The sequence below is a fragment of the Eschscholzia californica genome, unplaced genomic scaffold (genome assembly GCF_041429995.1).
Source record: "Eschscholzia californica isolate CP2 unplaced genomic scaffold, dmEscCali1.0.p SCAF_3, whole genome shotgun sequence".
Taxonomy (NCBI): Eukaryota; Viridiplantae; Streptophyta; class Magnoliopsida; order Ranunculales; family Papaveraceae; genus Eschscholzia; species Eschscholzia californica.
The window spans coordinates 50,205,755-50,322,622 of NW_028238420.1; the positions used below are offsets into that span (position 1 = coordinate 50,205,755).

The window sequence follows — 116,868 nt, forward strand, 5'->3', positions numbered from 1 at the left end:
CGGTAATGGTGGAGAGTATACTTCTAATGCGATGAGTAATTTTATTATTTAAAAGGGCATTGTTCATCAAATGACATGTGCTAATACACCCAGCAAAATGGTGTGGCTGAGTGAAAAAATCAACATCTTTTCGAAGTTGTTTGTGCTTCTTTATTGGGAGCCATATGCTACAAGCTGCGTATCTTACAAACAGAACATCATCTAGTACTCTTCAATACCAAACTCCTTCACAGACATTCAGTGGATTCCATAACATTGTCTTCAGCAAGTTTAAAGCCACGCATATTTGGTTGTGTTGCATACACTAAGATTTATCCTCACTAGCGTAGTAAGCTTGATCCAAGCGCATGTAAATGTGTTTTTGTTAGTTATTCGAATACTTAGAAGGGATATAGGTGTTACCATCCACCTACCCAGAATATGTATATTACCGCTGATGTTACTTTCTGTGAGAATAAATATTAGTATTTCTCAGGGGGATGCAGGGGGAAAACTTTATATTTGTAGGGCGCCTTTAGATGTTTCACCCTCAAACAACCGCCAGTGTTGGAATAAACTTTGAATCGTGATGTGGTCTATTTGGAGATTGATGGTCATCCTTTAAATCTCTCATATCCATCCTAGTCCAGTATCTTGAATTTGTTCATTATTTTGGATGGCTGATTTGGGGAAATAAGAAAATTATCCAGGGTTGAAAACTTTAAAGGGAAAATGTGAATTTTGACGAATTTTTCGGGGTGCAAAATTTTAAAGGGAAACAAGTCATCTTCTTCTTCCTCATCTCTTACCACCAACTCGGGCTACCACCACTAACTCCAACTTCGGCCACCACCATTTTTTCTTTGTATTCTTCTCTCCTTCCAATAAAACTACAACCTCTATTTTCTTCCTTCTCTGTATCCTCCCTCTGCATCTTTCTCTCTACTCCTAGCTCTCCGTTTCTCTCTCTACTGTTCCTTCACCGGAAAGTCGAATCATATCTGCCTAGTAGTTTGGGGTTCTCCCGAACATGAATGGTTTGGGAAACCCCCAAACCACTACACTGGTTGGGGATCCCCAACCACTCAATGGTTTGGGGTTTTTACCAAACCAGTGTCGTTTTCCGGCAATTTTTTCGCTAGAAAATGGCTAGATAGTAAGAGAGATAGGGAAGAGAAAGAGAGATGAGAAGGGAGAGAAGACAAGGAAAAAAAGTGAGAAAAACACTTCACTCAAAATGGTTTCCCTTTAACAATTGAAAAAAAATGAATCAATTAAAGTTGACTAATTTTTTAGAAAGCCTTCGCACCCCAGATAATTTTCTTATTTCTCTAAATCAACAACCTTATTTTTCTGGCTTCAAGAAGATGAATTCTCCTCCAGGGGCGGACCCACATTGGGGCCTGTGGGGGCACGTGCCCCCACAATCCAATGTGGGTTCCCTTCAGTAGTAGTAATAGTGTTTTATTATAATTAGATGTAATGCAAATGCTTACAATCGATTGGTGTTGGTCTGGTGGACGGGTAACTAAATGTACACCACTCCCACCCGAGTTCAAATCCCTACAATGACATTTTGTTTTAAACCGTTTTTGCCCCTTTTTTTTTTTTGGTAGAAAGTAAACTCATTTTCGTAGCTACACTTCAATTAATTATAGTTTTGATTATATATTGTTCTTTGTTTATCTCTATTTCCAATTAGTTTTTTTTCCTTACTTTTTTTTCTTCATAAAATTGGTTTCCTCCATGTTTTATATAATTACAACCAAATTATGTTTCAACTATTTTTTCCATATTATTCTTATGTTTTCGTTTTTCTTTTATTTCAAATGTATACATAGCCTCATTGTTTTTCTAAAAGAATGCTCTCTCTTTTCTTAATTTCTTTATGGACGTCAATGGTGGTGATGTTTTTACAAGATATAAATAACTCTCATTCTTTTAACATAATATATATATATATATATTATTTTTATGTAATTGAAATGTATATAAGACCAATTAGCTATATTGAAATTACAATCAACGAGATTCACAAGTTAGCATTGGTCGTTATGGTCGAGAATATCACTATAAAATGTATGAATTACTTATTTGAATGTCAAATAAATACTTTCGGCAATTTACAAATGTTTCTTATAAAGAAGTGTGCCCCCACAAACAAGTTTTTCTGGGTCCGCCACTGTTCTCCTCCAAGTACGGTTCTTCTAGGTGTTGAAGGTGATTTATTGTTTTTTGAGGATCTTGAAAAAGAGTTTCGAGATCGTAAATACATAGGTTATAACTCATCTTCAAACCAATGTTTTACTTTCTTTCGATAATCATATTCATTTGAGATCATGTTTTAGCGTGCAGAAAAAATAGGATTACCATGATCATCATATTAGTCTTTTTTTGTTGTTGAAAACATTAGCTTATTGACTGGTAGGAATAACAACATCTATTGATTGTTTTTCGATTCCTAAGTTTGTGTGTGGTTAATGGAGCTATTAGAATTTTAGAATAAAAATATTTGTCCAATTTCGAGTTTACCCATAAATCCTAAATTCAATGTGTGATTAGTGTTTGTAGTAGTGGTGGTGCCTAGCTTGGTGCTAATTGAACTGTTTTAGAAGGAGAAGGTAAGAGTAGAATCCGTTTCGTCTTCGGTTTTGTCCTGTGAAATTAAAATGTAAGATTCTGGAAGAATGAGAATCACACACAATCTGAACGTATTACAAAGACGGCTACCATCTAAATATCCCTTATGCGGTATGTTAATTTAAGGTGTGGTACATGTTGGATTATTTTCACTAAGCAATACTAATGTTTTATATGATTCATACAAACACATTTTATACAGAAAATAAGGCGGTCAGTTATTTGAAATAAGTATGACCTATTTTATTTCTGGACAACATCATAATATTTAGAGATCAATTTAGGGATCTAACAAGAAATTATTTAGGCATCAAAAATTAACTTTAAGAATTAAACTAAAAACGTAAATCTCTCACCTTTCTTCTCTTACCGTCGGTCGTCGGGCGGGAAGGTAGCTGCTACCGGAGTTCTTCTCTCTTTCCCGTCCTCACTTTCTTCTTCTCTCTCTCATTTCGTCTCCCTTTGCCTCCCGTTCTTTTGTTCTTTACTTTGTCTGGATTCGACAAAGAATATGCATGGACGAAACTCCAAAGCCTGCGTCCGGAAAACCAAACAAAGGAAAACCCTTGTTGGGATTTCCATTCGAAGGAACCCTTTGTATGGAGCTCCAGACGAGAGAGAGATAGAGACGAAAGAGGGTGAGAGAGAGGTACAACAGGGCAGGGCTCACCAAAGATAGTCACCGAACAAGGTGACTGTGACTGCGACTGCGACAAAGAAATAGAATTTGTGGTGGGAAGTTTTAAGCTTTGTGGTTTATTTTTTAATCCCGTAAGAATTGAGCCCTTACTTGTAACTAATCAAATATTGAAGTTATATCTGTTTAATTCAACGAAGAAGGTTTTAAGGGGTGTTAGAGTCAATATCACGGATTGTCCTACGCCTCTATGTAAATACTAAAAGTAAATACCAATGCCCAACGTAGTTAAATTTTAGGTAGCATTAATAAAAGAAATTCTTACATAGAACTAAAATTAAACGATTTATACAGCTTCATGATTTTATACAACTCTATGATCAAAGGGCATCAAATGTCCTTGCTCAATCAACGTTTTGTAGATCTCGATGACAGCCTTCTCATCATATTTTTGATGATGATAATGGGTTTTCCCTAACCCGTATTCAATTGACGAACCACCCGACCCACCACCAAACCCATTAATGAAAATTTTAGAATTTGCAAAACTCACCATCAATTTAACATACTTCTCTCTAACACCCCTTAAAACCTTCTTCGTTGTATTAAACCGATATAACTTCAATTTCGGAGAGATCTTGAATCGCCACCTGAACCGTTTTCTTTTATCCTCTGTTACGTTATTTCTTTTAGAACTACTATTTGTCTTGAAAATGGGGCTTGACGACAGTCGAGGAGATGATGTGGTCGGCTCCAATAGGTCAGAAACACTCATTTCTGTGTTTCTCTCCTGGTGAGACCCATTGATGGGCTCGTAATCTTTTGTTTTCAGATACCTTTTCACCTCCTTGTACAAGCTTACTGAGAGGCCTTCCATCAATGTCTGATACCTCTTCTTCTTCCTATGCCTTCTGATCTGTTTTTAGGGAGAGAGTGTTTTAGAGAGAGAGAGGGAGAAATGGGTTGTATGGATTAATAAGGAAGAAATAGTTGGAGTAAAATAGAGTACTAGTAATGGGTTGGTACCAGTAAGACAATGGCATTTAATAGTTAGACGAAGACTGCCACCACGGATATCCTGGGGGACTTTGTCTAATGAAGAAGCATTTAATGGAGTAAACTATAATAGTTGACTATAAAGGAAGCAATCAATAAGGACCGTTGGATTGATGACTTGCGTGGATGGATAAGGGTCCGTTTGGTTTTTTTTAGTAATTTGTTTTTTCTTTCATTTAGATTTAGATAGTAGTAGTAGTGGGGAAATCGTGCTTACCCACTTTGTAGCTATTGAGCTAGTAATTCAAAGGGTTCATTTTAATTTCACCCAATTTGGGACCAACTCAGATTTAAGAAAGAGGATCGAGGTTGCATGCTTGCAGCAAACGTGAAGGTTACCTCAACTACTCTCAGCTTGAGTTGTTACCAAGTTGATTTCTACTTTAGGTCTCGGGGTTTGAGACACGATTATTTTCCAAAAAAATATTCATTAGAATTTTTCAGGGTTAATTTAATAATAAGAAGAAGATTGAATGGTCAATTATTTTGTTGCAATTACAATATTTAATAAATTTATACGTGGCTTATCTTGGCTTGCAAAGAACGTAGATGAATATGATTTAGTTGGACGTTGTAGTGACCTGGTTGACTTGGATGAATTTATCTTGGATGAATTTATCCTTGTCAAATTCGTATAAGGAAGACTTTCTTTTTTTCGTATAAGGAAGACTTTCTTTAAAAGGTTAAGTACTAGTAGCTAGATTCTTTTAAACCCCCTGCCCTTTGTGTTAATTTTATTTCAAAACCTTAATAAACCGATTGAAAGAGTTATTTGTGCAGTGATTTTTTAGGGATGATGCATTGCCATGGAGTTTATCACAAATGCAAACGACAGGGTCCATGCAAATGAAATGAAGACCGTAATTGACATATTGAAGATGTTATATGTGACTAGGATTAAGATTTTCTCTAAAGATAGGGGACCCCCTAGGAAACCCGTCAAAAACTAGGAGCCCATATGGACAATAACAGAAAAAAAAACTAGCAGATGATGAACAACCCTAACACCACCACCGACCATTGTCACCGAAGTTTTCGACCACCACGATCACTCTTATTTCCAACTATCTCGCTCTCTATATTTTCCGCTCTCAGCTGATAACAAAGGGAGCTTTCTGATGTCGCCAGCCAAACCCTCGTTTGATGGTTCGCTCGAAACACTTAGAGAGGCTATGGAACCATCTTTGACTTTGAGGATAGTGAGAGTACATAGAGATGAAAGAGCGGAAAGAGATAATAAAGGTGGTAGCGAAGATGAAGACAGATTTTCCGTGTGTATGTTAAACGAAATCTAAATTTAGGGTATGTGTCATTATTCAAATGGGGCCAAATAGAAATAGTAAATCATTTGTGCTGATAACATTTTGTGATAAGTTATTAGGTGCTCATAACTATAGCTTGAGAGAGTTAGGATGTTCACATTGTAGTGCCTTTAGTCTTCCTTACATGTTATATACATCTTGTTGATTCCATGGAATGTCAATCTCTCTGTCTCTCTCATGGCCTCATGGGCATATATAAAGGTTTTTTAATCTTTCTTTTTGTCTATTTATTTGGGAAATAGGAACAATTTTTGTACACAAAAGAGACTTATATATTCCTACAAGTTAAACCATAGAACTTCTATACTTACTAAATTTGAATGTTGAGACTCCAGATTTTCTTCCAAGTAATATATTACTCAAAATCGACATCTCTTTACGTCGAAGAATAGAAAATATGATTTGAGCTATCTTAGAAACTTCGTGTGGTGGGTCCAAACTTATAACTTTAGCACGTTGTCTACCAAACATACTATTGTCTTTTTCTTATGTTTATTTTTGTATGGTGGGACCTAAACTTGTCCTCTTTAACACACTTTTTTCCACCTCGAGTGTCACCTATCTAGTCCAAATATTTATATAGTGGGTGAGTTGGGATATCATCCTTCTATTATAGATGTCAATTTTGTTATTATGAAACTCCAATCTTTCATTCCTTTGATAATCCAATTTGACAAATCGGCTAATCTATTATGCTTAGGAGCTAAAAGAATCCAAAAGAGGTAAGACAAGTGCCATCACATGAAAAGATTAGTGCTAAGATGGACTATCCTAATTATCATACTTTTGTGACATCATAAATACGAAGTATTTTTTATTGTTAAGGTTGCAGATCAATAACTTTTTAATGGCTTGGTTTGCGAATCAATCTCTCTAGCATCTCCTCCTTCAAATATAAAAATTCTCGATCTATATATAAAAAATTTAATTATTATGCAAGTAACACGATTTGGTTTTGAAACACGGATGAAATTAAAAGATTTTCACCAGTACTATAGGTCCAAAAAAGTTTTTCGAACACAACTCAATTGATGATGTGCATGCTATTTTCACTCTCATGCATGCTATGTTATCACTCGAGCCATACTGCTGACACGACACTTTCGGGCATATATACTTTTCTAAGATCTTTCTCTTCCATAATTTCACTACATGGTTAGAAGCTTTGATGTATAAATATAGGATGGAATTTATTTATTTCTTTATTTATTTAACCTTTTGTTAAAAAGAAGGTTGAAATTATGATGACTTTCTCTTGATCACACAAATGGGCCCACCCGAATGACTAAAACAAGGAAGCCAGCCTTGCACCAAATCGGGTCGGGTTTATGGTCTCAAATAGTATTTGGGGTCAGAAAATTTGTAGTTGAACAAAGACATCCAATTTGACCGCTAGATGAACGAACAGTAAGTCGTAGCAGTCAAATATCTGACCCAATCTGACGGACTAGGTCTACTTACAGCTAAATACTTTCTTCCACGTGGTAAAAAGTGTACTTCCCTCGAAACTTCCATCCACTCACTCCCAAACTGTACTGTGTTGGATCAGTCATAATACCCAATCCCAACCTTCCGATTAAAACTATCTTCCACGTGTCACGTAAGTGATGGAGAATCTAATTTAGTACTTATGATAATACAATAGTATATCACAACCTAATTCATACCTTCAAATAGACACCCCCTTTTTCACTTTTCACACTAAAACTTGTTAGTTGTTACTTTGACCCTGTACTACTTTTTTATTTTTATTTTTTGAGAAACTGACTCCAAATCTAATTTAGTCGATTTAGTCGTTATAAGGCATTGATACATAATGAAGGTATGATGACTGATGAGCACGGCAACTGTTTAATTTAAATGAAAGAAGCTTAAAATCCGACAAATTTAATTGTATTATTTACTATTAGAGTCCTTACTATTATTGCTTAAATTACTTGAGAAAAATTTTGATGGCAAACAACTTCCACCAAGACTCGATCTCACGGCCTCACGGGTTTAAGAGGTGTAACCGCTGCACCAAAAGGTGGTGGACAACTTTGTACTATTGTTAACCTCCTTCATATGAGATACCTGCAAAAGTGGTCGATTAAGCTCACCCGTACCTAAGTAGAAGAAATAAAAGGGGAAATATATCTCTCTTACCAAAGAAGGTGACGGAAACTTTAATCTCTTAGACTAACATTTGAAAGGAATGACTACTATCCTCAAAATGTCCGATCAAAATTAATATCAAAGGTTCAGTCACTTAAATTAGATCACCGCATGGGGCTATGGTGAGGAATATTTATCAACCACAATTCAAAAAATATATTTATCAACCGTTAAACATCATCTTAAGAGCCCTGAAGGCGTCTAATCTCTACATTTACTTTATTTATACTCAAATTCTATAAATCGTAGATTTTCACTACAAATCTATGACCTACAAGGTGTCTAGCAGCCACTACACAAAAATAATGTCTAATCTAATTTTATTTGAATTTGTCATAAACACAAATCAATACACGATAAATTTTTCCTTCATTAAATTTGTGATATTCAAATTTTGTGAGAAGAGTGCACTCTTTTTTTTTTTTTTTTTTTTATGAGCGAGTGCACTCTTGATCTCCCATTGGAGCAAGATCACATGTACATCATTATTCTTTACCAAAAGTAACGTACATTCTCATCCATCTCCCCTCTTTTCTCTATCATTCATTTCTCATTCTCTCTCTACAACTTCATCTTATTTACACTCACTCCTCCACTCCCTCTACTCTCTCTCTCTCTCTCTCTCTCTCTCTTTTACTCACTACTGAGTCACTTTTGTTCTTTGGGTCTTCAAAAGGGTTCTAAAGGAAATCCACTTTCTCTCTCTCTCTAAAAATGGGGAATCCTTTACAAACTTTACTCTCTCTCTTCCTAATCCTCATGATCTTCTCATTTTTGAATTCATCAGCAACAACTCTAACTGCAACAAGGAAAGAACAAATTGAATGTACAATGTGTGACGCATGTGAAAACCCATGTCAACCTATTCTCTCACCACCACCACCACCACCGCCGACTCCATCACCACCACCACCGGCTACCTCTTCCTCAGACTGCCCACCTCCACCTTCTCAAACAAACAATCCTCCTTACTTATACTCATCTCCTCCCCCACCAGCATCATCTTCAGTTCCACCTTACTTATACTCATCTCCTCCACCACCAGGTCAAGCCATCGGAGGACTAGTTAAACCACCGCCCGGTGACAGTTACTACCCAGGTCCGCCACCACCAAATCCAATTGTTCCTTACTTTCCATTTTATTATCATACACCTCCTCCATCTACTCAATTTATGTCAAACTCCATTAAAATCACCATCAATAATTCCTCCATTATTTACTCTGTAATTTCTTTTCTCTCTCTTACTTTCCTCCTCTGTTTAAGTAATTAGATGAATAATTTCAGTAGATTTACAGATCCCCATGGGATTTCCCCAGATACCCTTTCTTCTATACTTGAAGATGAACAAACAAAATGGTAATTAAAGAAGAATTGAAGAACAAGGGAAGAAGATTTGTGGGTCAAATCAATCCGTTAAGAAAAGATCAAGATGAAGAATTAATTATTAAAAGTGTACTATTATTATTTACTCTCATCTTATTATTGTTGTTGTAATAATAGATTAAGGCACTAGTGATCTGTAATTTTTCTGATAATGATTTGTTCTTCTATAGTGTTATTTATAAGAATTAGTGAAAAAATTTGAAGAAATTCAATTGAGATGTTCAATTTTTTCTTTCAATAGTTTATAACTAACTGTATACTTTATTAAACCAAAGAAAAAAAGAAAGTAGTAAGTATATCTTTTATTGGGTAGTGACTGGTGGTGGTGATGGTGGTGAGATTGATCATTAATTGGATAGAAAGTTGTGCAGTAAATTGAATCCGATGCTAGAGTGTCGGCCCACCAGCCAAATGCTATGTAAAGTTTAATTACTATAAAACTACTATGCATTTTCACCCCAACTCAAGTTGGATCTTAGAGCAAGTCCAATGTGGTTGGCGTTGGACTCTCAAATTTGTTCATGTTTTCACCCGTATTGAAGTGAGATGTTAGAGTAAGTCCAATGTGGGTGGAGTTGGACTTCCAAAAGATTTGTGAGCCAGCCTCGGGCCCATTGGACTCCAACCGAGGAGTCTTAAGGCTGAGAGCCCCACCCTCCTAGGTTCCCAAAATGTGACTGTTGGGAGTTTCCCCCGTCACATTTAGAGTAGATCTCTTAGGAAACTATCCCATTTTTTTTAATCTATAGTTAGTTACAAATTGAAATCAAAACCCACACACGTGAACAATTTGGATTTGAGAGTCCAACATTAGAGTTAAAAAGTTCTGGAACTCTTAAATTCAGAGACTCCCAGAACTCACAGGCTCCCAAAATTGGGATTGTGAACCCTACATCACACATGTTCTATAACATACAAATTTTTGGAAGTAGACCCGAGCTCGTGTATTGCACATCTTGTTCTTAAACAAAAGAGATGCCCAAGTTCCACTAAAGAATTGTTTAGCAATAAAAAGGTTCAAAATAGTTATTAATACTTGTCGTTAGAAAATAAAAGAACTAAACCTTGGGGAAAAAAGATAAGGCTTTCTAAAAAGAAGGCCATACCTTTTGCACCAATTATTGACGTTGTTGGCAAATCTTATCATCTCTATCTTAACCTCAAATGTTGTATCTTAGTGATGGGGTACAAAAATATTTTGTTTATTTCTTTCTCTCTAAATTTTCTAGCAACTCAAACTATTACTAAGCAGAAGATAGTAATTATAAGATAGTAACTGACTAACAATTTAGCAATATCAATGGAGCTTTTCTTATGTGTAGCAGTAGTCATACGTAAAAGTTTTGATTTTTCATATGACTATTTTAACAAACAAAAAGAATAAGAAAAACTATAACGAAAGTTCCGATAAAAAAGAGTACCAATAAGATAAAGGCAGAAGATACGAATGGTCCCATTTGATGGGCCTTTCACTCCCATACCCTTTGTGCAGCTCATCCATGGGCGCCTAACTCTCATCCATGGGCCTCATGTAAGTCACCATGGGCCTCTCTCTCTCATCCCTGGGCCGGTCTACCGTCAATGGGCCCTCTTTTGTTGGAATTCTTCATTGGCACCAATAAAAAGTACAGACATAACACAAATAGGAATTCCACATATATCAAACTATTTGTATAGAATCAATCAAGTAATGGAGATTGCCACACGAGAAATATTATTTCTCGTATTGTCTTACTCAGACTTCGACTCAGAAGCTAATAGCTATATTCAAGTCATAATAATTGTTTCATCAATGCATTGAATAAGATTCTGAGCCGAAGTCTAAGTTACAGTATCCCTCCTCTAGTCAACTTCATCAATACATTTCATATTTCCTTTCCACCCACACACCCAACACAAAATCAAAAACAACAACAAATGAACCCTAACTAACCGAAAAACCAATTAAATACTATGTTAGCAAAACCAAGGATTCATATCTCTCTATCTCTCTTGGTCAATCCTTTTAGGGTTCTTTTACTTCCCCACCCTTCCTTTTTTTTGTCTTTCAAACACAAACAGCACCACAAGAGAGAGCCATTAGTAGCACAGCAGCTTCTTCTTCCTCACCCAAATTCCTCTGTCTCTCCATTAATGATCTCTGCAACAAAACTTCCCTCCCAAGAGTATGAAATCTTACCTTCAATGACACCCCACCATTCTTACTATTACCACTACTACTGCTTCTCTCTTTCTTCTCAGTTACCATCATTCCTTTCTTAATACCCAAAATAGCTCTTCTCTTCTTTCTCTGTCTGATCCCACAAGCATTACAGAGTGACTGAAAATACAGAGAAAATTAAAACCCAATATACAAAATTGAAATCAGAACAAGTAAAGAATTCGAAAATGGAGATTTAAGTTTACCTTAGGACCAGCTGGTCCACCTCTCCATAAAGGGGTTTTGGTGGTTTGACAATCAGTACAACTTCTCATACTTTTATTATTCATCTCTTCAGACCCAGATCCCTGAATCAAAAGAAGATCATTAATCAGTTAAAATTCGAATAATTGATTAAGGTTTCATACTTGATGATGATGATCACTTACCCTTTGACTTAAATCCATCATTTAATCAGAAAAAGTACTAAAGATCTAAAAGAAACCCAGAATGATTGATGAATTATTAGACTCTGTAAATCGAAAAAGAACACATCTTTCCTCTTGAATCAAATTTGAAATGGCCAAAAGAACAGAGACTCTATATCTAGTTGAGAGAAACAACAAAGATTTGATTCAAATAGAGAGAGAGAGAGAAGGGGTTAAGATTTGGGTTGGAGGGAGTGGAAGAGCAGAGTGAAAGTAGAAGGAATTTGGGCAACTGAATAAATAAACTGACGTGCAGAGAGAGAGAGAGAATGAGCCGACAGATGAACAAAACTGGTTAGAGCATAGTGTATTCCTTTCTGGTTAGGGCATATGGCATTTGAATGCCCTCCGATTTACCTAATTTCTCAAAACAACCCATTCTCTTTCAAGTACACCCCCAACTTACCCCTTTTGAAGTTTTAAATTTCATCACAAGGACACCAATACCTAACCCTAAAGCTTTTGTAAAGACCAAATTGCCCTCATTATTAGAAAATGTTTTGGTATCCTCTCAAACTTAATTGCCAGAAACACCCAAAAGAAAAAGGCCGGGAAACGGCTCTTTCTTTTAAAAAATGTGCATGTTTTTAAATGATTCTAATTAGGTAAAAGTTAATATTATTGGTCGACTAATCTTCTATTTGAAAATGGTAAGATTTGCACGACGATTACAAGAGATATACATGTGACCACTCAACTAAAATGAACTTCACTTGTTCATTGCTCGATACAGAAAATGAGCTTTCATGGGCCAAAATTGATCTACTAATATTTCGTACGGTTTCTGATTTTTTGTAAAAGATCGTAAGAGTACATATATTTTCTACTTTACCATAAGTAAATGCTCTATCAACTCTCTATTCGACTACTTTAAGATAAACTATCGGATCATTAGCTCTTGATAATCCCTAAACTAACATACATTATAACAAACCAGTGGTATTCCATATCACAAGTAGCTCTTGGAAAACCACACTTAGAAGATTATATAAAACTAATTTGTAGGGCTAATTGCAGATTAAAATATAGATAGATAATTCAAACACTAAAGATACCAACAAAAACCAAAAGGTGTGGTGTTTGAGGTCCTTGTGTGGGCAAATATACAAGTGGTTATGAGATAGAGAGAGTAAACACATGCAAGAAGAAATAATAGAAAAATAAAGAAGTAAGATGGTAGAAGAAGAGACAAAATCCAGATAGATTATTATTTTCTCATTCACTATTACAGAAAGGAGGGAAAAGGAAAGATCAAAAAAGGGGCATATGTTTTGTCCTAGAACCCTAATTGAATGGCGACAGACATAAAATGCTCTTGAAGTTAGACTTTAGAAATGGACCACCTCCTCTAACAAAATATTTTCAACCTTAGAGCGCTCCCCTCTCTCTCTACTTTCGTATGAGAAAAAATACCATGGGAGTAAGAAAAAACCAGCTTTAGTGAGAAATGGATTGTCGTGATTCGTACTTTCGAATTCGATCAACTAAATAACGAATTACGACAAGCCACATAAGGTATATCTTTAAATTCACCTAACTTTTTTTAGTTCTCTTCGTATAATTAAGTCTTGTGCTTCATATATAAGTCCGAAAATAAATTATTAATGAAACACTAGCTATAATTTCAATTTTTTCTGGCGAGCTCTTCGGAGAAATATGAAAAAAAATTCAAAGCAGAAAATTTTAGAGAAGAATTGTAAATTGTGACAAATTTTCTGAAGTGCAAAATTTTAAAATTCTAAAGGAAAATAAGACATTTTGTTCCTCATCTCTTGCCACCAACTCCGGTCACCGCCACCATCGTCATTTTTCTCTTTTTTTTTCTGTCCTTCCATCACCACCTCATTTATCTTTCTCTCTTCTCCTCCCTATCCTCTTCTCTATCTTTCCTCAATTCTTCTCTCTATATCAAATCCGGAGAAGGAGATAAGAGGCACACGAAAGAAGAGTACACACCGAAGCCTCAAAATACAATTTTTGAGGGAGTTAAAGAGATCTTGAGTAAAAGGCAGCCAAACTCCATTTGGAGATCACGGGCAGATATTCTTAAAAAAAAAACATCATTTTGTAGAAGCCCTAAAAAAGATTTTATAGGACCCTCTCATTTTTGTTAAAAGCACCCCTCCCCTCCTCAATGATTATTTATCAAGTGAAATGGTTCACGGGGAGTTAAGAAAATTGAGGAGGCCTTATAAAACTTCCAAAAGTGAATAGCACCTTATTTTACCTTCATGGTTACCTCTAACCCTAGTACCAATCATTTTTGTCAACCCCTTCTGTCGATGTTCTGTTTTGTAGCCACAAAATTGTAACTCTTTGTATTTTCCCCAACAACAAGGCTACACAACCCGCCTCATGAGACTCCCACTTGAACCGCATGTGAGAAAAACAAGAATTTTTCTCTCCACGTGACTGGATATGTGAGAGGAGAGAGAAACAAGGGTTTCTCTCCCATGCGGTTCAAGTGGGAGTCCCACAAGGTGGGTTGAGTATACTTTTTGTTTCCCCAAACCAATGCAGTTTGAAGGGACTTTTCCTTTTTGCTAGAACAGCTAAAGAGAAAAGAGGGGAGGAAAGAGGGGGGAGAAGAGAGAAACATGGAGCAAGAGAAGAGAAGGAAGGAAGAGAGATAAATAATGGCGGTAATCAGGGACAGATCCAAGATTTGGACTTAGGGGTGCAAAGTTATACACCAAAAGGAGAAAAATTGTAAACACAATAATTAGCGAGAGAAAAATTATCAATAGACCCAAAATTTGCCTAAACTACCCCAACAACCACTACGCTACCATGGACCTCCTCCCATGCCTAAACTACCCCAACAACCGTTACCGTGCCAATATCCTTCCTCATATTATAGAAAAACGGGCGGAGCCAGGGAGCGGCCGAGCCCACCTCACACCCCCTGGCAGTGATGGTAGTCAAAGGTGATGGACGAAGGAGAAGAAAGATTGAAAAGAAAATTAAAGACTACCGTAAATGGTCATTCACTCCGAATCTTGTATCCTCTAACCTTGTTTCCGCGTCCAATTAGAAAATAAATTGGACCATTTTTATAGTCTTTACACTCCGAATCTTGTATCCTCTGACCTTTTTTCTTCCTTTCATTTCAAGCAAATCACGATATTCGAAGAAATCATGGTTCAAATTAAAATTGTACGAATATAGTAAGATTAATGTTCTTTCCTTTCAAACCATTCCAAAACAGCATATGTTTTTCACCCTTTTAAGGGAAAAATCCGAACCAAACTCACGAAATCACAAAACCTTCAGATATAATAAAAGTAAAACAACCTTCTTTCCCCTATCTTCCTTTCACAGTAGACGCTTCAAAAACTAAACTGTTCCATATATAATAAGACTGCTACTACTAGTGCCAAGAAAAAAAATAATTAAAGAAACCTGGGACTCAGATTCCACCTTGCTCAAAAACTCATCTTCCCCAAATGTAGAGCTCTCTGCTACATGAGTTTTCTCCTTGAAGAATACCTTCTTACCAAAGCGATCCTAACATCCACCTTGGAGACAGACTCTTACCGACTGAACCGACAACACAAACAAGACGCTCAAGACTCAAACTGGTGGGTTCAACTGCTCAGACCAAAATCCTGCAAGAAATAAAATATGCTAAGACCTTCTATCTACATTCATATAATATAATTAACACTAACGATTTGGGAGTGGTATTTATCTACCTGTTACTTTCAGCTGAAGTTGAATCCACCAGAAGGAACTGGTGGTTCATTCCCTCCGAAGTGGAACCCAGTTTGGGCCGAAGCATCACCAGGAGGCAATGGCTCATCATCTTCTTCTAACCAGTAAGTTTCGAGAATCTTCACTGCCTTCTCGTAAATCTCGGTATTGTCATGGCTCTGTAGGTTTTCTATTTTCTCTAACCCCTCGGCATCATCGATCAATTGAGCGTAGATGTTAACACCATCAGTATTTCCCAAGTTCTTCTCAGCTTCGCCAACTTTCAAGATATTCTCTAAACCTTCTAAACAAACTGTAACAATTCTTGGATCAGGGCAGATAAGGAGATCACACAGTGGCTTGATACAGCCCTGGTCCACTAAAAACCTGTGATCCAGCAACAAAGTGCACCATTTTTATAGAAATGCACAATATACACAAAGAAAAAGAGATGAGAAAAACTGGAAATAGAAAGTATACTTGATTTGTTCATGGGCACCACCAGAGGTAGCATTTGAGATTGCCCATGCAGCTTCTTTCTTGATATCAAATTCAGCAGTTTGAAGCAGGTGGACAAGAGGGCTTATGATACCAGCATCAATTACAGACTGTAATTTATAAAGTTAGAAGCATTATAAGTTTGTATTCATAAATTCGACTCGCGCTCGGAAAGTAATATTCAAAAAGAACCAACAAGCACCATGGCAGTCAGAATGAAGAGCAAGTCCTCAAAATCACAAAATTTAAGAACAGAAGTACACAAAAATATACAATAAGAAATTACCTGTATCTGGTCCTTGTTTCCAGCTGTAATGTTTGAAATGGTCCAGCAAGCTTCCTTCTTAATGCTCTTCTTGTGATTGCTCGCAAGTAAAGTCACGAGGCAAGGCAAAGCTTGATGGTTGATAACAAACTAGAAAAACGGAAGAATAAACTAATTAGCCAAGACACAAGCATTACAGATCGTGATGGGAACACATAACATGCATCCACGTGCCATGAAATTCATAGAGAACAATAAGGATTCAGTTTGGATTTCTGTAGCAAACGTAACACGCTCTCCTCCCCCAATATAAGCTATAAAAGGAATTAATGAAATGCTTTTGAGATATATTTCCTAAATCTTAACTCAAAGTATCATTGTGAATATTAGACTTCCATGATGCTTATATGTGGGGGGGCTTGACAAACATTTGCATTAAAGACTTAAGAGTTACGGATCAGTATAATCAGATACCAATGCAAGGAAGATATAAAACAATGTAAACGAAGTACGGAACATCGATACCTGAGTCTGGTGATCATCTCCAGTTACAATGTTCCCAACTGTGCGGAGGGCTGGAATGAGCACCGTGGGAGATGGGTGCCTGGGAGAAAGCATTCATTTTCTTATTTCAAGATACAAATAAGATGAGGGGCAGAAGTGAAAACAAAAATAAGTAAGACAAAATTAAAATCTAGGACTTACATTAAAAGCTCAACGAGCCTAGGGCAGACACCAGCTTCAATAACAGCTTGGATTTTGTCATTTGTACCATCAGACAAATATGAGAGTGCCCAGCAAGCATCTGTCAGGACTTCCTCGTCGTTGGTGTGAATTAGACGCTCAAGAGCTGGAAGTGCAGGCCTCGTCTGTTTAATCAACGATAAAAACAAGGTCATGATAACAGTTTTAGAATAGGATTAAGGGAAAAAATATAGTAAAATATCTACGCTGCTACTCAAAATATAACCTGCTCAAATGGAGGCTGAGGTTTGCCCCTGCAGAAGTTTGATAGAGTCCATGTGGCATTTCTCAACATAGAAAGTTTGGCATGTTCGTTCAATTGCGCAAGCAATGGAAGCAAAGCCCCTTCTCTAAGAACAAGATCACGACATCGTGGGGAGTCACCAGCAACATTTCCTAGTGCCCAGACAGCCTACAAATTAGAAACAAGCCCATCAACGGTCAAAAGTAGTAGAAATTTGCCAATCAATTTTTCCATGGCCTTAGAAAGTGCTGGGGTAAAAATAGGACATGATTAGACATAAAACAATGAATATATGAATCATTATTTAATATGTATGTACCTGCTCACGAACATCATCACTTGGAGAACCAAGAAGTTTGACAAAGATAGGGACTGCCCCATGGTCAATTACAACCTTGGTGTTATCAGATGTTCCAGACGCGATGTTCGTAAGCGCCCATGCAGCTTCAAACTATTCAAATGGATGGGTTAGAATATAAGAATATCAAGATGAATCAAGAACCAAACTTTCAAGTAACTAATAGTATTAGACTCATCCCTCCTCACCTGAAGCTGTGGATAATCTTCTCTCATGAGGAACTCAACAAAACGAGGAACAACACCAGATTGAATAACTTCCTCAATCGGAGGGCTACGTTCTGATTTTAAATCAAAAGTTTGGTAACTTCAAACGATTAGAAAACGAACGGATCAAAAATTACTAAATGCCCCCAAAAGATAGTAATCAATACCTATTGAAAGCAGTTTTCGGAACTGGGTAGTAGCTTCAAGCTGCAACTCTCTATCTTCTGACCAAACCCCAGCAACCATAGAAGGAAGACTTTCTAACTATAAAGCCAAACAAGTAAAATACTAAGTTAAAGTATGCATTTTTCTTCCACTAACAAAACCAACACAGTTTACAATTCAACTTCAAATCAAAACTACAACTGAATCAAAGCAAAATCTTGAAATTGGATGAAAAATTAAACCTTTTTCTCAGCGGTGGTTCCCTGAATCGAAGTTGGAAACTGCTGCGGTTGCATACCTTCTCTTCTCTTCTTCATCAAACTTTCTTCTCTTTTATTCTTTCGGATCTCAACCATGTTATCTTCTCTTCTTCTTCTTCCCTCATCGGCATCAACAGCAACTTTATATCGGTTCCTTCGAACCTCAGTTCTGGCGTTCGGTCGGAGAGACATGGTTGTTTGATTGAATAAACCCTAGAATCACTCACTGGAGAAGTAAAATAACAGTTCACAGATCAAATTAAAGATATTAATGGTAACAATTGATCCGATTAGAAACCCTAATTAAAGGATCGAACACGTACCAGTTGATAGAGTGAGGCTGGTTGAGTTCGGGAAGAAGTTGAGAAGAAGTGAAGCGCGTAAGCAAACGAGGGTTTGTGTTTGGTTTCGAAATGGGGTTAAAGATTAAAATCAGCCGACACAATTGGAGCTGATTGTTGGTAATATTTACGAAAGTTGCCACTCCATTTGATCAGCGGTCAATATTGGTCTTCGTGTAAGAAACTTGATTTTTTAAATGAGTGAAAAACCCAAAAATCTAGACCCTAATAGGAAAAAAACCCACTCAAAAATAATAATGTCAAAAAAACCCATTTTCTGAACATTTTTCAAAATGTTCACAACATACGTAATTATGTTGTTAACAAGACAACATAATTTTTCATAATTCCATTTTTACCCTTATATGTTGACAACATATATCATTGTGTTGTTATAAAATGTTGACAATATCTATAATAATGTCCCGACTTATTATAAAATGTTGGGGTCATATATAATTATGTTCTTAACAACATATATAATGTATTAGTCAAGATATTATTTGTTCGTTAACGGATTTGTTAAATACAACGGATAATATGCATAACATTTTAATTTTTGTAAAAGGCAAATAAAAAAATGCTTTAGTCTTTATATTTATGTCGAAAGCAAAACAAAAAATGCGGAAACCATTTATTTTTTCACAAGACAAATCAAAAAATGTTGTAGCCAAAATGTTTGTGTTAGTTTGTCTATGTAAAATGGAAAAGAAAAAAATGCGAAATATTTTGGCAAAACAATGTCTAAGCAAAAACGAATTTGTTCAAAAATTTACAAATTGTTGAGACAAACTAAGATTTGGTCAGAAATTTACAAAATTGTCGAGAGCAAACCAAGAATTGTTCAGAAATGTTCAAAATTGTTTTTGACGTTGATTTGGGCGGAAAATTTCATTTTGGAGGGTAAAATTGTATTTTTACCTACTGGGTTTTTTTCCTCATTATTATTTGGTATTGGGCCTGATTCTCTTTAACTTCCTCATTTTGGGCCTTATAATTACCGGCCCGTTGGCTTTAGGTCTCTTTGTTCTTAGTTTAGATTAGACGGTTATCGTGCTTATTACATCTTCATGCTGCATCAATGCCTTGTAACGACTAAAGTCTATCGTAGTCGGATTCTCAAAAAAAGAAATGGACTACACTATATATTAGTCACGCCTCTGGTATTATGCTTGGCGCCCTGGCCATAATCTCCGAATTCTGGTTCAATTCTGGTTGAATCTCGACCGAGAAACACTTTCTCTCACAAACGTATGTCCCATTCACGCACCCCCGTCGGGTTTATGGTCGGGCATAGAATCAATATTCTATGATTCAACTCATGTTCTACATGCGAAAATAAAATGCGATTATCGAAAACTAGCGCTGAATCTAAAATCTTTTCGGGTGGATTTACAATATATGTTGGACTTGTCAATCAAATAATTTAGGATACGATTAGTCTCTACTTCTTTTAACAAAAACAAAACGATTAGTCTCTACTAATTATTTTTTTGACTATGTCAAACATTATAGTTAGATTATGAGATTAGTAGAAATTACATTACAGGATTTTCATTCTTGATAGTCGCTTTTTATTGCTATGCGGGCAAACATGACAAAATGTCCACGTGAAAATGCGAGGTTAACGTTCTAATTAAGTATTCTAATTTTGAGTCGTCGAAAATCTGATAATATCGTAAACAAATGAATTTTCACAATAGATTTTCTCATACGAGATTGTCTCATTTACCTGAATCCTTGTCTGATTAAGAATTGTGGTGGTTATTTTCTTTTCAATTTTACAGATGTGAATTAGGAAGAGAACAGATGAGAGAGAAAAGAGACAGTAAATTTCCATGAGAGAGTTACAAGGTTCCTCATAAACAAAAGGAAACCACCTGTTTTCTATCTCCAAAATTCAAAATACATCTTTACTACAAAGAAAGACCGGTAAACTGTAAGATTTCTATAGAATTTGAACCTGTTGATAATACCTCTCTGAGTCAGCACCTGAAAATGGCTCTCTATAAGAACCCAAGCCCACCATCTTCTCCATTCAAATCATCATCTTCCACCATTGAACAATCAGCACCATCATGTCCAAATTGTCTACAGCATTGCAGAGAACAATCTCTTCGTTTCCGAGGGAACTCAAACCCATCTTTAACTCTTCTCTCTTTTAACTTTCCAAAGTTTTCATGACCACTTCCATTTGTAAATCTATGTATCATACTATCTGAATCTTCAACTTCTGGTAGAGTCAATGTATGTGATGGACTACCGTAATGAATATCAGATCCACCATGGGTGGTAGGTCTAGGCATAAACGCCTTAATCCGAGATAACACCATTGAAATCTGATCACAAGCAAACTCCAGTCTATCCTCACTTTCAACTGATTCTGCCAATAACGACGACACCATGGTTTGAAGTACTTGAAATCTATCTTCATGCTCACTTGTAGTAGATATTGAGTGGTAGGGTTTTCTCAAAAACGAGTTGGAACAACGCCAACGATTGGGTAAGTATCGGTCTGGAATGTGGAAACAGTTATTTGTTGATAGGATTCGAAGGAGGTGTCTACAAAGAATTCCGGAGAATTCAAATTGATGGCAACTACAGCTAATGAGTTCTTCTGAAGGAACCCAAATCACTTTCCATCCTCCTTCTGCCTGAGTATGGTGTCTTACGAGGAAACAACCTTCTTCGATCTCGAATGATGCATATTGTGGTGCCGAAACTAGCTCTTCTTGTAGCTTAGAGAAGGCATAAGGTGTAAAAACTGTAGCAGAATGTGATTCAATTGGTGAACCTGTTTTAAGCGAGACTTTGCCGAGCTTCCATTGCCTTTTTTGTTTCTCCCCGGCTTGATCTCTATATTCGACAATATGAGCTGCCTACAAAATGGTTGAGGAAATTCAACAACAATTTTTCATGATTTGAACAAAATAGACAAATAATTAGTAATTTAGTTAATAATCGGTATACTTGCTCGACGAAACGGTCCAGTTGAGACTGTGCACTAAGAAATCGTTGGATAAAAGTATTTATCATTTCTGGTTGGAAAGAACTCGTCATTCCAGCAAAGAAATAACATCTCAAGAACGGTAAAGCCCAGTATGTCCGCAGCGCATGTAAACTTATAATGTGCTTATTTCCGTTGAGTCCATAAGAATTGATCATCTTCCTCCATTCCACTTCAAAATCATCCACCATGTCCAAATTATATAGCCGATGAAACTCACATTTCCAACTATCATATTGTGACCCGAGAAGTGCTGAAAACCACTCCGAGAACTTCGCAATAATGTGCCAAATGCAAAACGCGTGTTTTGAATCAGGCATCTCAATAGCAATTGCGTCTTTGAGCCACATGTTTTGATCTGTCAAAATCGTTTGTGGAGGCTTTCCTTTGACGAAACTCAAAAAGGTCTGTAAGAGACAAAGAATATGATTAATCTGTTCCAACATTCTATGTTATTAGAGCTTAGCAACCTACTAGTAACCTAATAAGCATGAATATATTCTCTGATAAAACCTAATATTGTTTCTAGTTAAAAGTTTTAGCTTTTGATTCTAAATCATTCATGTCATCGAGAAAAGAAGTTATTTAATAGCTAAATACTCCAAACAGATAAGTGGTTAAGACATGAACTAATTATACGAACGACAGTGGAGTTGGGTTCGTCATGCAACACTTTTTACCTTTAATGCCCAGGAAAATGATTGCATATTCTCGTCCCTGAGGAGCACACACCCAAAAAAGCAATTCATGCCATGATTATCCACACCAACCCAGATCCCAAGAAGCATATCATAGGCCTCCAATCGATGAGTTGTGTCGAAAACCACAACATCCCCGTAATCTTCATAAGATCGAATTGACGAACTGTAAGACCAGGCAATATGCTCCAACCTGTTATTTGAGTCTATCTTAAATTCATACTTGAAGTTAGGATCATCATCTTGGACTCGTTTACACATTGATAGAAGGTCAATAGCATCATTGTCGCGATCAACATTTCTGAATGACTGCAAAAGGTTCCTCACATCTATTTCCGTAAATGGCAAGCATCCTAACTTAACACCTTTCTCTAACTCCATCAGTCTTAGCATTTGCCGAACTGACATCCCAGCTTTAGCAAACATGCATATCCGACTCTTGTCGTCAGCAGATAAGGTACAATAAGCAGGAAGCAAATGAACTTCATTCAATTTCAAGAGTTCATGGTTATGAGTATTACTAAATCCTGTTATTCGCCATTCAGGGACATCAAAATCTGCCCTTCGAACAATTCTCATATAAGCTGGACACCCACACCGTGATGATCTCCGATTTCTTTGTAGCTTCCCGTCATCCGATGGCTTCATCTGTGGATACCCACCACGATGACAAGTGAAATCTCGCCTAGTAATCCCCCTACCAACCCCATCTTTCCCTCGAGTTCTATGTCGTCTAATTGAAAACCCACATTGTTTAGCAAAACTACAATAAAATTCATAAGCAGCATCTTGAGAAACAAATCTCTGTCCAATAGCTGGAACAAGATTTACAGATGTCTGGTGCAATAAAATCGTCTCTTCGGGCATCTCTTCAATGGTTCCAATATTGTTCGGCGACAAATCTGTCTCGTTATCAGATGCTTCTAATACTAAACTTGTTCCTCCAGACATTATAATATAGATTGACAAACAATGGGTTTATAATCCCTACAAGAATGTGCAAGATTAAGAAGTGATTAAGTAAATCAATTAATCAACTCAACATAATCCAACCTATAATCTTATTAACCATTAAAACAAGACTGAATTTTGAAACATCATATGAATTAATCTGAACCTAAATAACTTGATTCATGAGCTAATTTGAAAAAAAAATGGCTTACTTAAATGAACTCTTTATTCTACGACCATATGGTACAAACAGATACGTATTCATATAGAAATCAATATAATCTTGATTTGGGTAAGTTCATAATCAATCCAATATGAAATCTAACTTCAATTAAAACCATAAAAATCATTACCTGAAATTCGGCGGCAAGAAAACTGAAGGGGAAATCGATAAAAGGAGCTGACTGATTACGGAATGAAATGGAAACCCTAGAAAGGTTGATGCAATCTGTTCGAAGAGATTAAAAAAGGGGGATTTAAGAAGATGGTAGTAGATGATACAAATTTGATGACGGGATGGAACTGTGCATTGAGGTTGATGATAGAGAGAGCAGAGAGAAAGAGGAAACAGGCGGGTAGATTTGGAAGAGAGGAGTAATGCGCATCAATGGAGAATGATAACGATTTCTACGAGGGTTGAACTATCTTACGCCTAGAGGATATAAGATCGGAGGTGTTATTAACAACCGTTCGATCTAATGGGACTTGTTTCCTCCCATTTGGTTATTTACGGGCCTGCGGGCCGGTACACTCGAAATAAATGATATCTTTATTTTGTATCATTCGGATCCGATTTATCCGAATTTAATTATGATCCTTGACATTTTGTGCATACTAAAGTGCACCATGGGAGTATGTGAGATGACATTGACATCATACCAATCTACAAGTGTTTATTTCATGCTATTTATCCTATGGAATGATTTCAGTTTGGAACTTTAAGGTAAGTGTTGCGTCGATGCAGTTAGAGTATTATACAGTCGTCAATTGACGAAGATCTTTGTTGTTTTTCCTTTGGGTATTGACTACGATTGTTACCGAAGTATTGGTATATTAATACGATGTGATAATCATGGTAACTGTCGAATTTAAACTTTAAAGAAACTAAAGACCTACAAAACTACTGGTCTAAAGCCCATTTAAGTATTTTATTTATACTCAAATTCAATAATTCTGAATTTAAAATTTTACGAGATCGAACCTGAAACGCCCGTATTGCAGAATAGTCACTTTATTTATACCCAAATTTAATAATTCTTAATTTGCAATGCCAAATGGTGCATGATTTGAGTATGTGAGATGACATTGACATCGTACCAATCTATAAGTGTTTATTTGATGATAGTTATCATGGACAATGATATAAGTTTTGGCCTTAGCTCAAGAGGCAAGTAATGTGGCCATGCGTGCACAATAGATCATAATATTGTTGATAATGACACCGGTCTGGGTTCTTTTTAAGAATCAAACATACTATTTTGTCGCGGATAAAACTTTAGGGGGAAATCTTTTTTTATCCTATGTGGCTCGAAAGATATTAGGATCATCTTATCTATTGTGTTAGATACTCACAGATAAGTTTTTATTATTTGACGTAAATATAGTTCGCCATTTATGAAAACTAAGTAAATACAATAATTTGTATGTATTGATACACTCGTAGAGTGTTTTTTCTTTTGTTGAACTGAACCATCTCCATCCCCCAAAATAGAACCTCATCTCAGACCAACCCGTCAACTTTATATATCTTCGTGGCAAGGTGTAAATGTTACACGAGGCACAAGAGTTTGTTTGCTTACCCAAGTAGGATGACGTTGGGAATAAATATCCACTGGGGCCAATTCCATCTATTTTTCCATCCGAACAAAGGCCCAAATAAATTAGATTCTGCAATTTGTAAAATAATTCTACAAAGATGAAAGATAAAATGTGATTTTAACAGGACCCAATATCTCTAGAAGGCCTGCAAACTTGTCCAAATTTACCACAACCCGGAGAAGAGAGATGCAGCTAGTGTTGTTAGAAAGGCCGGGGCGGCCCGTTCCGTACAGGCCCGGCCCGACCCGGCCAGTTAGGATACCGGGCCAGGTTAGCCCGGGTCTGTTGGCGGTCCCGGGCTGGGCCTATAGTTTTGGACCGGCGGGCCATAACCGGCCCGGAAAGAACCCGGATTTCAGCCCGGCCCCGCAGGCCGTTGAGACGGGCCGGGTTATCCGGCCCGGCCCGTCTCAACGGTCAGATTTCAATTTTTTTTTTTTTTTTTTAAACCAAGTACAAAAACGGCTAGTTGGGGGTTTTTACCATTTTTACCCCCCAACTAGCCGTTTTCTAGTTATTGGGGGGGGGGGGGGGGTAAAAGGTGTCATTTTACTTCCCCCCTTTTGTTATAAATATCTCCTCTTCTTTACTCAATTTCCATTCAAAACTATCTCATCTTCTCTACTTCTCTTAACTTCATCTTCAAGCTCTATATTCTTCAAGCTCTAAAAATTTTCATCTTTATTATTTTACCTCTCATTCTTTAGAACTACAAATATTCAAGATATCAACAATTTCAAGTATTGGTTTAGTAATTAAAGAGGACTATTATTCAAGAGTCAAGTGATCAATTATTGAAGACTTCAATTAATTACTTTAGTAATCAATTACTCAATACTTCAATTAAGTGTATCAAGTAAGTAATTTACTTCCTTGTCAACTTATTTGAGTTTTTTACATATAATTTCTTTTCTCCTACCCTCTCATTTTTATTTTAGTTATGGATAACTATGATTTTGGTAGTCCCTCCGGACATGATAATGTCCAAATGTCCGGTGAAGAACCAACCGTAGAGACTAATACCCCCGGAACCCAACAATCTAAAAGAAAATTGAAATCCAATGTATGGAATTATTTTACGCAAGAAGAAAGAACGGTCAAAGGGGTTAAAAGTATGAGGGCGGTTTGTATGTTTTGCAAAAGAGATTATGTCGGAGACCCTTCGAAAGGATCGTCTACTTTAAAACGACATTTAGAAACTTGTAAACCTAAGCATGAAGGGAGTGCTCCAACTCAAACAACCATAGTTGGAAGTGAAAATAGTAGTCAACCATTATTTACATATAATAGTAAAAAAATGAGAGAAGATTTAGCTTTATATATTGCAAGTGGTGAACAACCTTTAACATATGCCGAAGATCCAAAATTAGAACGTTGGCTTAAGAATTCCGTTAAACCCTTATATCGTAAAACTAGTAGACACACCATTAGGAATGACATCATTGAACTTTTTAAAAATCAAAATTTTTTTGTGACGAACGAACTACAAAATGTGAAAGGAGGTATTTCTTTTACTTCGGATATATGGAGTGGTTGCAACAAACTCGGTTTTCTAGTTGTAACCGCACATTATATTAATTCCGAGACATGGATTTTATGTAAACGTATTATTGGTCTTCGGTTATGTAGTTATCCTCACGATGGTAATCAAATATATCAACACATATCTAACATACTTAGAGAATATGATGTTATGAAAAAATGTATTAGTATTACTTTTGATAATGCGCCCGCTAATACAAGTGCCATGTCTTTACTTCAAACTCTACATTTTAATGAATTTTACGGTAAAAAAATAACTCATGTTAGATGCGTATGTCATATCATTAATTTAGTTGTTAAAGATGGTATTAAAACAATTTCAAAAGATGAGAATCAAATATATCAACGTATTATTGGTCTTCGGTTATGTAGTTATCCTCATGATGGTAATCAAATATATCAACACATATCTAGCATACTTAGAGAATATGATGTTATGAAAAAATGTATTAGTATTACTTTTGATAATGCGCCCGCTAATACAAGTGCCATGTCTTTACTTCAAACTCTACATTTTAATGAATTTTACGGTAAAAAAATAACTCATGTTAGATGCGTATGTCATATCATTAATTTAGTTGTTAAAGATGGTATTAAAACAATTTCAAAAGATGAGAATCTTAATTTTATTGAAAAAATTTCCGATGCTCTTACTTTCATTGATAGTTCAAATAGTAGATGGCAAAATTACTCGGAAATGTGTAAAGCTAGGGGTCTAAAACCCAAAAAATTTATGGCGGATGAACCCACTCGTTGGAATGCAACATATCTAATGTTAAAATCGTATAGTGGTTATGAAAATGTAATTATGGACTTTGTTGGATTTGAAAATCAATTTGGTTTGAATATTTTTTATTTTAAAAAATGTGATTTATTTTTAAATATTCTAAAGGTTTTTTTATAAATCTACCACTATATTATCCGGTATTTATTATCCTACCACAAATCTAGTATTAAGAGAGCTATATGATATGACCGAAGCTTTTGTTAATTCTAAGCATTATCAAATTTATGATAAAGTAATTAGTCAAATGGAGCTAAAATTCAAAAAATATTGGCAAGAAATTCCTACCTTATTCATTTTAGCTTCATGCATGGATCCTAGATTAAAGGTAGAAAATACCTCTCTTATATTATTTAACATTTATGATAACCTTGGTAAACGCCCAAATTTTTCAATTGACGAATATGTGTATGGTTTATTAAAAGATTTATATGAACAATATGAACGGATATATGGTACTCAAACGATTCAAAGTAGTGAAAATATTGCTTCGTCTAGTGAAAATCATCCATGGCAAAGATTGTTACTAAATAAAAGAAATAATCAAGGTGATCAAAGTTGTGGTGAATGTTTTGAACTTAAAATGTATTTACAAGGTGTTTTAGACAATGACACAAGCATAAATGATAATAACTTCGATGTTCTACAATGGTGGAGACAAAATGGAATCTACTACCCACTTATGCAAATTATGGCACGTGATTTACTTTGTCCTCCCGCATCAACCGTTGCATCGGAGTCGGCTTTTAGTGCATGTTCACGGGTTTTGACCGATCGAAGGAACCGGTTAAATTGGGATATTTTTGAAGCAATTATATGCGTGAAAGATTGGGATGATTTTGCAACTAGACAAACCACTTACATAGAGGAACTTCAAAAAGAATTTGAAGATCTACAAGTGGAAGATGAAGTAATTATTGAAGATTAGTTACTTATTTATCATGTTGTGTTTTAATTTTATTTTTCTAATGTAAAGATAATTGGAAATGATTGATAGGTTAAGTGGGTGCCAACCTAGTTGGGATGTGCTTAATCTATAGTGATCCAATTATCTACCTTTTGTTTTGTAATTTTTTTATTTCATTTTATTTTAATTAAATAAAAAATAACTTTATTTCTACCATTTCAATGTCTTTCATTTATGTTTCCAATTAATTTAGTTGTCTTGCAAAAGAATGAAGAAACTAAAAGAATTACACTAAAAGACAAAATAGTGACCACTAAAAGTGACACCAATTAATTTGAAACCACTAAAAGACAAACTAATCTAGATAAAGAACTAAGGAAAAAAAAAAGTAATACACAACTTATAGGCTTTATGAAAAGAAAAAGTGTTTTCAAATAAAAAAAGTTGTGTTCCTAAAAAAAAAAAGAAATAAAAAAATTGACCTGGCCCGTTTTTTGAAGCCCGCGGGCCGGCCTGGCCCGGACCCGGGCCAGTTAACAGTCCCGGGCTGGGCCCTTGTATTACCAACCCGGGTTGGGGCCCGGCCCGTCAATTTCCAACCCGGGCTGGTTAGGCCCGGCCCGTCAACTGGACCGGCCCGGGCCGCCCAGCCCGGCCTTTATAACATCACTAGATGCAGCCGTACCCCAAAGTGTCTGGGACTCTGGGTGGTGGGGCAAGAAGTTGTGTTTTAAAAACGGCAAAACCGCGCGACTTGAAAAAGTACGAAAAGATTTGAGGAGGGAAAAAGGAAGAGAGGCGTAACGGGTTCCCAAGGCGCAAAATAGCACAAGATGACGGAGAAACCAATACTATGAAAGAAAAAAAAAGAAGAGAAGAGAGAGAGAAAATCCAACTGAAAGAAAGCACAGAAGCGACAATGGAACAGTATTGCTAATCCAGTTGTCCTTATTTTGACCTAAATTAGGGTTCGTCGTTTTTCTTTCTTCTCCGACTTCCTTGTTCCCGTTGTTAGGTTCTTAATCAGAAAGAAAGCAAAAATTTAGAAAATCAAAATCTAGATATCATTCAATCACTACTTCTCAGTTAAGGTAAGGAATTCTTCGTTTCTCGTTCTTAATTTCAGTTTAGATTTAAAATTTTTGTTTTGTTATTACTCGTTTGAAAGATTTTGATGTTTAATTCATGTTCACGAGTTGATCTGCTTTGAAAACTACATGAATTCGCATTTTCCTGTGACGATTGGCTCTAGTTCATGAGTATTTTGCAATTTATCCCCAATTTATTTCAATTGTTTGAAGAGATTATCGATATCAATGTATTTACTGCTGTTCGATTGTTCCTGATGTTAGAGACAGAGAGATGGTTGTTTCTGATTGAGAGAGAGAGAGAGAGATGATTGTTTCTGATTGACAGAGAGAGAGAGAGAGAGAGAGAGATGATTGTTTCTGATTGACAGAGAGAGAGAGAGAGAGGGAGAAAGATGATCGTTTCTGATTGAGAGAGAAATAGAGATGAGTGTTTCTGATCGAGAGAGAGAGAGAGCATGGAAAATTTTCACTATCAGAAAATTTTGGTTACAAAGTTTTGAACCTGTGTTTAAGCAAGTGCCTAAGATTGAGCATGGAAAACTCTAATATGTCAAATTTTAGTTGTTCATCAGTTGATTGCTTGTCTAATTACTAAATCACTTGTTGCGTGTTGAAGGTTTCTAATCTGCACATAAATCATAGAGTAGCTAACTAGTAAAAGGGTTAATGAATAAGCTCAATCAATTTTAAATCAAGTTAGGAATAAGTCCTCATTTAGTCAATGGGTGAATTTGGCCCCTTTTAGTTTGAGGTTCAAGACCTATTCCATGTGTATTTTGAGTTCGTGTCCACTTCAACAATCTTTTCTGTGGTCTTCCTTCAAAGTTTCTTTTAGCAGAAAGTTACTTTTATCTGGGAAGGAGAAGGCCGAGAACTGTGGGTGTTGTAAGCCTCATCCATCCTCTGATTTAATTAACGTTTTATTGTATTCGCAGACTTTATTTACATTCTCTATAGAATTGCCCATCTTTTGGCGGTAATTACGGGTTCCAAATCTGTAACATGATCTTGTGATCTCATTTTATATTCCCACAATCTAATCTTTGGTTGACGCCTGAGTGTCTATTTTGTTGCAGAGGCTATTTATTTCTTACAAATATGGGATCAGGTGAAAGAGACGGCAAAACTAAAAAAAAGGGGAGATATCCAAAGAACATTTGTTTGCATGCCTTCTCAGATCTGACTCATATCTTGCCACCAATATTTGTATTCCTTTTAAAAGCATGTTACGAGCATGGTAATATTTCTCACTTCCATAATCTATATACTGAACCTCAAAATCTTATCGCTATACACTATGTTGAAGTTGCCAATTAAGATATTATTACTTATTTTTGTAATGATCAACTATTACGCATACGTCATTTGTTTATTAAAATATGAACTTTTTTTGCATCTTCCATTTTTCTTGTTGAATCCTACTTCTGTAGGTACTCAAAAGGCTACTAAGAAGTTCCAGATTCTTCAGCAGCAACTTTTTCTAGCACTGCAAAATTCTCCTCAGCCTGGACCTGCTACCTATGTTATTCATTGCCTTCACATCTTTCCTATTCTTGGTCCTCTATACTGTGAAGGCTTCAGTCACTTACTCATATCTTCTCTTCGTCATCTTCAATCAACACAAACCATCCCTGTAGAGTCGGACGCAAAATTTTTGGCTGCACAACTATTTGTCAATGCCATTAGTGGCTTTGTCATCCATGAAGGGAAGGTTCTCATGAAGTTGCTTGAAGTTGTCGATGTCAAATTGGAAAATCTTATAGAAGTCATATGTGGTTTGGAAGTGAATGAGGCAAATATCAATAGAGCAAAGGCTTATATTGAACCATATATTCACAGATTGTTAGAGTCCCAGTCCTATGTACTGGCTGTCACTCTCATGGAACGTTTTTCCATCCGTCTGTCTGGGCAAGAATTCTTAATGAGGATGATACAAGAAAACCAATTCCAAGCAGCAGAGAAGTGGGCAGCATTCATGGGGAAGCCAATGCTACATGTATTGATCCAAAAATATCTTGACATGAATTTGCTAAAGAATGCTTATGATAATATAAAGAAGAACGATCTCGAGCAGGAGTTCCCTGAAGTGCATCACATGTACAAAAAAAGGTATTTTTCGTTAACTGCCATTTACTGCTCAAATTCTTATTTAACCCGGGAGTCTCTTGTCATGGTTTCTCGGTGCAAGGGCACATTTTTCGGCTCATCCTCAAATAATAGAAACATTCTATCAATTTTCAGTTCAGTAAAGAAGTTGGCAGAAAAAGGATGTTGGGATGTTGCTGAGGAAAGAACTAACAATAACAAACAACTGATTGAGTATCTGGTAAGAAGGCATCCGGATAAGTACATAATACATTAGCTATGATTGAGTTCTTACTTCTAAGAGACAGTTCTTTTGTTGACCCTGAGTCATCTGGGAGTTCCATCTTCGGAAATTGGCCTCATGAGAACGTCGCTCCTCTCGTAGTAAAACATGTTAATGACCTCTCTATCCTTTCTACGTCTTCACAAATGAGTTATCTAGCTTTGAAATATAATGAAGTAATAAAGCAATACCAAATATTAGTGCTTAAACATGAACCTGATCGCGGGGTTTATGTTTAGTTTTAGTCTAACAGGTTGTTGAGGCTTTACAGGATTCCAATTGATTGACCCTACTTGTCTTTCAAGCCCAAGACACGTGGAGATGGGAAAAAGAACCTGACATGTTTTTGCTTGTCTTGAAGGTGTATTTAGCAATGGAAGCAGGCTATTCAGAAAAGGTTGATGAATTGGTCGAGCGCTATGGCCTTGACGGTTTTGTGGAAGCTCGAAGTATGCTAATCATTTTCAATCTTCTGATTAAATTTTATGCTATGCTACAGTTCAAGCATGTGGAACATATTCTGTTTTACTTTTACAGTATTACCAACTCTTGTATTCCGGAAGTATATATGTTGATTAACTATTATTTTCTTCTGACATGTATATCACCTAAGCGACTTTTTTGTGGTTATATTTCATTTGAAATATTCAAGGTTTAGGTTGTGAATCTGACTTCAGGCAAGTTAAGTATTTCGACTATTTCTTGTTATTGTCTCAGTGAAAACTTCTTTTTTTTTTTTTTTCACGTGCATTAGATACCCCATTAATGCTTTGAGTCGTGGAACTAACGTTCAAATTTTTAAATTGGAAGATTATGAATACCTTGAACTCTTCAAGTTGCTTGTAATTTAATGACCAAAATATAAAAGGTAAGGAAATGATACAAACGACAAGTACACTCTTGCTTGTAAAGTTGTTATCTTCCACTTACCGCGAGCCAGGTAATTATGGTATACGCTAATATGTTCGATTATTCTCTGTCACTTCTTTCTGAAGTATTTCTTTATGACGTAAAGTATGTAATCAGTCTATATGTTCTGTTTTCTATCTGATTACGTAGTTGAACCTTAACATTGTGGAACTGAAAGATGGATTTGGTTCTGCAAGATTTATACCGAATCAGTCTATATGGTTATACAATACCAGTCTATAGTTAATTAGTTATCTATTTATTTAATCTCGAAGGACCATGTTTTTAACTAGGATCGTTTATCCTTCACTTACTTTGAACTAGAAAGGAGAAATATGAACAAACTTAAGAATGCTTCAATGTAGAGTGTGCACACGAAAAAGAAATTACCTTTGTTCTTCATTACCAAGTCCTCAAAGTACCTAATGTGTGGATGGTAAATCCACGCTAACCTGTACGAAGAAAGTTGACGCTGATCTAAACTCGTGTAATGAAGCTTCGACGTACGTCTAAGAAACACCACAGAGCATTCGTAGTTTAATATCACTACAGGTCCTCAACTTGCTTAGTTGTTACATCCTCGAACGTCACACCCTGTCTCAACATGTCCTTTTAATTTTAAGTCATAATTGCTTATTTTTGCACGTGTACGTATTTTAGCGGTTAGCTAGATTACTAATGTTTCGAACCATAATTTCTGTTACACATTATTTCTTTTCCTTTCATGACGTACTGCTTGAGACAAAGTGGTAATTGATCGATTCTCAACTTGTCACAGAACCTCAAGCAAATTCTACAGAAACCCGTTATTTGCAGATCAATGAGTTGGCTATAGAAGACATTAAATGGGTAGATACAGTTAATGATCTATTAAGTGCTACATCATACATTGAAGAATGTAAAGTTATCGGTGTAGATTGCGAGTGGAAGCCTAACTATGTCAAAGGAAGCAAACCGAACAAGGTAACTTTTACTGTTTTGTGTATTCCAGCTTCACACTTTTCTATCTGCTTTTTGTTCTAACCCATATATTTCCTGCTAACACAAAATTTCTGTCTTATTTTCTTTTATTAACTTTTTAATTATATTGAGCGGGTGGGTAAAAAATATTTTACCAATAAATAGCTCTTGTTTCCTTTTATGTATAAGTTCTGGGTTCATTGTTATATACGAACCTTCCCCATTATCCGATACTATGTATTTTCTCTTTTCCTTTATCTGCCCTTTTCTAAATCTTCTAAATGACAACTATTTCCATTTCCCAGGTTTCTATCATGCAGATTGCTTCCGAGAAAATAGTTTTCATCTTCGACTTGATAAGGTTATATGAAGATGGGCCTTATGTCTTGGACAGCTGCCTAAAACGCATTTTACATTCTCCTAGCATTCTGAAGCTGGGTGAGCTAATATCTGGAACCATTACTCTAGTTTTTGTTAACTTCCTTATTTCAATGTTATCTTCCTTATGTAACGGCATATCGGCTGTTTTGGCAGTCCTACATCCCTTTAAAAAAAAAAAATTTGGAACGGGTTGGCAGTTCTTACAGTCCTTCCTTTTATTTTAAACTAGTAATATCTGTTGTTCCTACAAAGGCTGTTTAAGGATATGAGGATCCAAGTTCCAACATTTTTGGAATATCGCAAGTTGTCATTCATCAACGGTGATCTAATAACTGATGGAATAACTATGCTATCTGCTGCTTGCAGGTTACAGTTTTCAATGTGATTTAAAGCAATTTTCTCAATCTTATGAAGTTTTGGAGTGTTTCAAGCATTATGAAATGTTACTGGACATTCAGAATGTGTTCAAAGAATCTAAAGGAGGTCTCTCGGGCCTTGCCAAGGTAATCACATAGCTCCTACTCTGCTTATTGATTTACTGATTTCCCATGTTATATCTGTCATTTGTGGCTGAATCTTTAAACAGAAAGTACTTGGGGCCAGTTTGAACAAAACAAGAAGGAATAGCAACTGGGAGCAACGACCTTTGACTCAGTATCAAGTAAGTTTTTCCTTCTCTTTTCTTCTTTCCGGTATAAGCCTTTTCAAAATTGTGACTGAAAATTTTGAGAAAATTCTACTTTCACCATGAAAGTGCATGAACATGTTCTTGCATTTTCAAACATGGGGAGTCTTCATAACACCATAGATTACCTGTGTTGAAAATACTTGAAATATTTTTATGGAGATTTACATTTCCTTAACAACTCTTGTTTCTATCTTTGAGTTTGAGGTAATTTCTGCTCCCTCTCTTCGTTTACATAGCTTTCATAACTTGTTAGTTAATCAATTTTCCTCTGAAAGTAGTAATAGTAAAGCTATTTTTAGTTACTAAGAACTAAGTTGTGTGAAAGAGATTTTTAATTTGTTCGTTAATTAGCGAGAATTAGGGTCTGTCGCTGGTGATGTTGAGAGGTTAAGAGATAGAGATCGGGATAGAGAGTAAAGGAACAGGTAAGAGAAGGGTACTTGATCTTCACAGGAAAGAAGATACATGAAAAAGACACTTCGATGGTTGGGAGTACGTAAATGCCTTATACCTTACTCTTTTTAATTGAGAACATATATGGAAGATTTTGTCAAGGCATGGACAAATAATAGAGTATTCATGTTTCCCCTTTTAGCCTGCCATCACACACTTAACCCTTTTACGTTATATGTTAGTGTCATCTGAGAATCGCGTTCTAATTTGTCATGAAGTGTGATGTGGAAGATGATTCTGCTAAGGATTTGAAGCATGATAGACAGAGAGATACCTTTGTCTTTATGTCAACTACTGTTTTACATTACTAGCGCCAGTAGTTATGCATGCCCCACACTCCCACTGGGGAAGAGGTGAGTAGAATTAGGTTGTGGTTTATCCAACTCCAAACTAAGCTAAATTATGAGTGTTGTTTTCGTTTTCGTCGCTTCGTGTAAGAATTGGATAAAGTTATGAAGAAAATTAGAGGCTATACCGAGCGATAGATATGTGATTGGATAGATAGCCGACTTGTTTTTGATAGAAGCCCAGATAATTCTTTTTTCCTTTTCATACAGAACAAATACACATCCAACATGTATGTACCAACAATGGAAGTTGTTATCAAACTGTAAAGGAGACATGAAATTTAGTAGTGTTTTGGTGCAGCTTTTTTGTACGTGGTGTATAAAACTGAAATTGAAGTGATATGCAGATGGAATATGCAGCTCTGGATGCAGCAGTACTCATTCCCATATTCCACCATATCTGTAACCAACATCAGTTTACGGGTAGTGCCAATGTCGGAGAAGTTAAAATGGAATGGAAATCATACATTGTAAGTGACAAGAAACTGTGCTAATTTAGTGCATCTGACGAGTCCGCTGCTTATAAATTAATCATGAATGTGGGGTTTCCTTTGTTGCATCAGCTAATAACTAAGCTTTTAATAATCTAACAAATCAACAGGTTTCCCAAATGGAGGAGACGAAAAAACACAAGCCTGAGAAGACGTCTAAAAAGGCTGATCAATGTGGGACTAATAGCTAGCTCCTCCAACTGATGTCACAGGTCCAATTTTCTCCACCCTCTTTCTCTTACCATCAACTCCTACCGTAAATAGTTTAATTCAGAGGTTGAAAAAGTTGTGGAACTTCAATGCCGCCCCTGGTATTTATATATTTCAGATTTTGTTTTATACTATTTCCTTTACATTGAATTAGAAATGGGCGAGTTAAATAAGTTACTTTCTATTGTCTAATTGCATATATTTCCATATAAATGTAGGTTTTATACACTTAGGCCAAGTACATTTATCTGTTTCTATCAACTAATCGCTTTCATAGATCTTATAGAAATGAAAAACATTTTTTCTTGCTATTAAAGACAACTTTACTTCTATTTTCACGAGGGTAAGTAGTGGAAAAATGATAGGAAAGAAGAAAAACCAGTTAAGACTCTGGACAGAAATCATATATAACTTGTTGTGAATTTTGCTTGTGATCACGGGAAGTCAGATAGAATTTGTCTAGAATCTGCTTGCTTTTTTTTTTCCTAGCATTCCTCTAAATATAGGGTGTGTTTTTCTATAGGGGTGTTTTTGATAAAGATATGAAGCAACCCATAAAAACGGAGAAAGAGAAGGCACACATGTTTCTCTCTCTAACAATGTAGCTTGTCCCCTCTCCGCTCCACCAATAAATAAGAGCTTTTCTTTCTCTCTCTCTCTCTCTCTCTCTCTCTCTCTCTCTAAATTCTTCTTGGCTGTCATCTCTCTTCGAGCTCTCCTCACAACCCCTCAAAATTCAGAGGACTATTTAAAACTTAGAACCGTTAAACCACCCAAAATTTCCCTTCAAAATCCAACCTTTCTTTCACCTCAATTTCTTTTTCGTGGTGTTTGTTGATAAATTATAACCGGAGATGGCCGATGTCCGGTCCAATCACCTATCTTACGGTGGTGGTGGTGGTGGAGACCGGACACTTGCGAGTGTGACTAATTGTTCTTCAGGCTATCCTGAACCATATACAAATCCACCACCACCACCACAACAACAACAACCACATCGTTCAGGCGGAAAAGTTCGTAGTAGTTCAAAATCATCGACGGTGGGGATGAAATCTTCATGGAGTTTTAATGATCCAGAGGTGAAGAGAAGAAAGAGAGTAATGAAATATAAATCATATGCTGTTGAAGGTAAAGTTAAAGCTTCATTTGGTAAAGGTTTTCGTTGGATCAGAAATAAGTGTTCTGCCATTGTTTATGGTTATTAGTCATACAAGTTACAATCAAAGAGAAAGAGAGAAGAGAGAAGAGAGAGGGAGGGTGCATTTTATGTATCATTGGATTTAAAGAAAATGATCCTTTATTCCATTTCCCATGTTAATTTCACTTTTTTTGCCTTCCTTCAAATTTCCTGTCATCTTTTCATGAGAGTTGATAGAAATATAAATTCATTTCATGAAAATGATACATTATTGATATATAATATTAAGTTACATCATGAGTTGATAATTTATTAGTTATCATTGAAGATATTTTGAGCTTAGAAGGTCATATGAAAATTCTTTAGAGTTTGAAATCAATAAGCGATATACTTCTAGCTTCACTAAGTTTCAAATACGTAATTTTCTATTTGGAGGTGGATGCACAAACAACCAAGTGACAACAAAGAGTTATTTGCTTTTTCTTTACTTTTTTTTTTTGTATTTTATCATTTTTATATCATCCCCAAAAATGTATGAAGAAAAACATAGCTTACAAGATTACCAGCACTATTACAAATTTTTTTGTTTTTTTTTTTGTTGAAGACAATTTTTCATTGTTTTCTTTTTTTATTGGTTTGCTATGCGATTCTTGTTTATTGTTGTATTTCTCTTTGTGGATAAGAAGAGATGAGTAGTTAAAGCCAACTCACAAAAGATCATGTATGTCTTAGGGTTACTATGAATGACCCCATCATTATAGATAATGAGGCTTTTCAAAAAAAAAAATCCGGGATATACCCACGAATGTCTCACGAGAATTGCTATTTGGTCGAAAAGTAGGGGTCGTCCGCATCCTAAAGTTGATGTGGTCGGTTCCTATTACTCGTGACGTTCTTTTCTCCACATACTAGAGTGATGAGAGCCGACTATATCAATTTTCGGGTTTGTTGTCGGTCTCCATTTTCAAGTCAAATAGCCTTTCTCATATCTCATCTCTAGGGTCTAAGTGAAGTCTGAATTTTAGCCGGCCGACCCTAATTCCTTTTGTGTCGTTACTTTTCGAGTTTGATGATTACTTTTTATATTGGCTTATGACACACTCTGTAACACCATATATGACTCTGTTTTTGTTGGTAAGATTGAGTGGGAGGAGTCGAATGGGAGGAGGTGAATCTAGTTATTAGAGAAAGCTCGGGTATTCAGATTACATCTCGATTAGGGTTTCCATGAGGATTCCGCCCAAGAAATGATTCAGATCCTCTCATTCTTCTCTACGGCAAGTTCACTTCATTCTCTCATTTGACTCTAAATCCCATCCCTTGAATTGAATTCTTCTTTTTTTTTGAATTTCCAACTTCAATTGTGATTTTTCATATAAATGTTAACTGAACTATAGATAAGATTTTCAAAATCCTTATCGAAAATCGAAAGTTGTAGTGACAAGAAAAAAAAGATCTTCATTGATTGGAGTCTGATATAATTAATAAGATTTTCATATAAGTACGATATTAATTATATTATTTGTTATAGGATGATGCTGACCAATATTGGGATTGCTAGTGATACCGTTCGCTTTGACACTTTTGGGCCTTGTAATTTTACAAGACCCTCACTAGGGAAGGGTGCTTAACATCTTAAGAAGAGCACCACTCTCTGTGTCACCACTGATGTGAGATTGTTTACAATAGACCCTCCAAAGACTACATCATAGTAGAGCGAACCGTGCTGATAACGTGTTATAAGATGATGCAGACCAACCTTCCGGGTTACTAGTGATACTGTCCACTTTGACATTTTTGAGCCTCACAGTTGTAAAAGACCTCACTAGGGAAGGGTGCTTGACCTCTTAAAAAGAGCACCACACTATGTCTCACCACCAATATGAGATTGTTTAGAACAACTTTATAATTATCCAAAATTCAAACGCATTTTCATCGGATCTACATTAATCAAAACCGATTTAATTTTTAGGAGATTTTGACATCGACTTTCGTGTTCATACTAATATTTGGACTACAACTCAGTTATTATTATTATTATTATTATTTTTAATACAGACTACAATGGTAATTACAAAGACATTAATACATTGATACGAAGTGATAATCACAATAAGTAACGAGTTACTACAAAACTATTGGCCTAAAGTCCGACGAACTAGTTGGTAAGTCTTGTATGATATTAGTGAAAGGAGCAAGCACAATGAGATTCATTTGGTTGGTCTCAATCGATTAAAAAAAATAATAGTCAAAGCTCGATTACAAATATTTATTTTTTCAATTTGCAATAAAATAACTGTTTACAACTAATAAAACAAGAATAAAAATAGTCTCTCTCGCTTTCTCATCTAAAAACTCAACGAAATAAAAACACGATGTAAAATATCCTCGACAATCTTCATTCCAGATGAAGATGAAGTGTTGAAGTTGATCATCTTAACCATTCGGTTGATTAACGCGATATCTCCCCTTCACATTTCAAAGAAAACAAATTAAAGAGTTAATCGTTAGCTTTACAAAGCAACCAAGTCGTTGTAGTATAGTGGTAAGTATTCCCGCCTGTCACGCGGGTGACCCGGGTTCGATCCCCGGCAGCGGCGTTTCTACTTTTTGTTCATTTCTAATTAGCCCCCTAATTTATGATTGGTTTTCCTTATGGTCCCTTAATTTGTACAAAGTGTTCAGATGATCCACATTTTGATTTTTCCGTTAGAGGCCACTTAAGTTAACTTTTGCCATTCCAGAGTTACCCCTCATTATTTTATTGTTTCTAATTAGCACAATAACTGCCGAATTAAACCGTGAAACAAGCGGACCTAAAGGCCAACTAAACTACTGGCCTAAACTCCAAAGAAATAAAGTCCATCTAACTACACCTTTAACAACCCAAATTCAGTAAATCATGGATTCCACTTCATTTGGGATCGAATTGGGACTTCTAATGTTTGTGAGTTTATGTCAACACTTTCAACCACTTGGGCAACTGAAGTGTTGACACCTCTCTCCCATCTTGATCTTCCTCCCCATTTCTCTCTATTTTCTCACATTAAAATAGGAAATAACACTATTTTTTTCACAAATCAACTTATTTCAAAACAAATTAACTTATAATTACCAAGAAAGAAATTTCAAAAGTGCTAAAATGGGTCTAACTTTTACCTTATAATTAAAATTTGTCCATGTAAAGATCGAAAGATTTCATCCTCTGAAGCCTCATTTGCTCATAGAAATGAGCAATAAACTCATCAGCTCTTGCATCAATCATCTCATCTCCATCAGAATCAATCAAAATTTCACCATCACCACCACCACCACCACCACAACCACGCTCAAGATCTTGAAGGTTCAGAGCTGATGCATATTGGCTCATACAACTGCCCGACATTGGCGAGTCTTGCCCTTGTTGAGTACAAACCACATTTGCTTCGATATCGTTAGATAAATCAACCCCAACTTTAGTATTGGTCAACAATGGAGGTGGTGGTGGTGGTGGTAGTGGTGGTGGGATTTGATATTTATAATTATATTGATTGGTGTTATCAATGTGGAGAGGAAGTTGGTCATTTGAGAATGAACTCATTGCATTAACAATTCTTTTCCAAAGACTAGAACTTTTGGAAGATGTTGATTTTCGTCGTAAAATGAAAATGGCTACCTTTATCATTTTCAACAACCCTCTCTTCTTACTTGGTACATTTTGGCTTGGTATTTTATCACCATTGTTCTCTGTTTGGGTTTCTTTCTCCATTTCCCGACGATCCAAGGTCTTCTTTCTCCGAATGAAGAAGAGAAAGAGAGAGAAGCCTCAAACCGAACGAGTAGAAAAAGAAAACAGAGCTAGAAAACACAAGGTAGAGAAAAAAGGAGAATGCTATATATTTTAAATCTATTTACAGAATGTTATAACTAAATCGACAAAAATAGACGAATATTCAAAAACATTCATGGTTGTTCTTATTCTTATATTCTAGTTGAATGGTAATGCATCTTTTATGGCCCTAAAATAACTCCACCCTCAAACTTTTACTACATACAAAATTTTGTGAAGAAAAAGAGTAGAAGACTAAGAAGTTAACAAACAGTCAAAACCTAACTTATTATTCACTTAAATATGTAATAACAACATCGTCACAAGTAAGGATCGATTAAACTGCAGCAAATGTAACTACTGAAATACTTTTACAGAAAAAGAAAATTTGATGGATTTACCCCTTCACGGGCTTTCTATTTAGTAAGAAACTACTACTAGCAGTATATCACGCCTTCACCGGTTCTGACCTCATCGATGTGGTGCGCCAGATATCTTTGGTCGTCGAGTATCCTACGAGCCGCCTCTGGGCTAACAACGAGAACCATTCCAATACCCATATTGAATGTTCGCATCATTTCAGAATCTTCAATCCTTCCAGCCTTATGCACCAAATTAAAACGATTAGAACGTAGGATTATATCTATATCGAGACATAGAACGAGGTTAATTGATTTGATCCCAAAACATTAAATGGTGAAATTGGTCCAGAGTCTAGACCCTTTTAGCTACTTACCTCTGTGATCCACTAGAAAACAGCAGATATTTCCCAAGAGTCTTTACAGACTGCAGCTCCAAGACCTTTGGGGAAGACGCGAGGTATATTGTCGGTGAACCCGCCCCTAATGTGGGCAATTCCTTCCACTCCACCATTGCTGATGGCTGATAATGTTCAAAACCTGTTCAGCAAGATCAACATCAAGATGACTTTGCAAAGCATCGAGGAAGAATAAAAGTTTCCCTCTCGAAGTCACAATATCGTTGACGCTCATGGCAACCTAGAAGGGAACACATTTTAATGGCAATCCATGTTTCGAAATGTATAATACAAGAGTAGGTTAAAAAAAGAACAGATCAACCCCAACTGTATCATGGATTCAAGTCTGAAATGCAAGCTCAAGTTTTGTTCCAACACCATCAGTACCACCAACAAGGTATGAATCCCCTATACATGATTCGGACACGGTGAAAAATGTTAATCAGCAACAGAGATTCAACCATATTACCTCAAGTATGAGGTCTGGTCACGGCATATCGGCCGAGATAGTGGCGGGTCAGCCAAGGGGGATCCACGCACAGGCCAAGCCCAAGGAATGTGGCCCAATTTTCCGAGCCCGCGTCAGGACAAGGTTCGTGGACAGCGAACCCTGTCTAAGCGGGTTAGTGGTGCCAGCTCTCTTGGGACTAGTTTATAAACAGGCTTGCCGGGCCAGCGAGAACCAAAAGCAAACAATGTCGGGTTGTTTCAGGATCAACACGGCATGTTTGTAGGTTGTTAAGTTTGTGGCCATCCAACTCAAAACCAATTGGCAATGAGTGGAGAGGACCTAGACCTCATATTTTTGGTTGCTAGATACCCATTCTCCCATGTGTGACTATTCTCACATAGGTAAACCCTTGTATATATGCAGAAAACCGTTAGCATAAAGTTGAAAGAAATGCAAACAATAGAAGCAAGAGACACTAACCTAGTGGAAAGTTTCCATTGAACCCTCCGATACCCGGAGCCATTTTCACAATCCTTCGAACAAGTACAAACCCCGCATCAATATCAACACCTGCCTCTTTGTATGTCATACTTTCATCATCTTTTTTCTTAGCATTGGATATTATAGAGTTTCTACTTGTAGAATTTTTTTGTTCTCAAGTCATTGTAGATTTGGAGAAAGATGAGAATGTGGGTTTTGAAACATATGGTTTCTGATTAGAGGCTTTGACTGAAACAGGAAAGCATTGTGAGAGCTCTGCCTCTGCTCATAAGTGGGTGTGGGTTTGATGGTGGTCATGACTGAGAAAATTGTAACTTAAAAACAATACTCGCCATGCCCTTGCAAATACGAGGCATTTCAGTCAAAGGATACTGTGTGACAAATCCAACAATGTTCGGTTAAGAAAAGATAAAGAATAAAGAATCGATTATAATAAAAAATAACTTCAATATATTTAATCTAATTTAGTTATGCAAGTCTTAAAAAACAGAAAAGATTCACTAATTAAACACATAGTAAAATTTGTTGTTTCTACAATGAAGATAAATCAAATAAAACTATTAACTTGATGAAGAACACTTCCTGGCAGACATATCAAAAGATGGGACGGTAAAGTTGCCAGAAATAACTCCAGAAGCCATTAATTGATAAGCAGCTTCAGTCATATGTGTTTCATCCCACATTATGTAACTCTTTGGATTCTTACAGACATTGTTCATCTCGCACGTCTCTGCATTACCTTCATAGAGGTAGGCGTCCAACCCTCTTGCTTCGCAACAAACTACTGAAAGCGTATCTTTATTCTCTATAAATCCAAATTGGCCACGTCTTGAGTTAATGAAATGCATTGATGCAGAATTATAATCGGCGTAAATTATGTTGACATGAGGGTATAACTCTCGAAGTTGTTGAATAGTGAATTGGAGGAGTGCATTGTGATGATCAGCAACTTGATTCAATTCATAAATACAACCATTCTGATCATAGACATGTTCATGAGGGTAGTTGTATTGAGCTCTAGGAAGACAACCAATTGGGATTAATCCTGCCACCATTACTTGAGTTGCTCCTAGAGATATTAATTCGTTAACGGAGCCAATAATTGTGCTAACCACACTAGGCACCATATCTTGAAGTTCATTACTGTCTTTGTCTAAAGTATAATCGTAAGTACCAATTCCTCCAAAGTGAAACAATGAACTTTCAAAATATTGTTGACATTCTTTGAAGTTAGAACACAAAGAAGGGAGCAAGGTTTTGAACCATTCCAGTTGAACACCTAGTGAACTCTTAGTTGTAGGACGTGCAGATACCGAAGAGTTGATCACAATTTCATTGTCAAGAACAGTAGCTCCTATGACTGCGAAATTTACACCGTTCTTGAAATCTTCGGGTTTATCTCCAGCCAAATAAGGTGGTAGGAATGGGATACCTAGAGCTTCAGCCATGAAGTCGATGATAAGACGACCATTAGAGAAACGTCCAGAGGACTTGTTGAAGAAAGTGACGCCATAAGGAAGAGAATGAACATCACCGTAAGTTCGATTGGGATGAATATAACCATGAAGGAAACTCATGTCTTCATGAACACCATCAGGACTACGATTGACTTGATCCCATGCAGGGACGGATCCAGGATTTTCACTTAGGGGGTGCGGATTTATATACCTAAATAAATTTTTTTTTTGCAAACACAATAATTAATAAAATACTTATATTCATTAATTATATTGATACATCAACGATTACAAACGCAATTGACCTCTACGAGAGTTCATATTTTGAAATGTTCGCATAAGCGACTCATTGTCAATTTCACTAAAAAATTCTTTTTCAATAAAGACTACTAAACTATCATTTAGCCACGCATCACTCATCCTGTTTCTTAAGCGTGTTTTAACTAGCTTCATAGCTGAAAAAGCTCTTTCAACCGAGGCAGTTGCAACCGGCAAAGTCAGTGCTAAAGTGATAAGCAAATAAACTAGATGATATGCTTTATCCCTCTTAGTTTCCACCAATGTTCTGGCAAGAGCTCCAATTCCATCTAAATTTGAGAAACCATCATTGTGCCTCATATCGTAAATGTAATTATGAAGCTGAGAACTTAGTAGCATAGTGTCAAGACTACTGAAATCTGACGGATAAAATTCAGCAAGACGCATCAACTTACTTTTGTCGAAAAGAGCAAAATCTCTAGATGGACTCAAACATGCCATACAACGGAGCAACTCCGTATTCTTCTCAGTGAAACGAGCATTTAATTCTTGAAGTTGCATATCAATAACGGTATTGAAAATCTCCACTTGATAGTGATACAAGTTTGTAATTTATTGTGCATTCCTTCTGCTTCTCCCTTGAACTATGTACGAACCATTAAGATCAACAACTTCAATATTATGTTTTTCACAAAAAGTACAAACATTCCAGACCAACGATGACCACTCATGGTCTCGTACATATTGGATTCTAGATTTTGATGACTCAACGAAATCCATTGCAGTCACAATATCTTGGTCTTTTCTTTGTAGTACTTGTGACAATTCATTTGTTATTCCCAACAAAAGCTTCATCAAATGTAAACAAAATACGAACTCAAAAGTTTGCATCTTGGATAACAAATCTATTGCTTCCCTTTTTTGATCCGCTCCAACAAAATATGTAGCAATAACTTCAAGGACGTCCATCACAGAACTGAACATGAAAGGTTCTAACAAAGATGCCAAATTGTTATAGTGGGAACCCCAACGAGTAGCTCCAGATCGCCTAAGACTTGTTTCTTGATTTAAACCTTGTCCAGTTATAAGGTCTCCGAGTTCATTTGCTTCTATTTTTTTTTGTTTTTTGTATAATGTTAAGCATACTTTGTCGCTTGCACGATCCTCCAATAACATTAATCATTTGCCCGACTAAATGGAAAAGTAAGTTCATACTCACATGATTATTCGCTAGTGATACCAAACAAAGTTGCAGCTGATGAGCAAAGCAGTGGACATAATAAGCACATGGATTTTGCTCTAAAATAAGGGCTTTTAGACCATTATACTCTCCTTGCATGTTACTAGCTCCGTCATATCCTTGGCCTCGCAAGCGAGAAATACATAAATCGTATCTGCAACAAAATGAATCTAATGCCAATTTTAAACTTTTAGCGCAAGTATCTGTCACATGCTCAACCCCTAAAAACCTCTCAATAACACGCCCTTCGATGTTCACATAACGAATCACAATAGCCATTTGCTTCTTTATAGAAATATCTCGTGCTTCATCAATCAAAATAGAGAAGGGGGCATCACCGAGATCACTAATAATCCACTTAATAGTTTCATATGCACATGAATAAGCAATATCTTTTTTAATATTAGGAGCAACCAATTTCAAATTTCCAGCAGCATTATCAAATGTAACTGCATCAATTTCTGGACAATTTCGAGCAAGAAGCTTTAGTAGTTTAATGAAATTACCTGGATTTTGTGAAGTTTCAGATTCATCATTTCCGCGAAACGCCAATCCTTGTTCCAATAAATACCGAGCAACCTCTATGGTAGTGTTTAAATGGGTGCGGTATGCCACTTGAGTTTGCTCGGAATGTCTATCTAATGTCGTTGTGATATGTTGTTGTTGATTCATCAAATTTATACAACTAATCCGAGCATTATAATGTTGACTATTCATTTTTCCAACATGTTTCATTAACCGGTCAGGTTTTCTCCAACTATTCCAACCTCCATTAACAAAAGTATCCCGACCAGCTTTACCTTTTTCAGAAACATAACAAAACAAACAAAATGCAGCATCTTTTTCAACACTATATTCTAACCACTCTTGATGATCATTAAACCATGACGGAATGAAACGTCTTCCATTACTGTCTTTTGGAAAATTATGGTCCTTTGGTTGAAATGGACCACGTTGTAAATAGTGTCTACGAATTTCATCTCTATATTTGGATTCATAATTTGAAATTGGTAATCTAAGCCCCAGATCAATTTGTAAAGATGATAAATTAAATTCGAGAGGACTTACCAATGTCGGAGTTGGTTCCGGTGTTGGAGTCGGCCCCGGTGTTGGAATAGAAAATAACGTTGGAGTCGAGTCAGGAACTTCCGGTGTTGAACTTGATGAACCCGAAGAAAATTTTCTTTTAAAATACCTTTCCATAATTACTAGTTGAACTTGAATACTTGATTAGATGAATAATAAGAAGAAGTAGTAGTAGAGGAGAAGTGATTTTGGTGTGGTTTGAGATGAAGAAATGAGAGATATATATAGAGGTAGAAAATTGTGTAGTTGGATAGTTGGATAGATGAATTGAAGTTTATAGAGGTTTAGGGTAGATGAATTAAATTTTATAGGATTTATGATAGATGATTTGAAGTTTATAGGATTTAGGTTTTAGGATAGATGAGTTGAAGTTTGTAGGATTTATGGTTAGAGTTAAAGTTTGTAGGGATTTAGGGTAGATGAATTGAAGTTTATAGAGTTTAAGAGTAGATAAATTGAAGTTTGTAGGAGTTTAGGGTAGATGAATTGAAGTTTGTAGGGGTTTATGGTAGATGAATTGAAGTTTTAGAGTTTAGGGTAGATGAATTGAAGTTTGTAGAGTGTAGGGTAGATGAATTGAAGTTTGTAGGGGTTTAAGATATTTGAATTGATTTTATATAGGTTAGTAGTTAAATTGATTATATTTTAAAAAAATAAAACTATATTGGGGGGCAGCTAGGTTCGAACCCATGTCACACTAGTTCCCAACGCTAAGGAGCTTGCCATCTCTACCATCAGGCCATTCTCCAACTCTATTAGAACAATGCACGGTCATTTACATATACTTAAAAGCACAGGCACTTCAGAAATAAAACCTAAAATGTAGGTACTGGGTTTCGAACTCATGACCTTCACGTCAAGGGCACTTGAATCCCGTACTTTAACCATTACGCCAGAGTCTTCTTCATGTCATCTAAACACATCGTTATATACATATGCACATATACCTACATCTATATAAAAAAAAATTACTACTACTACTACTATTTTTTTTCGGGAGGATCCAGGGGGTGCGGCCGCACCCCCTCGCACCCCCATGGATCCGCCCCTGATCCCATGGGAGGTTAGTAGGACGAGGAGGAGATGATGATGCCGGATTCACGATTAATTCTTGATTTTGTAACACATAGTTACCAGTATCGGATATATCGTCTCCAAAATTGAAAATTGAAGTTATACATGAATTTGTTCCTTCTTCAGTAGTAGTAGTACTACTTATCATGACCCTACTTGCTGCTAACAGTAGTATAAACCAAGCAAGGATACTACTAATTGCCATAGTTTTTGGAGAGGAAGAGATGTGTAGTGAGTAGATAGGAGGTGAAGTGGGTGGGTATTTATGGAGATGAAATTGCATTGCCGCCGGTCATGGGGATTCATGATTATACAAGTAGGATTAGAACTTTCTAATTATTTGCAACAAGTTGAGTAATAATAATACTACTCTAACTAAGAGTTCAGCTCCAATCCCATTCTGTCAGTTGAGGAAACAATACCCATGTGCCAAATTTGCACCACAAGAAAAGTCCACGGGAAGTTTTATAAGGCCTCCCCAATTTTGTTAAAAGACCTCCCTATGAACCATTTTACTTGCTAAATTATCACTGAGGGGAGGCCTTTTAACAAAAATGAGGAGGCCCTATAAAATCTCCCGAAGTCCACTTATATCCGTGCTGCTTGGCCTGAGATTTTGGCCCTAAAATCATTGGGCCAAGTATCACTTTTAGTCCCATATTGAAATATTATGGAAGTCTAACGTTTCCATATGCACTTCTGTCGCCTTTTTGGCTTTGGTAAAATTGTTTTGACCATCATACTTATTAGCGCGCCTTCAGGTTGACTAGATTCAAAACTATTTTGGTTCACAAAATTTGTTCAAGTCTTTCGGTTTCAAGTGTCTTCATTATTGGTGATAAGTTTCAACCGACTTTGTAAATCAAAATTGGTTGGAACCAATCTATTTCAACTTTAAAAAACACTTTTAACTTACTGTTTGGTCCTAATCTCGATAACGTTTCCTCAAAACAACCAAATACCTAAAGCTCACCATGCTTAAAATAAAAACCATTGACCCACTTTTACAGTCAAAGAAATATTTTTATAGTCAAAGAAATTTACGGTTCATTTGACCGAGGCGGACCTACAGGTGGGCTGAGCCGGGCTGCAACCCGGCTCTTGCACCTGTGACTTACATATTATGTTGATGATCTTAAACAAGTAATCGTGACGGCAACACCAAATCAAAAAAAGTGTAAAACATGATTTAATGGATGTTCAATTAGAAATCAGACATATGAATTTTTAAGGAAAAATCAACCTGTTGCTTGCTGAACAAGACTCAATCAGAAATGACAGACATGATTTAATAGACTGATCATTAGGTTGCTTGCTGAACATTAGGTTGCTTGCTCAGTCTATAAAAGAGAAGGAGAAAGTAGAAGGAATCATCCATCTGGGACTGAAGTAGGGATAGACAAAGAGAATTTGGACAAAGCAAAGAATGCTGGGAAGGGAAAGTTTTACGGTCAAAGAAATGTACAGTTTATGTGACCGAGGCGGACCTACATGTGGGCTGAGCCGGGCTGCAGCCCGGCTCTTCCCACCTGTGACTTACATATTATGTTGATGATCTTAAACAAGTAACCGTGACCGCAAAACCAAATCAAAAAAGTATAAAACATGATTTAATGGATGTCCAATCAGAAATCAAACACATCAACCTGTTGCTTGCTGAACAAGACTCAATCAGAAGTGACAGACATGATTTAATGGACTGGTCATTAGGTTGCTCGCTGAACATTAGGTTGCTTATTCAGTCTATAAAAGAGAAGGAGAAAGTAGAAGGTATCATCCATTTGGGACTAAAGTAGGGATAGACAAGGAGAATTTGGAAAAAAGCAAAGAATGACGGGAAGAGAAAGTTTTACAGTCAAAGAAATATTTTTATAGTCAAAGAAATTTACAGTTTATGGGACCGAGGCGGACCTACATGTGGGCTGATCCGGGCTGCAGCCCGACTCTTCCCACCTGTGACTTACATATTATGTTGATGATCTTAAACAAGTAATCTTGACAGCAAGACCAAATCAAAAAAGTATAAAACATGATTTAATGGATGTTTAATCAGAAATCAGACACATGAATTTTCAAGGAAAAATCAACCTGTTGCTTGCTGAACAAGACTCAATCAGAAATGATAGACATGATTTAATGGACTGATCATTAGGTTGCTTGCTGAACATTAGATTGTTTGCTCAGTCTATAAAAGAGAAGAAAAAAGTAGAAGGAATCATCCATTTGGGACTGAAGTAGGGATACACAAGGAGTATTTGGAAAAAACAAAGAATGATGGGAAGGGAAAGTTTAACGATCAAAGAAATTTACAGTTTATGTGACCGAGACGGACCTACAGGTGGGCTGAGCGGGGCTGCAGCCCGACTCTTCCCACCTGTGACTTACATATTATGTTGATGATCTTAAACAAGTAATCGTGACGGCAAGACCAAATAAAAGAAGTATAAAACACGATTTAATGGATGTTCAATCAGAAATCAGACACATGAATTTTTAAGAAAAAATCAACCTGTTGCTTGCTGAACAAGACTCAATCAGAAATGACAGACATGATTTAATGGACTGATCATTAGGTTGCTTCGGAACATTAGGTTGCTTGCTCGGTCTATAAAAGAGAAGGAGAAAGTAGAAGGAATCATCCATTTGGGATTGAAGTAGGGATAGACATGGAGAATTTGAAAAAAGCAAAGAACGATGGGAAGGGAAAGTTTTACAGTCGAAGAAATGTACAGTTTATGTGACCGAGGTGGACCTACAGGTGGGCTGAGCCGGGCTGCAGCCCGGCACTTCCCACCTGTGACTTACATATTATGTTGATCATCTTAAACAAGTAATCGTGACGGCAAGTTCAAATAAATAAAGTACAAAAAAACATGATTTAATGGATGTTCAATCAGAAATCAGACACATGAATTTTTAAGGAAAAATCAACCTGTTGCTTGTTGAACAAGACTCAATAAAAAATGACAGACGTGATTTACTGGACTGATCATTAGGTTGCTTGCTCGGTCTATAAAAGAGAAGGAGAAAGTAGAAGGAATCATCCATTTGGGACTGAAGTAGGGATAGACATGGAGAATTTGGAAAAGGCAAAGAATGATGGAAGGGAAAGTTTTACAGTCAAAGAAATATTTTTATAGTCACAGAAATTTACAGTTTATGTGACCGAGACGGACCTACAGGTGGGCTGAGCCGGGCTGCGACCCGGCTCTTCCCACCTGTGACTTACATATTATGTTGATGATCTTAAACAAGTAATCGTGACGGCAAGACCAAATCAAAAAAGTATAAAACATGATTTAATGGATGTTCAATCAGAAATCAGACACATGAATTTTTAAGGAAAAATCAACCTGTTGCATGCTGAACAAGACTCAATCAGAAATGACAGACATGATTTAATGGACTGATCATTAGGTTGCTTGCTCGGTTTATAAAAGAGGAGGAGAAAGTAGAAGGAATCATCCATTTGGGACTGAAGTAGGGAAAGACATGGAGAATTTGGAAAAAGCAAAGAATGATGGAAAGGGAAAGTTTTACAGTCAAAGAAATATTTTTATAGTCAAAGAAATTTACAGTTTATGTGACCGAGGCGGACTCACCGGTGGGCTACAGCCCGTCTCTTCCCACCCGTGACTTACATATTATGTTGATGATCTTAAACAAGTAATCGTCCGGCAAGACCAAAGGATTTTTAGTAAGAGTTGGGAGTTCGACTCCAACTACAACCCTCTGTTATTCTTTTTTTTCAACTTAGTCTTTTTAACTCCAACCACTTTAACATATAAAACTTCCTTTCACTCTTTTAGGTTTAGTCCTTGTGTAAAAGTTTTTCTTCTCCTCATAATTTTATGCCAAAATGTTTAATTATTTTTCTTTTCCTACCAAGGGTCTTATTAGTATTAAACGCAAATAATGTATGTTTTTGTACAAAAGATATAGACACAGTGGATTCAATGATACGGTAATTCTGTTATTTGGGCAAAAACTTTACACTCTTGATTAAAATTCGGCCGTGGCTTTGGGTAATAAAGAAAAATCTCTGGGGAATAAAGAATTAGTCGATCAAGTTCGACTTTGGGTGCATAGTTTCGTTTTAATCCAAGAATTCACATGATTGTTTTTAGGCCCAAAATCTTCACCTTCTTCTCTCTATCCTGCTGCTCTTCTCAGATCCAAGTTCTCTAAATCATGCTCCTGAGAGTAGGGAAACTTTACTAGTTTTTTTTAGGTTACAATATGAATGAAATACTAAAATCGGAATGGCATGATTTTTGGACCTCTGTCAAATGTTTATTGATAAAAGTGAATGCTGCATGGTCATGGAGTATGTAATGGGAAGCGGAGGAAAGAGTCGTAATCAAGATTCAAAAACATCTTCGAGTTTACAGTGAAACTCGTTAAGAAGAGCAACAGTCAACCTCTAGGCTTGTTCTTCCACATCCACTCTTGTGCCGCTTGCGACCCCTGAAAAAGTAAAAGCAAGGGAAAGAAATCAGAGGAAATGAAGAATAAGGAAACCGAGACCAGGAATTGGTCTTCCATGTCAAGCCATACAAAACAGAACTTGATGGCATGATTAGTGTCATCAAGTTAGTATTCTATACCTGCTGGCGAAAACGAGCTAGATCGACCCCTGAACTAGCCAGTGCCTGAGGTCGTGCAAAACCAGGTTCCTGCAAAGCCACAAGATAAACTATGAATTAGGCAGCTAATTAAATCATTTATAAGAAACTCAGTATACTCCCTAATTCTAGACGATTTTGGACTTACCAGAGCATTTTGATGACCAACATGACCAGAGCCCTGGTACTTGAAAATGCAAAATACAGTCATGTTACGATAAAAAATTAAGACAACTACAAGTATATATTGCACGATAACAGATAGAAAACCACTGACCGCTGACGATAAGGAAGGTTGCTGGAACTGCAATTGCTGCTGCTGACGTATCTGTGGTTGAGAATTTGTTGTGTTTGAGAGACTTGTCGGGTCGAAAGAACGTGCGGGTGTGACTGAGTCTGTCCCTGAGAATGAAGTTGTTGAACAGGGGGCTCATGTTGATGCTGTAATTTTTGTTCCGGTTGTCGTTGTTGTTGTTCAAACAAGGTTAACTCCTCAGGCTTCTCCCACTACAAGTACATTAAGAGCAGTTCGCCATAGGCCCAAAACAGCGATTTAGAATCCCAGAAACCACATGAAATAAGCAAGAACTACTAATTACACCGAAGAGAAGGAATTTACCCGACTTTCGCTCGTTGTACTGTTATGATAGTACTTGAATCCTTCAGGGGATGTATGCTATGTCCAATTACAAGTAGGAGGAGCCGCCACTTGCACAGCAGGAGCAGTAGGAGGAGCAGATGTGGTTGAGGGTGCAGGTACAGCAGCTGCAGTGGCAACAATGTGAGCTGATTTAGACTTTGGCCTGATTGTTGCATCATATGCAACTGCTGTTGCAATTGAGAAAATGCTTGTTGTGATGATTGAAAGCTGGCTTGTAAAGCTTCTCTCTGTTGAGATAACATCTGAGCTAGCTGAGAAGGTGATTGTTGCAGAGGCTGATGCAATTGTTGCTGAATAGCAGGTAGAGGCATAAGCTGTCGGTCTGCCGTTGAAAGACTACCTTCTTGTTGGTTCAGAGGGATTGGATGTTGTGTCGCAGAGGCATTGATGTAGATTGTTGCGGAAGCGTAAAAGTAATGGAATCCACCATTGTTAATAAACTAAATTAACGAAATAAAACTGATAAAATAACGATAAACAATAAACTTGATTAATAACTTGATTAATAATAAACTTGGTTGATAATATTCTCTGATCTGGTTAACATAGACAGACTAGACTTCTCTTATATAGAGATTGTACTTTCCTAAATAGACTCAAATAAGGAAATAAGATAACTACTAATTATACTTTCCTTGATTGCTAAGACTCATAATTATGGAAACCCTAAATACTTAATTATAGAAACTAAGCTAATGTAGCTTCTTGACCGTGAGGCCCACTATCACCATGGCCGTGAGGCCCAATAGGAAGATGGTCTCCATCATACTCCCCCGCTGCGGAACAACTTGCCCCCAAGTTGGTGTTGTCATAAAGCGGATCGTCCAAGTAATGAGGATATATATCAGCGATGTTGAAGGTAACTTCGGCGACGAGTTTGAAGGCAATCCTTAGTTCCCACTTTTCACGAAAATTGCCGAAAATCCGAAGAAGAAAAATATTGACAATATCACCAATTATAATGTGAAACATATAATGCCAAGATACTCGCAAAAGCAGTACCAACGTAGATACGTCTAGTAAATTGCGACATCGCCCGTCGTCTTTTAGTTTGATGAAAGAGGTCACATATACAACATGTCTTGTTCTTGGAAAAACAATGGATGGCCATGAAGATTGGTTTGTATGATTCTTTGAAGTTGAAAGCCATGAAGAAATCAATGGAGGAGAAAGTATTTTATGATTTGACACAACTAATTCGTCTCCCGGAATCATATATGGATCAAACAACTTATTCGAGCTTGTGTTAGTCAGTTGAATTTCTTCTTCTTGATCTATCTCATCGAAATTTTCTTCCTCCATTATTGAAAAACTAGGATTTTTTTTTATCAAAAACCTCTCCTTCAATAATATTGACCATGGTAGTCGAAGGAATTTCAGATAATAATTTGTTCGATTGGATTTGAGATTCTATAAAAGATAAGTATTCATGTAACGGGAGAAAAGCATATCGAAAAATACTTTTCACTTTATTCCAATCATCTACGAACGATTTTCCTTCATTAACGAGTCTCCATTGCATCTCGTTGTATTTTTCATACACTCTTGTAGACAAGTGTTGTTCAAGAATAAAAACCTTATCTTCATCACGAACCTCTTGGTTTATAAACCAATCTTCCATCTGTTGAATCCAAAAATCTATATGCTATTGATAATCAAACATAGGAATTTTGGAATCGACATTAATTTTGTTTTGATCTTTTCGATCAACATAGAGTTGTTGTGCATCTCTTAAAGGATCCCAACCTAAACGCGGAAGATTATTCCAAAATTCAAGATGAGAAGTATTTAAAAAAAAATTATCTGTTCCCAGATTCTTAAAGCTCTGAATACCAGCTGATGTAGATTGTTGCGGAAGCGTAAAAGTAATGGAATCCACCATTGTTAATAAACTAAATTAACGAAATAAAACTGATAAAATAACGATAAACAATAAACTTGATTAATAACTTGATTAATAATAAACTTGGTTGATAATATTCTCTGATCTGGTTAACATAGACAGACTAGACTTCTCTTATATAGAGATTGTACTTTCCTAGATAGACTCAAATAAGGAAATAAGATAACTACTAATAATACTTTCCTTGATTGCTAAGACTCATAATTATGGAAACCCTAAATACTTAATTATAGAAACTAAGCTAATGTAGCTTCTTGACCGTGAGGCCCACTATCACCATGGCCGTGAGGCCCAATAGGAAGATGGTCTCCATCAGGCATTCTGCTGGACCTGAGGATGAGAAACTGAAACTTGACCACTTGAATTAAATAAACGTTGTGGTGGCAATGCCTGATTGGTGGAAGATCGAGCAGCAGAATTAGATAATGATAAAAGCTAAACTATATGTGGCAAATCCCAGGATTAGATTCTTACTGTAGCAGACAAAACGGGCGAGACCCCACCGCTGAACCAACTTAACGCCGAAATCATGGGTAGTAGCATCAGAAGAACGTATAGAGATCAACAAGATTTGATGCTGGCCTGCAACAAGTGAATGTAAGAACATATAGGATATGCCAAAATAGAATGTTGGAATAAATTAATAAACTTCACTACAAATGTGAAGACGAATCTAAAACTTGATGTTACTTGAGAACGAGGGCCAACACTAGGACCTCCAAAAGCAGGAGCACCCCCGAGAAGCAGAACAGAAACTAATTAGCACTGTTACATGAAATAAGAGTAGTCTTATATTGTTGTCAAAGAGCCAGCGGGATAGGATCCCTTCATGATCAATAAAACTACATAAAGCTCATTAAAGTAGTTCCTTTACGATGTTCTCTAAATACTTGAAAGAGAAATTTAGTCAGTTTCTTTTTCAACTACAAGGGAGCTCAAATACCTGATAAGTAATATATGGCCCTCATACTTGACGAAAACAGACTGCAGAGGATCTAAAGATCTAGTACATAAAGAAAAAAGAAAGAAGAAAGAACATATAAATTGCTACCTGGAATCTCCAGGCCTAGGCTTCTTAGGATCGGCAAACCGAACTATTAATGGCTGGTCACAGCCCTGTCACCAGTAAGCAAGCGCAGTTTCATGAAATTTTCAAGAACGCAAAAACAAGAAGCACGTGTATAACTATAATTTCAAAGCTTACTCTCATCAAGTAGATTCCGCTGAGAGCGTTCATAGCTGCGACTGCCATATCTCTTTGAGAAAATGTAACAAATCCACATCCTTCCAATATATACAACTAATGAATCAGGAAATAAGTACTCACAAGAATTATTGATCCAAAACTCATGACTTAAAATGATCAGAAACTTGTACACAAACAGAGGGGTGGCAAATGACAAAATGTCCTGCCTGTGCTGTATATGAGAACTAGTTCATGCTTCTCTTCGGAGAGAAAATGCATGTACATGTCAATATTGACATAAAGGATGACTTTCACTATCTGAACTATTATGCTTTCACCATTTTTAAAATGCTTTCCAGCAAAAACGTTAAGAAAATCGTTTTCCAGCAAGCAGAATAAGAAAACTAGAATTTGGAACGAGTAGTTTAAGACCATCCAGGTCTATCTTTATCCCAAGTGGTTATCTAGGTTAGAATCAAACACATCGAACATTGTGGGTAAAAACAGGCAGGATAGTTTCTTCCCATCCTTTAGTTATGGCTTCATGAAATAGAACCAGATACCGTCAATATAACAAAGATGGAACATGTACAGAAACTTTGAGAGTGGGTGCTGCCTTCTAACAACCAAAACAGTGTCATCTGAAGGGTGAGACACACAATTCCATACCTTTGGAAGGATAGAAACAATAAATTTTTTAAGGAACCCAATATGAGCGGGAAAGTGGATATAGAGGGCATCAAAGGAACAATTGTTGCTTGTTCCAGGATTTTCAAAGATTTTGAGGATGTTTCCTTTTTAGATATGGTTGTAAACTGGGATGCTTGGATGATGTAACAAGTATCCCTGGATCTTTCTTTGTTTTTCTTTCTCTGTACAGTTCGTTTCTTCTTTTCAATATATATTCATTCGCACTTTCAGAAGAAAAAAAAAACACAATTCCATATTTGATAAAACATACCGCGACTTTGCTTCAGTTCATCCCGCATAATGTAGACATCCTCAACCCGGCCATAAGGAGCAAAAATCTGACAATAAGAAAGAGCAACGATAATTTGTGATAGTTGACACTAGCTCCACAGTAATTGTAAATATAATTACGAGTGACATGGGATCTGACTTCTGAGGATAGCGAGTAATGAACCGTGTGAGGAAAAAATAAGTCTCTTGGGAAGTGCAAATATCAAGGTTACACAAGCATGGGCAGAATAGTGCAAACTGCAACATCTATTTTCCACCACATCTTTGTGAACTGATTCTATTGTTATATGCAGTTGAAAAGTCCAGGTTCTAAACTTTCAAGATTCACTGCGACTGAAATTTTTCTATAAATAAGAAACCCTATCAATCCTCACAACTGAGAGCAGTTCTGCAACTAGCAGCAAAGGGTATATACTCAACATATTTGTTTTCTCAACGAACACTGAAATTAATTAACTGCTCTCTGAGTTATGAGTGAAAACATACTTCCTCAATTTCTTTTGTCGTAGCGTGTTTGTTCAAAGAACCAACAAACAACTTATGCTCAACTGTACCTACCCAAAAAAACACAATGTCAACAAAGAAAGGGAAGAGAAATGTACAAAACAAAAAAAGACAGAAACTTGTGTTGTGGATACAAGATAAGCGAAGCAGTGTCTCCAATTCCTTGAAATAAAGTCTTCTACTGTTACAAATAATAACTGTTCATAGGACATAAGAACCTTAAGGCCGAAAAAAAATACTGACTCATTAGAGCAACTGCTCACAAACCACAATCACCGATGCAACTCGTGTGAGTAAGGCATATAATACTGACTACTGTTTGGCCAAACAATCATTCAGATATCGGAGTATAACCATACATTTATGCAATCACCAATTCAACTACTACTGTGAAGGTTGCTTTTTGGTAAGAAGCACAAGTACTATAACACTAGGAAGATTTTAATAAATTTACAGTAATATACATATATACTAGTATAATATTTATGAAATCCAGAAACTAAATTGCTTGTGAGAGGAAGACGGACCATTTGCCAAGGCGCTCCCGCTCCCCGTCGGCATATCTGACTTGGATAGGGCCCACTCCCTGGTGGAAGCAAATACAGATTGTCAAACACTACAACACTTGTTAAGGTCGGTTAAAGAGAGTAAGAGACCAATAATAAACTCACGCCAGGCTAAGTGTACTACCCAGTCCCTGGGAGGAGCAAATACAGATCAAACACTAGAACACTTGTTAAGGTGGCTTAAAAGAAACCGGTAATAAACTCACCCAAGCAAAGTGTACTGGTTGTGCAAAGCTCTGATGGCCCTGTCAGCGTCCTCTGAAGTTGCATATTTTATGAAACAACATCCTGTAGAAGTAAAATTGACATGCATAACCCATCTGGAATAGTACAAACCAACAGCCAGGTGGTATGGCTGCGGATAATGGACTCTGAAGATATAAATGTCACATGCATAACGCATCTGAAAGTAGGGCCAAATAAAAAAAAAATAAGAAGACTTTTGTGCTACAAGTGTTACTTCAAATAGCAAGAAAGACATACAAACACACACTATCCGAGAAAAGAAGAGCTAACAACACGGCTCTGCTGACATCGACACTATTAAATTTTAGTGCTCTAGAACCCTCCAAACATTAAATATGAGGACATTTGCTTCAAAAATAATATCTACAGATTAATAGATGAATCATTTACAAGGAACACTTCATCAACGTTCACAGAGATTTAACATATAAAAAACACACACACACACACACACAGTACGCTCAACCGAAACTGCTTGGCATCATATGTCAACCATGACCACCGTAAAATTTAGCTCCTTCAATTTATTCCAACAAAAGATTGAAGTACACAACAAAAAGAAGATTCGCCAACTACCAATAGCTAAAGAGGTCAAAAGAGTAGCTCTTCCTCATCACACTAAAAAGACTTGGTCTAACACATCAAGACATCAATCTGCCTCACATTACGATTTCAGAACATCCACAAAATCCAAATGAAAAGGCATAGCCAGCGTACCAAGCACCCATATAGGTTACATCCATACAACATTTTTTTTTTGAATAATTTGATTTAATTCCATACAACATTTCATCAGGTGACAAGCCGACAAAACCATTCAACTTGCACATTTAAAGGGGATGATGGTCTCAAAATTAGATGATAAAATAACAAATGAAGTAATTAAACCTCAAATTTATTACTGGAAAGACAACATCTAGTACTGAGTTTAGAATATCTGAACGAAGGAGAAAGAATTAGTTGAACTGATCCAGATACAAAAGAGGAAGCTAATAGACTGTCAATCATGTAAACCAAAAGAACTAAAACCACATTCATTGTCTATGGAAAAGTAAAAGAAGATGGTTAGAACTTCAAATGCTGACAGGAAACTGAGGAATGTTAGCGGTTAAGCATTACTATAACAACAAAGAGTTGACCATGTTATCAATTATGGTCCTGGTCCTCCACCCCATCTAAACCAACCTACTTGCGAGAACCATCAAAGAAGAACGAGTACATGACACAATACATCTAAAGAAGTTCCAAAACACTCGAGTGCCTCTAGTGGGTAAGGTCGCTCCTGTTTATAACATAAGGTAGCTACACCGCTTATACTCTTGACAATTCAGGCAATGATTCAAGCACATAAGCTTATATCACAATAATTACTATGTCAAACTATAGCCCCATACACGCATAATATGCACCCAATTCCAGACCTGTATTTCTATGTACATGAAAAGTTTGATGTTTACAGCATCTATACCTCAAAGGATAAACTGAAACAAAAACGGCATCTGCCACAAACTATATACAATCACACCCATAAGAAAAGTCAGACAGTGGGGTGTTCCAGAAGCAGTTCCTATGCGCCGTAATTAAACGAGAGTTTAATGTTAGAGGGGCCACCCAACATCATAAAATGTAACCAATACAAAAACCTCCAGTTCCAAGAATGAAATTTCGGTTTCGGTGGAAATTTCGGTCGGTCCAAAAGTGGAAACGTTTCGTAAAACTGTTTCGGTCAGTATGGAAATCTTACAAATCTACAGAAATGATAGAAATATGATGCAATTATGTATAACAAGATTATTAAACCATGATGTATTAGTTTGAGGGAGTATTAACAATTACACAGTTACATCCGGGGGTAAATTGAATAATTTTTTGGCTATAACACTCAAAAGATAACATTCTTACCGATAATAGTTAACAGTTAATAAACTATGTTAGTTTGAGAAGGTATCGCCAATTACACAGTTATATCAGAGGTGTTACTAAGATTAAATCAATTTATGCAGTCAAGGCGTAAATCATTCAAATAGATTTAAGAACCATGGAGAACACAACATAAAAATCAAGAGAGATCTAAGAGAAATGAAGACGAAACAGAGGAAAGAATGGATATGTTTCTAGTAATAGTTTCTCCAGTTTTTTTTTGCTAGATTTCTTCTATGTCGGTCGAGATTTCCATCATGTCGGTGGAAATTTCGATATTTCCAACAACTTCGGTGGAAATTTTGATCATGTCGGTGGAAACTATGCAGGAAATTGTTGTAAGTGTTATTTCGTGCACCTAATCTCATTTTAGGAAACGTTTCGTGAAATTTCGGTGAAATTTCGGGTTCCTTGCTCCGGTTGCATAAAAGATCTAAAAACCTGTTATTGCCATATATTCAAGCATCTAGTCCACAAAGCATGAAAGATAGTAAAGAAATTTAGAGGTCCAAGACTCCTCTCAACTCTCAAGTCTTAGTAGAAACCAACACCAAAAATCTCATCGGCAATACTAACACCAGTATAATATACTCTAGCTCAAGGCAATATGCCTAACCACATTCATTTAGTTCCCATGCATCCAAAAGGTAGAGAGGGTCAGGAATTACTGCTAAACATTAACAATCATAAAGTCTAACTACATCATCACCTCTGTAAAATTTCATCGCATCCTAATGAGTATCATTCAAAGTAATAGAAAATACTGCTAACTTATCACATCAGAATGAATGTCTTCATCTTCTCCCGATTTATATAACATTTGTTTACAGAATAGAAGGCAACAACAAAACCACTGCATAAGATAACAAGTCTTTAATAGAAATCAACAACAACAACAACACCATTGATAATAGTAACACCATACAAAACCATTCATTTAATCGCAATGCATCCAAAAGGTAAAGAAGGATTAATGTTAAACCTAAACGATGAACTTCTCACTACATCACCACCGTAAAAGTTCTTCACATCATAATGAGGATCATTTCGAAGTAATGGAGAATTACTGCTAACTGAAGGAATATATATATATCTCAAGTCTTCACCCAATTTAGATAGCATTTCTACATTGAATAAAGCAACAAAACCACTGCATAACATAATAAGAATTAATAGTCCCATTGATAATAGTAACACCATCTTAACAGAATAATAGGATATACACTAGCTGAGAAAAAGTATGGACAACCACATTCTTTTTAACTCCAATGTGTCCAAAAGGCATACAAGGAAGATTACTGCTAAAACTTAACCATCAAAAAACCAATTACATCACCACTAATTTCCATCACATCATAATAAGAATTATTTCAAAGGAAATGAAAATCATTGCTAACTAATCACATCAGAATGTCTGACCATGTCAGTCAGCATTATAAATCTTCTTCCCCATTTAGATCACATTCATTTATAGAATAAAAAGCAACAAACCCGTTCTATAAGATAATAATAGCAATCATTCATCCCTATATCTTATCAAGCAGAATCTGTCTGTGTATCAGATAGTAATACCTACCAATAACTAAAACACTCAGATGGTAAAGATACGAAATATGATGCACCACAGACCAACCTAAATAGTCATTGGACAGGGTGGATGAGCATTATAGACCAGCAGGGTAAATTCTATTTCGTAACCCAACAACATAAAACCACATATATCCACCTTATTGCACAATGTGGTGTTTATTATCTGTTTAAACCCAACGAACAGCGTATGGTTTCCGCTTATGGTACAACAGTTGCACAAGAATAAACAACTTGCAACATGTAAACCACTACAGTTTTGACAATGGAACATTCCAATTAAAAAGATTAGCTGGGTCATGAGAAACTCTGCTGCTGCAGTGACCAGTGAGTGGTAAAGAATGTACAATTATTAATTTGTAAAGCCAGAAGTAAGGAAACAAAGTAAACCAACGGATCCCAAATACTCAATATCAAGCTAATACGTTATGTAAAACATCTACGGTATAAGAAGGAGCTATTCTAAATCCTCCATACCACATCACACACTCCCAATGGCATCCTAGGATATAACTAGTAAGCTGGGGCCTGGGAGGAGAGAAGACTAACTTCAAGTCTTTAAGATACATAAGAGACATACGGAGTGAGAGGAAGAAAGGTAATAGATCTTCATATCTCACTCGTTATTCGACATTCAGGCTTGCTTCTTGGAAAATACCCGTATGCGTGAACAATGTTTGAAAAAACGGTTGAGGCGTGCGCCTCGAGGTATACGTATTCTAGACCAAGAAAGAAACGTACACATCTTTTGTGTAACGTGTACGCCGATGGAAGTAGTGATGAAGTAGATGATGACTACATCCCTGATTGATGATCTCATTAAGGGTTTATTAATGCATTGCATTGCATTGAATATTGAGATGAATAACCTCTTTGGAATTTTTGGTTTTTTTTTTGTTTGGCAACACTTGAAGACTTTATATTGTGGTATTAAAGTAGAAAAACTTGTTATGCTATGTGTGTACATAATTGATGTCATTTTCTTTACCAACTCTTTTTTTTGTATTTTATGCATCGGGGCGCCTCGAGGCACCACTTCACCTCGTGAGAGCAAACCAACTACCTTGAGGCGTAAAATCGTATTTTCAAACCTTGTGCGTGAAGATGGGTCAGCTGATGCATTTCAATTATGATGCAAAATTAGTAAGTTCAGATGCAATACCTAAAACATGGGTTCAAAGATTCTATCTAGGTAGGGTGCGAAAATGAGAAGGGTGAAAGAAAATTAAAATTAATTAAAGATTTAAGTGAGGGGATCCGGAAATTAAAGCAGATACAGATGGAATCACAAAACCTACAACTATTTGCCCAGTTGCTGTTTAACTGAAATAGAAGTTTAGAGTGACAATTTAAAAGCCTTGAATTAACAACTACTTAGTGAGTGACACTATCAAAACCTTAACACTTAACAGAGCCCTAATTTCCAAATATCACCAAAAACACAGACACAGAAAAGTAAAGTGCATACCCTTTACCTATCCAGATTGGCAAATTGTACTGAGAAAGATCTAAACTTGCAGGAAGGTGCCTAAATTTCAGGGGCAGGTTAGAGAGAGAGAGAGGGGGGATCAAAATCCGAAATTGGGAGCTAAAAATTTCAATGGCGCGAGAAGGATCACACCCATGTGTGGTTTTTCCTGCATTCTTACGCGTCTTCACAAATAATTCGATCAGGAATAAACCATCGACAATCATCATGTGGACGAAGTCGTCGCTTCTGATATGGGGGGTTGGTTCAGCATAACATCTTCTGGCTCTTTCTTCTTGAGCCCCAAGTGATTGTGCACATTTCTCTAATACCTTGCATCTTGCGGATTTCAATCTGTGTACAATCTGTCTTTCCTCTCCATCCTACTCTTCAATAATGTCTGCCTCGCCTACATTATTGTTTAAAAGGTCCAATGCATTTCCTCCTGAAGTAGTAAGGTATGTTATTTCTCTGTTAATGAGGTTATGCACATTTCTCTAATACCTTGCATGTTGCGGATTTCAATCTGTGTACAATCTGTCTTTCCTTTCCATCCCACTCTTCAATAAAGTTTTATAAGACCTCCCCAATTTTGTTAAAAGACCTCCCCAATTTTGTTAAAAGGCCTCCCCATGAACCATTTTACTTGGTAAATTATCATTGAGGGGGGGGCCTTTTAACAAAAATGAGGGAGCCCTATAAAATCTCCCAAAAAGAAATTAAAATCTCTTTCTCTCTCCTTCAATAAAATAATAACTAATTTAATAGAAAAGAAAAAAATAATACAAAAAAATAAAAACTATTATAAATATTATTTTTAAAGTATTTTAATAGATACTTCAAAAAATCATTTTAAATTAATAGATACTAATAATATTTAAATATTATTTTTAAAATTATTTTTAATAGATATTTGTTAACTAATAATATTTACAAATATTATTTTTAAAGTATCCATTAAAGTATTTTAATAGATACTTTTATTTAATAAAGATACTTTAATTTAATAGATACTTTCAATTATAATAGATACTTTATAATTAAAAGTATTTTAATAGATATACCCTAGTATATTCAACAAGACATTTCTGGTTAAAAGGTCCAATGTATGTGGTTATTTCACTGTTAATAAGGTTATGCATGTAGATATATTTAACATGTTCCATTTCTTCCAAGATATGTTGGTCGTGGTATAGCTAGCCTATCAAACTACTTCTTCAGTGTAAGCGCGCTCATTCTTCACGCGAAAGCGTTCATGGAGACGCAGATAATATTTGATTCCCTAACATGCGTTAAAGTGAAGGCGCTTTCAACCTTAATCTCAATAGAATCGTAAAGAGCCTTCACTTTAACGCATGTTAGGGAATCAAATATTTTCCGCGTCTAAAAAACTTTCGCGTGAAGAATGAGCGCGCTTACACTCAAGAAGTAGTCTCGATAGGCCCGCTAATAAATATTATTTTTAAAGTTTTTTAATAAATACTTTAAAAAATTATTTTAAATTAATAGATACTAATAATAGTTAAATATTATTTATTTAAAATTATTATTTTTAAAATTATTTGTAATAGATATTTTTTAACTAATAATATTTAAAACTATTATTTTTAGGATTTTTGAGCCAGGGGTCCAAAAAGTGGGGGGTAAACCCAAAAAAAATCCACTCTTGCCCAAAAATTAGTTGCAGGTCCAAATGTCAGATTTTTTTTTTTATTCCCCTCTTGCCCTTGGACGGGACATGCTGACGTTTCCCTGAAAAAAAAAAATGTCTGGTAAATAAAATAATTTACCAGTATACGAAAAATTCAAAGTTTCAAAATATTTTGAAAATTTGAAAACGAAATTTCAAATTCCCGCCCAGCAAACCATCTCTTCCCGGTAAATAAAATAATTTCCCTTACACAAAAAATTCCAATTTTCAAATTTTTTTGAAATTTTCAAACGAAATCTTTTTTTCGAAATTTTCAAATTTTTAAACGAAATTTCAAATTCCCGGCCAAAATATCAAATTTTTTTGAAAATTTTAAATTTCCGGGCAAATTTTGAAATTTTTTTGAAAATTTTAAATTCCCGCCCAGCAAAAGTGTCTAGTACAGAAAATAATTTCCCGGTCTCAAATTTTTTTTTTCGAAGTTTTGAAATTTTCAAACGAAATTTCAAATTCCCGCCCAAATTTTCAAAATTTTTTGAAAATTTTAAATTTCCGGGCAAATTTTGAATTCCCGCCCAGCAAAAGTGTCTAGTACAGAAAAAAATTTCCAGTAAATAAAATAATTTCCCGGTCACAAATTTTTTTTTCGAAGTTTTGAAATTTTCAAACGAAATTTCAAATTCCCGCCCAAATTTTCAAATTTTTTTACCAGTAAATAAAATAATTTTCAGAAAAAAAAATCGTTTCCCGAGAATTTTCGATGGCAATTTTGTAATTTTCGATGGCATGAACGGTAAATACTTTATTTTCTAAGGGTCCTTTACGTAATTTTGACCCCCAAACTGACACATTGGACCTCCCTTTCATTTTTAGGCAACTTTGGATGAAATTTTCATTTTGACCCCCTTTTTGGACCAATGGCTCAATCCCTCTTATTTTTAAAGTATTTTAAAAATATTATTTTTAAAGTATTTTAAAATTATTACTTTTAAAGTATCTATTAAAGTATTTTAATTATAATAAATACTTTATAATTTAAAGTATTTTAATAGATATACCCTATTCTATATAATAAAATAGAAGGGAAAACGATGATGTTTGTCTGGCAACCCTTCTCAAAATTTTAAATATAGTCGTTCTTAAAAATAAAGTTACCTATTTAAAAAAAATAAACATGAATGACCTGTAAGAAATATAACCAGTAAAAACTGTATTAGAACACACAAAGGTAAGTTGAATTTTTCGAAATTGTGTAGCTGGTAGCTTCTAAACTCTATAGCATGAAACAAAGAGTGGAATAACTGTATCAGATAAAGAGTGAACACAGACTACACAAGTCTTAGAACCAAACTATTGGATCAGTTTTTTCAACATTACAAGTAGAGCATTAAAGCATCAAAGGATCAAAGTAGACTGCAAAATGGGCAAAGTAGCAAGAGAACAGATGTAAAGAAATGAGTAGCGCTTAGGATAAAAGATTGTAAACAACGCTAGGTCATGCACTGAAGGCAATAGCTGTAGCAGCTCCGATATGTCCCCGCAGAACAGAAATTGGACTCACACCAGAAATAGTCGGGGGGTGGGGGAGGAATAAATAAACATTAGAATATTAGATGAAAATTACTACAGATGTTGAAGATATCGTACAACTCGAATAATGAAGTCATTTGAGGAAGAAGCCACCACAGCATTATTCAAACTCACAGCCAAATCCGTAATATCCTTCCAAGCACATTAATGGAATAATTAAACTAATATAATCAACTAGCTAATTAAACAAGGTGGAGTAGCGTATAAACTCACTTCTACGAGAGAAAATGCATAATCAAAAAATGAAATGCAGTTCGGTGACATGGACCAGCGGAGAGAAAATGCATAATCAAAAAATAAACTTCTAGGAGGTCAATATCCACATCGGCTTCAGCAGAAGAAGCTCTAGCTATCTCCATCCCTTCAAATTGAGCCTTCTGGGGCACCTTATTATTTGGTAAGTAATGTTCAGAGGTGGCACGCTAACAGAAGGTGCTTCATTGGACTGTTGATACTTCCTAAGAGCCATGCTTCACATGGAAGCTGGAAATCACACAACTGCATTCATTTATGTCTTTCTTAGGTATAGGTAAGACAGTCATCGTAACAGACAGGTAGAATCGATGAAAATAACTATATGAAGTGAACATAAATACAAGGTTAACTCTAAATTACTCCAGATCGGGGGTAGCCTGTGTCATTCCAATCTCGAGTTAGCTTGTATATAAAACTATTAAATTGTCAGAGTTCAATTTGAATTAATAAAGTAGAGTTTCTCGCCTATCATGAATGTATATATGTTTATATCAGATTTTAGTGATAACTCGATCCAGTCACTCAACTAGGATTGAACGTAATCGGGATCCTTCCAAGTCCCATCCCGAGCCTTTCCTGTTCCCAACTTGTTAGCTTGGAAACATAATTAGTATAGCTCAGTAGAGGCTAGAGAAATTGCAATCTTCAATAAAGAAGTGTTTGTCTATAACCACTACAGAGGTTGTTGACCTTGAAATAATAACTGAGGTCAGCTAGGTAATATCCTATATTCCTACTAGGTATAACTCGCGCTAGTAGGGCACCAACAGTTTAGTCGCATAATATATAAGTGAGCATCCAAACTAAATCGATAAAAATTTGCAAAATGTATACGAAAATAAAAATATTAATTAGACTACTAATACCACAAAAAACATTCATTGACCATATGAAAAAGATGGAGAATTAGAAAACTAAACAATTTCACTAGTATAAACAATAATGTAAACTAATAGTGACAATTTCTTCCATAAAACTTAAAAAAGAAATTACGAGACATCTGTCCCGAATTTATCTCCACTTCAAGTACGCATAAAGGAGAGATTATGCTATTGGTTAAGGGACCAAACAACATTTAGGAGACAAATATAGCAATTATTTACCATTAATGGATTAGAAACAGATAAAGAAAAGAAACGAGCAACCTGTTGTCGTTTAAGAGAAGAAAAGGCAAATGTACCAAACCTTCTATAAATATGATTACGAGAAAATTTTAATATCCGGAAGTAGTTCTAGATTTGTAGAATCATAGGGAAATCCTGTGGTAGACTATGTGCTTAATGCACTATGGTATCGTCGTAGGTATCCATTTGACTACCTCTTTACCGTACTATTAGTGACATTTGTTTCCTTTTGCATTAATCTTATTCATGTTCCCTCGACCTAAGTACACACATATCTTTTCTCTTTTTCGCCAAGATCGTCAAGGCAAATCTCTAGCTACCTTCTTACCCTACTACAAGTGACATTTGTTTCCTTTTGCATTAATTGTTATTATGATCCCTCGGCGTCATACATTTTTCTTTTTTTAGCTAAGAGAAGATGAAATCAATACTGTGTAGGAGTTAAGTTGATATATTTGCAAACTATGTCTAGAACATCGTATAATCAAAAATTGATTTTATCTGACAGATCGGACTGCAGTCTTTACGTTATGCTGCATCTTGAAAGAATTTTCATGGACACTCAAGATAAGAACATGCCAATTAGTTGCTCGCAGCCTGGACAATTTGGGGACAAAGCTAGAAGAAAAAGGACGGAGCTGTCTTACAAAATTTTATGCGAGTCCCAAGAGGCTTGGAGGAAGAGAATGGAAGAGGAAGGCTGATAATTGTTGATTTTTTGTTAACTGTGGTTCATTTTATATTCATACTGCAGTTTGCAGTAAATACTTCTGTTTTGAATTATGGCCGAATTGAAGACTATGTGAAGGGTTTCACTTAAAGTATAACAATTGAATGCGTAGCGTTCTTCTCCAAATTTATAGGAAATACAAAGTTGTACTGTAAATCTTAAAATGCACAGTACATACAAATACGGCCTACCGTACATTTTAAAATCAAGAGTACAGACAAATATGGACTGTAAATTTTATAATGTACAGTAAAGAACAATATGTTCTATAAGCATCCATGATAACAATGTTAAGGGTACACAATGTAGGGTTTTGTACATATCTAATACATACTAATCATCTAACTAGTGTTGTAAGCGGAATCTCAAACATCATATGTTTAACACTAATTAACCAGGATCATACACATGAACTAGAAATTGAAAGAAGAATACCTGGATTCGTTTTCCCGAATAAGATTCCAATTACTTTATCCCGAAGAAGATGAGATCTCCAATTGTCGTTCCTCTACTTGAGACACCCGAGTAAATAACATGATCTCCCTTCTTTGTTGTCCGCTAGAACTCCATTGAAGGTTGAGAAGAAGAACCATTCTTCTTTTGACTCTATAGATAGATTGAGAGTTTTTTTCTCTAAAACCCTCTTTCCACTTAGCTGTCTATTGTGAGATGAAGTTTTCTCCTCAGAAAAATCCAACACCTTTTCTATTCTCTAATGACCCTTATATAGATAAACCTTAATAGAAACCCCATTCCCATAAGATTTCAACAAGAGTCCCAGAAAAGATAAACACCCGAATTTTCTTTAAAATCCTTTTAAGGGAAATTAGGGTTTCCCTTTCTATATAGTGTGGCCGGCCACTTAAGCCCATAATGGGCTTATCCTGACCGGCCCACCCACCTCATATGGCATGTTCAGATCAACCCATTACTGGGCTTGATCTGGACACCTTATAAGTGGGTTTTCAACTTTTTCGGGCTTCTCTTTCGGGCCCGAGTCTTTCTATCTTTCTGGCATTATCAGACTGGATCATATCCATCTATAGGCAAGCTTCCATGAGTCAACTCTCTCCGATCAAGCTACCACTCTTTGGTGTAACCCATTGTAGGAACCCGACGATCGTAAGCGACTTCTAGCTAAGCATAAAGGAAAAAGAGATAGAATGGATGAAAAAGAAAAAGAGGCTGAACCTCGAAAAAGTAAAAGGATAAAGGTATTCAAGACTTTTGGTCCTGATTTTCTCACCTATATGATTGAAAATGAGTCTCAGACATTCACAGAAGCAATGGCTACCCCAGAAGCTCCATTCTGGAAAGAAGTTGTGAATAGTGAAATAGATTCTATTATGCAAAACCATACATGGGAAATTGTAGATCTTCCACCTGGATGTAAGCCGTTAGGTTCCAAATGGATTTTTAAGAAAAAATTAAAAACAGATGGATCTATTGACAAGTACAAAGCAAGGCTTGTGGCAAAAGGTTTTCGACAACGAGAAGGATTGGACTATTTTGATGCCTACTCTCCGGTGAGTCGAATAACCTCTATAAGAATGTTAGTATCCTTAGCATCCTTATATAATTTGGAAATTCACCAAATGGATGTGAAAACATCGTTTTTAAATGGACAGTTAGAAGAAGAAATCTATATGAACCAACCTGAAAGGTTTGTGGTTCCTAGCCAAGAAAAGAAAGTCTGTAGATTAGTGAAATCACTATATGGGTTGAAGCAGGCCCCAAAACAATGGCATGTTAAATTTGATAATACATTATTATCAAATGGATTCAAAATAAACGAATGTGACAAATGTGTCTATATTAAGAACACAAATAAATGGTGTGTTATTCTATGTCTATATGTAGATGACATGTTAATTATGGGAAATAACTTAGATGTCATCAACACTACTAAGAAACTGCTTTCTAAGAATTTCGATATGAAAGATTTAGGAAAAGCAGAAGTAATCTTGGGAATCAAACTTACTAAGACAAGTAAAGGGATAAGTTTATCTCAATCTCACTATGTTGAAAAAATTTTGGAAAATTTTAGTAAAAATGATCTCAAGACTGTAGTAACCCCATTAGATCCAAGCATTCATCTTATAAAAATACCGAGAATGGAATAAGACAATTAGAATACTCAAGGATCATATGAAGCCTTATGTATCTAATGAATTGTACTATACCAGACATAGCTCTCTCGGTTAGTAAACAAAGCAGATTTACTAGTAATCCAAGTAAAACTCACTGGGATGCCATAAGAAGGTTGTTACGGTATTTAAGGTATACAAAGGATTATAAACTCCATTATACTAAGTACCCAGAAGTACTTGGAGGGATATTGTGATGCAAACTGGATATCCGCTACAGATGATACAAGGTCAACCAGTGGTTATGTATTTACACTGGGAGGGGCTGCCATATCTTGGAAATCTTCTAAGCAAATCTGTATAGCTAGATCAACGATGAATTCAGAATTCATTGCTTTGGATAAAGCTGCAGAAGAAGCCGAGTGGCTTAGACAATTTTTAGAAGATATACCAATATGGCTTAAGCCTGTGCCAGCAATCAAGATTCATTGTGATAATCAAGTTGCGATTGCACAGGCACATAGTAAAATGTATAATGGTAAGCCTCGACACATCCGTTGAAGACATAATACCGTGAAGCAATTACTCTCAAGATCCCCTATGCATGATTCGGACAGGGCAAGAAATGTTAATCAGCAACAGAGATTCAACCATATTACCTCAAGTATGAGGTCTGGTCACGGCATATCAGCCGTGATAGTGGCGGGTCAGCCAAGGGGGATCCGTGCACAGGCCAAGCCCATGGTATGAGTCATGGTCTGGCCAAATTTTCTGAGCACACAGAAGGACAAGGTTCGTGGTCAGCGAACCGTGTCTAAGCGGGTTAGTGGTGCCAGCTCCCTTGGGACTAGTTTATAAACAGGCTTGGCGGGCCAGGGAGGACGAAAAGCAAATATATGAGTGGATTTAGGGAAAGCTGAGAATGTGGGTTTTAAAACATATGGTTTCTGATTAGAGGCTTTGACTGAAACAGGAAAGCATTGTAACTTAAAAAACAAAACAAGGAAGAACCAACAATGTGCGGTTACCAAAAAAAAAAAGGATTATAAGAAAACATAAAGAATAAAGAATGGATTATAATTAAAAATAACTTCAATATATTTAATCCAATTTAGTTATGCAAGTCTTAAAAAACAGAAAAGATTCACTAATTAAACACATAGTAAAATTTGTTGTTTCTACAATGAAGATAAATCAAATAAAACTATTAACTTGATGAAGAACACTTCCTGGCAGACATATCAAAAGATGGGACGGTAAAGTTGCCAGAAATAACTCCAGAAGCCATTAATTGATAAGCAGCTTCAGTCGTATGTGTTTCATCCCACATTATGTAACTCTCTGGATTCTTACAGACATTGTTCATCTCGCACGTCTCTGCATTACCTTCATAGAGGTAGGCGTCCAACCCTCTTGCTTCGCAACAAACTACTGAAAGTGTATCTTTATTCTCTATAAATCCAAATTAGCCACGTCTTGAGTTAATGAAATGCATTGATGCAGAATTATAATCGGCGTAAATTATGTTGACATGAGGGTATAACTCTCGAAGTTGTTGAATAGTGAATTGGAGGAGTGCATTGTGATGATCAGCAACTTGATTCAATTCATAAATACAGCCATTCTGATCATAGACATGTTCATGAGGGTAGTTGTATTGAGCTCTAGGAAGACAACCAATTGGGATTAATCCTGCCACCATTACTTGAGTTGCTCCTAGAGATATTAATTCGTTAACGGAGCCAATAATTGTGCTAACCACACTAGGCACCATATCTTGAAGTTCATTACTGTCCTTGTCTAAGGTATAATTGTAAGTACCAATTCCTCCAAAGTGAAACAATGAACTTTCAAAATATTGTTGACATTCTTTGAAGTTAGAACACAAAGAAGGGAGCAAGGTTTTGAACCATTCCAGTTGAACACCTAGTGAACTCTTAGTTGTAGGACGTGCAGATACGGAAGAGTTGACAATTTCATTGTCAAGAACAGTAGCTCCTATGACTGCGAGATTTACACCATTCTTGAAATCTTCGGGTTTATCTCCAGCCAAATAAGGTGGTAAGAATGGGAGACCTAGAGCTTCAGCCATGAAGTCGATGATAAGACGACCATTAGAGAAACGTCCAGAGGACTTGTTGAAGAAAGTGACGCCATAAGGAAGAGAGTGAACATCACCGTAAGTTCGATTGGGACGAATATAACCATGAAGGAAACTCATGTCTTCATGAACACCATCAGGACTACGATTGACTTGATCCCATGTGAGGTTAGTAGGACGAGGAGGAGATGATGATGTCGGATTCACGATTAATTCTTGATTTTGTAACACATAGTTACCAGTATCGGATATATCGTCTCCAAAATTGAAAATTGAAGTTATACATGAACTTGTTCCTTCTTCAGTAGTAGTAGTACTAATCATTATTACCCCACTTGCTGCTAACAGTAGTATAAACCAAGCAAGGATACTACTACTACTCATCACATGGACCATTCTTCTAATTGCCATAGTTTTTGGAGAGGAAGAGATGTGTAGTGAGTAGATAGGAGGTGAAGTGGGTGGGTATTTATGGAGATGAAATTGCATTGCCGCCGGTCATGGGGATTCATGATTATACAAGTAGGATTAGGACTTTCTAATTATTTGCAACAAGTTAAGTACTAATAATAATACTACTCTAACTAGGAGTCCAGCTCCAATCCCATTCTGTCAGTTGAGGAAACGATACCCATGTGCCAAATTTGCACCACAAGAAAAATCCACATATATCCGTGCTGCTTGGCCTGAGATTTGGGCCCTAAAATCATTGGGCCAAGTATCACTTTTAGTCCCATATTGAAATATTAGGGAAGTTTAAACGCGTTTCCATATCCACATGTTTGAACCTACCGATATTGAGTAGCACACGAGAGTAGGATTGGATGTTTTCGCAGGCAACACTTTTTACATATAGGCACTAATGTTTCTTATTGGGAGTTATTTCCTTTTTGACCTCTTAGTTTGTGATCAAATTTTTTTTGTGGCTCTCTGATTTTCGTAAATCTAAAATTTTCTCATTTTTTTTTATACTGTCAGTTAGACTTTTTTTTTTTTCTGATGAAGACTGTCAGTTAGACTTAACAACTTCATTTTTTTTCCTTGAACAACCTTCTTCTAAAAATTAATGTATATTTATCCACAACATCTCTCCTCCCATGTAATCATTAAAAATCATCCTTGTTAGAGTGATTTATAGAGAGATAAACTACTTCCCTTACCATTAGAGTGAGAGAAACAAACCAACATATACCCAATTTATATACACAATCATGAACAAACAAATACCCTCTACTTTCCTTCTAACTTCTTAAAAATCTCCCCTTCTTTTCTATAGAACTAGAATACTCAAATCATCTATTTACAACCCTTCTTCTTCCGATCGCACACTCTAACACTCTATCATCATCGTTTTGATGTTACGAACAGAAAAAACGATTTCCGTGAATAAAATGGTTTCGTGGAAAAAAAAAATTGTTCTCGTATAAAAAAAGGTTTCCTGGAAAAATATTGGAAAAAAAAAAACCGTTTCTGTTAAAAAGTTTTGGAAAACAAATGAACGATTTTTTGAAGAAAAAAACGGATTTTAGAAATAAAAACTTAAAGATGCATTTAAAAATAAATAAATTATATAATTGTAAATCCTAGGATTCTTACTAGTTATTTTTTTTGGTGAAAGACGATTCTTACTGGTTTCTAAACAAATAAAAAAAAAAAGATAATTTAGACTAACATAATTCCTTCATCTAAACACACTGTAAGTATAAAACAGTAGCAAAATTAAGGCATCAATGTGGCTGTAGTTTAGTGGTGAGAATTCCACGTTGTGGCCGTGGAGACCTGGTCTCGAATCCCAGCAGCCACATGAAAAAGGATCTTTTGTTTTGTTGAAATGAAAAAGATCTGAAAACAGATAATTTTGTAAATCCTCAAAATAATATGTAGTAGAACACATGCAACTAAGCCAATTGGACAAACTCAGGAGCGACCCGGCCCAAAACCACAATTTTGATCCCCAACATAATCAATGACCTCCTGTTGTTTGAATTTGTATTTCAATTTCGAAATAATAATTACATTCTAAACAGAATTGTTGCATGATTTAAATTATACTAGGCATAACCCGTGCCTCCGGCAAGGACTATCTTTTCTTTTTTGTTACAAATATAAAGAAATTCTTACAAATAGAAATTTTAATTGGTTGAAAAGAGTAGAGAAAAATTGTACAATTAACTAACAACTATAAAGCTGAAAAAGTTAAATAAGAGATATAAATATAGAGATTTATAAAGTCTACAAAAACTACTGATCCCATTTATGTAGATCATTTTATTGCAAAATGTATTGTAACTTTTGATATGGTTGCATATTCATGCTTCGCTAAACGTATAACAGGACAACATGCTCTATAAGCCGAAGAAATGACTAAACATAATCAACCAATTTTAGTTTCATTTTTCTAGTAAGGTAGTCAACTGTATTGCTCTTCCAACAAATGATATTTATTAAAAGAAAACAATTTCAAGCTCTGAACAATAGCAACCAATATTAGTTTCATATTTCACAAATCCTTTTCTTTTTCTTTGTTTTCGTTTCAGGCGGATCTTTAATTTCATTAATCTGCTTGATAAGAAATCAATTTCTATCATCATACTTTTCTTACATCTTCTACTCCTTTAACAAGTTCTTTAATCTTTAAGTGGGAAACCTTAAAGAATAAAAAACAACTATTAATTTAACTAATACAACTTCAATGACCTGAACAATTGGATCTTTCATGAGATTCTTGTGGTTATGGTGTTCACTGCTCACAAGTAGCAATTGCTTTGCAACTGCATCCTTCATGAAATTAACCAAGTCATCCTGAGCTTGAAGAAGTCGTATAGGAGAAGCATTTAGCTGATGCATAGAGTACACACTGCAAAATACATCAAACCATATAATTTAGACAAATTTGATTGACATAATAACGACATACATAAAACTAAGACATAAACTCGCCAATAATCTAATTTCGTATAATTAGTAGCAAATTCATATATGTCCATTGCTTATTATGAATCCTAATTATTTAATCACAAACTTGATCATGAAAATAATTATTGGACTCGATACCTAGGTAACATGGAGTCGTATGGAAATCAATAGCAAGTCACTGGGAAAAATAAATTAGGTTCTCATGAGTTGCAAACGTGAACCCTATTCATTAACAAATGCATATTATATGATCTGGATCAAATGAATTTCGTGAAAATTAGCAAATCAAGCCCAGATATATTCAAGTATGTAATTAAAGAACTAAGTTGATTAAAATTTCATAAGTTGCTCCAGAAACGTTTCCAGACGTAGTACAATACTTCAATAGTAAAGGGTAAGATGAATTTTTTGCAAATATTCACCGAAAAGATGTACCAATATTACTGAGATGTCAAATATCAACTAAGAACTGGTCTAACTAAAAATCGCGGGTCAAGCTATAATTTGGACCTTTAGTTAATAAATAAATTTATATTATTTCGGTATATACTTCAAGCCATGTTTAAATGCATAAATATTCATACATTAATTAGTCAAACTTGTATAATTTGGATATTTGGAGTCTAGGTTAGGTGTCTCATAGTCGACAAAGGCAATGGGTCTGTGAACTATTTAATACCTCTTCTACTTACGAATTTGGACCAAAAAGATGTCACTAAACTTATCGAACTAACTTCTAATTGCTATATTCTTTCATCGAAATATATGCACATTGGCAAGAAGTTATATTATGATAATATGCTTGATCAGTACCACCACAACCATATATGATTGTTAATATAATTCATACCAACAATGTTGAAGATAATCAAAATTGACCAAGTAATATAAGCTGATCTATAATGCAATGAGTCTAGCAACTCCATTTATGAGTAGAGCTAATCTATAAATGCAAGAACAAAAAAATAAAGTTCAATTGAAGTTTTGATATGAGATATAAGACCTTATTATCGAAATGAAGCGAATAATATCTCTTCACTAAGAGAAATTTAGTATAACTTTAAGCAGAAACATAACCTTTAATTACCTCACTAAGATTACACCTGAATCTGTGAAGAAGTGGTTATATGGGTCAAAACAACACTGCATTCATAATACCAATAAGCATATTAGTGTTATTTCCATTAAGACATGTTCACAAGAACTTAGTATTCATGTCAGTAATTTGTTTAGTTTAAGATTATACCCATCAAATAAATGAAATAATTTGATATCCTTTTTAGTTCTTTATCATAACTGGTAGAAATTAAACAACATATACATATACCAAAATTTGACGTATCCTTAAAATTCAGACACCAAGTACTTTAGATAGACATTCAGTTTAAATACTTCAGATAGACATTCAGTATAGATACTTACCCCAAGTGGTTCATATACTACTGCACATCATGGACCGAAAATCTGAAATCAATACAAAAGTAATAACAATACCTTTCTCCACCAATTCTTAGCATTATGAAGATTAAAATATAGAAGATTGATTACCCCAAGATGCTAATTAAATTAAGTTCTTAGACCGATAGTTGCCATCGCGAGTCCTATTTAGCCACCTTATAAATGAAACTCATAAAACTTGATCAAATATACGCAGACTAAGATGAACAACCATGAAGATCAAAGTACACAATAATATCTGTGGTGCTGAGATTATCAGGAGTCCAATAAAAACACCACAAAGCTTGGGAACAGTTATATATTACCTTCAGAATCTCTTTCTGGCATTTCAACGAACACTTGAAATTTAAACAAGGATAGAAAATGGAGAAGATACAAACTACAAATGAGATTTATGCAAGAAGAGGAAAACTGACCTGACATGAATCAATTCTCCGCAAACCAAAATCACGGTCAATTGAAAAATTTGTATATAACATTTAACCACATAGTATAAAATGGACAAAAGTTGTAGAGGAAAAAGTTACTTGACTTCATTTTATGAGATTAGTGAAGATAGCTTGCTGGGGAGAAACGCTGAGCATGGAAATGAATCGAGAAGTGGGAGAGAAAATGAAGGGGAATGAGGAATCGAGAAGTGGGAGAGAAGAAGATGAAGGAGAATGAGGAAGATGGACCGAAACTGGGAGGGGAAGGGTTTTGGGAACAATGGACAGATGATTCGATTTAATTAAAAGAATTGGTGTCAGATTGAACGGACCAGATAGATGAGAAACAATCCTATTCAATAAGCTGTCCTACTCAAATGTCCACGTGGTTGTCCAAGTAAGCACAATGGTGCATTTATTTTGTCCTAATCATCAAAACCCACTCTGTTTTGTTATATTGATAATTAGTGCTTAAAATTTAAAATCATGTGCTCTATCAAAGGTTCGAATAGTCTCCTAAAGACTATTATTTTGAAATAAATAAATAAACAATTAACTATATCAACCACAAAAATTATTTTCACCCTTCTTAATACATGACATCATTAAAGAAAATTACCTAACATAAACAACCCCAATTAAGTTAGTTACACAATTAAAAACACTATTACCATTACCAAGACAACATTTGTTCACAATCGGCCCATAATGTGTGACCTTCTACTCTATCCACCCAATCCCAATCAACCCACCTTTGATCTTCAAAACATAAAGTGATTGCATTTGAATCTGAATTAGAATGCCAATCACTAATTTGACTCAAATCATCTCTAACTGTAGTTGCATTAGTAATACTCATCTCTCCTCTTTCTTCTTCACTAGTTGTTTTTGGGTTTGAATCAAAACCCACACATTCTCTCTCCTCATCAAAGCCCATTAACCAACTGTCCATAGTGTCATTAGAGCACACAGTTAATTTCTCTGTCTCTAGACCTTGATTTGGTCCCAACCTCTCCCTTTCTCTCTCTTGATTATTGTTTACAGAGGTAAGGGGAGTAGGACCTTCTCTCTCTTCACTAGAAGAACATAATACAACACTTTCTCTCTCCAAATATGGGTTTACCATGCTCATGGTTTGTATTATTTCATCATTCTGTTTAAGTGAAATTGAAGCCACTAAGGTGGTGGTTGTCTCTTCCTGGCTGGTGGGGATGGGCACATAACTAGTGCTATTAGATTTTTTTACTACATTTGAATGGTGGTTGTTCTTTTTCATAGTAGCTCTGCTTATCCTTCCATGTCTCTTGATCTTGTACCCACCATTGATTTTGGACAAGTTCATAAGGATTGGCGATAAAGTTTCATGACCATTGGTAGGCCTTCTGAAACTATCAATTTTCCTGCTCAAATGTGAATTCCAGTAGTTTTTTATTTCGTTATCTGTTCTTCCTGGTAAATGGCCAGCAATTATCGACCACCTATAAAATAAAATATAATAAAAAGAAAGATAGTAAAGCTAATTTTCAATTGAAGTGAAAGCTAAATTAGTAAGCTCTTTATAATTGGAATGTTAATTTAGTTTAATGGGATAAATTACCTATTACCCAATGTATTATGCAACTTAATGATTAAAGTATCTTCTTCGGGCGAGATATTTCCTCTCTTCAAATCAGTTTTCAAGTAATTAAGCCATCTTAATCTACAACTTTTCCCACATCTTAATAAACCTAAAAAAGGAAACCAAATCAATTAGGAATCAAACATGAAAACCCAATCATACTTTAGACATGAACAATTTTGAAGTACCTGCATTTTTGGGTAGTGACCTCCATGACCCTTCACCATTGTTTTCAATGTACTTCATCAAGATTTCATCTTCTTCTACTGTCCATCTCCCTCTTTTCAATCCCACTTTCTCACAACATGGTGCTCTCCCCATCTTACTTATAGAGATAGAGAGATGGAAAGCCAAAGTTCTAGCTTTTGAAAGAAAACAATATTATATTGTTTAGAGTGGGGAGAGTGTGTTTTGTTTGTGTGCCACCAGCCACTATTGTTGTTTGAGACTAGCTAGTCGAAAGTGTGGGAGTGAAATGTGGAGAGTAAGCAAATAAATAGTTGAGAGTGGGAGTATTGACTTCTACCAACTTGGTAGGCTACTTGTCAATCAATCTTCTAACTTGGTAAGAGGAGTTTCTAACTTATTCTACTTACTAACCTTAATTAATCATGACAAAGATATTTGGGTCCTACTGGATATAAATAGAAATAGTGATGGATTCCTTTTGGCTGTAGTATATATGTCATTTGTGTAGAAGCAAAAAATATCTGCCTTTCCGACTTAAACTTATAATGGGAAAATTGGAGAAGGTATATTGACGGAATTAAATATTTTTCGTGAAAAAGTGCACGTTTCTTCTTGTAGACCTGGCTTCATGTTGGTCTTCTATCTAGCTAAATTGAAGATAAATTATTCAAACGGGGTAGAATCCTGTATTTTCGAAGTGAGATTAATTACAACAATTAGATTTTATACTAGCTTGAAAACTGGTGTTATAGTGTTACTTTTGATGAACTTTGGTTTATTACAGAGAATGAACCTTAATTTAAATGAACGAAAAACTCTACTATTAGGATGATGAAGTCAATAGTCTCATTTGAACTTCAGTCGAGATTTCCAATCGAGATATTGGGGTTTTCGCAAGTTCCCTTGTCTGGAAATAATCAGATCAATAGAATAAGAAGCATGAATTGACCAATATGAAGTACATCCCAACCAACTGTACGACCCAAACTTAAAAAGCAATAAATGTAACTATGGAACTTGGTATTTAATTAGTTGGAAGAATGGAATATATTTGTCTAACTTTGTACTAGTAGGGAAGTAAATATGGCAGCATATAATTTGGGGCCAACACCTATAAGTAGTATGAAAGTAGCATCCCAAGATTTCTAGTACATAAATACTAAACGTGAATCCCATATTTCACATGTCATGTTTGGGTCACAAGACTCATAGTGCAAATTGTATCCACCTTTCTTGGGACCTCACTTTGGTACTAGAACAATGCCCTAAAGAAATTAAGTTAGCATGTGATTCTTAGTTTAACTTTCAAGTACTAGTGTAGAGTAATGTCTTTGTACGTCTATCGTTCCTCCACCTGTCCGCAGTTAACTATTTGAGTCGGACAATACCTATATCTAACTCTATGTTTTGAGATTCAGATTGACATCTGGGTCTCTTATTACCGTAGTTAGTTGACTAGCGTAGTCATAATTTTAATGATCTATCTTAAAGAAACATGATCACTATCATCACGTTGATGTTACATCTCCTAGTCTACTCATCTCGACATTTAACAACTCACTAGATGTACTCTTCACCAACCATAACTGTATAATCAATGCCAATTTTCCGTCTCGAGAAAATTCATCTCAGTTTCATTTTTTTTTTGTTGAGGTCATCTCAGTTTCATTGAGCTTTAATAAATGTATTCTTGGCATATAGGTATTTCCTCTTTTCCCCTCCAACTGTTTTCACCATTTTCATGGTCCTGGTCAGTTGACCAAGTCAGAACAAGTTACTTAAGTGCCTTTAAACTTAGTTATGCCAGGCTATGTCTTAATAGAGTTGTACCGGCCCAACAGACACTTACAACAAAAGGCCCAACTCGGTCCAGGCTCATTATTACATGTAAACTACTTGCACAAATAACGAACAAAAAAGGAGGGAAGATATAGTGGTTACGTGTCGTACTCTTATTGGATAAAGAAACTCATTCGATGTCTCTGATTGGCTAATATCAAAAAGTACACGTTGCAAAAACAAAAGTCAAGTCAATTTAACGTTCATTTAAAGTTATAAACCCGAAATACCGGTTTCCTAATTCTCTTCTTCACTCTTCATTCAGGTTCAGGCTTCGAAAATAAAATACCACGACGAACAAAAAAAACAGTTGATTTCCTTCTTAATATACAATCCTAATTGTTTCATACAACAAAAGGAATCGAATTCCATCAGTCTAAAACTCTAAAATCAACCTCCAGTTGCAGAAACCCTAGATCTGAGAGAAAGTGCGAGGAGAGAGAGAGAGAGAGACGTTAATGGCGACGAATCGAAGATCGTCATTGTTGTTCTTTGTTTGTATTCTATCTTATACTATCTACGCTTTTGGCGGGTAAGATATTTCTAATTGGTTTCGATCTTCGATTTCTTTGAATTTTTATGGAAATTAATTGATTGGTTGATTTGAATTTGATGTAGTAAAAGCTATTATGATATATTACAAATATCAAAAGGAGCTTCAGATGATCAGATCAAACGAGCTTATAGGAAGCTTGCTTTGAAATATCATCCAGATAAGAATCAGGGAAATGAAGAGGCTACTAAGAAATTTGCCGAGATTAATAATGGTATATTCAAACTTCCTATTGAAATGCTGTGAATTTTACCTGAAATTTTTCTTCTCATTTTGGTAATTGAATTCTATTGAGTTTTTTTCCAGCTTATGAAGTGCTTGCGGATCGGGAGAAGAGGGGTATTTATGATAGATATGGGGAAGAGGGTTTGAAGCAGCACGCAGCTGGTGGGGGTAGAGGTGGAGGAGGAGGCATGAATGTCCAGGATATCTTTAGTTCGTAAGTTTAACCTCATTCTATGTTCACATTTTGGGTTATATTGAACTCTATAATCTGAATTGTTTGAATTTCTTGATAATTTAAACTAGAATGGGTTTGGGTTTGATTTCTTGAGATGGTTTTGTGGTTATGCAATCTTTTGTTATTACTTTAGTATGTGAGATGCAATTGTTCGATCAAATTTATTGAAATCTTGTGTTTCTAGTTAGATAATTCGATTCAATCAACGAAAATAGAAAGCCCGGCTTTTTTTTCGAGAGCAAGTTCACATAGAAACTATTGTAGTACCTAGCCTATTCCCATGAAAATTTCTACAGTAATTGTTGTTACGTGCAATTTATTATGGATGGATATCCACTTCAATGCTCACTAGTTGCGTTCAATTTTAGAAATGTTGTGTTTCTAATTAGATGATTCGATTCAATCAATGGAAAACGAAAACCCTCGTACTATTTCAGAAATCAAGTTCCCTAGAAACTAACGGCTGTTAGACTTCTAATGACTGACAATCCACTTCATTGCATACTAGTTGCGTTCAGTTTGACATGCACGGAAATCTTTGAGGTCGAAACAAGAACGCCAATTTCATGACATTAATCATGTTGTGAACAATTATATTTCTTTTCATGTTTGTTCATTAGTTTTATTTTAGTACTCAATATTATGTCCAATTGTGGACCACGAATTGCTTTGATTGTTGTTACTAATAAAAGAAGACATGAATATGGTTATCATGACTGACAAGATGTGTATTATGTTCAGCTTCTTCGGTGGTGGTGGTCAAGAAGAAGAGGAAGATAGGATTGCTAAAGGGGATGATGTAATTGTTGAACTAGATGCGAAACTAGAAGATTTGTACATGGGAGGTTCACTGAAGGTATGTTCTCACATATTGCGCAGCCTGCCCTTGGGGAAGCCCGATTAATAAATGAATCCTGTAGGTTGTTTTCTTAGTCGATATATCCTTACTGGATATGTTCTTCTTTCATGTTTAAAGTATGTAAGAGAAACAAAAGAATCTTTGAGATAGTGTTATATCAAAAGCTGATCAGTATAGATGTCTTTCTCCTCGTGTTCGTGACTAACTTTACAATGATAATCAGGTTTGGAGAGAGAAAAACATTCTAAAGCCAGCTCCTGGTAAGAGACGTTGTAACTGTCGAAATGAGGTATATCACAAGCAAATTGGTCCGGGAATGTTTCAGCAGATGACAGAGCAGGTATATCAGTTTGATAGGTCCCAATCAGAACAGAGGAAACAAAGATGGATAAAAGAAACAGTATTCTACTTAGGGCTAGAATCAACCACTATTTGATTTCAATTTTGGAATCCCCTTCTACGTAGCCAGTACATAAGTTTAAATAGAAAGAAAACAACTAGTAACTACTCCCTACTTCTTAGGTCATATCCCAAGATTTCAGGATACACTAAAAGACTACTACTTGAATATAACTACCCACTTCTTGACTTATTCTACTTTGAACTTTGAATACGAAATCAGTTATAACTAAAATACTTTGGGTTCTTCTTTGTCACTCTTTTTGACTTTCTTGGCTCATCAATACCTTCCCCATTAGTTGGAACCTTGTCCTCAAGGTTCAAATTTATGAATCTGTCCCTGATGTCTTGTGAGCTTTCCCAAGTTGCATCCTCTTTTGGTAGGCCCTTCCACTTGATCAAGCTTTCTTCGCGAAACTTGGAGCCTTGTTTGATCCAACGACTATCTAGAATTGCCTCAGGTTCTAAAGTAACCTCACCATCTTCAGCAATGGGTGGTAATGATGTACTTGGTGCGACGTGCTGCCCAGTTTTTCGTTTGAGAAGTGAGACATGAAAAACTGGATGAATTCGAGACCCTTCTGGTAGTCTAAGTTTATAAGCTACAGCTCCAATTTTTTCTGTAATCTGGTATGGCCCATAAAAACGACTTGCAAGTTTCTGATAGGCTCTTTTGAACACTGATTGTTGTCGATAAGGATGGAGTTTTAAGAATACCCAATCACCCACCTGGTAATCTATGTCTCTTCTCTTGCAATCAGCCTGTTGCTTCATTCGATTATTTGCTGTGTGTAAATGATCCTTGAGTTGTCGAAGCAAGGCATCACGAGCAGTCAAACTCTGATCTACTTCATGTACGGGACTGAATCCTTCATTGTAGTAAGGAATGGTTGGTGGTGGTCTTCCATAAAGAGCTTGGAAGGGAGTCATTCCCGTTGAAGCATGAAACGTTGTATTGTACCAAAACTCTGCCCAAGCCAAGAAAGAATGCCATTTCCGAGGTTGTTGGGACACAAAACAGCGAAGATATTGCTCAATACAACGGTTAACCACTTCTGATTGTCCGTCAGTCTGCGGGTGATAGGCAGAGCTCATTTTTAGTTGAGTGCCTGACAATTTAAAGAATTCCCGCCAAAAATGACTAATAAATACCGGATCTCGGTCACTGATTATAGAACGAGGCAGACCGTGAAGTTTGACCACTCCTTCGATAAATTTCTCCGCTACTATCTTTGCAGTGTATGGATGAGATAATGCCAAGAAATGAGCTGATTTACTTAATCGATCAACAACCACAAGAATTGTATTTTTGCCTTGTGAAGGGGGCAGACCTTCTATGAAATCCATAGTTATGTCATCCCAAACTTGACAAGGGATTGGCAAAGGTTGTAACAGTCCAGCTGGTGACAATGTTTCAGCCTTAGATCTCTGACATACGTCACATGAAGTAACGTAGTTCTTCACTTCTTGATGCATGGAAGGCCAAAAGAATTGCTGAGCAAGTCTCTTATACGTTCGAAGTACGCCTGAATGGCCACCCATTGGTGAGTCGTGGTATTCCCGCAAGAGTTGTTGTATAATGCTAGAATTAGGGGGTACCACCACTCGATTTCTGTAAAAAAACTAATCCATTACGCCATGAATAAGGGTCTCCAGGGTTTTCAGTAGCCATTTTACTGATTTTCTTCATATAAGGATTATCATGAGCTTCCGCTTTAATTTCCTCCCAAATCTGAGGTCGAGAGACAAATAAAGAATCGAGGATCAGACTACCTGGCAATCGCGATAGTGCATCAGCAGCATTATTTTCACGACCTGGTTTGTATGTGATTTCATAATCATAGCCGAGCAATTTAGACACCCAACCTTGTTGCTCTGGTGTTATTATTCGTTGTTCCAACAAGAACTTGAGGCTGCGTTGGTCAGTTTGAATGTAGAATTTGCGACCCAGCAAATATGGTCTCCATGTTTGGATGGCTTTGATAATTGCAAGCATTTCTTTAGCATATATGGACCAAGATCGTTTTGTGACGCCCAAGGCTCGACTCATGAAGGCAACAGGTCGCCCTTGTTGAGATAAAACAGCTCCAATGCCTTCTCCAGAAGCATCTGATTCGATGGTGAAAGGTTCGTTAAAATTTGGCATGGCTAAAGTAGAGGTACTGGTCATAGCATTTTTGAGTTCCAAAAATGCCTTTTCAGCCTCCTCTGACCATCCATACTTCCCCTTCTTCAAAAGATTAGTAAGAGGACGTGCTATGATGCCGTAATTGCGAACAAATTTCCGATAATAACCTGTCAAGCCTAAAAATCCACGCAGTCCAGATATATTAGTGGGTCGAGGCCATGATAACATGGTCTGAATTTTCGATTGATCCACTTTAACTCCATTTGGAGTTATTATATGACCCAAGTATTCAAGTTCTTGCTGTCCAAAAGCACATTTGCTGGCTTTGATATAAAATTTATGATGCCTTAATATTTCGAAAGCCTTCTTCACATGTTCAAGATGAATGGTCCAATTAGGACTATAAATTAAGATATCGTCAAAGAAAACTAGTATAAACTTTCGAAGATAAGGCCGAAATATGGAGTTCATAATCGCTTGAAAAGTAGACGGAGCATTAGAAAGACCAAAAGGCATTACTAAATATTCATAATGGCCATTATGAGTGCGAAACGCTGTTTTATGAATATCAGTGTGATGAACTCTAACCTGATGATATCCTGCCCGTAAATCAAGTTTGGTGAAGTAGGTTGCTCCATGGAGGTCATCTAACATGTCGTCGATGGTAGGAATCGGGAATCGATCTCTGATTGTTACAGCATTGAGGGCTCTATAGTCTGTGCAAAAACGCCATGAACCGTCTTTCTTTTTCACCAACAAGACAGGAGATGAATAAGGACTAGTGCTGGATCGAATGAAACCCAATTTAAGCATGTCCTGAACCTGCTTTTCTATTTCAGCCTTTTGGAAGTAGGCATACCTGTATGGTCGTACATTGACAGGCTCCGTTCCCTCCTTCAAGTTAATGTGATGTTCTACCTCTCTGGTGGGCGGGAGTTGTGTCGGTTCTTGAAACAAATCCTCAAACTTATGTAGTAGTTCTTTCATTTCCGAATGAACTTCTAATGGTGTTTGATCAACATTTTTCTGGATACAAATGGCAAACATGGAGTTACCTTGTCGAAACTCCTTGGAAATGGCCTGCACTGTTGCTGGTTGTATTGCTTTTGAATCAATGCCTCGCAATATATGCTTCTGATTGTTCCACTGGAATTCCATGGTCAACTCCTTCCAGTTACACGCCACTGTCCCCAATCGCTCCAACCAATGTATACCTAACACCATATCCAATCCAACTAATGGCAAGGCATAAAGAGTAAGGTTGAAAGGAATACCTTGTAGCAGGACGTGGACATTTTCAAACCTCCCTTGACACTTTAGTCGTCCCCCATTTGCCACCTTAACATCAACAGGTTTCGTAGGGATGACTGGTAGTTGCAACAAATTAGCTAACTTGGCACTAATGAAGTTGTGAGTGGATCCACTATCGATTAAGACAACCATTTCACGTTGTTTGATTTTCGCCATCACCCGCATGGTCTTGTAAGATGTCCAACCTGAGATTGCATGTAGGGATATTTCAGGTTGAATTTCTTCATTTTCTCCTTCCACCGAATCATCAAGGTTACCTTCTAATAATAGAAGATGTGGCCCACGACATTTATGACCAGGTGTAAATTTTTCATCACAATTAAAGCACAACCCTTGTGCCCTTCTCTTTTGCATCTCATCCCATGTGAGTCGCTTCATCGGTGTTGGTGCTTTGGATTTTGTAGAGGAGTTGAACTCAGCCACATTAGGGGTGCGCATAACTTTCCGATTTCGTGTAAGCTGTTCATCTCGCATTCGTGCAAGGCTGATTGCTTCTTTTAAAGAATTGGGTCTGAACATCCTAATGCCATCTGCTATCTCAGGCTTTAGGCCTCCCATGAAAGTCCCTACAAGAGCCTTTGGCGTCCATCCATGAACCCGATTACCCAATCGTTCAAATTCTTTTTGATAGTCCCGTAAAGAGCCGCATTGTCTAACTCTTGAGAGGGCTTCATCAAAGTTTTCACATTCAGTAGGACCAAACCTTGCCCATAGCTCTTCCTGGAAATTAGCCCAGGTCACTTGCTTACCTTCTTCTTCAAAAACCTTTCTTAACCATTGCCACCATTGGTTAGCCTCACCTTCAAGGTGAAAGGAGGCTAATCCCACCTTTTGTGTTTCATTAGTGCCTTGATATTCAAAAAATTGTTCCACTTTCGAAAACCATTCTGTTGGGTCATCTCCAGAGAATCGTGGAAACTCCAACTTAGCTGTTTTCGAGGAATACGTTGGTCGCCCTCCTTCGAAGTTGTCTCGTGTGTTTTCTTTATTAGAGTGAGTACGAGCAGTTCGATTATTGTTGTTGCTGCTGGACATCTCTTTATGAAATAACAAATTTTCTGAAAGTTTACTAATAGCAGCTTCCATTTGGTTTAGCTTGTCAGCAATACCAAGTTCCATTCGGCTGAAGTTGTCTTGGAGTCCTCCAAATCCAGCCTCCAAACTTTCAATTCTTTCCTTGTTAGTTGTCATTGAATAAAGCTCTGATACCAATGATAGGTCCCAATCAGAACAGAGGAAACAAAGATGGATAAAAGAAACAGTATTCTACTTAGGGCTAGAATCAACCACTATTTGATTTCAATTTTGGAATCCCCTTCTACGTAGCCAGTACATAAGTTTAAATAGAAAGAAAACAACTAGTAACTACTCCCTACTTCTTAGGTCATATCCCAAGATTTCAGGATACACTAAAAGACTACTACTTGAATATAACTACCCACTTCTTGACTTATTCTACTTTGAACTTTGAATACGAAATCAGTTATAACTAAAATACTTTGGGTTCTTCTTTGTCACTCTTTTTGACTTTCTTGGCTCATCACAGTTTCCATCATTTTATTTTTAAAATGCTTATGAAAAACTTCACTGTATGGCTCATTCCGCATAATGCACAGTACATAAAATCACCACCCTTGATATATCAAGTTTTCCGGCATATAGGCAAAACATTGTGACCACTTATATTGTGTCGATTATGTTCCGTGTATGAAATTCATGCAGTTTGGTTTGTTCTTTTTGTAATCGCAATTGTGGTACCTGGTTTCTCATTCTCTTGTTTTGCCGTTTTAGGTCTGTGAGCAATGTCCAAATGTCAAATATGAAAGGGAAGGGTTTTTTGTGACAGTTGATATTGAGAAGGGAATGAAGGATGGAGAAGTAAGCTTTTTCTCTAACCTCTTAACTTCTTTTAGTAGCATAGTTAGATATCTTTTTATTTTCTTCCAATTGATTAAGCTACATTTAGATACTTCATGTCTTTTACTTGGTTAACCCAAATTTTTAATAACCTTTTAATTTGCACGCGAACTACCTTGCGATGTCTACCTTGTGACGTTTACCTTGCTAAGTATTCTATATCAAGTGTTCTGTTAACTAAAAATTTCATTCTTAATTTTATGTTTCTAGTTCAGAACTCATCAGTCATATTCTGGATTTTAAGCTAAATATTGTGGGATTCTTACAGGAGCTTGTATTCTACGAAGATGGTGAACCTATAATAGACGGAGAATCTGGAGATTTGAAGGTCTGATCTACCTTTTACTCTTACCTTTATGATCCGACTGCTGCTTTTAAGTTGAAACTGTTTTTCTGACTGACATTGTTGATTGTACTGTGCAGTTTCGGATCCGAACTGCATCCCATGATCGCTTTAGAAGGGATGGCAATGACCTTCACGCAACTACCACCATAACACTGGTAAATACCTAGCACAATTTATTCTCAGTTATTAATCTCCAAATTTCGGAAACCATTAATACTCAGCTTAACCTCACTTAACAAGCATCCAATCTTTAGACTTTTCATACCGGAAAACTTGTTTCAGGTCCAAGCTCTTGCTGGTTTCGAAAAGACAATTAAACACCTTGACGACCATTTAGTCGACATTAGCTCAAAGGTAAGCTCGATCAAACAGTCCTCATGATGTTCCCGTTATTCTTGTGTCTTGATTCAAAACTGACTGATTCTCTTTTTTATCAATTAGGGAATTACTAAGCCCAAGGAAGTAAAGAAGTTCAAAGGGGAAGGAATGCCATTACATTTAAGCTCAAAGAAAGGGGATTTATATGTCACTTTCGAAGTTTTATTCCCTAGCTCATTAACAGAAGAACAAAAGACCAAGATTAAAGAGGTTCTTGGTTAGGAAGAGACTACTTTCTTCTTCTTTTTTCGGCCAAAAATTAATTTGATGTACCATGAAGAACAAGATCAGATAGAAAATGTAGGTAGTTCTGAGGGATGTTATGTTTTCCTTAAAACTGAAATTCTTATTTGGAGGATGCCAATACTGTAATCATAATTTTTCCATTTCATAGTTCTTACTAATTTTGTCCGTTATTTTTCTAAGCTTGCCATCCATCCAAATAAAGTGAAACTTTTAACTGATATTTTGACTTCAGGTGTAGTTGGCGTGAGCGATATGTTGAGGTAATGTGTCAATAGTGATCATCAACTTCGACTTTTAATAATCGTATTACCCCAATTTCGACCCGATTTATCCAACTCAAACAAATCCGTGCTATTCCGCATAATCACTCCAGAATACTTGCATTTTTTATAATAATCTCGCATTGTTTGGGGGAACATCTGGGAACACCGCCTATAGGTGTGTGTGATGATTTAGGTAGGCTCGCAAAACATCAGTGGGAACAAAACCTTGTACCTATTAACCTTGTGGCATTGTCATGTTCATGCCAATGAGTGGAACTGTGATAATCTTTGGGTAGGCTCGTGAAGTCTTCCCACAAACAAAACCATGTACCTACAGACTTCGATGCTCGAGCTTTGTTAAGTGGAAAGGGTGCAAGGCCTTTTGAGTTGATTTCGAGAATTTTCGTCAGGAACAAAATTCCGTAGCTTATAGACTTGGTGCTTAAGCTTAGTGCGGAAGTGGGTGGACTCGTGGAGCCTTCGCCAGGAATAAAATCCCGTGGACTCGTTGAGCCTTCGCTAGGAATAAAATCCCGTATCTATAGACTTGGCCTGGATGTCAATAGCAATGAAAACTTGGATATAGATAAGACCCATCTTCAAAAGTATATTTACTTGTATATCCCTAACTTTTCTTCTCTTCTCCTTTGGCCCCCCATTCCGGTAGCAAAATCAAATTGTGATAAAATTGAACACTCGATACTTCAATCTCGGATTTCGCAAAGAAAAGAAAACGAAGAACGACCGTGCGGTGTTCAATCTTAATTGTGTTCGAATAAATTTGAGAGGGAAGAGTTACTGAGAGTCTTTCTACTCAATCATCCTCTCTTTCTCTCTCTAACAATTTTAGGGTTTTTCTGGTGATATTTTGACCTACCTTGTTTAACTTATTGATCGAGTTACTAGTTCGAGATTGTCATGGCTGATTCTAGAAGTAATGTGAGTTTCTTTCTCTCTCTCCCTCTCTCTCTCTCTCTCTCTCTCTCTCTGATATTGAAATAACAAATTCATCATCGTCTCGTTTTTTCTAGTAGTTAGTAGTCATTGTTGTGCTTGATTTCATGTCACCGAATGTTCTTTACCGGCATAGGTAGCTGGAGTTGATAATACTTTTCGAAGAAAATTTGACAAAGATGAGTATTTGGAGCGAGCTCGTAAGCGTGAGGAGGTTTTTAATCTCTCTCTCTCTCTCTCTCTCTCTCTCTCTCTCTACTTAATCAACTAATTTTTGAATTATTTGATTATTTCCAATCTCTTCTGAGTTAATTCTGGTTGTTTGTTTAAACATTCATTGTCTTTCGTTAGGAGGATGAAGGAGGTCGGAAATCTAAATGTAAGTTTTGGGTTAATTTGAATTATCACTTCAGTTCCCTTGTTTGTGTTGGTTGTTGTACTGAATTAGGTTCAATTAGCTTTAAAAATTATCTTTTTTTATCACCCGACGAAATGGGCTTAGTGTTGTTGACAATCAATTACAGCAAAAGGTCCTCCAGTGCAAAGACAACCGTTGAAACACAGAGATTATGAAGTGGATCTCGATTCTCGCTTGGGGAAAACTCAGGTTTAGCAATATTTGTCTGATTCCATTAGTTATTATACATTTACTTCATGATTTTGTTGTTGTTTTAGAAGTTTAGAGAAAGAGTGGTGATGTATATAAATCTTTTTTAGAGTTGATGATTGTTGCTTTTCTTATTGTTCTTTCTCGGGGGTAAGTCTTAGTTAGCTCATTTTTCTTTCGGAATTCTTTCCTTCGCTTAGACATATGCTGGTTTTTGGTGGTTGGATGAGTTGGGAAGGCTTATCATTAAGTCGGATGGTGTTGAGAATTGAGATAGAATGCTTATCATGTAAGAGATGCTTACGTTTTAAAGATATGAGTTTGTCATTCCATTGGTGTGAGCGTGTGACAATAACGATGTCACGTACATGTTTTGGAGTGCCTAGTCTGGATATTTATACAATATCTTACCGAGGGAAAACAAGAAATCCCACCCTAAGACTGACATACCCCTGAGATGAAGAAGCCGATTAAGTTAGTAGTGTGATTACTGTTTTTGAAGATGTTCTGATGATATCATGTATATGCATGTCAAAATTGGCAATACGGGTTAGTCTGGAAAAAACATTTTGTGGTGACATCATGTTTGTGAGTTGTGACATTGGTTTTCGATACTATCATTGTAAAGAGAGGGACTTCAGCATTGTCTTTTCTTGCTTTAAAATTTAAAGTCATACTGGTTTCATGGCCACATCCTTTCATCTCTGTCATAGACCAACTGGCTAAGTACTAACTGCTGGTTGTGCACTTGCACTATAGGGTACTTCATATATTTTGATCAAATTCCTTGCCAGATAGAATGCAAATTTATGGTAATCTATAATTTTACTTTGATTTGGCTCTTCATGACTTGAGATTTCTATCTTGCAGGTCGTTACCCCAATAGCACCACTAAGTCAGCAGGTACCGTTTAACTCAAATTTTACTATATGATTAAACATTTGAGTTTTGTCATTTTGTGAAATTGTTACAATTATCATATTCACTTGACGTAGCTGTCTATGATGACCCACAGTTTTCAGATTTCTTCCTTATATCTTCACGATTTTTTTTAGAACCATTATTATATTTTCCCTCAAGCCTTGTACAACTTTCGCTGGACCTGGGTCTTGTTCTACATTATAGTCATGAATCGAGATTGAATGCTAGAGCTAAACTGTTTTTCAGGTTTCACATAAGAGTTCAACATTTATTTGTCTTGCAGGCTGGATATTTCTGCTCAGTTTGTGAATGTGTTGTAAAAGATTCTGCTAACTACTTGGATCATATAAATGGAAAGAAACGTAAGTACTATTCGTTATCTTTGCAGTTTACACACTCTGTCACTTCAACTTTTCCTTGTCCATGCATGTATTTAATTTTCATCAAATGCTCTTGAACTTTCTGTGCTATAATTAATGCTTCTCAGATCAAAGAGCTTTGGGTATGTCAATGCGGGTAGAAAGGGCATCTCTTCAACAGGTAATACACTTCTCTTGAACCCAAATTTTGTGAACCTTGACATTTTAGAAGGTTAAAAGCATACACGTCCAGACTGCCTAGTAATTTATGCAGTAACAGGGAAAGCCTTTTCTGATGTTGTACAGGTTCAAGAACGATTCGATAGTCTCAAGAGACGTAAAGTTGGGGGAAGCTTTACAGAGCAAGGTAAGACTGAAAGAATAACGAAAAAGAAAATCAGCATACTTTTTTAGTATATGATGCAATCCTTCGGGTGATTTTCAGTTGAAAAATCTTCCTTGCTGAGCTAGCCTTCCTCCACATTTTATATTGGTCATCCCTTCCTAACGTTTCAAAAGAACTAACAAAAAAAGGATTTAAGATACAGTAACGGCATATCCCTTGGTCTGCAGATCTAGATGAGCGGATCCTTAAACAGCAACAAGAAGAGGAAGAGAGGAAGCGGCAGCGCCGAGAAAGGAAGAAAGAGAAGAAGGTAAGCCAATAGGGTACTCTCTCTTAGTTTATCTTCTTCGACCATAAAACTTACTACATACTTCAGCTACTTGCACCTAATGGGAAATAAATACCTACCATGAGCATATAAGAAACTTATACTGATATGAAGGTCTCTGAACTGAGGTCCGCCTCCGTATCGGCATGAGGCCATGTTTTGCATTATCAAAGCAAGCCACCTCAAAGCTTAAAAAACAGTGGAGGGAAACTCAATGCTAGACTTTATCATCTGCAGGGCTACTCAAAATGCTTAATTTTAATAGAATACCTCGGACCTTTTGTTCCTTATGGCATCTAAAGATACGGCCTCTTTCTTTCTTCTGATTGATTTGAAACTAGAAGTTGCTAATTACTTAATTGTTTCTGGGACCAGAAAGAGAAGGCTGTAGAGGAAGAACCTGAAGTAGACCCAGATGTTGCAGAAATGATGGGATTCGGAGGTTTCGGTTCATCCAAAAAGTGAAAAAAAACATCTCGAATCGAAATGAACTCAGTCTCAATGCAACCATATATAGTACAAGATCCATGGGACTTGCCTGGTTTCTCTGATAGACATTTACTTTCAAGCTGTTTACTGGAAGTATTTATGTTCTTTCCAGATTATGCATGATCTGTATTTCCAGTTCGAGGTTTGTCCTTTAAATTTTTTATCAGGTGTTAATGTGTTATCAGCTGTCTAATTAAATTTCATGTTAACCAAAAACACTGAAGAACTGATAACCAGAGTTTATGCTAAGTAAAAGTTTCAGTATCTATAGTAAAGCTTATTGAGGTATAAGCTAAACCAGTATCGATTTACATTTCTATGCATTCTATTAGAGGCAAAAAAAACAAGAATGTACAAGTACAGCAATGATATTAATATTGCTTGCTAGAAGAACCAGGGCTCGATTGGCTGGTGATTAGAAGAGCGGCATAGAGAAGTTCGTTCCAAGCATCTGGAACACCGGGGAGGCACCAATGACTGCAGTCTTGGAACATACCTGGTTTCCGTTGGCTCTCAGGTAGCCTAAAGACAGATGGGTGTCCATCTTTTCTATAATCAGTCATTCTTGTTATATTGAGATAGAAAACAGGAGTTTTCATCTCTCTGATGACAGATTCGAGTATATCCATCATTCGAGGATAAGGTAACAGGTATTCTTCCTTCGTTATCGGTTTTGTTTCTCCGTCACAGTTTCCACCTGAATTCCACTGCCCTCCTCTGTCATTCCACAAAGAGAAAAACACCCACAGATCAAAATCATAAACTATGTACATAGATTGAACTGAATTAAGTCATTGAAACCTATTGTCCTTACTTGAAATGAGAAGCCGAATATCCACGGAAAAAGACCTGAGTCCGACTAGAATTGACATTTGCATCGACCCATTGAGCCCATGTTCGTAAAGCCTTCATGTAAGCTTCTGCCATGTCTAGTTTGTTATATATGTAGTCACCTTCCTGGTAGTAATCTTTGCTGCAGAAAAACAGAAGTATCATCATAAGTTTTATTTTATGATCTTCGATCTATCTTACTTAGTGTTACTTCAATAATAAAGACATACCCACGAGAAGTTTTTTCGTGAGTCCACCAGTGGCCAGTGTTGAAGACGATTATATCTGCTTCGTGGTACTTGGAAGATGATTTTTGAACCAGGTCTAGTCTTAGTGTCTCTCTTCTACCTCCTGTTGAATCCGATATTTTCCATTCTTGAACAAGAAATGGGGATCGAACAAACTCGATTGAACAGTTATAGTCCTAACAATTTAAACAATTTAATGTTCATAATCCAACTTTTCGACATAATCAAGACAGAAGAAGCTTAACCAAAAATGGAAAGACACAATAAGAAGCAATAGTTTCTCTTTCTAGAAACTTACTTCAAACCTAAAGGAATAGAACCCTTGTGTTTTGAATTCACGTCTTCCTGAAACCTCAAAGACTCTGTTTTTATCGATCAGAGAACTTCTCAGAGAACAAACTAACGATTCCCACATGTTCCGATTCAGTGAGTCACCAACAAAAACCAGTCTTTTCCCTCTCAACATCTCCAGCATTTTCTTCCCTTCCAACCTTCAACGTTGAAAGAACCCAAACAAAATTGAAACCCAAGAGAAAGATAAAGAAAACAGAGAAGAAGAGATTGAAAATATAAGATCTTGATTACCTGGGAATATGACAGCCATTGGGTTTCCATCGATATCTTAGAAAATCGGAATCGGGTCTTCCATTCTTGAAGCAATTGAAAGCATCATCAATGAATGGGCAAGACCCAGGATGATAAACTGGATTGGAATCATCAGTTACCCATTTACCATCAAAGATATCACAAGAAGCTAGATTGTTTTCATTGAGATTGGGTTCTACTGATTGAGTTGAATTTTCGTGGGTTATTTCGTCAGAAGGAGAAATGGGAGTAATGACTTGATTATCTGGTGAAGTGTTGTTGGAGATGAATTTGGCAGAGAGATGATTATTAGAGAATGGGGTCGGAGAAGAAGAAGATGAAGTTATAGGTGTCCGGCCACCAGTAGGAGAATTTCCGGCGAGAGTGGCTGATAAGTAAGTGAAGAGAGCTATGAGTAAGAAGGAAAAGAGGAAGGCATGGGTTCTTGATCTTGAGAGTTGCCATGAAAGGTTTCTTGAGAACTCCATGATCATGAAGGAGATGTTCTTGATGTATCCCTTTTCTAGAGAGAGAGAGAGAGAGAGAGAGAGAGAGTTTAGAGAGAGAAAGAGGAAGTTGGGGAGCTTTCCTTTCTTCTGGTTTTTGTTGGCAGTTTAAGTCGTTAGATTGATAAAAGTTGAAGTCAAAACGAAGTTGCAGTATGTAATCAGTGGTGTTAACTGGGCCGGGTTACCAGACCCAGTTTAAATCCGGCATGCAATATGGGCCAAACTAGGCTCAAACTACTTCTCAGCCCAACTGTATAAAGGCAGCCCAAGTGTGGGGCCTTGTAAGGGCTCACTAGTAGTGGTGGCCAACAAGCCATGTCGGTCCAAGAACAGGGCAGGTCGTTAATGATGCAACACGGTACGTAATGGCTCTTGCCTCACCGTTTTCACCCTTCACGGGTCAACCAGGTCGTGGCGTGTCTGAGATTTTAAATTTCCAGACCCGACAACCATGGCCCATTAAGAACGTCAATACAGATTGTGTTGTGTCGTGCTCCAAAATGTGGAGCTTCGGCACGTTAAGCCCCAATCTCAGCATTTCGTTCTGCCATTGAACGATGCGGTCACCACTCATTAGTGGTCCCCTACACAAGCGCATGGAGGTTGGAGCCAGTTGTCAGGCCGGTGGTGTAAGGTGGATGAGGCAGTCCAAGCCCGCCGTGAGAGTTCACACTTTCACGGGCCAAGCTAGGTAGTGAGTTGATCGGGTCCAGTTTGGGCCAGCTCCCAAGCCCGTCAAAGTCGGTGGGCCCAATCGATACCATTATCTGTAGTGGATTCAGCCTTTTAGCCCACCGTGTTTCATTTCCTCATGAAAATTTCACGGTCATGCTACATTGACTATAGGCACCCTCTAATACGCCCCCACAAAGTTTGGTTATGGCCTTACAGCAAGTTCAAGGTGTGGGCTCTCCAACCCGGGAGCCCCGGGCTGAGCTCCTTGTGAGGTTGGGGGCTCCCAACCCGATGTGACTGTTGGAGAATTCCCTAACTGTCTCAATCTTTTTTGTTTTCTAGTTTTATTTTTTAGCGTAATTCTTTTAATGTTATTAATTGTTTTAAATCTTTTTTTTCAATGCTTTCTCTAATCTTTTTTTATCTTTTTAAAATTCTCTCTCTCTCTCTAAAAAAACATCAAATTTTATTTTTATATTTGAAATTAATAATTTATAATTGAAAAATGAAATAAAAATTCGCACACGTACATCAAACACGTACGTAATTTGGATTTGGGAGCCCGACATTGGCGTTGAAAAAAATCAGGGCTCCCAAGATTAAGAACCCAAGTCCGTACACTGGAGTTGCTCTAACAGGTATTTGTATACAGAATTTCTTCTTCCCTATGCAAGGGTCCGCGGGTTTTACGCCCAAAATAAAATTAAAAAAAGGGATTAAGGTCCAATCTTCTCAGAAAAAAAGATTTTAGTCTTTTTTTTCCTTTTGGAAGAAACATAGTGATGCATAATGTATTATGTATGATACATATAAAAAAAAATGAAATAAAGTATGAAACTTTAAACAATAACAAAACAAGAATCAATAAACAGATAAATACTGTAACTTTGACATAGACATACTTTAACTATACTAAATATGTTTTGTTGTAAAAATATACGTAATTTATATTAAATAATGTGTATATTGCGAAACAGATAGTAAGTTTGAAATCAATTGAAAAAAAAAACTTTGGGGATTGGTTTTCAAAAGTGAGTTTTTCTTCTTATATAAAAGGTTATAATGGGTATTATGATTAAACAGAAATGATAGAGATCTGTTTTTTCTATAGAGATGGGTCAATTTAGACTAAATATCCATTATAATTATTATTTTGGCTTAAAATCCTATATTAATATTATGGTGGACTAAATGTGTGTTTAGGCCTTTAGGGGTATATTTTTGGACTACGAACCCAAAAATTATTCCAACAATGGTGTAAAGGAGGCGTAAGAACTCCCATTAGTACATTAAAAACACCTATTTGTAATGTGGAATCTAATATTTGGTGCAGATATATGAATGGAAGTATAAGAAAAGCCTGTCAGGTCAAACTCATTTATATATAGAACAAAATATAAAAATATGTTGTGAAAACTAAGTAAAGATGAGAGATTAGAGATGAGAGAAAACTAAAGACTAAGAACACCATATTTGTACCTTAAGATTGTAGTATAATATTCTACTATTTTGTTGTGTCAATTACATTGGATTAGAACCCTTTTTATAGGCTCTACAAAGTGAGGACATTCATGGGCATTTACACAAGGAGTTACATGCATACACATGAATGTGCCTTTAAGTTGTAGGTTACATATGACCTCATTAGTGTAGATGTTACACATGATAGTAGTGGAAGACAAAATATTACAATACTCCCCCTTGGATTCCACAACATAAGAAATTGTCTCATTAAAACCTTACCAGGAAAACCCTATGGGAAAAACCATGGTGAAGGAAAAAGAGTACAATGTTCTTCAATATCTTCGATTATTTTAGAAGTAGATACTGCCTCATTAAAACCTTGCCAAGGAAAACCCTATGGGATAAAACCGAAGCGAAGGAAAAAGAGTACAGTTCGAAGATTTACAATGTAAGATACATTTTCACTTTGTCACTTTCTTTCTTAGTTCACTCCCCCTCATAGATACTCCCCCTCATAGACGTTCAGACGGTTGAGATTGTGCAAGATCACTTAGCCGACGCATTCCGATGTTATAGACTAATTTCTTGAATGTTGAAGTTGGTAAAGCTTTAGTAAATAAATCTGCAAGATTATCACTTGAACGTATTTGCTTAATTTCTATGTCACCGTTTCTTTGCAACTCATGAGTGTAGAAAAATTTAGGAGATATGTGCTTCGTCCTGTCACCTTTGATATATCCCCCTTTAAGTTGTGCAATACAAGCTGCATTATCTTCATACAATACTGTTGGAGTATCCTTGATTGAGGAAAGTCCACATGTTTCCCGAATATGCTGGATAATAGACCTTAACCATATACACTCACGGCTTGTCTCGTGAATAGCAATTAATTCAGAATGATTGGAAGAAGTAGCTATTATAGTTTGTTTTACCGATCTCCAAGATATTGCAGTATTACCACTAGTAAATAGATACCCTGTCTGTGACCGTGCACTGTGAGGATCAGAGAGGTATCCGGCATCTGCATAGCCACATAATTGTGATTTTATTCCTTTCGAGTAAAACAAGCTCATATCGGTAGTTCCTCGCAAATACCGTAGTATATGCTTGACACCATTCCAGTGTCTTTTGGTAGGTGCAGAGCTGTACCTTGCTAATAAATTTACAGCAAATGCTATATCTGGTCGGGTACAAGTTGCTAAATACATAAGAGCACCAATTGCACTTAAATATGGTACTTCAACACCAAGAAGATCTTCATCATCTTCCCGAGGACGGAATGGATCTTTCTTTTCATCAAGTGAGCGAACAATCATAGGACTACTTAAAGGATGAGCTGTGTCCATATAAAAGCGTTTTAAGACTTTTTCTGTATACATCGATTGATGGATAAATATTCCATTTTGCAAATGTTCGATCTGTAAACCAAGACAAAATTTAGTTTTGCCAAGATCTTTCATCTCAAACTCTTTCTTCAAATATTCAGCCGTCTTAGTGAGCTCTTCTGGAGTCCCAACAAGATTTAAATCATCTACATAGACTGCAATAATGGCAAATCCATTTTCTGATTTCTTAATGAATACACATGGACAAATTGCATTATTAATATATCCTTCTTTCAAAAGGTATTCGCTAAGGCGATTATACCACATTCGTCCTGATTGTTTCAATCCATATAACGATCTTTGTAACTTGATCGAATACATGTTTGACGATCCTAACTTAGATGTTTTAGGCAAGTTATATCCATCAGGAATTTTCATGTAGATGTCACTATCAAGTGAGCCATACAAATAGGCAGTGACTACATCCATTAGACGTGTTTCAAGACATTCCGATGCTGCTAGACTTATCAAATATCGGAATGTTATTGCGTCCATTATAGGAGAATAAGTCTCTTGGAAGTCTATACCCGGTCTTTGAGAAAAACCTTGAGCAACCAAACGTGCTTTATACCTGACAATTTCATTTGTCTCATTTCTTTTGCGCACAAATACCCATTTGTATCCTACAGGTTTTATATTTTCTGGTGTTGGAACTACAGGTCCAAATACCTCTCTCTTCGCTAAAGAATTTAGCTCAGTTTGAATAGCATCCTTCCACATTGGCCAATCTTTTCTTTGTCGACATTCTTCAATATTTTGTGGTTCATGATCGTCATTATTTGCTATTACATCCAGAGCTATTGCAAAAGCAAATTTATTGTCAGGAATGATTTTGGTTCTTTCCCAACATTCTCCTGGATAAATATAATTAGTTGATAATTCTTTCACACTAGTTTCTTGTGCCTCTTCTGGGGCAGTGAGTTCCATATTGGTGGATTGATTGATCGTTTCAGGTACATGTGTGCTCCGTGCCTCTTCTGGAGGACTATTTATTTTTTCATGTTTCTTTCTTTTCCGTGGAATGGTATCTTTTGCACCAACAGGCCTGCCACGCTTTAACCGTGTTTTAGATACATTTGTATCTTTAAGTTGATCTTTAGGAATATCAATCCGTGCTGGTGTATTAGCAGCTGGTATATGTGACTTTGTTACTTTCACTGAATCTGTGAAAGCATCTGGTAATTGGTTTGCAATCTTTTGTAAGTGAATGATCCTTTGAACTTCAAGTTCACACTGGCTAGTGCGAGGATCTAGATGAGATAAAGAGGATGTACTCCAAGAAATTTCACGTTTTGCCTCATTTTGTGGCTTATCTCCCCCTAACGGTGGAAATTTCTCTTCATCAAAATGACAGTCGGCATATCGTGCAGTAAATACATCACCCGTAAGTGGCTCTAGATACCTTATTATTGAAGGTGAATCAAAACCAATATAAATACCAAGACGCCTTTGAGGACCCATCTTTGTTCGTTGTGGGGGTGAAATTGGCACATATACAGCACAACCAAACACTTTAAGATGTGATATATTTGGTTGTTGTCCAAATACAAGTTGTATTGGAGAGTATTGATGATAAGCAGATGGTCTAATACGAATTAGAGCTGCAGCATGTAATATAGCATGTCCCCATGCCGAACTAGGTAATTTAGCTCTTAACAACAATGGTCGAGCTATAAGCTGTAAGCGTTTAATAAAAGATTCAGCTAATCCATTTTGAGTATTGGTATGAGCTACTGGATGCTCAACAGTAATCCCAATTGACATGCAATAATCATCAAATGCCTTTGATGTAAATTCTCCTGCATTATCGAGACGAATTGTCTTTATTTGGTAGTCAGGGAATTGTGCCCTTAACCTTATTATTTGAGCAAGAAGTCTAGCAAACGCAACAGTGCGAGTTGATAATAGACAGACATGTGACCATCGTGTTGAAGCATCTATTAAGACCATGAAATATCGAAATGGCCCACAAGGTGGATGGATAGGTCCACATATGTCTCCCTGAATCCGTTGTAAAAAACTAGGTGACTCGATGCTTATTTTTGATTGAGATGGTCGAACAATCAATTTTCCTTGCGAACAAGATGCACATGGATAATTGTTTGGTTGAAAAATCTTCTGGTTTTTCAACGGATGTCCATGTGAATTTTCTATTATTCGACGCATCATTATAGAACCCGGATGACCAAGTCTATCATGCCAAATTGCAAGAGTCATTGAATTGAACTTCTGGTTCATCAAATAATTAGACTCTATAGTTCTTATACTTGTATAGTATAAACCCGAAGCAAAAGCTGGAAGCTTTTCTAGTATCAGCTTTTTGTTTGAGACTATTGAAGTAATACAAAGGTATTCTTTCATTTTGTCACAAGTTGTCTCAATATGATATCCATTATGACGAATATCTATAAAGCTTAATAGATTTCGTGCAGATTTAGTAGAATATAAAGCATTTGGGATATCAATTTTAGTACCATTTGGTAGTATAACAACGGCTTTGCCAGAGCCTTCTATCAGGTTTGTGGGTCCTGAAATTGTGATGACATTAGCCTTGACTAATTTTAGTTGGAAGAAAAATTTCTTGTTCCGCAGAATAGTATTTGTCGTTCCACAGTCGATAAGACATTCATCCCCACAATTTGTTTTGAAATCTTTAGTAAACTCCATGCTAATAAGAAACTAAAAGAAAAATATAGAAATGTTTTAATATTTTATAATAAAAGGAACATAACAAAAACACAATTGTTGAGAAAGCAAATGACCAAAGCAAATGACAAAAGCAAAACATATAGTCTAAGAAAAAAAAAATCTTCCTAAAAGCATATTAAACTAGAATTTTAGTATAGATTCTAGTTAACATTTCCATTGTTAAGTAAAACATCAAATTCTTTGCTGCTTGGATCTGCAAAAAAATTTGAAACATCCAGATGAGTTGGATCCATGGATACTTCAAATTCTTTACCACTTTGATCTATGAAGTAGTCAGAAATATCTAAGGGAGTTTTGTTCATCGGTACTTCAAATTCTGCCAAATTGGCTTCTATTTCTTTACCTTTCCCCTTCATGGAATTTTGGTAAAGATTAACCAAGTGTTTCGCAGTACGACAAACACGTGACCAATGCCCCTTCATACCACATCGGTGACAATTATATTCACGATGATTAGATGTTTGTACACCTTTTCCTTTGTCATTTTTGTATTTGGCATTATTCCACATCTCGTGGTTTGATGCTAATTTTTGTTCACTTGAATGCCTAATAGGGCCACCACGTTGTCGATTATTATATCGACCTCGACCTCGACCACGCCCATTACCATGTCTGCGTTCACGGTTCATTGATGCAACAACATTCACTTCAGGGAATGGTGCAGTCCCAGTGGGATGAGCATTATGATTTTTCATTAACAACTCGTTATTTTGTTCAGCAACAAGAAGACAAGAAATTAATTCAGAGTACTTTGTAAACCTACGCTCTCGATATTGCTGCTGCAGGAGCATATTCGATGCGTGGAAAGTAGAATATGTTCTCTCTAGCATGTCCTCTTCAGTTATATTCTCTCCACATAATTGTAGGCGAGATTTAATTTTATACAATGCTGAATTATATTCACTTACTGTCTTAAAATCCTGTAAACGAAGGTGCATCCAATCGTAACGAGCTTTTGGGAGTATGACAGTCTTTTGGTGGTCATATCTTTCTTTCATATTCGTCCATAAAACATATGGATCTTTTACCGTTAGGTATTCAGTTTTCAGACCTTCATGAAGGTGATGACGAAGGAAAATCATTGCTTTTGCCCGATCTTGTGGGGATGTTTCATTTGCAGCCATAATGGTATTTCCAAGATTCATAGCATCTAGATGAATTTCAGCATCTAGAATCCATGTCAAGAAATTTTTTTCCCGTAATATCAAGAGCAAGAAATTGCAATTTTGTAAGATTATCCGACATGATCTAAACAATACAAACAAACAAGTTAGATAAATATGTTTAAGAAAAATACTTGCTTATTTTCTTTTTATTTTTTTTTTCTAAAACTCTTCATCATTGCATAGATATAAATATGTTCATAATACTATTAAGGGAGATTTTATAAGGCCCCCTTATTTTTGTTAAAAGGGCCCCCCTCAATGATAATTTACCAAGTGAAATGGTTCATGGGGAGGCCTTTTAACAAAATTGGGGAGGCCCTATAAAACTTCCCTACTATTAATAATCACTATAGATGGACATGGTTGATACTAGCAATTTTAATCATGCATACATAGGATAAAAAAAAACTAATATGAACAACATTACAAAAAAAAAAAATTGTTTGTTAGAGTTTATCTATAATATTAGATGAAGACTATTTCAATCCTATCATGAAAAAGATATATGCTACAAATGCTAATATGAATAGTTATGTCTAACAAAATTACTACCTTCATATTTAATTACTTTTCCTAAAGATGCAAGTGAAGGAAAAAAAATTATTCCTATGTATACTATAAGGATTAAAACTATTTGGAGGTATACTCTCTATGATTCTCTTCTTAAAAAAAATAGAGCTTCGTGCCGATAACGTGTTGTGAAAACTAAGTAAAGATGAGAGATTAGAGATGAGAGAAAACTAAAGACTAAGAACACCATATTTGTACCTTAAGATTGTAGTATAATATTCTACTATTTTGTTGTGTCAATTACATTGGATTAGAACCCTTTTTATAGGCTCTACAAAGTAAGGACATTCATGGGAATTTACACAGTTACATGCATACACATGAATGTGCCTTTAAGTTGTAGGTTACATATGACCTCATTAGTGTAGATGTTACACATGATAGTAATGGAAGACAAAATATTACAATAAAATACACCCATTGAATCTTGATTGATTAAGTAATAAAGGTATTATGATGACAATTTAGTATGGCTTCTTCATCTTAGTTATCGAAAATAATAAATTACGCGTTAATGACAACATTTATAATAATCGTTATCGTTGTATACATATACAAGTAAAAGGGATTGAGTAATAAAAGCCTATGTTCAGATCCTGAATATTGAATTCCTTGAGTGTGAGCTAGATTGAAATTCCCTGCACCATCACATAATTACATGACAGATCAGTAAAAAGATATGTGTGTGTGTGTGTGTGTGTGTGTGTGTGTGTGTGTGTGTGTGTGTAAAACACTGGCCTCAAGAGAGATTTACCTCTTTCACTGGTATCGCTACAACCAGCTTCAAGAGTGGACCGTAAATCGTTAACAGTGGCCTTATTGTAAAACAGGAAATTCGAGAATGCATCATCAATGCAGTTGAGCACAAGTTGAGTTTCTTCAAAGCATGGTCCTCCACAGTATTCATCGGTCTGTTGAAACGGAACGTTGATGATTCCCGACTGCCTCAGTCGATAATTTTCGGCACAACTGCTGAATATCTGTGCAAAATTTATGAATATAACCCAAGAAAACTATATTAGAAGAAATCCAAGCTGATTTAGTTCGGGCTTACTGGCATTTTCTTTTAAGAGAGGCTCAGTTAGAGCTAAATATACCTAAATGGAAGTGTCTTATGATATGAGAGCTTACTCACATAGTTATCATTGAAACACAACAATGCTCCATTGATTACTTGGGACGGATTTTCCTCTTGGGATGGGTTTTGGAATTGAGATTGATCTTCCCCTTGGGATGGGTTCTGGAATTGGGATTGATCTTCCTCTTGGGATGGGTTTTGGAATTGGGATTGATCTTCCCCTTGGGATGGGTTTTGAAATTGAGATGGATCTTCCCCTTGGGATGGGTTTTGGAACTGAGATGAATCTTCCCCTTGGGATGGATTTTGGAATTGAGATGGATCTTCTTCGCCTACATACTCCGCCACTAGAAAACAAAATAATCAATTGATTAGAAACTAAGTTAGATATAAAATCGAAAATCGTATTTGTAACTACCTGCCGATTTGCAAATGAAGGTTCTAATTGAGAGAAGAATTACAACAGCGAACAAGCGTTTGAAGGTAATAGAGATATTATGAGCCATAGTTTCAAAATTAAGGAGCTAGTTTGAACAATATTGTACATGAACTATTACTTTTAAAGGTAGAAAGTGAAAGTGACTCATAAATTAGACATAAACTAAATGTCTAAATGACAACTATTCTTTAATTGCACTATATAAGAGTAGTTGCAGCTAATAGGTAGTAAACCAAACTAATTTCTCAAATTGCCATAATTACCCTTACTCGTAGCGTTAGTGATTTTCCCAAATCACTACTTTTGGATGGTATTTTAGGGAATGAGTGTAAGTTAGAGTTTAGCAACTTGTGGTTGGACCAAACTAGAGAATTTGATGCATAAATCACCCAATTGAGTAGTCAAAATATGCCGAGGATTCCGAAAGTTTGGGCTAGTCAATATCTACCCACCAAACCCGAAATAAGAAAATGCAAAACATATAAAAATGGAATGAGGAATTCTTAGATACCTGTCTATAAAGAATTCAGACTAAGCAATGCAACTTTTATCTGATTCAATTTCATAATATTGGAGAAGGATTTGATATCCAACAATCTCATCTGCAAATAACCAAGACGTCCATTTCAATACACTTGCATAAAAACAACATAAATAGTATATACGATAATTTTTAGATAAAAAATGGATTTCATTTATGTACCTGTAATATATTTGCTTCAACGAATGCTTTAGATGGGACAAATATTTTGAGCTCAGTTTCAATCTTTTTACTCATAAGCTGTGATTTATATGAAGATGTAATCTAAACTAGTTCTGAAACATACGGTACTACTCATTAGGAACATGGCCCCTAACAAGTTACTTTCTCTTTATATTGACTGATTAAGTCTTGGGCTTCATCTACACGGCCTGAAACAGATAAGAAGTCTGTAATCAAGTGGTATGAATACGAGTCAGGAATACATCCATTAGCTTCCATAGACAAGAACATCTCCTTAGCCTCGTCAACTTTCCCAAATTCACACAGTATCTTCATGAAAGCACTATATGTGTAGTTATCAGGAGACAGACCCAATTTTAACATGGAATCTAGTAGCTTATTCGCACTATCGATTTTCTTCATCTTACAAAAACTTAGAATGAGTGCATTGAAGGAAAAGACGTCCGGGTTTATCCCATCAGCCTTCATCTGTTTTAAGAGCTTTATCGACTTAGCAACATCCCCAACTATACAAAGTGACCGAATCAAGATATTGTACGTAAAAGCATTAGGAGAAACACCCCATTCGCCCATCTCACTAAAACAAGCAAAAGCCTCCTCCATCTGGTGGCCCCGGCATAGACACTCAATTAAAGAACTAAAAGTGTAGATATCAGGTTTGAGCCCACGTTCTAAAAGCATCTTCAATAGTTCACGGACCTTACCTACTTCGCCGGCCTTTGAAAGACCACTGATGAGGGTATTGAAAGTAACAATATTAGGAGAAATACCCTTTTGACACATCTCTTTGAAAGTTCGGAATGCCCTTTCTGTCATTGATGCTCGAGAATAGCAATCAATCAACATGTTATACGAAAATGCACTTGATATAAGCCCATCCTGTAACATCCGATTCACATATTTGTCACCCTCTTTAGTTAACCCGACCTTATATAAAGATCCAATCAGAATGAGGTATGTGTTAAACCCAGGCTTCCCACCTTTCTTCGTGAATTCATCAAATATTCTGCATGTTTCATTGAGATTTAAATCCTTGATAAAGCAAACCATCAAAATGCTAAATGTTGAGGTATTTGTTAAATAACCCTTTTCTCCCATCTTGTTCAAGAACTCAGAAGCCTCTTTTGACATAGACTTTTGCGAGAGACAGTATAGGATAGTATTATGACACTGTTTAGACACATCGGATTCTCTTTCTACTAATCTTAATAAGAACTTGTAAACCTCATTCGGATCAGATGACCGAACAATCCCATGGATTAATGATCTAAATGTGGCGTTGCTTGGACGCACATTTTTCTCCCTCATCGTCTCTAAAAGCTGAAAAGCTTCATCTACTCTCTTTGACCTACAGAACCCATCAATCAGGATTGTGTACGTGAACACATTAGGGGAGCATCCTGAGCTCTCCATCTGCTTCAATAACCTAAGAGCCTCGTCAACAATTCCGATTTTGCAAACTCCATGGATGAGAATATTGTAAGTAAATCTATCAGGGACACAATTATCTGTTGGCATTTGTTGAAATTTGAGGTAAGCTAAATCAAGGGAGTTAGATTTAACTAATGCATCAATAATAGCATTATATAGTCGAGTACTCGGATTAAGACCCAAATATGAAATCTGTCCAAAAACCTCAGAGCAATACTTAGCAAGCCCTAATTTACCCCAGCTGCTAATCAAAATGCATAACAAATCCTCTCTAAACTGAAGCCCTGAGCTTCTTATTTCTTGAAGAAGCTCAATAGATAGTACAACAGGACCTTTCCTAAAAAGGGTATCTTTTAAAACTCTCTGAACTGATTGATTATTAGCTACATTTTCTTCGATATTCGAAACCCATATGTAAAATTTAATGGAGCTTACTGGGTTTTCCTGGTTTTGCAAAACTCTCACTATTAAATTTGAATTCAAGCTGGATTTTTTTGCTTTGAATTCATGATTCAATAATATATACCAATCTTTTCTTGAGAGAATCTCAGAAAAGTGTTGATGGTCAATCAGTTTAACAGGTGGATGAAGTTTGCTATTCAAAAAATCATCTTTGGAGGAGGAGGAAAAAACAGTATTTGGGTCGAATCTAGAGAGAGAAACTGGTTTGTGAAGATGATTAGAATAGGAAGAAGATGGGTTACCTCTTGTTGAAGCTTGTTGTGGGAAGACGAGTTTTTTAGTTGCAGGAGATGCCCTTGAAGCAGTAGACCTAAACCCTCTCATATCCCCTGCTGAGCATCAACTGGTTACAGAGAGAGAGAGAGAGAGAAACTTTTAAAGATCTAAACATTAATTCCAGGAAGAAGTTTTAAAGGCACAACTATATTAACCAATTTAACTCTCGAGTTCGTTATGGGCACCCAATAACATTTCTAAAAGTGTTATGGGCAACACAGGATGTTATAATGGATGTGGCCCAAATGTAGATAACGACGCTCCCTCGTTGAGGATTTAGACGTCATAGTTGGAGGATTCCCTTTGCCGTCAACACAGAACAGCGAACTAAAAGAGAGATAAAAATGAGAGAGTGATGTGTGGGCTACTTCGGAGAGATGGTGGCGGTGAGGGAAGAGAGTAGCGAGACAAAGAGTTGAGAGATGGAGGTGGTTATGGTAGGCGTTGGCGAATTTAAGTAGGAGGAAAGGCCGATTTGGGCTAGGGGTGGAAAAAAGATCTGCGAGTCCGGATCCGCCCACAAACCACCCGAGCCCGATGTGCCAGTGGGCGCTGAGACAGATCACACTACCCGTCTGGACCGCCAAGTTTAGTCGGACGGGCACAGACAAAAGGCTCTAACCGGCCTTTCGTTCGAGTGCGACCGATAAGCCCGACCAGTTGATATTTTCAACTTACTTAGACATTTTAATCGTATATAAATAGTTATAATCAATTAATATAGTTAGCATTTAGGCTACACATTTGCACATATGTGCATCGAAAGGGTATGTTTCTTTTTATAAAGCTTTGTATCTCTTTCATCTCAAAGAGTTTACAATATGCGACTATGTTATTGTTACAAATTAAGGGATGGTCTTCACATTGGCCAGCGCTTTGGGGAAAGCTAAATAGTTTCCGGGGTATGAAATTTTAAAGGGAATATGCAAAATTTTGAAAAGTTTCCGGGGAAACATATTTTATGGGGAATATGATTCAAAATAAAAAAAACTCTCCACCTCACCTCTCTCTCTCTTCTCCGACTAGGTCGCCGACCGGAAAATTTTCCAGCCAGCGACAATTTAAAAAAAAAAAAGTTCACACTCTCTCTCTCTCTAGAAACTTCGGCGAAGGGTTCCCTTCGCCGGAGTTTCTAGAGAGAGTAAGTGAAATTTTTTTTTTTCATGGTCGTCGGCCGGAAAACTTTCCGGCCGACGACCTAATCGGAGAAGAGAAAGAGAGAATGGTAGGGAGAGAGAGAGGTGAGGTGGGGGGTTTTTTATTTTTCCCTCTAGCAACTTACAAAATAAAATTATCAAACAAAATTGACCAATTTTTGACCAAGTCTTCACACCCTGGAAACTATTTAGCTTTCCCCAAAGCGCTGACTTTCACATTTTAACCTCACGTCGATAGTGATAAAGAAAAAGGTGATTGGATTTTTTTTGTAAAAGAGTTGAGGTATTGAACACTCTTGTTTGGGTTACGTTTTAAGGATTTTGTTTGGGTGAAATCTTAATGAGTATCTTTAGGCGGGCTCGGACGAGCAACAAACAACCAAACTTTGTCAAGTGCATGTCTGATTTGTCCGCCTGTCTCAATTTGTCTGTTCTTCCGGGACCGGAAGAGCAAGTGACGGTGGAATACCCGTCTGATCCGTTTCCCATCCCTAATTTGGGCCAAAATAATAATGCAGGTAAAAAAAATTAAACATTTCATAGTTATCAATCAGGTCATTTCCAAATTACCAATCAAGTTATGAAATTAAAAGCTTACCTACTCTGGTCTCTTGATATAAGAAGTCACAATTCCGATTCATGTGGATGTGGAAATCCATGGTTTGTTAAGCTGAAATATAAATAAGATAAAAGTACGAATAAATTGGTTTTCAAGCCATAGAGAATGGTCTCAAGGGATTACATGGGTCCAACATGTATAGTAGTCATAAAGTTTAATGCATTCGTGATGTATTATTTAACATGTACTTTTAAGACACTATAAATTTTTATTCACTGAAATACTGAACAGTTCAAGCAGTTGTTTAAAAGAAGGTCGGTCATAATTATAATCATCGTATTCTTTTCAAGTACATAAATGATAAAAGAACGACAGTTGAGGAAAAATAAGATAACATAGATACGGAAATACGAGATTCATTGTTAATGTTTTGGATCTTAATGTTGCAGATTCAACAAAGTTAATTAAACTCTGAGGGAACATAAATTCACATGCAACCCACCCCCTCAAGATTCAACTCTAAAATAAAGCCCAAATTTAAATACAAACACATGAGATGTGTTTGAAGTTGGTGGCATTTAACTACAAAAATTATAAATTTCTCTTTAAAACTAAGATTGGAGAAATAGTTATATTCTGTCCTACGTAGAATTTCTATATACCACTTGTTCAAATACTTTCAGCTCTTAATGTTTAAGTTCTTTACTTTACCGGCGTATGAAGTTTTTAGTTAATTATCTGAACGACAAAACTATATAGATTCAATATAGTATATAAAAACTAATAAATTGTTATTGAAAACATTGTAAACTTAATGAAAAAATTGATACACTTTTTATTCGAGAAGATGATACTAGAAGAATCATGAGTAAATGCACAAGTTAGTTGCAGTTGCATCATTGATTGTCCAGTACAAGTACAAGATAAAAAAAAACAGTTCTTAATTATTATTATGATGAAACCTCTTTTTTATGACCTATCCTTATCATGAATCAATGTGAATTTATACCTTTCTTTTCTTCTTCTTTTGCTTAAAAAGAAGAAATGTCAGAGCTGTAAAAAAAAACAATCAAACTTTCAGTTTATTCATTAATAAATAGCATTGGATTCCTCCTTAGTTCTGTTGGATATTCATGATTTGAATTCTGCATAATTCAATTAAATTTTGGGTTTAGTTAATTGTTGATTTGTTTAATTGATAATTTAGGTTTCTCCAACTTCTAAGCAATCAAAACTTGCCAACTATTCAAATATGCATTTAAATCTAATTATTCAACACAGTTGATTAATTATACGATGTTGATGGATAAGTTGAACAGAATTAGATAATCTTTAGGCAGAATAATTGATCGAATCGTGTCATTAAGACGTTAAATGAGATCGTTTGACTCATTAATCTAATGTTAGTAAATTACTTGTCAGAAACTAGGAGGCAAATATGAAAATTAACACTATGATCTGACTCTTGAAAGATAAGGTTGAATAGTTGATGAAAATTAACATTAAGACCTTCAACCAATTATGGGACTTAAACCAATAAGCTTTGGATGCTAAAGTTTCATTAATACTCATAGGCTTAATTAAGAACTTTTTGCTTGGAATAGTTTAAAGATTTTGTGGTGTATGTGATTGATTTTATGCATCTCTCTTTATAAATTTAAAGAGAAAGATAAACAAAAAAGTTATTTTAGGACAAATCATACCAAATCAGCTTTTGGTGAAAGTTGTTTTACAAACTTTTATAATCTCTTATATCTAAAAGAGAGAACCTTTAGCTTTGTACTTGAGGTTGAGATTATATTCGTATCCGATTGAGTTTCTAATTTATGAACCGTCTATCTCATAGTTGTAAGATATTTTCTTATCAGTTACCACCCTCTATATGTTTGTTACTAATTTTGTTTCACAAGATAAAATATCTGCTCGTATCTCTACATTTTTTTTTTAGTAAATAAGCGTTTCAAGAGAATGCATCTTATGATCGCATAAGACATTTCAACAACAAAAGAGAGTTGTGAGACGCACATAATGAGATGCGGTCGCAAATCACTAAGTAGTAAAAGTCCAACTGGTTGAACACTACTGTTAGTTATGCCAAAGGAGTGATTCTTCTGTGGACTCAAACAAAGCTAACAATTAGACAGAAATCAATTACTTCGAAGAACGATCGACAAATCTCTCCCTCTATTCTTCTCTTATTTATGTCTCTTCTCCTATTTATGTCTCTTCTCCACAACCACAGGCCCCATCTTTGTGAGGGCACATAGCACTAACTAAGCCCTAGCAAATAGTAAGTTGATGTAAAGGAATAGATTGTCCTTGCTCTTAATTGCCACTTACAACTAGCCAAGTTGGTTTAGGTATCATGGTTTTTAAGCCATTATGGTTCACCCAAAAAAGTGATCACTTAACAAACTCAACAAACAAATCCATCATACTAAATGCCCCTTGACAAAGAGAGAGGAAAGATGAAATTTTTAATAATTTACTAAACATAGAAAATGAGTACAAATATGACAATGGTGGTGTATTCCGGCCGACCCTCAAGAAAAATTTGACGCACTCAAGCGCACGGACAAGATTTAGAGATATAAATTAATCTGAATTCTCCATCCCAATCATGCACATAAGCCGGTCGGGATTTTGTTGTCTAGGGTAGGACAGAATAACATTTTAGAGAACAATGATAACAAAAATAGAACAAGTAACTAGTAAAGAAACTTACTACATTCAGGTTGGTAGTTGTGGCTTAATGGTGCACTAGGAGACAAAGATAGAATTATAGATAGAGAGAGAGAGAAGTTGACAAAATTTCCACTATGTTTTTGTACAAGAAGAATCAGATTCCCTAGTATGAGAAATCTGATAACTACCCAATCTTATTTGAATGAAAAATCAACAGCTCAAAGCTTCATACTTGAGTGGGATTGGTCTGCTATAATTATTAACCTGATGAGACAACAAATTCCCAACAACAGCAATATCTCTGCAGAAAACCCCTTGAAACACAGCAGCTGCTGCTGTTGCTGCTGATGATTTCTTCTCTTTCTCTTTCTGAAATTCAATATTTCTCAAATTATATTCTGAATTACCCTTTGATGAAATAAATTGTTTTCTGAAATCCCCATCTAATTTTGATTCAGAATTAACTGTAATTTGTTGAACTTTAATAATGGTGGATTTAATTGGTGCTTGTAGTAATGAAGTTTGGGTCTTTTGTCTTTGTTTCTCAATTGCTTCTTCCTCCATGATATTCGCCATTAAACTCGAATAACCCTTCTGTAATAATCTATAAAGCAATAATGCTGACATTTTAGCTTGATCTTTAATTGAATCGAGATCGCGATAATCATCAAGAAACTCACATTTATCAACAAAATTTGTAGATTTATCCGGTCTATGTTTTAATCCTAATACTAAATGAGCTCTTTCGAGTTCTGATCTTGAACACCCTCTTCTCAATCCAATTAATGCATAATAATCGACATTACCCGTCTCCCCTGATCCAACTCTCTGTCTTAATTCTTGCATTTTTGTTGTTAATGCTCTTAGATTTCCTGGTATGTCTCTGTACCTAAGACAATGTCTTTTCCAATTAGGACCAGGAAGTTTTCCATCACGTAATATCGAATCGTATAGAAGTTTTAAGTGTTCAAGATCACGAAGACAATCGGGTAAACATCGAATGGATTCAAGAAGAGATGCTCTTGTTTTTAAAGCTTGAATGTTGGTTGGATCAAGAGCTAATGTTCTATTACAATCAGCAATGGCTTCTGCAATTCTACCAGAAGCTTTATATGCTAAAGCTCTTTGAACATAACAATCTGAGAGAAACCCAAGTGGAGTTCCTCGACGACTATCGAGAATTTTAGAGAAATGGCGAATGGCTTCCGGGTATAAACCCGCGTCTAGAGCTGCGTGGGCGGCAGTTTTCCGGCGAAGGAGAAGCTTAATATGGCTAAGAAGTTGAGAAATAGTGTCTGATTCAGATGGTGGTGGAATTGAGAGGTGGTGGTGGTTGTTTGTTTCTCCTCCTCCACAAAAAGGGATTTTGGTAGTGGTGGTAAAGAAGAAGCTATCTTCAGACCAACAAACACTTTCTTTCCGAAAAGCAGCGGAAGCGAGTCGTTTTCCGGTTTGAAGAAGAACCATAGCATCTTCCATTAACCCAAGATGAGAACAAGCTTGACCTAATACTAAGTACCTCCATTGTCCTTCTTTTTCACATGATTTATATAAACCAGCCATGACTTTCTTCTTCAAGTCTGAAACAGAGAAGCATTTAAAAGAATGATCTTTCTCTGAATAATGATGATGATCAGAGAGAAGTTTGACTCTTTCTTTAGAAGAAGATAAGAATTCAGAAGAGAGAGAAGAAGAAGAAGATGATTCTTCTGAAACTAATTTATAACTGGGTATATAATCTTGAAGCATATCAGCTACTTCTTTGTATTTACAGAGGTAAAGAAGAGATCGAGCTTTTAGTTCTAAAGCTGCTTCAAATTTAGGAGATAAAGCTAGTGCTGCATCAAGAAGATTCAGAGCAGAACATATCTCTGATTGTTCTTCAGTTGCTATAAGGATTCTTGCTTCTTTTACATATTTTTCAACAATCTGTAAACAAAAAAAGTAAATGTGGTTTAGAGAGAGAAAGTGCAGAAAAGAAAAACAGAGACCTGTTCTAAAACAAAACAGAGCAAATTGAAAAAATCCCAAATTGATTTAGAAGAAACTCAGAAATCTTAAAACAGATAGAACCCAGATTGATTAAAGTTATGAAGATCAAAACCCATGTTTCAGAAAAAGTAGAATACATACCTTTCTGTTGCTAAGCCACCAATGCTTCTTCTCACCACAAGCTAAAGTTGGGGAAGTAGCCATGGGTTCTATAGCATTAATTGTTTCCTTTCAAATTTTCATAATTTTCTAGCTAGAAAGAGAAAAAACAGAGAGAAAGAGAGAGAGAGGTGAAAGTGAGGAGAGAAGAAGGGGGTGAGAGTGGGTTTTATGGAGAGACTGTTGAAGGATAAATAAAGGGGTGATTTTAGAGAGAGAAGAACCCAAGAGAAGCTTGTTGTTAAAGAGATGCTCGATTTTGTTAGGGAGACACCAATTTTAAAGAGACCAACATTTGAGTAATTAGGAAACTAAATTTATATATCAGTCCATAATATTTAAAATTATTTTTTCAAGGACTTACATTTAATTTTTTTTACATATGGGACTCCCAACTTCTAGAAGACTTAAACCCTAAAATCTCTCCCTCGTCTTTCACTAATGATAACATTAGAAGTTGTTATTGACGAAACCACTTTGTCTCAAACGAACAAATTCATCTTTCGAGTGAGAAAAAATTTGACCTTCGGCCCGAGCAAAAAAATTTCAAATTCAGTCATTTTCGTTGTCATCGATACAAACAGAAACAAAAAAATAAAAGGAGGTAGCCATTGAGATGAAGGAAAAAGAGAGAAGAGACATCCAAGACGAATAAGATATTGGTGATGGTCTTTTGGTAGTAGCGGCAAGAAAATGAGGATGAAAAAAAGATGGGGTGTCATTTGGAAGAGAATAAAAATAGGAGGGCGATTTTATAAGTGTCACTTTAACAATTTAATGATACTATGTTTTATTCAAAAAAAATATTGGTGTCTATACTTAGGTAAACTGGGTGTTTGCTTAACATAAATAAAAAAAGATAAAAAATAAAATAAAATAGAGAGAGATGCCAGCTTGAGCGTGAGGGGAAAGGGTTTAATCTTCAAATTCTTCGCTGGCATTCATCAGTTCAGATGCGACTCTCTCTCTCTTTCTCTCTCTCTAAAGTAAAATACACCTCAAGTCACACGCCACTCAACCTTTTTATGTCAATAATTAATTAAATAATTAATTGGTATTTATTTATTTAAACAAAATATAAATAAAAAATGGAAAATTATAGAGCTACGACTTGACCACGTTTACCTAAGAAGTAAAACGGCATGACTTTTCACCCGGTAACGCCGGTTTCAAATCCGGGAGTGCTACATGTACAAAGTCCTTGACAAAATTCTTGACTTAATGACTCATTTTCACTAAAAGACAAAAGTAGATCAAAGTTTTTCAAAGTTTGACTTTGATCTGGACCGTTCACTTAGCATTTTGTCAAGAATCTTG

The 116,868-nt window shown here is 36.1% G+C and overlaps 15 protein-coding genes, 1 long non-coding RNA gene, 1 other non-coding gene and 2 pseudogenes across 24 annotated transcripts; 5 read left to right on the forward strand and 14 right to left on the reverse strand.

The window, feature by feature from the left end:
* The first annotated feature begins 8,276 nt into the window (after positions 1-8,276).
* Positions 8,277-9,380, forward strand: LOC147551395 (uncharacterized). Its single transcript, XM_086670674.1, has one exon. The coding sequence runs from the start codon at positions 8,503-8,505 to the stop codon at positions 9,058-9,060; it is 558 nt and encodes a 185-aa protein (XP_086526800.1). The 5' UTR covers positions 8,277-8,502; the 3' UTR covers positions 9,061-9,380.
* Positions 9,381-10,807: 1,427 nt separating this feature from the next.
* On the reverse strand, positions 10,808-12,256 carry LOC147551396 (GATA transcription factor 15-like). The gene is made up of 3 exons (XM_086670675.1): positions 11,763-12,256; positions 11,580-11,681; positions 10,808-11,493 (listed from the first exon to the last, which is right to left on the reverse strand). The coding sequence occupies exons 1-3, from the start codon at positions 11,781-11,783 to the stop codon at positions 11,221-11,223; spliced, it is 396 nt and encodes a 131-aa protein (XP_086526801.1). The 5' UTR covers positions 11,784-12,256; the 3' UTR covers positions 10,808-11,220.
* Positions 12,257-14,969: 2,713 nt separating this feature from the next.
* Positions 14,970-18,713, reverse strand: LOC147551397 (importin subunit alpha-1-like). Its single transcript, XM_086666136.1, has 12 exons — positions 18,558-18,713; positions 18,217-18,460; positions 17,977-18,073; positions 17,792-17,883; positions 17,565-17,696; positions 17,228-17,413; positions 16,963-17,126; positions 16,783-16,861; positions 16,279-16,407; positions 15,975-16,102; positions 15,497-15,881; positions 14,970-15,409 (listed from the first exon to the last, which is right to left on the reverse strand). The coding sequence occupies exons 2-11, from the start codon at positions 18,424-18,426 to the stop codon at positions 15,506-15,508; spliced, it is 1,593 nt and encodes a 530-aa protein (XP_086522262.1). The 5' UTR covers positions 18,427-18,460; positions 18,558-18,713; the 3' UTR covers positions 14,970-15,409; positions 15,497-15,505.
* Positions 18,714-20,385: 1,672 nt separating this feature from the next.
* On the reverse strand, positions 20,386-24,041 carry LOC147551398 (protein FAR1-RELATED SEQUENCE 11-like). Its single transcript, XM_086669419.1, has 4 exons — positions 23,585-24,041; positions 22,263-23,267; positions 21,546-21,989; positions 20,386-21,454 (listed from the first exon to the last, which is right to left on the reverse strand). Exons 2-4 carry the CDS (start codon positions 23,229-23,231, stop codon positions 20,582-20,584), a joined length of 2,286 nt encoding a protein of 761 aa, XP_086525545.1. The 5' UTR covers positions 23,232-23,267; positions 23,585-24,041; the 3' UTR covers positions 20,386-20,581.
* Positions 24,042-28,961: 4,920 nt separating this feature from the next.
* On the forward strand, positions 28,962-37,625 carry LOC147551399 (uncharacterized). 6 transcript variants are annotated; one of them, XM_086671633.1, is made up of 12 exons: positions 28,962-29,373; positions 30,450-30,610; positions 30,804-31,482; positions 31,615-31,699; positions 32,103-32,190; positions 33,429-33,613; positions 33,916-34,048; positions 34,358-34,494; positions 34,578-34,652; positions 35,827-35,949; positions 36,081-36,182; positions 36,704-37,625. In XM_086671633.1, the coding sequence occupies exons 2-11, from the start codon at positions 30,472-30,474 to the stop codon at positions 36,159-36,161; spliced, it is 1,725 nt and encodes a 574-aa protein (XP_086527759.1). In that variant the 5' UTR covers positions 28,962-29,373; positions 30,450-30,471; the 3' UTR covers positions 36,162-36,182; positions 36,704-37,625. The 6 variants fall into 6 exon arrangements, 4 of the variants coding, with proteins under 4 accessions (XP_086527759.1, XP_086527760.1, XP_086527757.1 ...); XM_086671631.1 differs by lacking the exon at positions 28,962-29,373 and adding an exon at positions 30,239-30,349; XR_015238540.1 differs by lacking the exon at positions 36,704-37,625 and having other exon boundaries at positions 29,042-29,373; positions 35,781-35,949; positions 36,081-36,372.
* Positions 37,626-39,531: 1,906 nt separating this feature from the next.
* On the reverse strand, positions 39,532-41,252 carry LOC147551400 (uncharacterized). The gene is made up of 2 exons (XR_015238541.1): positions 40,478-41,252; positions 39,532-39,787 (listed from the first exon to the last, which is right to left on the reverse strand). It is a non-coding gene; the product is annotated as an uncharacterized LOC147551400 (long non-coding RNA).
* On the forward strand, positions 39,847-39,918 carry TRNAD-GUC (transfer RNA aspartic acid (anticodon GUC)). Its single transcript has one exon. It is a non-coding gene; the product is annotated as a tRNA-Asp (tRNA).
* Positions 41,253-41,563: 311 nt separating the features above from the next.
* On the reverse strand, positions 41,564-42,923 carry LOC147551402 (phosphoribosylformylglycinamidine cyclo-ligase, chloroplastic-like; annotated as a pseudogene).
* Positions 42,924-43,262: 339 nt separating this feature from the next.
* On the reverse strand, positions 43,263-44,412 carry LOC147551403 (GDSL esterase/lipase At5g45910 pseudogene; annotated as a pseudogene).
* A 1,237-nt stretch (positions 44,413-45,649) lies between these two features.
* Positions 45,650-46,993, reverse strand: LOC147551404 (uncharacterized). Its single transcript, XM_086668563.1, has one exon. The coding sequence runs from the start codon at positions 46,991-46,993 to the stop codon at positions 45,650-45,652; it is 1,344 nt and encodes a 447-aa protein (XP_086524689.1).
* An 8,171-nt stretch (positions 46,994-55,164) lies between these two features.
* Positions 55,165-63,909, reverse strand: LOC147551405 (flowering time control protein FCA-like). Of its 2 annotated transcripts, XM_086672378.1 has the most exons (10): positions 63,605-63,909; positions 58,583-58,664; positions 58,338-58,396; positions 57,793-57,860; positions 57,287-57,353; positions 56,344-56,423; positions 56,191-56,255; positions 55,830-55,904; positions 55,614-55,721; positions 55,165-55,529 (listed from the first exon to the last, which is right to left on the reverse strand). In XM_086672378.1, exons 1-8 carry the CDS (start codon positions 63,825-63,827, stop codon positions 55,895-55,897), a joined length of 654 nt encoding a protein of 217 aa, XP_086528504.1. In that variant the 5' UTR covers positions 63,828-63,909; the 3' UTR covers positions 55,165-55,529; positions 55,614-55,721; positions 55,830-55,894. The 2 variants fall into 2 exon arrangements, with proteins under 2 accessions (XP_086528504.1, XP_086528503.1); XM_086672377.1 differs by lacking the exon at positions 55,830-55,904 and having other exon boundaries at positions 55,440-55,529.
* An 8,447-nt stretch (positions 63,910-72,356) lies between these two features.
* On the reverse strand, positions 72,357-73,557 carry LOC147551406 (GDSL esterase/lipase At5g45910-like). The gene has a single exon (XM_086668565.1). It carries the CDS (start codon positions 73,544-73,546, stop codon positions 72,500-72,502), a length of 1,047 nt encoding a protein of 348 aa, XP_086524691.1. The 5' UTR covers positions 73,547-73,557; the 3' UTR covers positions 72,357-72,499.
* A 4,932-nt stretch (positions 73,558-78,489) lies between these two features.
* On the reverse strand, positions 78,490-80,111 carry LOC147551407 (transcription factor MYB11-like). Its single transcript, XM_086670144.1, has 3 exons — positions 79,744-80,111; positions 79,535-79,664; positions 78,490-79,415 (listed from the first exon to the last, which is right to left on the reverse strand). Exons 1-3 carry the CDS (start codon positions 79,874-79,876, stop codon positions 78,611-78,613), a joined length of 1,068 nt encoding a protein of 355 aa, XP_086526270.1. The 5' UTR covers positions 79,877-80,111; the 3' UTR covers positions 78,490-78,610.
* A 1,687-nt stretch (positions 80,112-81,798) lies between these two features.
* On the forward strand, positions 81,799-90,346 carry LOC147551408 (dnaJ protein ERDJ3B-like). The gene is made up of 10 exons (XM_086670145.1): positions 81,799-82,115; positions 82,202-82,350; positions 82,443-82,575; positions 83,338-83,452; positions 83,679-83,795; positions 89,085-89,171; positions 89,479-89,538; positions 89,634-89,711; positions 89,839-89,910; positions 89,998-90,346. Exons 1-10 carry the CDS (start codon positions 82,042-82,044, stop codon positions 90,154-90,156), a joined length of 1,044 nt encoding a protein of 347 aa, XP_086526271.1. The 5' UTR covers positions 81,799-82,041; the 3' UTR covers positions 90,157-90,346.
* Positions 90,347-90,896: 550 nt separating this feature from the next.
* LOC147551409 (C2H2 and C2HC zinc fingers superfamily protein) lies at positions 90,897-94,713 on the forward strand. The gene is made up of 10 exons (XM_086671636.1): positions 90,897-91,382; positions 91,534-91,611; positions 91,749-91,776; positions 91,922-92,004; positions 92,875-92,907; positions 93,209-93,287; positions 93,413-93,465; positions 93,591-93,651; positions 93,858-93,940; positions 94,334-94,713. Exons 1-10 carry the CDS (start codon positions 91,362-91,364, stop codon positions 94,421-94,423), a joined length of 609 nt encoding a protein of 202 aa, XP_086527762.1. The 5' UTR covers positions 90,897-91,361; the 3' UTR covers positions 94,424-94,713.
* On the reverse strand, positions 94,687-96,823 carry TBL4 (TRICHOME BIREFRINGENCE-LIKE 4). The gene is made up of 5 exons (XM_086671635.1): positions 96,112-96,823; positions 95,825-96,017; positions 95,509-95,702; positions 95,262-95,420; positions 94,687-95,164 (listed from the first exon to the last, which is right to left on the reverse strand). Exons 1-5 carry the CDS (start codon positions 96,603-96,605, stop codon positions 94,819-94,821), a joined length of 1,386 nt encoding a protein of 461 aa, XP_086527761.1. The 5' UTR covers positions 96,606-96,823; the 3' UTR covers positions 94,687-94,818.
* Positions 96,824-102,993: 6,170 nt separating this feature from the next.
* On the reverse strand, positions 102,994-104,949 carry LOC147551411 (uncharacterized). The gene is made up of 2 exons (XM_086668566.1): positions 104,945-104,949; positions 102,994-104,101 (listed from the first exon to the last, which is right to left on the reverse strand). Exons 1-2 carry the CDS (start codon positions 104,947-104,949, stop codon positions 102,994-102,996), a joined length of 1,113 nt encoding a protein of 370 aa, XP_086524692.1.
* A 48-nt stretch (positions 104,950-104,997) lies between these two features.
* LOC147551412 (uncharacterized) lies at positions 104,998-109,076 on the reverse strand. 2 transcript variants are annotated; one of them, XM_086671181.1, is made up of 4 exons: positions 106,086-106,455; positions 105,725-106,014; positions 105,344-105,569; positions 104,998-105,227 (listed from the first exon to the last, which is right to left on the reverse strand). In XM_086671181.1, exons 1-4 carry the CDS (start codon positions 106,171-106,173, stop codon positions 105,094-105,096), a joined length of 738 nt encoding a protein of 245 aa, XP_086527307.1. In that variant the 5' UTR covers positions 106,174-106,455; the 3' UTR covers positions 104,998-105,093. The 2 variants fall into 2 exon arrangements, 1 of the variants encoding a protein (XP_086527307.1); XR_015238328.1 differs by lacking the exons at positions 104,998-105,227; positions 105,344-105,569; positions 106,086-106,455 and adding exons at positions 106,618-106,708; positions 106,810-109,076 and having other exon boundaries at positions 105,878-106,014.
* Positions 109,077-113,399: 4,323 nt separating this feature from the next.
* LOC147551413 (uncharacterized) lies at positions 113,400-116,735 on the reverse strand. Its single transcript, XM_086670987.1, has 2 exons — positions 115,534-116,735; positions 113,400-115,329 (listed from the first exon to the last, which is right to left on the reverse strand). Exons 1-2 carry the CDS (start codon positions 115,594-115,596, stop codon positions 113,611-113,613), a joined length of 1,782 nt encoding a protein of 593 aa, XP_086527113.1. The 5' UTR covers positions 115,597-116,735; the 3' UTR covers positions 113,400-113,610.
* Between the last annotated feature and the right edge of the window lie 133 nt (positions 116,736-116,868).

Coding starts and splice junctions, on each gene's coding strand:
- LOC147551399 (XM_086671633.1), top strand. CDS start 30,472: ATGGGATCAGGTGAAAGAGACGGCAAAACTAAAAAAAAGGGGAGATAT. Junction 33,614..33,915: donor AAGGAAGCAAACCGAACAAG/GTAACTTTTACT, acceptor TCCATTTCCCAG/GTTTCTATCATGCAGATTGC. Junction 34,495..34,577: donor GTCTCTCGGGCCTTGCCAAG/GTAATCACATAG, acceptor ATCTTTAAACAG/AAAGTACTTGGGGCCAGTTT.
- LOC147551398 (XM_086669419.1), bottom strand. CDS start 23,231: ATGTCTGGAGGAACAAGTTTAGTATTAGAAGCATCTGATAACGAGACA. Junction 21,990..22,262: donor CATTTTCCTGGGCATTAAAG/GTAAAAAGTGTT, acceptor TGTCTCTTACAG/ACCTTTTTGAGTTTCGTCAA. Junction 21,455..21,545: donor TGGACCGTTTCGTCGAGCAA/GTATACCGATTA, acceptor ACCATTTTGTAG/GCAGCTCATATTGTCGAATA.
- LOC147551405 (XM_086672377.1), bottom strand. CDS start 63,827: ATGATGATTGTCGATGGTTTATTCCTGATCGAATTATTTGTGAAGACG. Junction 57,861..58,337: donor CGGGAGCGCCTTGGCAAATG/GTCCGTCTTCCT, acceptor TTTTTTGGGTAG/GTACAGTTGAGCATAAGTTG. Junction 55,722..56,190: donor CCTAGGCCTGGAGATTCCAG/GTAGCAATTTAT, acceptor CACTTGTTGCAG/GCCAGCATCAAATCTTGTTG.
- LOC147551406 (XM_086668565.1), bottom strand. CDS start 73,546: ATGGCAATTAGAAGAATGGTCCATGTGATGAGTAGTAGTAGTATCCTT.
- LOC147551409 (XM_086671636.1), top strand. CDS start 91,362: ATGGCTGATTCTAGAAGTAAT. Junction 92,908..93,208: donor TAGCACCACTAAGTCAGCAG/GTACCGTTTAAC, acceptor TTTGTCTTGCAG/GCTGGATATTTCTGCTCAGT. Junction 93,288..93,412: donor TCATATAAATGGAAAGAAAC/GTAAGTACTATT, acceptor AATGCTTCTCAG/ATCAAAGAGCTTTGGGTATG.
- LOC147551408 (XM_086670145.1), top strand. CDS start 82,042: ATGGCGACGAATCGAAGATCGTCATTGTTGTTCTTTGTTTGTATTCTA. Junction 89,712..89,838: donor CAACTACCACCATAACACTG/GTAAATACCTAG, acceptor AACTTGTTTCAG/GTCCAAGCTCTTGCTGGTTT. Junction 89,911..89,997: donor TAGTCGACATTAGCTCAAAG/GTAAGCTCGATC, acceptor TTTATCAATTAG/GGAATTACTAAGCCCAAGGA.
- LOC147551407 (XM_086670144.1), bottom strand. CDS start 79,876: ATGGGGAGAGCACCATGTTGTGAGAAAGTGGGATTGAAAAGAGGGAGA. Junction 79,665..79,743: donor GTCACTACCCAAAAATGCAG/GTACTTCAAAAT, acceptor TTCCTTTTTTAG/GTTTATTAAGATGTGGGAAA. Junction 79,416..79,534: donor CATAATACATTGGGTAATAG/GTAATTTATCCC, acceptor TTTATTTTATAG/GTGGTCGATAATTGCTGGCC.
- TBL4 (XM_086671635.1), bottom strand. CDS start 96,605: ATGATCATGGAGTTCTCAAGAAACCTTTCATGGCAACTCTCAAGATCA. Junction 95,421..95,508: donor CACGAAAAAACTTCTCGTGG/GTATGTCTTTAT, acceptor GTTTTTCTGCAG/CAAAGATTACTACCAGGAAG. Junction 95,165..95,261: donor TATTCGGCTTCTCATTTCAA/GTAAGGACAATA, acceptor GTGGAATGACAG/AGGAGGGCAGTGGAATTCAG.
- LOC147551412 (XM_086671181.1), bottom strand. CDS start 106,173: ATGGCTCATAATATCTCTATTACCTTCAAACGCTTGTTCGCTGTTGTA. Junction 106,015..106,085: donor CTTCATTTGCAAATCGGCAG/GTAGTTACAAAT, acceptor TTTGTTTTCTAG/TGGCGGAGTATGTAGGCGAA. Junction 105,570..105,724: donor TGTGTTTCAATGATAACTAT/GTGAGTAAGCTC, acceptor AATTTTGCACAG/ATATTCAGCAGTTGTGCCGA.
- LOC147551404 (XM_086668563.1), bottom strand. CDS start 46,993: ATGGAAAGGTATTTTAAAAGAAAATTTTCTTCGGGTTCATCAAGTTCA.
- LOC147551397 (XM_086666136.1), bottom strand. CDS start 18,426: ATGTCTCTCCGACCGAACGCCAGAACTGAGGTTCGAAGGAACCGATAT. Junction 18,074..18,216: donor GAACCACCGCTGAGAAAAAG/GTTTAATTTTTC, acceptor TTGGCTTTATAG/TTAGAAAGTCTTCCTTCTAT. Junction 17,884..17,976: donor CCGAAAACTGCTTTCAATAG/GTATTGATTACT, acceptor ATTTAAAATCAG/AACGTAGCCCTCCGATTGAG.
- LOC147551396 (XM_086670675.1), bottom strand. CDS start 11,783: ATGATGGATTTAAGTCAAAGG. Junction 11,682..11,762: donor TGATGGATTTAAGTCAAAGG/GTAAGTGATCAT, acceptor CTTTTGATTCAG/GGATCTGGGTCTGAAGAGAT. Junction 11,494..11,579: donor GTGGACCAGCTGGTCCTAAG/GTAAACTTAAAT, acceptor CTGTATTTTCAG/TCACTCTGTAATGCTTGTGG.
- LOC147551395 (XM_086670674.1), top strand. CDS start 8,503: ATGGGGAATCCTTTACAAACTTTACTCTCTCTCTTCCTAATCCTCATG.
- LOC147551413 (XM_086670987.1), bottom strand. CDS start 115,596: ATGGCTACTTCCCCAACTTTAGCTTGTGGTGAGAAGAAGCATTGGTGG. Junction 115,330..115,533: donor GGTGGCTTAGCAACAGAAAG/GTATGTATTCTA, acceptor TTTTGTTTACAG/ATTGTTGAAAAATATGTAAA.